We start from the raw sequence: 105,136 nt of genomic DNA on the forward strand, positions 1-105,136 counted from the left end.
AGTAGCTGTTCACTTGAAAACTATAGCATTATTCAAATGAATGAAATAAAACAGAAGTCCAGGTATGTGTTTGAAGAGCTAACAGCATTACAACATGGTTTAAAGCTCACAGTCCATTTCACGTAATATAGCTCTTTTAAGAATTAATCTTGATGTATAAAGCAAGCTTCCAACGTTCTAATCCCTAAACCTCCGAACGTGTCTATTTTTTTTTTTTTTTTTACCCCAGCAGCCCCACATAAAGGCCTGTAGCAGTTTCTCAGGGAAAACAAAGACAGATATAATGCATGGAAAAAGAACTGGGAGTTGGACAAAACGCTGGGAGTGGACAAACACAGAAGATATATGGTCCCTCGGCCTCACGTCTGACTGTTTGTGTGGGTAGAGAGAGTCCATGTGCGATAGTGTATGTGCCATAGCTAATTTTAGCTTCCTCTGTGTGTACGTTAGCCAGGCAGTTGATGATAAATACAGCTTTTTACCCTGCTGAACATATTAACTAATGGTCTGAGCACGTTTGCATGTGAGATATGGTGTAGATGCTTGGACTACAGTGATATCAGTCGACCATATGTAAGCAGTATCGGTCATGATTTTGTGAAGGGAGAGTTTGATGGCGGTGCTTTGAGAGGAGAGAGAAAGTGAAGGGGAAAATCCACGCAGGATACATATAAGTGAATCAGGAAATAACTTGGTCCCTCAGAGATCTTCAATAACCTCCCGAGCAGGACAGGAAGTGGCTGCATCAATCACTGAAGACAGGTCTCTCTCTTCTGTCTGCAGAGGGCACTGGGAACAGCAGCTGCTCCTCTCCAAACCTGATTTTACATTTACATTATGTATGTATGTATATTTAAAGGTACATTTTGTGTTTAGATTGAGCCAACAGGGTAATTAGAGAAAATTAGGGTCAGGAGAGCCAATGCTGTTAACATACTATCAGATATGGAGTACATGAAACTGGGGCTTCATTAAAGGTGCACTGTGTAAGTTGTCTGTTTGTCTCCATGGACATGTGCCTAAAATGTTCCACAGTATATCTATAAACTTATGAATCTCCATGGAGACTTGCAAACCAAATTACAGGTTAGATTTGTGGAATTTTTTGCATTAATAACACCTGTAGCTGAATAAATGCAAGACAAATTAATATAATATCTCACTGTGGACAATTTAAACCAGGGGTCATCAAACTAAGGCCCATGGGTCGACTCCAACCTTTGACCAGCCCCTCAGCCCCTCAGCCCCCACCACTTGAACTGGCCCTATGAGGCAATCCTCAAAAATTACTTTTTGGCAAATAATAACACTTCTGCATCTTGTGTTTTGTTTATTTTTTTCAATTAAAAATATATATTTTATATGAAGTATTTATATTTATATTTAAATAATTATATTACGTATTTACATTTGTCTCAGAATTGTCGTCACCTGACAAGCTTGAGATCAACCAATGACAATCAATGTACACGCAGAATACTGTAGTACAGTTAAAGACAGCAAAATGGCAAGTGTTAAAGTACTAAAAGTTGACAGAGGGTGCCAAGTTTTCAGAGAACAGTGGACGATCGATTATTTTTTTGTTCAGTGTAAGGACTATGCAGTTTGTCTGATATGTAAAAAAAAGTGTAGCAGCTTTCGAAGAATATAATCTACATCATTGGGATCATACAATTCTGTTATACGGCCAACCCGACCCTGGCCCCCCATTACAGTGAGGAGCGATGATGTGGCCCCCAGAGAAAAAAGTTTGGAGACACCTGATTTAAACCAATGAAAGGTTACACAGTGCACCTTTAAATAATAGATGGACATGATGGTTAGATATGTCTTAATTATGAACACTGTAACATTTTATGAGTTCCACCCTTGCAATGAGTGGTATGGTGGTTGAGTGGTCCAAGCATTCGTGCCTCACAACTATATGGTCCTAGGTTCAACTCCTGGCTTTTTCTGTGCAAACCGAGCAATTCTGGTTTCCCCCATGAACTGAAAACAGAGCTAAAATCCTCCAGCTAATGTAGTCTTGACCAAGCCAAGATCATGGAGATGGGTCTGTGGTGCTCACTGCTCCTGCTTCTCTTGTCTCTCTCTCTGAGCTCCAGTGTATTCTCTACTTTTGTCCTATCTGTGCAAAACAAAACCCCTTCATTTCAGCACACATGTTTATAAATTCTGACATTTTCAATTTCTGTCATGTAATTTCTGGTCTTAAAATGTCCCCAAATATGTGCACATCTGCCCAGTGTTTACACGTATGTTTCTTTTCAAGACCAAACAATGATAATAGTTCACTTCGCCAGCCTGAAAAATTATAGTGATTATTTCAGACAATGGGCAAACTGTACATGCAAACTACAGCGTAAAAGAATCATATTATTGCAAAGTCTGCAAAAACAATAGCATCTGTGGCTATATTTTGCACATATTCTCCTAGCTCAGCAGAAAGCCTGTCTCTGTGTATTGGCAGTGACAGGGCTGTGTGTTTGGGCATCGGATTGGATTCTGAGACAGCGTTGGCAGCAGACTTTTGGTTCATCTCAGTCTCTCCATTAAAAATAATGAGCATTCCAGCACCTCTCTGAGCACACAACCACCTACACTGATGCATGTGTTCACTGTATCCTGGACTCAGCAGCTTTCCTCACTGAATTTAAAAAGAAAAACTCACATTTATAAGTAACCTGATATTGATGCTATGACAAAATACAAACAGGAAATCCTAAAATACATTAGCTCATCATTCGGAAAGAAAAACTGAAGACACTGGGTTTTGGTTGACTGACAAAACTAACACCTAAGATGGCCAATTGTTGTCATTAAGGATTAAAGTTTGTCTAATTCTGGACTAACCAATGAAAATAAACCGAATGCCAAAACATGATTAATGCCAGACAAAACAGAACAATGTAACTGCATCTAAACCAGGAATACGCAGCTCTGAACTCTTCTCCATTTGGCCAATCAAATAATCCATGAATACATACTAGGCCTCATAAAAACAGTGCTGTATTTCTCATCTCAAACCAATAAAAAGACATTACATCTGCATAGAATTTAAAAGATGAATGGCAGTAGGAAAGATTTCAAATACCTTTTTGAATAGTGGGCCACATTGCAATGACTTAAAAGAACAGTCCAGAATTTTGGACATAGGACCTCATTTCTTAGTGAGCCAGAGTGTTGGAGATGTGTGGAGACACTTTTTAAAATCTTCCATTCAGTCCTTGTATTTGCAGAGGTCGCTGGTGCTAGGCTAGCACATGTCAATGGCCATAGTTAGCCTGCGTCTAAAGGCAGTCTTACCCACTCCACAAAACACTCAAAGCAAAACATTTATAACGCCAGACAGTCAATGTGAATGTTTGTGTTGATAGAATAATTTTAGAAGTAAACCCAGCCTTGCATTTGAAGGATTTATGTCTGAGACATAAATCCTGATGCCGGCAAAGTAAAATTCCGCTGGTGCTGCTGAGAAAATAGTCCCTCAACATGCCTGGAATGTTCCATAGTGTTAAACAGTTCTACATTATATTTATTCAGTTACAAGTGGTTTTATAGCTCAAAAATACCTTGAAAAACAAGCCCTCTGACGGTTTGCAGGGTTGCCCCTCCACAGATGTGACCTGTAACTTGGCCTGCTTTGATCTCCAAGAAGATAGAAAGGTTTAATGCCATAGTGTGAAACATTCCAGACAAAGCAGTAACATCTCCATGAAGAAAAGCTTTTGATGAACCCTCCACCAGAAAAGTTACACAATGCAGCTTTAAATAAGTGTGATGGGGCAATATGATGCAGCTCAATGGCATTCTCTTTATAGTTTATTTAAGAAACCAATAACAAAAATAATTTTTAGTCTTTTTGTCTATTAGGGTACACTATTTAACTCAATATCTTAGAATGATTGATCTAAATAAACACTATAAAAACTATTTCTAAGAACAAATTGTCTGTATCACTATCAACTTTTCCCATTGCACTACAGATCCCCACATCCAAACACCCAGATCAGTGAAGCCTTTACACAGCATTACTTCATCAAATAATCATTTAGCTCTGCTACACGCTAGTCTTTCCGCTCGTCAATAGTTGGGTCAGTGTGAGCCAGTGTCCACATGTGGGAGCATCACATGTGACCCACTAAACTGACCCCTGCTCTAGAGATGTGCTGCAGGGGACACTGCCTCCAATGTGGCTGTATATACTGCTATAAACAGTACTGCTGCAGCAGTACTGTTTATAGCCAACACGGCACTGTCCCAACAACACAGGGTCAAAGAGGTGATGCATGGGTGATATGTGAACCAACCAGTGGTGGAAAAAGCACTCAATTGTGTTACTTAAGTAAAAATACAGATACTGGAGCAAAAAAATAAATAAAATAAAAAATACTCAAATAAAATTAAAAATGTCACATGAAAAATCTACTTAAGCAAAAGCATTAAAGTACCTGTTTAAAATGTGGAGTAAAAAGAATTCTGTGCAGATTTTGAGGTCTAATAAAGCTTAAAATGTAGTAATTTTAATCAAGATTTGTGCTGAATTTTGTTTATCAAATATACTGTAGTAAAAGTAAAAAGTATCCACTTTAAAATGTACTTAGGTAAAGTACAGATACCTCAATTTAAACCGTACAGTACTTCACTACTTTTACTTTGGTCTACTGTAAATGTGTTACCTATTCATTCATATTATTTCTGATCAAGTAATTGTGACCTTAATAAATAAAGAATTAATCAAACTTTTCATGTGCATACTGTTGACCTATTAAGATGCCCTATTGAGTGGTAATGTTATTAATATCAGTTTTTATAATAGTTTGCAGCAACACAAACCAGCGCAAACTACTACTTTTTATGACTTGGTTTTGATTAAACTATAAAGAAGCCTCCATATTCCAGTAATCAAACCGAAATACTTGTTCCTTCATGCACTATTGAATAAAGCCAACAAATGTCACAACGATGTGTAATTCCAATAAATCACTGACTTAAACCTAATACAGTATTGTGTGTACACTAGAGGGTCAAACTAAACGTAAAATGTCAAAGTAGCTGTAACTTTGTAGCAATGGTGCTTCTTTTCTGAATGCACAGTGACTTGGAACAACATTATTGCTTATGCTCCCCCTCCCTCTGCAGCCTATGGCCTTGTGTACACAGACTGTCAGCTCCAGACTACACTACAGTGTGGATGACAGGGCCCAGAATACAGACAGGCCCACTGAAATAAGCCCAGAAACTTACATTAACATCTATTTATAGAAACTGCACAGACACCCAAACACGTGCACACACACACACACACAAAATATAGTTTTATGCCAATGTCAACTTAAAGATGCTCTATGTAATTTTTCTGGTGGAGGGTTTGCCAACAACTAGAAAACACAATAACGTCACAACAGCCATTTTGGTAGGCAAAAGCATCCATATCAACAAGTCAACATTAACATCGTCAGCAGTTATTGGTGTAAAACATCAATAATCATCATACAACAGTACAACATCAACATCGTCAAGAGTTATCGGCGAGTTTTAACTTTTCAAAGTAACGTTTTTCATCGTCATCATTCAGTGACTTAAAGTAAGACGATGAAGTCATGTCAAAACAATTAAATGCAAAACCTACTTCAAAATAAGAGGAGTTATCTCATGACAGACATACGCAACGCAACTGTCAACACAAACAAGCGGCTCCACTGACTTTTTGCTGGATGTAAACAAAAACAACGTTTTCCTGTATGGCATTAAAGATCTCTATAGAGATATTCAGCTATCAAAGAAACTAGCAATAATTAAAATGTGCATACAAAAGGAACAGATTTGATATCAAATGGTAATAGATCTGCAGATATGAAAGCGAAAGAAAAAGCGTGTGGAATATACACGCAAGAAACAGTAATTGATACTAAAGGTATTTTGCAAATAATACAAGAGCAAGCGAATACATCTGAAAGGGTGACTTGGTTGAGAAACGGTGCAGAAATCAGAGATCAAAGATATATGTGAGATCAAATGAAAAAATTTTTTTTTACCAATCCATGTTTAAAGGAGCATGAGCCATGAAGTATATCATGTCTCAACAGGAGGGATGGTGGCACTAGCAAATCAATACTTTTAATACAATAGGATTTAATACCTACTCAAAAATTTTTGCAGACAGTGTTTAATCTGCAAGTTAGACCTAAGAGAGGCCAGTTTCCTCAACCAACCTACCCCCTTTCAGACCCTACATATGGATTTTATTACTGTTTAGGAGTAATAGATGTTTTTCAAAATGGATTGAAATATTTCCCACAGCCAAGCCTGATACAATCACAGTGGCAAAAACCCTATGTAACCACATTAATCCCACCTTGGTTATATCAGAAATCATTAGAAGTGATAATGGGATGCATTTTGTGAATAAGGTCATAGACTGGGAGAGCGTCAAAAAATAGATCTAAAGAGACATTGCATGTATAGACCCCAATCGGCTGGACTCATGGAAACGCACAAATGGGACAGTAAGAACAAACTAATGAAAAGCATGAAGTAAAAGAGATACACCTGACTTTGTACCTGATCTAGCCCAGTACATGGAGGAAACATTACTGGCTAGAGACTGCTCAGAGAACAGTAACCTGCCGGATCTTCCACTCTCTTCACAGCAGCATCCACCTGTCGGTGTTGGAGCCTTGTTGTTCATCAAGGTGATAAAACGGAAATGCTGGTCCAGTGATCGAAAGGAAAGGACCACACCGTGTGTTGCTGACCACTCCCACCGCTGTTAAGGTCGAAGGGAGGAGCGGGTGGATCCACCTGAGTCACTGTAAGTCCAGAAACCTCGACGCGTAAGAGAGACGCAGGACCTCGCACTACTAAGCAGCAGCGGTGTTCTTACGAGAAGTACGGGCTGGTAACCCCTGCTTCTTGGGCACTGCAACATGGTCAGTCACCTGGTCACGTGAGTGACTGTACAACATCAGCCTGATTATCTGACGCAGCCTTGAATCCCAGCCTGCGGAGCCACAGCCTCAGAAAGGGGACAACAAAGAAGTATGGTTACAGTGAAAAATGATGCTCTCCTGAGGGGTTTTGAAAATTTAAAATTAAGAAATTTGGGTTTAGATGCAGGTCTAGGCAAACACACAGACACGCTCATTTATTGCAACGACACGCTCATTTCAATAAAAAAGGGGCAAATATAGCATACAGCAACACCGGGAGGGGGTTTAACTTGTAACGAAAGCTTTGATAGCATATCATGGGGAAAAAAAAAACACACTCTCACCTTACAGTGAATTTAGATTTTAGGGGGCATGGAAAAGTGTCCATTTTTACATCAATGCTTAGTGGTATAAGTGTTTTTTTGTGTTATGTTGTATTTTATGTATCCGCTTGCTCCTGATAAGGGTGTTGGACAGAATTGAAGTATATGTAGCTGAAGAGCATGAATCTGCTTAGAAGTTATAGTACTCTGAGGTAAAGCATTATTGATAAACAGGAGGGAAATGTGAAGGAATTTCTGTGTTATTTTAAATATTATGAATCATTTAAAATCATAATCATTTGTGTGTGTGATTAAAGTTATCAACAATTGCGTTTTTGGGTTTTTCCATATGTATATCATATGTCCTAGTACAAGAACTCCTGACTCATTAAGCTAATCTACTGAGTCACCCATGAGAAGACAGCTAAGGGTTTTTTCCCTCATGTGGTTAGCATAAGTTTTTGGGAGAAAACTGGCCAAATTGTTTATCACCTGGAGCCTGTAATCAAGTGTGAAATGGGAGGGTGGTTTAGCCTAAAGATTGTTAGCATGTGATCATTGTAACCATTGTGTGATATAACATAATGTACTGTATTGTTATCTGTGAAATGACTGCAATAAAAGCTGCTGTTGGGAGGAGAGCTGGCAGAGTAGAGAGGCTCAGCCAGTGGTATTGACAGGCTCTGACAGCTCTCTCTCCTTGCGCAAGTATTACTTTTAACTGTCTCGTTTTGGTGTGTCTTATATAATGTAATTTGATGTCTTAGGGTAAATTCCCTGACAGTTATGGCATCAGTCCGAGTTACAAGTGACATCTGTGTAAAGGCGAGCCCAATCACAGTGAAAATGAATGTATTTTGAGCAATAAAAAACACTTGTGATAAAGCAAATACACAATAGATAAGTGTAATGCCATACTGTGGAACATTACAGGCAAATCTTTATGGAGATAAACAGGTACACCTCCATCAGAAAAGTTGCACAGAGCATGTTTAAATTAAAAGCATTTATACAAATATTTAGCAGCATTTTAAATATTCTCACTGCATTTGACCCATATTACAATGACTTAAAGACGCACTGTGTAACTTAACTAGTGGAGGGTCCGCACTTGCTTGCCTCCATGGAATGTTATATTTGCCTGGAATGTTCCACAGAATGGCCTTAAAGGGACAGTCCAGAATTTTGGACACAGGACCTCATTTCCTAGTTAGCCAGAGTGTTGGAGACACTTTTTAAAAATATTCCATCCAGTCCTTGTATTTGCAGAGGTCACTCGTGATAGACTAGTGCATGCTAATGGCCATAGTTACCTGCCACTAAAAACAGTCTTACCCACTCCACAAAGCACCCGAAGCAAATCCATTATAACACCAGACTGTCAATGTGAATGTTTGTGTCGATAGAACAATTTTAGAAGTAAAAACAACCTTGCATTTGAAGGATTTATGTCTGAGCAGCAGCAGCAAGTTATACTTCCTGATAGAAAGCTTGGCAGTGGCACACTGATATCACCTAGCACCTATCTTACCGCCAAAGTAAAATTTCACTGCTGCTAAGAAAATAGTCCCTCAACATGCGATGCAAGGTTTCAAGTTTTATTTCAAACATTATTACAAGGACTCCGCACATCTCCAACACTCTGGCTAATTAGGAAATGAGGTCCTATGTCCAAAATTGTGGACTGTCCCTTTAAACTTATCTATTTCCATGTAGAGAAATATGTGCAGGTCAAATCTGGGGAGGTTTTTCCAATTTTTCAAGAATTTAGAGAAATAAAATCACCTGTAATTGAATAAATGCAAATGTTTAATGCCATACTGTTGTGCATTCTAAAGCAAAACTATGTAATTTCTATGAAGGCAAGCAGGTAGCGGACTCTCTATCTAAAAGTTATACAGTGTATTTTTAAGCTGATGGGAAAAACTAAAGGAAACCAACCAGACATAACAAGGACATGCAAGTCCTTCACTGTCTGGATAACCAATTGGAAACCTTATTGAGGTGAGTGTGATAGGTTTGTTCACATATCAGTTTACTAGATTTAGGATTTTCCCAACAACTGAAAATTAAAAGTATATGACACCTACATTTGATTTAGTGGTTCTAATACTTCCAAGTATCAGAAACATTGGACCAAACTGCAAATCACCTGTCAAACTGAACCCTCAAGGCTTCTAACAAAAACAGATTCAAGTTATTTATTATACAGCCAAAGATCAAGGAAAGGTGTTGCGTAGCTTCAATTATAACCCACTTTCCTGATGGATAGAGTGTCATAAAGAGACTAAAGTTTAAAAAAGTGCAAAAACTCATTACAGCAAATCTGTTGAGCAGCTCAAAGGCAGCCACTCTATCAAGCAGTTACATCTGATGACAGCCGTTTTCGAATCTTCCTCCAGCTATAATAATCTGAAAGTACAGCCAGTGAAATTAACTCTGCCTCAGTGTTCTCGTAAAAAAAAATCTATACATTAGTTACACACTGATTGACTCTAATTATTACAGACATTTATGGGGAATTATGGGTTTAAATTCAGGTGTTAAAGGTCCTATACTGTGCAAAATAGACTCTTGTGAGCTTTGAGCCATGTCATAATGTTGTTACCTCCTCAAAAACATACATGGGGTTGTGTTGTTTCACAGGGTTAGGGTTAGGGGCAGACATGTTTGAGGAACCCATAATTATTAGTCTGTCTACATCTGCAAAACTCAAAATGCACTGTTCCACCTTGTGATGTCACCATGTGGTAGTTTCCAAGTCAGTAGCTATCGTTTCCCTTTTGTTCAGTAGTTATTGGGAATTGTAAGGCTGAAATTATTCAAATGGTTCTAATGAAGGTGCATGGAGTTTAAAAACACAGTGGAGCACTTCCTGTATTGCCACATAACATCACAAGGTGGAACAGTGTTTTCAGTTTGAGAGAAGAACTAAGAACTCAGCCTAAATATGCAGAGTTTGTGTGTTAAACATGTGTAAATGAAACAAAACAAAACTCCAGATACACTTTTGATGAGGATTATAACATAGATCTTTAAACTGTCTCTGTAAAGGGCTGGATTTTGGTCTAAGATTAGGTGGGAATGTCTTCTTAAAGAAAAATATCTTAATGTGAGAACCTAGATCAGTGGTTCTAAACCAGGGGTCTCAAACTCAAATTACCTGGGGGCCACATTAGATAAAGTCTGAGTGAGGCTGGGCCGTATTGAGTATTTGATAAATAGCGGTTGCATGAAATAAAAACGCCGTATGAGCTTGTATTAACAGATCCACTTAGACTCGTTGCGGGGTGGGATTGTGCGTACATCTACCGCGGGCCGCACTGACATTACTCTTTGGAATTAAGTGGAGGGCCGCAAAAAATCCTTCCGAGGGCCGCAGTTGGCCCCCAGGCCGCAAGTCTGAGATCCCTGTTCTAAACCATGGGTATGGGGATCTTTGGGTGTCTGTGAGCACTTTTATGGCATTTGGATATAAAATGTACATTGTACGACACAACTGAGAATGGTTTAAGGATAATTTTGGACATTAAAGCAAGAAAATATTTTAAAAAGTAAAATATGATTATATACTATTTACCAGATTGCATCTTACAAAATAATCAACATTACAGAAGCTGGGGGGTATTCATAATGTGAGAAAAGCTTGTAAAGTACTGCAGACAAAAAAAGTAAGGAACTACTAGCCTAGATAATAAATGGTACTGTGCTCATATGATGCACTTTAGCTTGTTTTTGTTCATAAACGTAACTCTGGGCCACGCACCACCAATGTGCAAATTCCTATCTATTGTCTCCATCTAGTGTCTGTTGCAGCAAAGCACACAATATTGACAACCAAATCTGTACAGTATTTTATTACTTATAAGTATGGGTGTAATAATAACTGAAATATCATGATATCGTATCGTCAAAGGGCTCACAATATATCACAATATATCGAATTGCAAGTTCCTTTGTTTAAATGCCTTGTTTTATAGTAGAAACAGTTTAAAAAGCATACGGAACTACATATCCCTTGATTCATTTCAGCACAGACAACATAAAGAAATGTTTTTTAGTTTAAATCTTGAGATTATGACAGTAAGGAGTCGCACCAAAGTCTTGTCAAGGTATTTCAAAAGCAAGAAAAATCGTACCCACACATCTATTAGCTTCTCCAAAATAAATAATAAAATATCGTAACAATATCGTACCGTGAGTTTTGGGTATCGTTACATCCCTACTTATAAGTCATCTAGAATTTGAATATCACTAAATTAAACAAACTTCAAATAACACTGCTCAATATACCTATACTTTGCAGCTGATGTTATCAACATTAGGGTGTGTGAAGATAACTGTAGGCTCTGCTCTGTCTGAAGCAGAAAGATAAAGATAAAGACAGCATAAAGAACTGACTTAGATGGAACAGGTGAGCCGATTTGTGAAGGACTTGCTTCTCAAATAACATTACAGACACTCTCACCTTTTTGTTGAAAATAAAACTCCTAATCAGGACCAGACTATCTTAAAACAATGTTTACTAATTTGCGCATTGTGTCACCATGGTAACTGGTGAATATTCCACCATACATGTGTGTAAAATCCCTCAGTCTTCCAGGTAGAATCTATGGCAAAAGGAGAAATTCAATTTGTCAACTGGACAAAAGTTTATTTTGGTCAAATATTTCATAGTTCATCCAAGCTGCTTCTTCAGTTGTGGCATTGAATTTCTCCATTTGCCATTCCATCATACGCGTTCATGTAGAACACCCTTTGCGTGATGTCACTGCAAAATATCAAAACCAGTCAGGCAAGAATGTTTTATCATAGTTGATTTTGAACAATTAACTAAATATTTTGTGTGAATTAAAGCAAATTTAAGTTCAGTTGCAAAAAACAAGAAATATTTAGTTTTTGTCCCATCTGCTACATGTATTATGAAGGAACATAATGTCTAGTGGATTTTATTAAGAAGGAATGAAATATTTTGATGGCAGTAAAGCACATTCAGCATTTGAAAACAAAGCAATACAAAGATTAAACTGCAAGCCTTTTAAAAATGAGACTTATCTGTTTTTGCAAATTAACTCTTCATTTGTTATTCTAAAATTGTAGGCTACAGTAATACACTTCCAGTTATAAAATGTAAAGGCAGAAATGGTACAAAATGATAGAAGTGTTTCATACTAATTCACCATAAACTTCATGACTTCTCTGAGATACACAGTGGCATAGCAGGAGGGGAGGAGATCAAAATTTAAAGTCAGATTTAGTTTGAATTGGTCTTCTGTCGCTTTGTCACTCCCCGCTCCATCTGATACCTCTGTGCAGTTATCCGCCCCTTCTCCTCGCTCTCTTTGCAGCTGGTAGTTGAGGTTGCGTGGAAAGGCCAGTAGAGGGCGGTAGCAGCCAGGCACATTCAGTTTGAGGCTGCTGACTCTGAAACGGCAGCTCTCCAGTCCATCTTTGGCCAGTCTCTCTCTGTACCAGGTCCCCATAGCGTTTTCAGGATACTTCACTGTGTTTCCTGGCATCGGGAGGTGGACCTGAAATAAACAAATACATGATTAAAATGCTATTGGTTAATTAATTGGTTATGTTGCATTCACAAGATAAAACAATTGTGTTATAATTTCAGATATGTGGCAGGGGTCTAAGCAGTCACAACTCTATGGCTGATTGACATTTTTGAAAGAAATAGACTACTGTTCAAAAGTTTTAGACCATAAATTTTTACTGTTTACTGCTTACTGTTGGCCAAAATGTATTCTAAACTTTTGATTCAAGAAAGTAGCCACCTTTGGCAGATGTAACAGTATGTTTGTAAGTTGCATGGCTTTCACTCTTTTGTCCAGTTCATCCCAAAACCAGCTCGATGGGGATTAAGTATAAATTGTTAAATTTTGATAACTTGCTTAAGTGTAATCAAATGTTAAGATTATTTTAAATCATTCATAATTCAGATGCCCCCCCCATTGAGAAAGTTTGTGGTGCTCACGTCAGAGAAAACCTGCCAAGCCATGCGGTCCACAGCCAGAGGAGAGTGTAATGATCCAAGATGCAGAACCTCATGTGGTCAATCAGCATTCTCCTATAGAGCCATAAGCCTCTGGAACAGCCTCCCACGTGAAATTATATCATGTAATTATTATGACATGTTTGCACGCCTGGCCAAACAACGGCTTTTAACCAAACAGACCTGTAGGAATGCAGCAATATGAACTGTAAATATGTAAATACTGTATGGATGTTGTGACTGAGACTGAATGGGACTAGTTTTAGTTATTGATTGGCTGGAGTATGATTGCATGAGTATACACTGTAATGTATTTTATTGGCATGTGCGCCATTTATGACATCAACCTGTCCAGGGACTGAAGGTGGAAATTAGCAATTGTGCTGGCCACTCCATGTTTTCAAGTTTACCATCTTGTTCTTTTTTCTGAGGTAGTTTTGGCAGAGCTTAGACTTGTGTTTTGTTATCATTAACTTTTTTTGTAACCTTTGGCTGTTCAGTACTTACCTTTGTACCATTTTAAGCTCTTCATTGGACTTGCCCGACTTGAATTACAATAAATGACTAGAAAAATTAGGGTGTTCTAAAACTTTTGACCGGTTGTGTATCTTAACTAAAAAGTACACAAAGACGCCCCCTGCTTTTCACAGTGCAGCAGTAAAAACTATATAAAGCATGATAGGTTTGGTAGTATAGCCGTCATTAGTAAATCTCTTTATAATATTGATCCTTTACAGTGACATAGCACTGTATCTCTCACAGTGGAATGTTGAAGAGTTTCCATGATGCACACATTAGCCAATACAGTCAAAAAGTTTTAAGATTGTCTGTGAACTTAAGAGAACATAATATGAATTTAAACAACACATTTTCAGGGGTATGTGATCAAAAAGTGTGTTCATGGTCCTGTTTATGATTTTCAACAAAAACTGTGGGTGTGAATAACTAAAAAACTGATGACTAGCTTGTGACTGTAATTTTATGTCAGAGGGACTTTTTTTAACAGCGCAAATCAGCTCACGTATTGAAGTTCCAGCTAAATCAGTTCTTGAATGTGAGACGTCAGAATGTGTTTAAGTAAAGCTCAGATTAAAGTCTAACAAAGCCTCAGACAGAGCAGTGCTTAAAGTTAGCATCACACCCCCCGGGAATGTTTATGACATCAGCTGCAAAGTATCAATAGGCAAATAACTGGAATATTTAAAAAATACTGTACATTTATAAAAGAAAAATCCACATTAAACAGTGTGTTTACATTTTGAACAGTCGCCACATAAAATTTACAGCCTGGCATGCACCATTTGTTGGGTGAAAGTTGTGCAGTAGGGGGTGGCATTTCTTTTCTAAGTATAGCACCTTGTAAAACAGTTGACATAATTAACATACTTGTGCCAGTGTGTAGGCTCTCTCCCTCTCCTCCTCCTCTGTTACCACATGGATCTGGGAAAACAGGCAGACATACAGAAAGATCCAAGCTAATCCATCTTTATTTATATAGCACATTTTACCAACAAGTCTCCAAAAGTACTGGAGCTATTAAGGACCAAAACAGTTTGCTTTTATGGTACAAGCATGAAACTTTGCCAACCCCAGGACTAATATTTCTGGATATGGAACCAAGTCTAATTTAACACTGGAACTGAGAATTGCGCATGTCTCAAAATCAACTACATGAAAATGAGGCTGGCATAAAAAAAATACTGCATAATCCCTCTCTTACACTCATTTGCTTAGTTATCAATTTTGTAATATTGAACCACTTTCTTTTCTAAAGTCTAATGCATTAAGGAGCTCATGTGACAGTTTTCCTTGAGAATGTAAGGGTTGTGTGGGTTTTCTGTGGTTGAAATCCAAGTAAATTAAATATTTTATCTTTCAAAGCCAGATTTATTGTGTTTTTGATAACAAAAAACATTTAACGATCTCTAAAGATCTGTAATTGCCATTTCATATTTCATAATAATTAAATGCTGCATGGAAGCGAGGCCAGACACTGAGAGAACAGTGTTTGGGGTACTAGTGTTGGCCTTTATAAAACTGAACTGAACTGAAATGAGCACTGTGCTGTGGTAAATGTCACAGGAGACACATTGTGAAGTGATATGTTCAGTATCAGCATTTTAGCATGTCATTTTGAAAAAGCAGAAGTATTTGATGAATCACAGCTTCTAAGAAAGAAAGTGAAAATGTCTCAGTTTTGGGAAGAATTTTCACATACTCCATAGACTCTTCTGTTCTGCTATCAGCCCAACTGGTTATGGCCCCTCCATACCTCACTGACCTCCTCCAGTCCCACCACCCGTCATGCAATCAAATCAAAGCACTAGACATGGGGGGACCGAGCCTTTGCCATTGCTGTCCTAACCCTCTGGAACTCTTTCCCCCTTCAGATCAGGAACTCGGACTCACTAAACACCTTCAAAAAAACAGCTCAAAGATCACCTTTTCCTCATAGCCTGTAACCCCCAGAAATGACTGTTTCCTCACTACTTTAATTTCTTTGTCCTGTTATTTGTATTGTGAAGTGTCTGAGTTACACCATATAAAACAGATGTATTATTATTGTTAATTATGTGAGTTGTTCAACTTAAGTTTTGGTGTGCAGCCTGAGAAGCTTCAGTTAAAAACAAAAAACAAAAAAGGACTTCCATAGCCATTGGCAACTCAATAAAATGTCTTATCTTCTCCAGCTGTATTTGTTAAAAGAGTCTGTGAGTGGTTGTATCTAAAATACAAAAACGATGAAGCAATACTAAATTATATGATTTATTTTGTAGGTATCCAGGCAGGGCAATATGGTGCCCTCTGGAGTATGACACATATTTGCCAAAGTGAGACAGAAGTTTACTGATCAACTTATTTTAATTTTAGAATTGGTACAGTATTGTTCTCTAGTCCCGCTCTTTTAGCTGCACCCGTGTTGATCAAAAACAATTATGTATCAAAAATTCAAGTTTCACCGGTGAATAAACAGGTCAGGGAAGTGAAGGAGTAGGTGGTTTATGTGTCTGTAGTTATAACATTATCTGTTTTTTAATAGAAACATTCATGTAAACTCATCCTATTTGAAGAGCTGTGAGTTTCAAAATAAAACTGTCCCCAAGTGCCCAATTTTTTGCCTCAAATACATAGGTTCTAAGGCAGGAGAGGACATTCAGGAAATGGCAGTAAAGGTACAAAATCTATCTATCATGTCACATTTGGGGTGGATGGTTGTGTTGATAAATACATCACTTTTCTATCATGTTTTTTTGTTGTTTTTTTTCACTCGAAGTGCGCTTCATATTTCACACATAATATGCATATACTCATTCATCCTGTTTGCAGACACAGACAGTAATGGAGGTGAAGTGTCTTGTCCAGGGACACAAATACAGGGTTCAAACTACCAACCCGACTTAGTGTCTCTGCCAACTGAGCACTTTCTGCCTTTGAATGAGAATAGAGTCACTGTCCCTGATAATTATCTCATTGTAACTTTGGCCACATAACTCTGAGAAGAAAAATTCAATATACTGTAAATATTTTCTTGAGAAAAGAGATGTGCAGTATACATTTTCTCCCACTTGATGGCTGTCATTGTAAACTGTGCTGTTGGGCAAGACACATTTTCAAGTATTTTTATTAGCGTTTTTTGTACATAAACAATGAGAGTGGGATAATATCACCTATAAAACAGATTTGTTGTTCTTTGTTCCCATATGGCTTTGAAAATTGAGAATACATAAGAGCAGTACTCCAGAGTCAACTTAGGCCTGGTTCCTTATCCAGAAATGTTGGTCCTAGGGATGTTAATAATCTGGCAAAGTTTCATGCTTGTACCATAAAAGTGAACTGTTGTGCACTTTTTGGTCCTTAACAGCTCCACTAGAGTAGGCCCTCCTAGCTGAAAAGATTTACATTTGTTTTCATACTGTGTGACTAATAATATCTCACCTAAAATGCTTCACACAGATGTCAAATACTATTGTTAATGCATTCTTTACTCTAGTGCTACCATTTAAAGCCATGTTAAGTTGACACCTCTGCTGCATCCAATATAAGTATAAAGAGAAAGTCAATAAAGCTGAAACATTCCAATCCGATTTCCTAAGAAGTACCAGTGTTTATAATGGCAAAATATCCGAGCTTCGGTTTATTACCTACAAGTAATGTAGTCACTTTTTTAGATGCAGATGTGTTTAATGTATGAATAAATGAGCTGACTCACTGCCAAATACAATTTATCTGTTGGTACAAATAAAATAACCTTGAGCCTTCAAACAGGTCAAAGAAAATGAAATCTTTCATCTTAGAGCCATTTACATGTTCTCTTGAATGGATAAAATAAACGGATCACCATAAAAGAGTGTTGTGTAGGTGTAAAATTACCTGGTTTGAGCTAGCGTCCGCACTGTCATCCATTGTGCCAGTCACCTCCTGCACCAGATCTCCTTGTTTAACACTATGGCCTAAAGTACTCAGTCTATGAGCAGCAGCTTCATTCCACACTCTACGAACAAAGTAATAATAAAAATTAAAGCCGCACGCAGTGATGATGGACCTAACCCCTGCCACATGGAGCACTACCTCTTTGGTTACTAGCCAAATAAATTTTTTTCTATCGTAGTATACTGTCATTTATTTCCATATTAAGTTATATTATTTTCTTATTTTAATGATATTGATGTCATGATATTAAAATATGAATTGGCTTGAAAACAACTCTTGCTTATACTGCTCTGTCTGGTTTCTTGTGACCAGTCTTAACATTCGTGTCATCTTGAAAACTAACCTATTACTAATCTGTGAAATGTTCTATGTTTAACCATGATATGTCTGACTGTAACCCTTCTTCCCAGGGTGCCTCCTCTATATCTGGTGAAGACCACAGATGGAAACTACTAGTAAGCTTCTATGCTTACTCTGACATAATATGTAGTTGCACAGTTCAGCTAATGTTTGTATTTTTAATTGCTCGTTATTTCATTTTGTTTCACTGTGCACAAATTTCAGGGGAAAAATCTATTAAAAGGCTCATATTGCATTATTTTGTTATCGTGTTCTAATGTTTCCACATCAAAAACATACCTGGAGTTGTGTTTTGTTTCATTCACACAAAAATCCTGCATATTTAGGCTGAGTTAGGGTATCAGACAGACAACACTGATCCACTTTGTGATGTCATGTGGTAATGCAAGAAGTGCTCCACTGTGTTTTTAAACTCCATATACCTTCACTAGAATCATCTGGATAATTTCAGCCCTGGAACTGCCAATCTGTACTAAACAAAAGATAAAAAATACGTATTGACTTGAAAACTGCCACTACGTGTCATGACAAAGTGGAACAGAGCATTTTGAGCTTTGGAGATGTAGACAGACTAAGAATAAAGGATTACTCAAACATGTGTGAATGAAATAAAACACATCTCCAGGTATGTTTTTGATGAAGTAACAGCATTATAATGCAGCTTCATCGCTGTATTGTTATTACTGGCACGAAAAAAAGGAACAGGAAACAGATACATCCTATAAGCCCTGTTCCTTTCACAGATCATTAAAACATACTTTCTATTTATACCAATCACTCTCCACCCCTACTAAGTGACCAACTATACACTATCCTTGTAAAGAAAAAAAAAAAAAGTTACATTTAAAGTTTGTATTTTGTTCTTTTTACATAAGTGTTGTGCTATGGGAAGCTCCTACCTACTGCAGTACGAGTGTAAGTAGAAGATCCTGGTGCTGTGGGGCAGACTTAGCCAGGCTTGAGTACAGCCATCTGGACCTGTTCCATAACGGTTCATAGCACGAAGCATTAGCCGCTCCCTCGCTTTGGACTCCGGCATCAACATCAAGGCCTCTTTCGCATTTCCTGTGGTGGGAAGGCAAAACTAGTCTAATATATTATGGTGTTTTTTTTTTTTTACACAATTCTGTTTACAAAAATCCTGTAAATAAATGCATAGCAAGGGGGTGGAATTTTTTTTATGTAATATATGTCATGTATGTATTTTTTTTTCTTTTGTCTACAGTGTTCAAAATAAAGGATCAGCACCATCATCATGATTTAGCTGTCCTATTAGCAACTTCCAGTCAATAATCACCTGTTTCAAGAAAGTGGCGTTTGGCTTGGTTTTGGGGCTCGTCTCCTTTGTCTGGAGTAAAGAAAAGATGTACTGCATTGACCTGAAATGGCAAACAAAAGATATTTTAAATGTATTATTGCCATTTATAATTTCGCTTTTTGGTCTTTGTTATTATGATATAGTGTGATGTGTGAGCTACCGTACTGATATCAGATAATTCCCCTTGTGGATCACTAAAGTTTGTCTAAGATTTTTTATTATTTTTTTGCCCATGCACTCACCATGTACTATCTACTTTTCTGACTGAAGTGTTATTACTTTGCCAGGAATAACAGTATGGTATTAAATGTATCTAATATTTGTTAAATTACACGTTTTATTGCTCAAAAATACCCTGTGCATTCCTACTGTGAGCGGGTTCGCCTTTCCACTAGGGATGTAACAATAACTGAAATATCGTGATATCGTATCGTCAAAGTTCTCACAATAATATCGTGGACAGTCTCTTTGCTTAAATTAAGAGTTATGGTGCAGCAATAGCTAAAAAAGACAGAGAGAACTACAAAGACCATGATCCTTTGCTCCATTTCAGTGTAGACTACATGAAGAAATAAAAGTCCTAAGCACTTTTAAGTCTTAGTTCTTTGGATTAACTCTTGTCAAGGCATTTTAAGAGGAAAAAGTAGCATATTAACAGTTTTGTTGGCCTCCAAAAAATCTCACAATAAATACCGTACCGAGAGATGTGTATCGTGAAAACATCGTACAGAGAGATTTGGATATTGTTACATCCCTAATTGTGAGCCTCCCCACCATATTGTGAGCTTTCCCACGATATCGCAATAAATATCGTACCATACATTCTGAGACTCTCTGGGCCAATTAAAACCACGAAAGAGATATTACATACATTTTATATCCGATCCAGCACATTTTTTTCAATATCATCACCAAAATCCTATACCAGTATCCTGCCAATCTACCACTAATAATTTATTAATAATAACTGACTATAACTGATGCGTTTTTCCTTCGAAATAATACAAATATTTTTAATTTACCATGTCCTCTTTGAGCAGTGCCAGCCCTATTTGGTCAGACTGGACTCTCTGGGTTATGCCAAATCTCTGTGGACCATAGTAGTTTACAAATCCACTGGTCTGAAATTATAAGCAAAAACAAATGTCATTATGTTTGTTTAAATGAAAGAAAATATTTGAAATTATTCAGTACAGTACCTTGACCGCTTCCATTGCCGCCTTCACCAGGACCTCTGTATAGGCAAGTGGATCGGGCCCGTCATATATGTGTGGTTTTAAGTCCCGAACAACAATATCAAAATGGTTTCCACGAAGTCTCCCAAGCTTCAGAGGTTCACTGACAGATCGGACAGCAAAAAGGTGGATCCCTCTTCGTTCAAACTCTGCAGCCTTCTTTTTCAACCTAATACCAAAACTATTATTATTATTATTATGTAAACATTTCAATCATGGGCTGGACAATATTAGCCAGGCCGGCACCAACTAATGCCTCAGCTCAATTTCATTTCTCTCTAGCGACTAGGTCAGGAATCGGAATACACTAGACATTTTGCTAGGACCCCAGAAGTGCGAGTTCGGGCACCAGCCAATCAGCGAAGAGCCACATATTCTGTGCTGGCAACGATTCCCGAGATCAAGGATTTAAAACCGGAACAAAGAGAATGTTTAGTGAATTTTATCAAGGAGAAAGACGTTATTGCCCTTCTTCCTACGGGATTTGGGAAAAGCTTAATATACAAGTTAGCCTCATTAGCAGTGCATTACATACGTTATGACCAAATAGCAGCGATTGGTTAAATAAAAAAAGTACCCGCCTACCATCAAGCGAACGAAACAGTTTCCACAAAGTAAAGTTAGCTGATGAATTAGGCTAGGACAATATGGCAATTACATACAAAAAAAAGTTCACTCTGCTTGTCTCTATGGAGTTAGATACATTTTATTCCTTACATTGGCAAGCAAAGCTATAATATCTCCATGGAGACAAGCAGGTGACAAGCACTACACTAAAGTCACATAGTGCATCTTTAATTTCACCAGTCACTCATTCAGATAATAACAAAAGCCAAGAAAGGAGTGAGGGAAAATAGAAGGCAGGTGTCTGGGTTTGACAGCTGCATTAAACAGAAAATCTCTGAATCACAATATAACAAATCAGAATTGGCACAAGGTAACACCACAGTTCAATTTTACAATGTCATATTCACCAACTCTAGTTATATTGATAATTATGACATCTTCTAAGCACTGTATATGATATCACACCTCTCTGGAGACACCTTCTTGACCACCATAGACTGGTAGGTGATGGCTCTCTTGTCCTTGATGCCGGCGTAGGTAAAGTCTGAAGGCAGAACTCCAAGCTCAGATGCCATGTAGCTGATGGCTTCTAATGTCTCCAGATTCTCCTTACACAAAGTGAATGCTGAAAGATATGAGACATTTCTGTAGTTTAGTGAAATCCTAATACCAGCATAAATGGCTCACAACTGATAAAGAAAACATGGGCAACTAATATAATGTAATCTTAAAAAGTAAAACTACATCCTTTACTCCTTATGTACCAGTAGGGGTGGGTGATATGAAAAAATTATCACATCATATAATGTTCTATCCTGGAGTTTCATATTTATCACAACATATGTATAATTATATATTATTTAACTAAAAAAAGTGATCTGCTGCCACTTAGTCAGAGCAGGGGAGACTGAAATTTGAGCATAATCTAATTTCTGGAGATCACAGTTTATGGAAATTACATGTAAATAGTTGCATCTGAATGAATGACATAAATGAAACAAAACACAACTCCAGGAGTGTTTTGATTAGGAAACATTATAATTGAGATAAGAAAATTAAAATGCATTGAATAGAACAGTTACTCTAAATATCAAGTGATTAAATGACGTGTTGCCTGTTTTTGGTGATCAGATTTATCTTATCCTTGTAAAAACAGACCACAAAGTAGATCTAATTATTCTAGTTATCATATAATGTACCAGTGTCACAGGTATCAGATAACAATTTGACTTTTATCACCCTAATATTGCCCAGCCTTAACTTACTCCATATATTGATTAGGTGTAAAGATTTGCTTAAAAGGCCTATATTACACTATTTTCTAATCTATTTTATTATGAAAATAATACAAGTGCTCCACTGTCTTTTTAAACTTCATACACTTTCACTAGAATCATTTGAGAATCCAAAAATGTAAATGGTAGTGGTAAATTTGAAAACTTAATCACATCACAAAGTGGATTGGACTATTTTGAGCTTTGGACATGTAAACTAATAATAAAGGATTACTAAAGTTCGTGTAATTGAAACAAAATATAAATGCAGGTATGTTTTTCATATGGTAATATCATTCTAACATGGCTTAAAGCTCACTAGGACCTTTACAGATAACAATATGTAGTACTGTATAGATGTTTTATTTTATTTTTTTTTTTTATTTTTTTGTATTTATTATTACAGTCATTGTCATTTTCCTACAATCTAATGCAGATTATTCCATACCTGTGTAAATCTCTTCTTGCCTGCAGTCCTCCGCTGTCCTCTTCTTGGGCTTCCCTCTCTCTCTCAGTCTCACACAGATGGAAGTTTCCCCCTTTTCTGTGAAACTCTTTGTCTCCACCAGCTTCCCAAATCTTCTGCTCAGATAGCGGTGCACAGCTGTCCTATGTTCCTTATTGTCATCAGGTAAAAAAGTATATGAGGACCCACTAAGTTTATCATCTGTGAATCTGAAAAATGCATCCGCCTCCTCTTCAGAAACCAGTTGCCTGAGCTCTTTGTAGTCTTGGCTTTCTTTAACTTTTATCTCAGATTGATTGGTTATTGTCATCAGAAATGGGAAGTGAAGTTTGACAGCTTTATGCACGTTTGCTCTTTGGTGCTTGTTAGTGAAACAACCTAAACTTAACTCTTGATCTGGCGAGCATCCACTTTTTAAAGAAGATGCAAACTGCTCGAGCTTATCATTGATTATTGGGCCCAAAATTACACCCAAATGTAAACTCTCTGGACTGGGTGGGTCTGATGTGCATTCAGTCTTTTCTAATATTGAAGCATCGAGTTTCTTACTAGAGTGACTAGTTTTCTCAACAAAACTACTGGCCACATCTTCACAAGTAGTTGATTTGCTGACTTGATTTCCAGAAATGTCTATCTCCGTCACTACAAAGTCTCTGGTGAAGTTTTTGATGCTGCCAGAAAACCCCTCGTGTTTTAACATGAAGTAGACTGAAGCCATGGTCTAAAAGTTTTGCTCAAATAAATTGCAAATTTACATCGCTTAACATTATATAACTGTCCTACATGAATGGTTAGTGTTTCGTCTTTGATTCGCAGTAAAATAATTTCGAAATGCAAGTAAATAGTACCACAACTCTACAGTTTGGTGCAGCAGCATGGCATCGTGAAGCAGGAAGAAAACAAATGTCACGTGACCGCCTACGTTGAATTATACTTCCGGGTGTGTTTGCCGCGTGCTTTTGTAAATGTTTAAAAAAAAATAAAAAAAAATAAATTAATTAATTAAAAAGTTTATAGAGAGCTTGCTTGAATATTTCTGCAACTTTGAGTAGAAAAGTAATTTTTGCATTGCTTTTTCAGAAATAATGGCGAGTGGTTCCAGCAGCACCAAGCAGCGGTCTCCAGTGTGGGAGCATTTCGAAAAGATAGAGCCCGATTAGGTGAAGTGTGGTTTTAAAACTCTAATTAATCACTGACCATAAGGACTTAATGGAGGCTAAGAGATATATTTAACACGAGAAAATGTATTATTTTTAATTTCACATGCACGTTTAGCACTGAAAACTACTTTTTATTTTATTTATTTATTATCCTTTAAAGAATCAAGACAGAAGAAGAAATTATCCAAACTTCCAGATCCTTAAATACCAGTTTTCAAAGGGGCATCAACACATTTTCAGTATTAGCAGGGTTTATTGTGCCATTATATATTATCTGCATCTTTCTTAGACTTAAACTTTATTGACCCACAAGGGAAATGATTTGGACACAGTAGCTCTCTCATCACAATATAATATAATCACAAAAACTTTCTTAGTTAGTTAGTTCATTTTCTTCGGTCAATTAACATAATCATACATCATATTACAATGATTGAAGACAAACAATTATACATTTTATGCATGTCACTAAAGTTATTCTACAGACCAAAGGGGTTTAGGCTGAAGTTTAACACTTATTTTGTCACACAGGATACACGATGGCAGAACTGTTTACAGAAAACAACACAAAACTCATCTTTTATGATTGCAGGAAACAATACGTACTTAAATCTTTTGGCATACACAATACAGAACACAATCCAATATATGTTCATACACACAAACACACACTGACCATGTACATGTTAATATTTATACCTATTGGTTTATAAATACACTTAAATATATAATTGAGGGTTACAGTTAGGGCTGGGTATCATTAAGAGGTTGCCGATACGATACATACCTCGCTACACAGGTTACGATACGATACATATCTTGATACAGTGCACTTTGGATTCGATATGATATATTTCAAATCGATTCGATACAGTTCAATAAAAAATAAAGGCTAAATCGTGGCTGTGATACTAAAAGTGTTTGTTAAACCACTTCTTGTGCAAAGTTCATATGAAACACAAACATTTTAATCCTCAAAACTGAAAATGTCAAATGTGTCGCATAAATGAGTTTCCTTTCACTCCACAAGTAACAAAACTGTAGCACTGTAACAAAATAATTTAGTAAAACACATGTAAAAATACTCTTGGTGATATATTGATACAGTAGCCCACGATATCGATACTGTATCATCACATTAAACGATACAATATATCGATATTCCGATATTTTTGCACACCCCTAGTTACAGTTATTCTGTAAGTTACCTGAGGTAAAATATGATTTATTGTATTTCTGTATATTTCTCTCTGATTCTGGTCTTATATATTTATATTTACTTATATACATATTTCTCTCTCTACAATTAGAACCACTGCAGCTTACCACAGTGCACAGCTCAGGGACCCATATCTTCATCTGGAATCTTGGAGAGCATAGTTTAGGGATTAGTTGGTTGTGCATGCTTAGCTTTATGGGGAAATGCAGAACTTGTGGAGAAAACTCACCCAAGCAAAAAGAAAACAAGCAAACACCTCAGAAGGGTAGACTATAGATAGATATTATGTCCACTTTTGGGGCTGCACAATTGATTGGAATAATATTGTCAGCTGTTAAAATAATCGTAATTGCATTTTGATTTTAGCAACATTATACAATCAAAATATTAAACAAGAGTAAACTATTTGTGAATAATACACTTTATTCATGAATATTATCTCCATCCAAAACCCTTCATTCAGCACATTTCAATCTTTATTTGGTTAAGAACTAGCTGACTAACCGAAAAAACAAATCACTAACTAGACTAGACTTGCAGCCATACCCAATTTCTAGTCAAAACTTTTTTCTTATCAGTTTAAGCAGGCTACGTGTTTTACAGTAATCAGTTGGCCAATACTGATCTGAAAATAATCAAAATCGGCAGAGCTTATGAGCCATCGGTTTCTCTGGAATCCAAACAAACAGTATTGGCCATGAAAAAAAAAAAAAAAAATCCAATCTTATTTAATATTTAAATGTATTATTATTATTTATTTAATTTTTTTTCAGGTGCGTTGCTTGCACTGTTTGTAGCAGTTGTCTTAAATCGGGAGCAGCACATCAAGCATGCACAACCACATGAGGACGAAACACTCGACCATGCTGCCGGCTAATGAGGTCAACTCTGAGAATCCTGGGTGTAAATATTTTTATAAACATTTTGACTTTATTTCAACAGTGTAGTAGTAATAATAATTAGTTTTATTTGGTCCTTTCCAGTGACAAAGAAAGAGCAAGTGGATTTAGCCTTGGTGAAAATGTTTGTGTCTCTTCGCTGGCCATTCTCGCGTGTGAATGGAGAAGGATTCAGAGGAATGATGAAAGTTCTGGATCCAAACTACGTGATACCGAGTGCCAAGGAGCTAAAGGCTTTGAGGGATGCACTTTATGGAAAACCCGAAGGGAAAGATCCTAACTATTACTCCTCCTCAAGTGACTCGGAATAAAAATGCATTGGGGACTGTTGTTTAAAAAGCCTGGTTTTGGCTTCAGTTGAAGTTTTGCAGAGTGCCTTCTTTACGGCTTTGCTCTGGAGCAGTACTAGTTCTGGTTTAGAGAGATTTCCCAAAAAGGATCAAGGTGAGAACTCAAGGACAGCTCAATTCTCTGTTGCCTCACAGTTAGTTTTGTGATAAATGGGAGGAACTTTGCACACATTCAAACTGTGATTGTAAAACATGTTTACATTTCATTTTCTATAGTTTGCATTGACAAATATTAAAACTTTATTCAAGTTATTGATCTATAAATTATACTTTTTGCATTTTGTTTTTTATCAGACACACAACCCCCCTTCCTTTACTTTTGTGGATCTTAGTTTTATGTTTGGAAGGATTAGGATTGTCACTTGGCTTGTATCTTTAATTCAGCAACTGTATGTAAGAAGCACTGGATTAAAGCAAGCCAAACGTCTTTGACGGAAGATAAAACTGCACTAATTTTGCAAGGTTCAGAAGAAATTACTCACCATTCAAAAGAAAAAAAAAAGAAAAAATCATTTTGAATTCACCATACATTTGTTCATCTTTTTATCCAGAAACAATCCGCTTTCATCAGAACTGTTGGAGAGTGTTATTTCACTTAATAAAAACGTGTAGTTGAGTATAAACAGATGTGACTGGGCAGACGTCAGTGCATTGATTTTGCGACTCCTCACTGGGCCCAAAGTCATCTGCTAAATCTCAGCTGGAGCGTATTTGTTCAGGGCAGAGGTTGCTTTCAATACTGTAGTCTTTTACACAACTTCCTGTCTTTGAGGGGTGCACAAGGGTCTCTGTTCTGTCACCAATAGCTATTTATTCTCTTAATACTCAAAGGACCATAGTTAAGATTTCATAATCTCTGTTCATACTTAGTTAGAAGACCAGTTCCTTGCATAACATTTTAATCTAGTTCTGTCCATCTGTTTAAATAACCACCCAAAATAGCAGTGCAGCTGTGGGTCTGCCGTGTCTCATGGGAACAAAAGTTAAAGGAATTTGCAAGCAAGAAAAAGTCATCTTCAACATTCCTGAAAATGTGTTTTGATTGGGAAATGTCAAACAAATATGTAACAACACAGCCAAATAGACCAGTAGTTGTGAGTGTGAAGAAGATAAATGTTTTTTTTTTTTCAGTGGGACAGATGTTACGTATTTTTATTTACATTCTTTTGTGCTGCCTTTTTAATGGAGAGAGAAAATTCCAAACATAAAAATATGATAAGATAACTGATTTAAATTCCAATTAAATGGTTCACAAGTAAGAGTACTTTGTGCTAGCTCCAAGCCAAGTTCAGATAAGGATGGGCTTCTTGGCTAAAAACACTAATCATTGAGAGGGAAGCTAATAAAAAAATATTTTGACTGTGGAAATAGTTACAATCTCATAAAAAATATGGAAGTGGAACAGAGTTAGTGTTGTCACAGTACAAAAATTTTGTACTCAATTTCGATACTTAAGAATTGACTTGATGCTGAATACCGATTACAGTATCACAGTATACAAAAATGCTTCCTTTTCAGTAACAGAAAGTATTTTTCAACACAGAGTAATATTACTTTAATCAGGTTACAACAGGGCCTTAATATTGTTCTCATAAAACTCGTAATCATACAAAAACCTCACAAAATCTCAAATTTTATCACTTTTTTAATGTGACTTTTTCGTATTGATACCTGATCAAATGTATCTAGTTTCAATATTAGTGTTAATATCAATTAGTATCTGATTTTCAATACTTTTGACAACACGATAACACAAAACAATAGGGATGTAACAATATCTGAGTCTCACAATACGATATCATCACAGTATGAACCTGACAGTACAATATTTATTGTGATATTTTGTGGAGGCTAACAAAACTGTTAATATGCTTCTTTTTCCTCTTAAAATGCCTCGACAAAACTTAACCCAAAGAACTAAGATTTAAAAGTGCTTAGAACTGTTATTTCTTCACGTAGTCTACACTGAAATGGAGCAAAGGATCTATGTAGTTCCCTCTGTCTTATTTTTTTTGGCTATTTCTGCACCATAACTCTTAATTTAAGCAAAGAGACTTGTAATTCGATATATTGTGATGGCCCACAATATTACTGTGAGAGCTTTGATGATACAATATCAAGATATTTCCATTATTGTTACATCCCTACAAAACATATTTTTTCACAATGAATGTTATACTTGACATTTTAAGAATCCGCTACTTCTTCTGTCCAACACCAATTTTTCCATCAAATCTCCACTTTTCCTGCATCACGTTTGTAGCTCACAGACTGCTCCGCCCACTGACTTCCTGTGTCCATACAATGTCCTCTGTCTCCCGGTCTACTGAGCCTGTGCCAAATGTCTCTGTGAGGTTGACTGAGAAGCAGCAAGCATATTTCCGAAAGTGTTTGCGTCTTATGCTCTCCAGATGTTCCCACAAACAACAGAAGCAAACAGCAGATCTGGAATCAGGCTGGAGCTATTTAAAGAGCTCATATTGTGGTATTTTCTTATCTATGTTATAATCTTGTTTCCTCATCACAAACATACCTGGAGTTATGTTTTGTTTCATTTAGGCTGAGTTTTTCTGTCAAACGGAAATGCTCTGTTCTATCTTGCCATGTCATGCGGTAATACAGGAAGTGCTCCACTGTTTTTTTAAACTCCATACAGCTTCACTAGAATCATTTGGATTATTTGAGTCCTGGAATTGGCAATATCTACTGAACTAAAGGTAAAATGTAGCTGTTAACTTGACATCACAAGGTGGAACAGAGCTTTTTGAGCTTTGGACTTTGGCAGACAGACAAATAACAATATTACTCAAATATGTGTGAATGAAACTAAACACAATTTTTGCTGGAGTAATGTGGCTTAAAGAACACAAGAGTCAATTTTGTGTAATATAGGACCTTTAACTTATTTTCCTGTTTATTTTTTATCTTCATTTACTCAGTATTTATAGTATTATTCTATTATTCGTACCACCACCTAAGCTGCAGCATCTTCCAATTTCATTATAGTCAAATTATTATTATTAATTTAACCTTTCCTAGCTGGTTTATTGAGATTTGTCGCTTATAGTCATAGCAGTAAAGCACTTTGGTCAGCTGTCGTTGTTTTTAAATGTCCTATACAAATACATTTGACTTGACTTGACTAACGCAATTTATTCTTGGAAGGTTGGTTTGATTTCAGCTTTATCCAGTGCTTATTACTATTGTTGTGTCTTTGGGCAATGCATGTCACCTTGTTTACAAGAATATGCTATATGAAGTTACTGAGTGATTGATGTTGATTAAAGAGGCTGATGGTGCATATTAGCAGTAGGAATGAGTATCATTACGAAGTTGCCGATACGATACATGCCTCGAAACATAGCCCTTGATACGATACATATCACCATACAGTGCACATTTGGTTCGATACGCTATATTTGAAATCAATTCAATACAGTTCATTAAAAAATAATGGCTAAATCATGGCTGTGATATTAAAAGACTTTCTTTTTCTTGTTAAACCACTTCTTGTACAAAATTCATATGAAACACTCCCATTTTACTCATCAAAACAGTGAAAATGTCAAATGTGTTGAGTTTTCTTCTTCTAAACAAGCAAAAAAACTGTAACAAAATAATTTACTAAAATACACCAAAAAAATACTCTTAGTGATATATCCATACAGCAGCTTACAATATCGATACTGTATACGATATATCGATATTTCAATATTTTTGCACACCCCTAATTAGCAGTTTAATCTGGTGTGTTCAAAACAAACCAGTTTAAACACCTCACTTCTATTGAAACTATGTGATTCAAGATCGTAATGACTCTTTCTGTATCACTTATGGTTCCACTAATATCCTGTCCATTGGACACGTTATTGGTGAAAGTCTGAAGCTTTGTTGATGTACAGTCAGTGAGGAGGGGGCAGGTCTCGTGACTGGACACACTCTGACTGGTGTCTTTGTGATGGACACAACAGAAGACAAGCGCTGCTTTGAGTCTCGTAAAGCGACTTATTATTGTACAGTAATGGCTTATTCCCTATTCTGATACACAAACAAATAAATTAGAGCCTTTGAATGAATCTATGAGAGGGCAGTGCAGTCAGTCACATTTTTATCCTGATTATGTTTATGGCTCCAATCAAATTAAACCGTATTTAAAAAATCTTGTGACTTAAAGGTGCACTGTGTAACATTTCTGGTGGAAAATCTGTCAAATGCTTTTCTCCATAGAGATGTTATTGCTTTGTCTGGAATGTTTCACAGTATGGCATTAAACCTTTCTATCTTCATGGAGACCAAACCAGACTAAGTTCCAGCTCAGATCTGTGGAGAGGCAACTTTGATCACAGAATGCATCTTTTTCTAGGTATTTTTGGGCTATAAAACCATATATAATTGAGTAAACGTAAGGTAGAGCTGTTTAATGTCATTCACATTCTCAGCAGAGAAATGACATCCATAGAAACAAGCAATCAGAAAAGTTACACAATGCACCTTTAAGACAAGAAAAACAAAACATTACTAAACAATAATATTGTTTCAGATAACTGTAATTTATGCTTCAAATAATGAATAATTTACCATCTACTGTGATGCAAACCAAACATTCAGTCATTCACTAGAAGCATTTGTTTTGGCACCGTGGGAGGAGAGTCCCCGCAGAGACAGCAGCACATTTTTGCAACACTTTATTATTGATGAATTTGTCCTGAGTCGAATAGCACTGAATGTTTCAATACTTCAATACTTACAGACTCTACTTATATATGTGTAATGTTTCAGTCAAAAATGTAGGCCCACGTATAGAGCAGTAATAACTTATTGGCAGTGTTGGAGAGTAATGGATTACATGTACTGGCATTACGTAATCAGAGTACAAATTATGAGTAACTGTATTCAGTTACAGTTACTGTTTCAGTGAGTAGTAATTGGATTACAGTTACTTTGTTGAAATAAATGGATTACATGGTGGTATTTTCCTGTTTTCACATTTTGGGCTAAACCAGGACTAAAACCAGGACTAAACTAGGACTAAAACCAGGACTAAACCCTGGACTAAACCAAGACTAAAACCAGGACTAAACTAGGACTAAAACCAGGACTAAACCAAGACTAAAACCAGGACTAAACCAGGACTAAACCAGGTCTAAACCAGGACTAAAACCAGGACTAAACTAGGACTAAAACCAGGACTAAACCAGGACTAAACCAGGTCTAAACCAGGACTAAAACCAGGACTAAACTAGAACTAAAACCAGGACTAAAACCAGGTCTAAACCAGGTCTAAACCAGGACTAAAACAGGATTAAACCAGGACTAAACAATATGACACTAACAGTAGCGTGGACATAATTTAAAGCAACAGTGATCTCATATAGAAATCATTTCTCTATCAATAATCATTTTAATATGGTTAAGGAAAGACTGGACTTTTTATTTTCTTTTACAAGAATTTTCAGGATGTTGTTGGTACATTCATGTAGTTTTAAAAAGCATGACAATATCAAGTAATCCAAAGTATTCAGATTATGTTACTCACTTTAAGTAATTTAATGGATTACGTTACAAACTACATTTTGGGGTATGCAATCTGTAATTTGTAGGGGAATACATTTTAAAAGTGACCTCCCCAACACTGCTTACTGGGATGTTCTTAATGTTCCCATAGAGAAGTAGTGACTGGTGCCAAGTTGAAATCATTTTCTTTTAACTGAACTGTCTATAAATTTAAAGCTTTATATGATTCTACACACTATGCATACAAAACACTTCCTGAACATTATTGGTTGACATTTCTGCTTCACAATAACATGTTCTTCGGTTTGATTTCCGGGCGAAGTGAAAGCACTTTGTGGGTTTTTTTTTTTTTTTTTTTTTTGTTTCCTCATGGCCTTCTTAATCTTCCTCCATCACTAAGAGCTCTTGGGCAAACATTGTAAATAAAAGGTTCATTTAAACTATAGTTAATAACTTAGTAGTAGTGAGCTTGTTCTGGGAGTACAGTATTTTTTTTTTCTTTTGTTGACATAATTTCCACATTAATATTGTAGTAATAAATAATACGTACATTTTACCTGCCCGTGTAGTCATTGCAACATCTATGGGACCTATGTTTTGTGTGTTTTGATGAGAAGTGACGGAACAAGTCAGTCCCATTATTAACTTGAACGAACCTCACCCCACAAATGCACTGATTTCACGCTCCCTCTATCCCCGATGGGCAGGGCTTTCCAGTAACTCCCCCTTTCCCCAAGAATAAACAGCAGTTAGTACAACACCATCGGAATCGCGTCTACTCCAAAGCTGAACGTGGCCAAAACTTTCGGGCCACTCTGAAAAAACACCAAAACACACGGACTGGACCTCTAGCAGTGGGATAGACGCGAAGGAGAGTAAACATGGGGACGGTGAATGTGTGCGTAAAAAGGGGCTACATAACCGTGGCGAGCCTCATAGCGGTAAGTGCTGCACATTTGACCAACTCTTGTACAAGCTGACTTGAACTGCACTTTAATAAACTACACAGCACCTCACTCAGATGACAGGAGCATCGCTATGTGGCTCATGAAGTAGTTTTAACGTGAAAGTTGGAAAAATAGTCCCGGTTCTGTCGCCTACTCATTTTACGCGTTATAACAAAGGCTTATGATCCAATCTGGTTTAACAGTTGTCATCTGGACTGCTAGTAGCCTACTATATTGCATTACGATTGGCTGTTAGAGTAAGTCTGTTTAGGTCGATTTAAGCTTATTTTATAGACGTAACAAACAGAACAGACCTATAATAACAAAAAAGAAAAAAGAAACAAAGGAAAAAATCTATTGTAAATGTTGTCTTTTGTTTACTACCCTATTCTGTTATGAAGCAGTGGGTTGTGTGGATTAGTCTCGCTTGGCATTTTGATCAGAATGGATAGGTTTAGTCAGCTATTGGATGTAAATGCCAAATGTTAATCTTTGAGCGCTTCTTGGAAATACGTTATGCAACATGTGTTTTTTCTAGCGGCTTTTGTACTGGATGAATGGAACAAGCTTTCGGTTACTGACATGCGGGGACATAGGTTTTTATTAGCCATTAAAGCCCTCGAGCACTTTGAGGACTGTCAGAGTTGGAAGTGCAACACACAGGAGTGTCTCTCATCTTTACCTCTTTAAAAGCACTGAAGGATGATGGACTCAATTAAGTGAGTTTTGTTGTTTTATGTGTTATAGATTCTCAGTGGATTGTTGCTGGCCATCACTTTGTTCAGTCACGGATACTTCCACGAGGATGAAGAGGTAAGACACTAAAAGCATTTCAGAAGCTAGACCTACAAGCATTCATTTTGGCATTAATTTATTATAGCAAAACCCACTGATTCACTAAACACATGCATGTCTATGAACAGTGGGGCGGCTGTTTATTGGATTCTTGGAGGTTCAAACCACACTGAGAGACAGCTCCCCAAAAATATACAATGGTGGACTCAAGAGGAGCAAAACGGCCATAAATCTTTGACCCCAAAAGCACCCTAGGGTCTCACCACACAGCACTGCGGCAATATTGCTTTTTCAGACTTTTAGGCCAATATCCTGTGACATAATACAACTGACTCATCGGCCTATCGATAGTGGATTATCATTGGATAGTGTAGAACAGTGACATCTTATCTACACAAGTGTATTTTATATTATTATTGCTACTATACTCTCAAAGTAGATAAGATACAAACAACACTGACTCTGTTGTGATGATGCAATGTCAAATGTCACATAAAACAATATATATATATATATATTTTTTTTTTACAACTGGGTCAAAGTATTTGTTTTGGTGCATCAACATGAAAACATAAACAGCAGGAACTTCATAGACCTGGCCTGATTCATCAGACAGTTTCACTTCGTAGAAACCATCTGACCTCACAGTATTAGATTTCGTTCGCTCGTCGGTAGGTGGCATTTGGTTGTGATTCGTGACATTTGTAATGCGCAGCTAACGGGGCTAACTGGTATATTATGCTTTTCCCAAATCCCGTAGGAAGAAGGGCAATAACGTCTTTCACCTTGATAAAATTCACCAAACATTCTCTTTGTTCCAGCTTTAAATCCTCAATCTCGGGAACCGTTGCCGACACAGAATGTATGGCTCTTCGCTGATTGGCTGGTGCCCAAACTCACACTTCTGGGGTTTTTGCGAACCGTCTAGTGCAGGAATGTCCAAACTACGGCCCGTGGGCCAATTGCAGTCCTCAGACAAATTTTTCTTGGCCCTCAGGCTTCCAGGTGAATTGGCCCAAATTACCTTACATCATTTAAAAATGTACTTCTTACTGCAAGTATTTGGAAAATCTACCTTGATAAAGTGAATATTTAATATTTAGTGTGTGGTTTTAAGGATCTTAACATGAGCCATCAGTGTTTATTCATGCTATTGGTGTTAAACATGCACATATTTCAATTATTCACTGTACTGAGCACCAGTCTACGGCCCTCGATCGGCCCTCTGCTTCATCTGTGTTTAGATATGTGGCCCTTGATGAAAAAAGTTTGGACACCCCTGGTCTAGTGTATTCCGATTCCTGACCTAGTCGCTGGAGAGAAATGAAATTGAGCGGAGGCACTGGCTAACATAGACCATGATCCTTTGCAAATTTTTTACAGTTTATAAGTTAAGATAAACTCTTACAGTTAAAGAAACATTTCTGGTGGAGGGGTTCGCCACCTGCCTGTCTCTGTTTTTCTGGGATGTCTAACAGTATGACATTAAACTTATATATACTAGTATTTATTCAGTTAATGGTGTTTTTGTTTCCATAGAAATGCTTTGGAAAAACATGCAGTGCTTGCTTAATGGGAGTGATACAGATTCAGATTCAGAAAACTTTATTGATCCCAGAGGGCAATTCATTAGCAGCATTCTCACAGCAATTCTCACCTTACTTACCTGAACTTACCTCTCCACTGTATCTAGGTATTACGTAAATCACTTGTTTCTACATAAATTGAATGCCTGCCTGTGGAATATTCTAGGCAACGTAATTACACTTTTATCATCAATAATGCTATGAATAATGCTAGAAAGTATATTTTTTATTTTAGTAAGAGTTGGGCTAAAATCTGTTTGGTTTTGTTCAGATGTTTTTTTTTTCCCCATCCAGCTATACATTGACTGAAGTAAGCGATGTGACGAAAGTGTCTTGCCCAGGACACAGGGAGAGCATGCACTTTGAGCCCCTCTCCAGTTTATTCATTAGACAAGCTGTTTTCTTATCTCGTCTGGCCCAGTAGCATTGTCTAACCCACTGATGTAATTTTGCGTTTGTTTGTTTTCACAGATTGAGAACATTCTTCCAGGGCTTCAAGTCATGTATGCGACTTCTATTATTACAATCCTCCTCGTCACCACTGGCTTGTACGGAGTCTGTAAAAGAAAGAAGTGGATGTTAATATGTGTAAGTAAAAGGGTTAAAGGAGCTCTGCCTGATTTTGACTTCTGAAAACGTCAAAAACAGAACTAGTTCATTTTAAAGGTGCATTGTGTAACTTTTCTGGAGGAGGGTCTGCTTATATTCTTACTCATGTCCATGGAAATTTTTGTCTGGAATGTTCAGCAGTATATGGCACAAAATATCACTAATGTCATGGACACAAGAGTGTAACACCACCAGGCCAAGCTACATGCTAGATCTATGGAGAGGGGACCCTGCTCAATCCGTGTATCATTCACTCGTTCGTTTTTCAAAATAAAACCAAAAATAAGAAAATGAAAAAAACAACAGTTTTCTTCATTATTTGTCTCCAAAACCAAAATGAAAAAACAGATAACGATTAATTTTTTCAGTTTTTGATTTTGTGTTTAAATGAATAATGGAAAAAAATGGATAACGGCCATTTCCCATTTTTGTGACTTAAACTGTGATGCCAGAATTTTGCACCGCATACGGACTGAACCAGGACTAAATCAGGTCCGGGACCAGACCGGAACCAGACCGGGACTGAGACCAGGACTTAGACCTTGACCAGACCAAGACTGAGTCCGGGAACAGGACAAGGACTGAGACCAAGACTGAGAGCAGGACCAGAACAGAACTGAGACCAAGAATAGGATCGGGACTGAGACCAGGACTGAAAACTGCTTAGTTCTGCTGGTTTAGTCATGTTTCAGTCCTGATTCAGTCCTGGTTCAGTCCTGGTTCAGTCAATTTTGTGGTACAAAAGTCCTGCATCTCAGTTTAAATCAAGGAAAAGGGAAACAGCCGTTATCCGTTTTTTCCATTGCTCATTTAAACACAAAACTAAAAAAATGAATCTTTATCCTTTTTTTTTTTTTTTTTTTTCATTTGGTTTTGGAGACAAATAATGAAGAAAACTGTTGTTTTTTCGTGTTCTTATTTTTGGTTTTATATTGAAAATATAAAATGAAAGAATTAATGAATAATACACAGATTCTGCTCATCACAAGAATCCATGTTTTATAATGGAGTTTTAACTGAATAAACACAAGGTAAATAAGTTTAATGTATTCCAGGTAAAGCGATAATATCTCCATGGAGACAAGCAAGTGCTGGGCCCTCAAAAAGACAAGTTACATATTACACCTTTAAATGGTTTGCAGTAGTCCAAAGTTAATCCTTACTTACCTTATGCAGTCAAAGTATCCAAATTATTCACAGTTTAAATGTACTTTCCACAACTCTCAGAGACCAGAGCAGAGTTTTCCTGTGATGGTAAAGCTAATGACAACTAGCATGCTAACAAGTACTTCCTGATTATTGGACAATAAAATGCTTTCTAATTCGATGCAGGCAGTGCACAGCAGACTTATTTTGATTTAAGAGGTGCTTATAGAATATATCTGTACTGGGGCAAGACACATTTTTCTCAAAGATATGGGTGAACATCTCTGACTTTAAAGGTGCATTGTGTAACTTTTCCGGCGGAGGGTCCATACAGTGCTTTTCTCCATGGAGATGTTATTGTTCTGTCTGGAATCTTTCACAGTATGCTATAAAACATTTCTATCGTCAACAAACCAGAACAAGTTACAGGTCAGATCTGTGGAGAGACTGAGTCAGAATGCCTGTTTTTCTAGGTATTTTTAAGCTATAAAACTGGTAGAGGTAGAGCTATTTAATGTCATACTGTGAAACATTCCAGGCAGAGCAATGCCATATCCATAGAGACAAGGTGACGGACCCCCAACCAAAATATTACACAGTTCACATTTAAGTTATTCATGTATGCTTTTTTATTTCATGATTATTTGTTTATATCAGTGGTGGATGAAATACTCAGTTTTGTTACTTAAGTAAAAGTACAAATACAGGGACAAAAATGACTCAAGTAAAAGTACAAATATTTCAATAGATTATGACAACTGTTAAAGTGTTAAATGTAATAATATTGATAAGGATTGCAGTAACAGTTTCTTAATTGTTCTGTGGAATTTCATGTATATATTTTTGTTTGCTCAAAGCTGGGACTTGAACTCACAACCTTTTATCAGGATGTCAAAAGTACTTTTTACTTTTAAGTGAATAAGAAAGCACTGTTACCTGCTCTAAAACACGGTGAAGTAAACGTAAAAAGTATCCACTGTGAAGTATAGATGCCTAAAAATTGTACTGATGTGAAGGACTTTTACTTTTGTACTTTGTTACTTTCCACCACTGATTTAAATTTCTCATTACTCATTTGTTTCAGTACATTGTTGGCATGACGCTGTGCTGCATGTTAATGGGAGTATTGGACATTCAAGGAGTGGCAGTGAGACCGAGGGTAACTCAAGTCACACACAACATAAAAATCTGTAAACAAGTTTTACATTGCTTGGACACGTCCATACACGTAGATGTAGTTTTAGTTTCCATTTAATAGATTTTATCTGCATATCTCAGGATTAAAGCTCCAACTGACAAATGTTATGTTGTCACTGTAACCTGAGGCTGATTTGTGATGCATAAATGAAAATGCTGGCAGATATTTACCTTGCATATATTTGTCACTGCATTGTATTGCATTTAAAGGTGCACTATGAAACTGAGGTTCCACCATCTGTTTTTCTCCTTAGAAATGTTATTTCTTTGCCTGGAATGTTCCACAGTATTGCAATGAAGCTTATCTATCTTGAATTTTACCATTGCGCTTTTTATTGTCCAAAAAGACCTTAAATACCATGCATTCTTACTTTGAGTGGGGTTCACCTTTCAGCAGATCTGACCTGAAATTTAGGCTGGTTATTTTTTAATGCCATACTGTGGAACATTCCAGGTGAAGCAAAATGTGAGACAGTAAATGTGGTGGGGCCGACACCAGAAAAGTTACATAGTGTTCCTAATTACAGCTGAGAGTAATAGCCATTTTCACACATTTTCCAGTAATTGTCTGGATTTTAGTGTCTGCTGTGTTTTATTGTAGGTTTTATGTGGTGTAGATATTCTGTTTTATGCCATTTGAAATTGAAACGTATGTTATAGACTTAATTCACAGCTAAAATATAATAAAAAAAAATACTCCATTCATGTGGGTACGCTGCATGCTGTTCTTTGGCATCAGCTTATTCAATTGTAAAGCAATGAATGTAATGGATTAAAGGTGTCTTATGTAACTTTCTTTTGGAGAATCCACCACTTACTTGTGTGTGTGTGTGCTTTAAATGGAATGTTCCTTCATTCTCCATCTACCGTGTTAAATCTAAAAAATGCCTGTATTTTGATAACTGCTTTATAGATAGATTTGATGTCATACTAAGGAACATTCCAGGCAAACAGTAACATCTCCATGGAGACAAGCAGGTGACAAACCCTCCACCAGATAAAATACATAATGCACCTTTACCTATTAATTCAAACAGTCTCTGTGTTCATAACTAAACTACTGTGTTAACTGTGCTTCTTCCTCTCTGTTTTTGCAGGTAGTTCAAGAAATTAAGGCCCATTATTTGAGTGTAATTCCCTTGTCAAACGCCAGTAAAGAGGACATAGATGGCATTAATGAGCTGCAAATAGACGTATGTATCTGTTCATTTATAACATGACTTGTACTATATGTGCATACATTTAATATGGTTTATTTTGGTGTTTTTCAGCTGCAGTGCTGTGGGATGTATGAGGGCTATCAGGACTGGGGCTACAACATCTCAGAGGCTTGTCTCTGTGTGGAAGATGCAGTTCACCCATGTGTAAGTAATGTCTGGTTATATAATACAGGCTTTAAACTCAGATAATTTAACACAACTTCACTAGCCCTTTAAAAGCAACTATTCCTATGTAGGCTTAGCTATTTATATATATTTTTCCCGGATTAGGATTAATACGTTAATTCACCATTAACAGTTAAAGATGCACAGTAACTTTTCTGGTGGGGATGTTATTGCCCTGTCTGGAATATTTCACAGTACAGCATTAAAATTTCTATTTTGCTATTAGTTAATTACTTGTGTCTCCATTGCAAAAAAATAAAAATAAAATACACAGAAACAGAAAGTTTCAGTGTGAGCAGATTTGCCTCTTCAGTGGCAAGTGGTGTCACCTGCTTGCTTCCATGATGCGTTTAATGCCACACTGTGGGACTTTCCTGGCAAAGCAATAACGTCTGGATGGTGACATACACACTTGACCTGGTTTACTCGGGTTATGTGGTGTGTGTGCAAGTGAGAACACGTCCTAAAAAATAATAAGAATTTGCAAGATACATAAATAATATATCACTATTATTTTTGCTCCAAGCTCCACAAACTGAAATGTCTCACTTGTAAATCTTAAAACCTGTCCACTGTCTGTAAATGTCTTAAATGAGTTATTTCAGTGTTTTAAATGAAGCTAGTCCCTAAATCAGAGCAGTTGGGGATGTGTTTACCTGTTGCTATGGCGATGGCAGCAGAGCAGTGATACATAAGCATTAAACAACGAGAAGCTGTGATTTAAAACTTCATAACGCACGCTCCAAGTTGTAAGCTACAAACTGAAATGTCTTACTTCTGAATGTGAAAAGCTTGTTCCCTGTCTGTAAATGTCCAAAGTATCAAAAAAAAAAAAAAAAAAAAAAAAATTCCAAAATATAAGCTTCTGCATTCTCTCTAAAGCAGCTGAGCATGTTTTTACCCATTGCTATGGTGATGTCATGGCGATGGCCGCAGAGCAGTGATACAGAACAGTGATTTGACTGCTGCTGGACTACTTTTGTGTTATGCAGTGTTAAAGGGACAGTTCAGCATTTTGGACATACAGCCTCATTTCCTAGTGAACCAGAGTGTTGGAGATGTGTGGAGGCACTTTTTGATATAATCCATCCAGTCCTTATATTTGGAAAGGTTTTTTGGTGCTAGGCTAGTGCAAGTGAATGGCCACTGTTAGCTTGCCACTACAAACAATCTTACCCACTCCACAGTGCGCCCGAAGCAAATCTGTTATTACGTCAGACTGTTGGTGTGAATGTTTGTGTTGATAGAATAATATTAGAAGTAAAACCAGCCCTGCATTTGAAGGATTTATGATTGAGCAGCAGCAGCGAGTTGCACTTCCTGATAGAAAGTTTGGCAGTGGTGGACTGATATATGAGAAAATAGTCCCTCAACATGCGTCAGTTTATGTGATGCAAAGTTAGTTTTATTTCAGACATTATTCTATCAACACAGACATTCACATCGACAGTCTGGCGTAATAACTGTTTTGCTTTGGGTCTTTTGTGGAGTGAGCAAGACTGTTTTTAGTAGCAGGCTAACTATGGCCATTGACATGCACTAACTTAGCACCAGCTCCACATGACTCCAACACTCTAGGAAATTAGGTCCTATGTTCAAAATTCTGAACTGTCCCTTTAAATGTGTTTATATTAACCCACTTTACATGATCCTGATTCTTTTTTTTTTTTTTTCGCTATTTTGTCAGTCAAAAAAATCTCCACTTTCGCTCCTGTAACCGCGCTGAACACTATTGGTGACGTCACACTCACTTAGTCCACTTCTCTTACAGTCTATGGTAGTAACGCATGGCATTTAGACATTGGGGTTCTCACTGATCGTGGTGTAAAGCAGCTTTTCAGGTCCTGAAAATTAATGAAACCTTGTGGGGCTTTTGTCTGTGATGCAGGTGGCAGCTCCAAGAAACAGCAGTTTGTTTGAAAATGTAAAAACAGATGACCCCATAATGATTTATAAAGAGGTGAGTGTCAACATTGCAAAACGATCCTCTCTGAACTATAGTTTCTATTTACATTTTATTATTTAGTTTATTTTTTATCACAAAAAAGATGATTTGACAGTATCTTTCTATGTCCCATGTTTTAGCCTTGCATCACCTACCTGGCAGCCCATGCGTTGTTTGCCATAGATGTGTTATTAGGAGTAATACTGGGTACACTATTACTATGGGTAAGTACTGTTGAACTTTTGAACTGTCAGAAATATATGGTAAGCTTAAAGGTCCTAGATTACCCCCAAAAAAGAAAATGTTATATGCTGTTATCTCATCAAAAACATACCTGGAGTTGTGTTTTGTTGCATTCACACATGTTTGAGTAATCCTTTGTTTTTAGTTTGTCTACATCTCTGAAGCTCAAAATACTCTGTTCGCCCCGTGATGTCATGAAGCTGTAGTTTTGTAGTGTAGTTTTTTTCTGTCTGAGAGAAGAACTCAGCCTCCTTATGCAGGTTTTGTGTGTGAATGAAACAAAACACAACTCCAGGTCTCTTTGTGATGAGGAAACATTACACATTATAACACAGATGAGAAAATATCATAATATGGACCGTTTAAACATAATGCTACTTGGTGTCTGTGTTTTTGTCTTGTCCACTTTTCATTTCATAGCTCACTTTAAAACTTCCTTCCTTCCTTTGTGTGTGGCTGTGTGTTCCCTTTGGTTTCCTCTTGCCAAAAGACATTTATAGTTTTAGACAGTAATCTTTTTTAGACACTTCTATATAAATCACTGAAGGGGGAAGTAATAGTGTGTTTATAAGTATGAAAGGTTTGTCTCAATAAAACCATGAAGTCGTGAAATACATACCATTGTACCACCAGTGCTATTATTAAAAGGCTAAAGCTGAATCCTTACTACCAGCTTTGCATACTGTAGGTGTGTCCTGTAGGGTTTTTATGACAGTTCCGTCCTTGTCAAGGTAAATGTGGTTGGTGATGATCAGAGTGTGGTGTGGAAAGGCAGCCACTATTCTGTCAGTTCACCCCAGGGCAGGGCAACAACAGTTCTTCATCACCTCCTCTTAATAATTTAGAACTGCATAACTGTTTTACAAAGCATGTCAAGCCTGAAAAACACAATACAAATTTGATCTTTACTTGCCTAACTTACTGTTAACGTATAATAAATGTATTCTTATGCTTTCATCTTTTCATTCAGGGACCCTTATTCCTGTATCTATGTATTTAGAAATATTCAAAAGAGAAAATGTAATCAGCGTGATTTGGTCCAATATCCAACTATATCTATTCTGTCACTAGAAAACTGCATATTGCCAAATTTGCCTATATACATAAAACACCATAGGACTAGAAAAGTATGTCTAAAGTCATGTCTGCCTGCCCCCTTGTGTTTGATTTTAACACTACACCCTTTATTTACTTGAGTTTAGTTTATGGGTTTATTTTACAGCAGATTGAACTAAAACTTATTTCCATCTGCAGTCTCCGGGCAGGTTAAGAAAAAATTACAGGATAGCCACAATTTTAAAAGTCTTAAAAACATCTTAAATTTCATGTTTATAAATTAAGGCCTTAAAAAGTCTTAAATTATGTTCTCCAAGTCTTATTTTTTTCATAAAGGTTAAATTTCTTAAGCCTATTTTTTGTATACTCAACCGGGCCACAGTGCAATGTTAAATGGAGGGACAAAAAAAAACATAAATATATTTTGAACATTATAAATTATTTTTAAATTTTTGGCCATTTTACAAGCAATGCATACTACTATAAATGAGTTGTGAATGAGATTTTATAGTAGTATTTTTTGCTATTTAAAGCAGCGAGTAATGGTCAATATTAGAATTGGATCTGGTGTTTTTCGCCCGCATAATGGGTGCGATGTTGGTCTTAATTTTCATATAAGTGGTCTTTAAAGAGTCTTAAAAAAGTCTTAAATTTGGGGTAGTCAAACCTGGGGATACCCTGAATTACAGCACATCCAAGTATCCATCTATTTACAATCAAACCATGCCTTCTCCCATTATTTCATTTAAAAACATCCCGCTCCACATTTCCACATTTAAAATTACTCAAACACTAAGTCAGAAATGACTTTATAAGCTTTCACTTGTGTATTTTTACGTATCAAACACACTGACTTATACTACCCAACCAGCATGCTGCAGGTTTGAATTCAGTGAGCACTAGGGATGGAAGAAGACCATTATTATTATTACCATTGTTGGTTTGTTTATGTTATACTACTAAGCTAAAATAGTTACTCATTATCCGCACTTGTAAATTGTTCATATAGTTTAATGCAAAATGTCTGAAAAATGCAAAAGATAGCTCATTGTGTTAGATTAGAAGAGTGGGGGTGGGATTAAATAAATTTTCCTCTTCCCACTCCTTTTAGGGCAAATTTTTTGTTGTGGTTATTTTCATTTCTATTACGATTTCACTTATGTTATATGTTCCATTGTATAATAATGTAAATCTTTAGTTGCTTAAAATAAATACATAAAATTAAAGAAAATAAAAAATAAGATCTCATTCTCCAGATCTCATTAGACCAAATTATCACAAGTGAGATTTTGTGTGGATAACAAGAGGCTAAGTGGTGGTGAGATGCACCTCTTGAGAAAATGCAGAGCTACAATGATAACAAAAATATATAGTATATATATAAAAATGTAAATTATTAGGCCCAAATTGTGAACTGGATTGCACATTTTATTTATTGCAAATTATGTCAAAATCTCATCATGTCTTGTTCTTCTAGACCTAATCTCATATCTCGTTTCGTCTTGTGGAAATTTATTATACTGTTTCTCTTTGTTATTATAATACACTCTGAGCTACTGTGTCCAGATAATTTCCCTTGTGGATCAATAAACTTTGTCTAAGTCTAAGAGATTGTGTCTCGTCCCACCTGTAGTGAGCATATACTGATCGTCTCTCCTCTCTTCGTGCAGATTTTGTCTGTGGGTTTGTGTGTGCTGACTTTGTGTCAGATGAGCAAAAAAGAGGACACCCCAGCAGTGGTCTACAGCCCCGAGGCCAAAGCTGGAAATTACTCTGTCTTATTAGATGATGCTGAGCTCACATGATTCAACGCACTGGCCTTTTCCCGTGTTTGCAAATGGAGGACACTTTTATAGTTCATGTTTTAATACCTTTGTTATCATAATGCAGATTTTACCAAAGAGACCACTAAGTACCTGTAATACTAGCTTGAGGCATTATCAGTTTTAAATTCCAAAAATATGTCTATTGAATGTAGTGAGTAACACAAGATGAGCACTGAAAATGTAGCTTTACTATGAATGTTAACATGGACAACCATTTTGTATTGAAATAGGCTTAAAATTATACTGTGTAACTTCGGTAGTGAATGGTACGCCTCCTGCTTGCCTCATGAAGATGTTGCTTTGCCTGAAATATTCCACTGTATGGTATTAATAATAGTATTTATCTTGCTTTGTCAATTATAGATGTTTTTATTGCTCAAAATACCTTAAACATGCAACTTACCTCTCCGCAGATCTCTCTTGTATCTTTGTCTTCATCTTCATACTTGTCTCCATGGCAGTAGATAGACTTATTGCGATACTGTGGAACAGGCAAGCAAGTGGCAAACCCTCTACCAAAAAAGTTACACAGTGCATCTTTAGAATCTTTGCTTTTCTAGTGCAACAAATGAATGGTTTCTAAATTCATTGACAAGGCAGTACAGCTTTATGTGGGTTTTTTTCACATTGTTTAGGGATGGGTTGAGTGTTTACATGACATTTTACTGATTGACCTGATTGGACATTCATCCATTTTCTTCTGCTTTATCTGGCATCGCAAAGGCAGCAGTCTAAGCAGGAATGTCCAGATTTCCTTTTCCACACACTCTTCCTCCAGCTTTTCCAGGAGAATCTCAAGTTAGAGTAGTTAGAATAAATTATGCCTAAGATCTGTTGCCAATATTGTTTTGTGTTACTCAGTATTTAATTGTTGCACTTGGTCAAAGTTGATTTTATGCATGGATTTTAAAAGCACTGGGTGAAAAACAAAAATATTCCTACTTTCTGGCAGTGTACAGTAACCAAAGGAGCATGGAAAATGCATGTGAAGGTAAATGGGAGAAAAGTAGAATGGATTTCAAAGTGCCTTCAAGATTATGTTTTTTTTTTTTTTTTTCTTTTTTTTGTGTCAGTAACATTTTTTTTATTATTGTTAAATAAATTTAACCTCTTCACTGTTAACTTGAGAATTTCTGTGTACTATAAACATAAATGTTGATTATTTGTCTCTGTGTACATTCTGGTGATTTAGTTTGTCTGTAAACAGGAAATATCAAGAGGTAGCGTATCAGAGACCACAACATGTCTGTTCCATTGTTTTAACACAAAGCATGTAAACTATTTTTGGTATAATTCTATTTATAAAAATACTGCAATTCACAAACAGTTAAAGGAACAAAAGGTACATCTTTATTTTTCATATTTACAAAATATTACACCAGTTCAGTCCTTCAAGAAAACAGTGTGTGACTGAAATCCGATATTTTGCAATATACAGAATATTAGGCCATAATGGTTAAAGTGCACAGTAGACATTGGATAAGCTGTTTCACATTGAAGTCTGAAGGTTAAGTCATAAGTCAAGGAGCCATTGGCCTGCCGGCAGCTCATGCAGCAGTAGAAGCATAGTGACAGAAGGCTACTGTGGTGAGAGTGGCTGTGTCAAACTCTCCAACTGTTATATGCCTGTAGTGTCCGTCTGCAGTGGCCTCTTAAAATCAGATAGATATATACAAATCCTTTATGTTCAAAGAAATGATGTCTACTCAATGTGCAACCAAACAGAAAACCCTGAAGCCCCAATAAATGTGCTTTAAATATACAATATGCATAACAATGCATCTCAACATTCAGCTGTAACTCATTCCTGTGTCAGAGCCCAGTGGCATATTGCTTTATAATGAATACATTTCTCACACTGTAAACACTGCTGTAGGATATTATATAAAGGTTCAAATGTTTATTTCTAGTGGTGATGGTTCAGTGCACAATATTATAATAAAATATTATAATATTATCTTATTATGAAATGTTGTGTTTATAAATAGTATCTGTTCATTTAGACTGAGGACTATCAAGTGCAGCCAGGAGATTACATCAGTTCAATGCACTGAACTTCACCAAAGGAAAACAAACATTTTAAATGCTGTGAAGTTAAAATATACAATATGCAGGATATATATAGGAGCTTGATCATTTCAATAAAGTTATGGGGCATATATGACATTGTATAATACAAAACTACTGGGCAGCCTTTGAGACAGGTGCCTGGACAGCTAATGATTTATGAGGTTATACCTTGTACATTACTGCAGCATTACTGTTCTTCTGAATCAAAGTGTAACTAACACACACGTACACACTGAACAGCACTTCACCCTTATAGGTAATACTTGAAGTTATAAGATTTCTATAAATATTCTTATAAAGTGCCACAACAATATTGATACTGTTAATAATACTGTTCAGAGAGTGGCAATGACTTTGGTTTGTATTATTGGATGAAGCTGTTCCACAGCAAAAAGGAAGCAGGAAGTTATAGCATATGCATGTAGTTTACAATCAATCCGATGCATGCAATAATAGGTGTAGAAAATCAGTAATTTATGGAGCAGAATTAGCCAGGTTTAGCATACAGCATAACATGTTAAATGTGCAAAAGGTCAGCTTGCTAATAATTAACAGTGTGTTTAAAAAGAGTCCTAGAAAGCCCCGGGCACATATCTGTTTGACTGGAGCAAAGCAATGAAGTCCTCTTTCCTTTTGAGCTGCACCATCAGCTGGATACTCATCACCATCAGCACCGCCTAAAGACACAAAGGTTCATACAGAGGTCAATATTTAATATGTTAACATGTTTACATGATGTGATACATTAGAGAAAATAAAAGGAACACAAACCCAGAAGATTCCACTGCCAAACCGTATCCCTGTTGATAACGTGAATCCTCGTTTCAGAGCAGAGACGTAGATTGGTAAACAAGGCTATGGACAAAACACAAAAACAAAGCAAGAGATGGACACTTGGCAATAAATTACAGATTTCTGAAGTATTAAAATGTATTTAGTAATTGTTATTTTGCACAACAATGTCATTTAACACATAATCAATAAGTCATTACCTCTTGATACACATAGACGTTCTTAGGAGCGCCGAGTGTAGCACTGCCCCGTAGTCGAATCTGGTCAATGACAAATGGGGAGCATTTAAAAATAGAAGAAATGTGCAAATCATAAATATATTTAATTAAAAAATACCTACACATTTGCCTGGGTACTGACAGTTACAGGACACTGGGATAGTGGAGCCCCAGTCTTTATATCCATCCACAAGACCACAGCATTTGAACTAGAGCAAAAACAAGTTCTGTTTTCAGTATTTGTTATGAAATTGTATGACATTTTAAACATATCAGTCTCACATGGGCTTGGATGCTGTAGAGCAGAGTCCTGTTGTTTTTGTTGGTTCCACTCAGAGGCATCATGGAGAGCAGTTTGGTCTCTTCTCGAACCACCACTTTCTGAAAAAGTTTCATCTTATCATGTCTTGTTTTTAGGCACATATATGGTTTAATAGTTTGATTTCTTAACTATGGTGATTGTTGTTGTAATATAGATCTGGTGTTTTAATACATTGTATTCAGATGAGAAAATAGCCATACTTTACCTCATAGATCTCTTGATAACTCAAAGCTGTTTTGACAATAATTGTCTGACTTGCAGCTGCCATCCCAGCTGCAAACTGCAAAAGGCAAAAACAAGGATTAGTCACAGAGACCAGATTTTTAAATAAATTAGGTGTCGTTCAGAAACTCAATCGTTAATCCAAAATATCTACACCAAATCTCTATATCGTTCCATGTCTATCTGTAATAATCAAGTATAATCCAGTTTGTACCAGTATCAAGCACCATCTCTTGCCCCAGCAGGCTCCCAGGACCCCCAGCAGAGACAGCAGCATGCAGCCCACCTCCAGAATGTACATGATCACCACAGAAGCACTGGATACCAACTGTGGAGGAAGACAGACCCACAGTTAGACGAAAGGTTTTCAAAGTGCTAATTGGATGGTTACAGTGCGAATAATTGGATACTGACAAGAATCCACGGAATAAGACATGGCTTCTTTTCAGTATACAATTATACTATACTGGGCATGTGTTAGGAGAAGTGAGGATGGCTGCTTTACTTGACAGTGGATTGTAGAGCTGCGAGGTTATGGGAGAATATCTAATGACAGTTTTAATTTTTAGTATTAGTTCTGTGGTTAGAATAGATTGCAATTTTCATTTTAAAATTAGGATTATAGTGCACATTTTAAACAAGTCAAGGGAAAAACTTGAGAGAAGACTGAAAAGTTAACTGTTAAAGGTACTATATTATGCAAAGTTTTACATGTTATAATGTTGTTACCTCATAAAAACATACCTGGAGCTGTGTTTTCATTCACACTTTTGAGCAACTCTTTATTATTAGTCTGTCTACATCTCCAAAGCTCAAAATGCTCTGCTCTGTTCCACCTTGTGATGTCATGTAGTGGTAGATTGCAAGTTAGCAGCAATGATTGGCAGTTCCAGAGCTGAAATCATCCAAATGATTCTAGTGAAGCTGTATAGAGTTTAAAACCACAGTGGAGCTCTTTCTGTATTGCCACATGACATCACAAAGTGGAACAGTGTGTTTTCTGTTTGAGAAGTATAGCTTAAATATGCAGGGTTTGTGTATTTAACGTGTGAATGAAACAAAACAAAACTCCAGGTATGTTTGTGATGAGGAAAACATTATAACATAGATCACAAACAACGTAATGTGGACGCTTTAAACTAATAAAAAAAATTCATCTTTATGTATTTCAGATCATGTTTATAGAAGTTTTAACTTCATGGATATTGCAAAGGAAATTCTACTACCTAAGTAACTGTAGTAGCAAAATTTGAGATGCAATTGCTACAGTAAAAATAACATAAAACTACTTTAAGACACTGACACAGTAGCCCTAAGGCAAACAATCCCAGTAAACCCCTTTCTAAATGATGTATCAAAGAAAGATTTGAGCAGCCCTAGATAAACAGCCAGATGAAACTCTTGAGAAGTTACTTAGTTAGTATCTAGAATGAGTCATAGATATGTTAATTATTCAACCTGCTACAGCTCACATGTTAATGTACTACAGAAATTAAGACATAGTTCCTCAGTAGTGAAGAAAACACATTGCACACATTGAATACTGAGGCCAAAGATAATGTTAGAATACAATTTATTAAACGATAAGTGGATTATCCTGTAATAAAAGTAATTATTGTGTTAGACCTATCCTGGAAACTTGACATTATCATTCAATATTAAAGAGTAACATAGCATAAAACACATAAAACACAAAGTCCCAAGCTAAATACAAAGCTAATGAACGGGTCATACTAAAGATCATACTAAAAGGTTAACATGTTATAAGATGCATATTTTAATCTATGACCTTTTGCTAAATGTTAAACAGATGCTGATGCAGTGTTTTGGTTTGTATTTTAGTCAAGGCGGCAACAGTTCACAATGACCTTTAAGGGCATCATATTTGCGTTTTTTAATCAGAAAAGTGACCAGATCATAGTGAAATTATAAATACATTGATGATATATAAACAATATCCATTGTCCAATTACATCAAAAAGTAGTAAACACAAACTAGCGACCTACCAATACTGTATTCAGTAGTGACAAAGTGACAGAGTGCTTGTCTTTAAAGAGATGTCCTTGCTAGAAATGTTCCTCAGTATGGCATTAAACTTACCTGTCTTGCATGTATTCAATTTCAGGTGTTTCTTATTGGTTTGACATGCTTTCTTATAGTGAGCGGGGTCACTCTACGAAGCTGAGTTGACCTACTTATCTCCATGGAGACAGATATGTTGAATACCACACTGTGAAACATTTCAGGCAAAGCAGTAACATACATTAGCCAGGCTGGCACCACCTAGTGCCTCCTCTCAATTTCATTTTTCTCCAGCGACTAGGTAAGGAATCGGAATACACAAGATTGTTTGCAAGAACCCGGGAAATTGCAGACCGCGCACCGGCCAATCAACGAACAGCTGAACCAACTCGAGCTGCAATATCAGACTACATACGCTATCCTCCTCTCCTTTGTCAAATACAAACTATGCATTTTTTATTGCACCTTTAATTTGTGGGTTCATCTCTCAGAAACAACAATGATCGCGGACAAACATGTTCACTCTCTGCTTTGTTTGCTGTTGTGCTGGCAATTACTTGGACACCACTGAGTGTTTTGGCGCATTACATACGTCAAAACCAAATAGCAGCGATTGGTTAAATTTTTAAAAAAGTACTGCGAAGTCAGACGGTTTCCACGAAGTGAAACCGGCTGATGAATCAGGCTGAACATACATTTCCATGGAGATAAACAGGTGAAGGACCATCCACCAGAGAAGTTACATAGTGCACCTTAAGTATCATTATTTGAAATATATATTTGTAATTAGGTCGTTGCACAGAATTGGCATTCCAATAATGAGGGTCACTATGGACAGACTGAATCCAAGACTACAAATAGCCATTAAATTAAATCAAGTTGCTATATTAAGTTACAGTAAACAAGCATGCCAGCTTCACTTAATATAAAATCTGTAATCATAATGTTCGTAGGTCCAGTTTGTCCACTGCATGTCTGTGTCTCTTGTCCATTTAAATAGTGTATCAGTAACAACATCTACCCACTGTACATTATAGTGATAGACAGGAGGAGGACTACTCACCTGACCAGCTTGTATTACATCTTTGTGCCAAGCCACTGTGGTTGTCAGCATAAAGAAGCACAATGCCTAAGATGGAAAATAAACACATATATTTTAAATACAATACAGTTAAATAATTCACATAAGAACTCAAAATAAGTGAATTTTAGGTAGTCAGCAAATCTATGGGAAATCCATGGCTTACATACAATACTCATAACTAATGTCCACCATGAAATACTGTTGCTGATATGAATCTTAGGTTTGAAAAAAAGTAGTCTAACAACAGTAATATGAGCGGATTGAGCTAAAACCACCTCGAGGCTAACGCTAGAGCTGCACTGCATGTGGCTGTGGGCACACTGTGGTCCAGGGGGATTATAAATATTACATAGCCTTGTTTGAGTGGTCGCTTCAGGAAGAAATTGCAGGATTGAGTACATAGTCTGGGCTTTTATTAGCTTTAGACAGACTTCCACATTGGGATTTCTTTTTATATTGCTGCTTTCTAGTTACACGCTGATGTTATACTGCTTTCTAGACATCTTGTGTGCTAACATTATATGGCACGGTGGTTTGCCAGTGCGTAATGAGTACGAATGTGTGCGTTATTATAGCACAATTTAAACATTAAGATATTTTTAATAATGTAAATTGCACAGACGTGGAAAACACGCAGGCCTGCATCTGTCCAGTGTTTCCAGGTTAAGTCAAATGAATCCAACCTACCATATTGACAGCATTTGCGAAGATAAACGGCCTTTTGAGGCTGGTTTTGTCCGCAACCACGACCACGGCGCTGTGCTGCATGCTGCCGCGTCCGTCTTCTCTGCAAAGCGCCGTAATGTGTGCAGAAATAATACAACAACAACAACCAGAATGAGGAGGCTCCAGACGTGTGGTGATAGCTGTAAGGACATCTATGTATCCAGATCCACACAGGGGCAGAGCGCAGGACGAATCATGGCGAGGATGCGCGGAGCGATCAGCAGCCTCCGAGGCGTTCAGGGGCAGCGGGGAAGATGGGAAATTACAGGTTTCACAGTGACGTTCACGATTTTTACATTGTAATGATTGTAATGTTTTTCTCTTATGTTATGAATGTTGAGATTTGCAAACGTTAATTATTTATAAGTGAAATGTGATTTTTATTAGGCGCAAATTCTTTTTTTAATTTGGCTTCAGATGTGCTATTATGTGCTAAGCTATTAATTTCACTTAGCCTATTTCCTGAGCTAATGTCCCTATTACTTGTGCTAAACGCCTGCCAAGCCTTTTTATTCAAATTAAAAACAATGTTTGCGTGGACTAGGACTACTGGCCTGATCTGACTGTAGGCTTGCCGAGTTGTTTGCCCAAGTCAAGACGTCAAAGAAAACGTCCAACTAGCCGCTAAGGACTACACTTCCCAGCATTCCTCGGGCTTTAGGGCGGGGCTGCTCTCCTCAAAACAGGTGCCAGGTGAAAGGGAAGTGAGTGAGAGTGAAACGACCGATCAGGGGGGAACCTATTGCGCGCTATTGAAACCAAGGAGGGGGAGGATTGGATTATAAACAACGTCTATAGAAACCGGCAAAGAGACAGGCTTATAAAGACAGAGGCGGAAGAAGAAGCAACTTATTTCAAGATATTGGCGTGGACTTGGTTATAATTTTGCTGTAGATCTACCTTATTGGAAAATCTGGGTGCCAGCATGTGCCCAGGAGGATGCTATTGATGCTGAAAATGTTTTTTATAACTTCTATTTGACGTTATTTTTATTTTATTTTATTGAAAGCACGCGATCAAACCTGAGTAACTGGCTTATGTTTACTCAACATTTACCTACCACGTCCAGTTTGGTGACTTGATTACTAGGTCGTGCAAAATTGGAATTAGACAAAGCCACGAGCAAGGACTGTATATTTATTTATTTTCTTATGTGGCATTCTTGAAGGAAAAGATTTGATATCCTCCTTTGCCAAAACTGCTACCTCCAGGATGCAGCAGACCCCTGGACCAGAGCACGATGACACTTTTGATTTTCTCTTTAAAATAATCCTTATTGGAGACTCAAATGTGGGCAAAACGTGCGTGGTGCAAAACTTCAAATCAGGAGTATTTTCAGAAAGACAACAAAACACCATAGGGGTGGACTTCACAGTACGAACACTGGATATGGAAGGGAAAAGAGTCAAGGTAAGTTGATATTACTTTGTCTGGTGGCATTTAGATCTGGGATAAAAGTGCTTATTGTTGCAAGCAAAGAGAAGGTTGAAAAGCCACAAACTGAGAAAGTAAACCCAAGCAAGCTGTTATTTTATTATTACATGGAGTAGTGGCAAAACTTCTTGGAAAAAAAATTATTTGAGATTTGAGGAATGAAGTTGATCTGTAAACTCAGAATACCAGTTTTGGTATAACTGGTCTGGTTAAACATACACAAGAACTATAAAAAGGTCACATCAAACACATTTTGCATTACTCACACAGTAGCCTACCAGCATTCTAATTATACACTAAAACAAAACATGGGAACTACTAACATAATTATAAGGGATTAGTGCATTTCTGCTTTACCGCCCTGTTTCATATTAAGTATTAACCATGTTTCCTGATTTAGAGTTAACAGATTTTAGAGTATGGATCAGTCTCAATACAACAGTGACAAATGTGTCTGGGTTCTGTGATAAATAACTTTGTAATAATATCCATAATCACACTTAAATTTTGTTACAATTACTGCGTTGTTCAAATCAATGCAAAGTTAATCATTATTAAGTAGGCGCAGATTAGCCAAACCTTTTATCCAACATGACTGCATCCCACTGTCGACACACGAGTAAACATCCTTTGAAAAGCGGTCAGATCCACAGGTTGGCGTTGTGATTCCAGCTCCCACAGATGAATGCTGTCATTGTGTCCTTGGGCAAGACACTTAACACCCCTCGCCCCCAGTGTCTTGAGTACACTGTTGTATGAATGAATGAGTGAGTGTGTTCTTCCGTAGTGTGAAGAACTTTGCCTTGATGATGGAAAAGTGTTACTGTATATAAAAATGTGATTAGTGTCAAAAATAATCCATTAGACAAAGTTCAAGTTTGTAATAAGGGTACTACTAGTACAAATAGTGAAAAGCTGCACAAAACCCAATACCCAATCGCACTCATCTCTCATAATAATAATAATAATAATAATAATACATCAGACTTATATAGAGCAACATTACCTATCTAGGCTTTGAGACCCAAAACTGTTATTTTATGGGAAGTCACAAGGAGGATGCTATGTTCGCCTGTTTTGCATTGATGACAGCTATATGAAAAGTAAACATGAAGCTGTTTTATTGAGTCCATAGCAGAACATGTTTGTGATGGAGGCTACAGTGATGTGTCCTTTGGTTAGTGTGTCAGTTAGAGTCACAACAAGAGAAACAGGTTTGTCTCAGGAAGGCCCAGAGATACAGGTTACTCAGGTTTCCATGGCTTTTGTCAAGTCAGAAATAAACTCGGTAATGTTTTTTCTCCCCTGCTCCTGCTGTTATGGAAAAGTAGCCTAAATGTTGTCAAAAAATAAAACACCAAAAAGAGCAGAATATAGCTCATATCACAGGTAAAGTTTATGTGACTATTCCCTCATTACTGCGCCTGTTATTAGTTTAGGCAGGTGTGTGTTGTTTTGTCTTCAAAGCTGACGTGTTGTAAGGACAAAAATGGGCCAGCAGAAGTGAGGCCAGGCGAGGTAACTCCTCCTACTTTATTACAGTATTGTGTGTTGTTTTGGTTGATCAGGCATTTGATACAGGTACTAGTAAAAGTAATAAAAGGAGTCAGATAATACAGTACATCAAGTGTACCCAAGTGTTGATAGTTTTCTCAACTTGATTAAATGCTGTAATTAATATATAGTAATATCTGTAGTACTTTCTATTATCCCTGTAGGGAAATTGTCCTCTGCATTTCACCCATCCTTTCTGGTGCAGTGGGCAACACATGGGACGTCCGGGGACCCATCTCCATGATCTTGTTGTTAGGCTTGGTCAGGACTGCCTTAGTTGGAGGATTTTATCTATGGTGCATGTTTTGGGTTGATGGTGGAAACCGGTTTGTCCAGAACAAAGCCACCCAGACATGAGGAGAACATGCAAACTCCACACAGAAACGCCCGTGCTAGCCACCCAGCCACCATGCCCTGTCTAAGACTTAGACTTAGACAAACTTTACTAATCCACAAGAGAAATATTTGGACACATTAGCTCACACATCACAGTAAATATTAGGGATGTAACGATATCCAAATCTCTTGATACGATATTTTGACGATATGCATCTCACGGTACAATATTTACTGTGATATTTTGGTAGATAGGGCACTTTTTTGCTTTTAAAATACTCTTGGTGTGAACTTTTACTGTCATAATTCCAAGAATTCAAGTAAAAAACATAACTTTATGTTGTCTGTGCTGAAATGAATCATGGGATATGTAGTTCCCTATGTTTATAAGAAACTTGTGATTCGATATATTGTGACAGCCCATGGTATTATTGTCAGACTTTTGACGATACGACATCATGATATTTCGGATATTGTTACATCCGTAGTAAATATAAAAACAAAAAGACTGATTGATTGGAGTATTGCATGAATGTTGAATTGTATCTGAATGTAGACCTGTATCTAATAAGCAGGTAGTAAAATAAGGGTCCCCATAGTTTCTCCAAGAAACCTGTCTGTGACGAGGAAGAGTAAGTAAAAGAGAGCAAACACAACATTTGATAACTGCTGATGCTGTCACTTCATTGTCTTGTGTGCAGAAAAACTAGTTAGATCGCCTCAGGACAAAAGCTTTCTCCCATTATCTCCTACAATACAAGTGAAGCGTACTGTAAGATGGAAGATTGCATCAGTGGAGAGGTCAGACAATCAGACATTGTTTAGTGCAATGGTGGAGAGTAGTGTTACAATACTAAATGTTGAAATGGAGTTTTGATAGGGTATTAAGAGAAAGCTCAATTCCAGTTTTGATGCCACAAAGCACTTAAATAAATACTTACATTTTATTGTCATGTGGTCTCTTACTAGTTCTGATTGATCAGTTTTTTTGTGGTATAGCTAAACAAGCTTGTGAGTCTGTTCCTGTGAGAGCTGTTAACATGGGAACGTGTTGTTGCTTTGGGACGTCTCCCAACAGAGATCCACATAGAACTGTACAGTTCAGCATACATATTCCCACAGAGAGAGTGCTCCTGGATTTAAGGCTGCAGCAATTGTTAGAGTAATTAATTGTGATTATCCCCAATTATTGAAATTATGGGTGAGACAAAACACATTTTCCACAAGATGAAACAAGATAGAACACGATTGGGCCCAACATTCTTAAAATTCTGCAGTTATATTCACATTTTTGACCTAACAATGTTTTATTTATTTGTATTATTTAGTTTATAGTTTTGCTTTCATTGGACTAGATGTAATTTACCTGCACTTAACTCTGGGTTTTTTTCTGAGTTTAATGTAAACACAAAAATCTTACAATTTTCCACATGTGCACAATTGATTTTCTTTTATTTCACTGCACAAATAAAAGGAGTGTATGCAGACTGTAGGGCTGGGTATCATTACGAAGTTGCCGATACGATACATACCTCGATACACAGGCCATGATAAGATACATATCACAATACAGTGCACTTTCGATTCAATACGATATATTTCAAATTGATTCAATACAGTTCAATAAAAAATAATGTATAAATGATGGCTATGATATTAAAAGTCTTTCTTAAATAATTTCTTGTGCAAAGTTAATATGAAACACAAACATTTTAATCATCAAAACAGTTAAAATGTCAAATGTGTTGCAACAAGCAACAAAACTGTAGCGCTGTAACAAAATAATTTAGTAAAATATATTAAAAAACACTATTGGTGATATATCGATACAGCAGACCATGATATTGATACTGTATCATCACATTAAACAATATTTATTTTTCAATATTTTTGCACACCACTAGCAGACTATCAGAGTAATATGCTACATGCTTTCAAACCCTTTTTCTGTAATCTGTATTCTATCTGTGTCTTTTTTTTTCTACAAAAAGTACAAACATGACACAGTAACTAGTTTCTGTGCAACAGTTTTTTATCAACAAAAAATACTATCACTTCTGTTTGACTCCTCAGTTACAGCTCTGATTAAAGATGAACGGAGGGACTAAACTAGGTCTTTACCAGATTAAGCATGCATAAACTGGGTCAACTCAAAACCAGCACAACTTTTGAGTACCATAACCCACAAATGTTGCTTTTTTTTCATTGATACTTTGCAGCTGATGTCATAAACATTCCCTGGGGGTGTGATGCTAACTGTAGGCATGCTCTGTCTGCGGCTTTGTTAGACTCTAATCTGAGCTTTATTTTAACACAATCTGACCATGAAGAAATGAATTAGTTGGAATTACAACGGGTGAGCTGATTTGTGCTGTCAAACAAGTTCCTCTCACGTAACATTACAGTTAATTACAGTTGCAAGCCAGCTAGCATTAGCCAACAGTGTTTCAGTTCGTGACTTTCACCTTTTATGTCGAAAATCAAACACTTAAAGGGACAGTCTGGAATTTGGGATATAGGACCTCATTTCCTAGTTAGCCAGAGTGTTGGAGACGTGTGGAGACACTTTTTAAAAATATTCCATCCAGTCCTCTTATTGGCAGAGGCTGCTGGTGCTAGGCTAGTGCATGTCAATGGCCATAGTTAGCCTGCCACTAAAAACAGTCTCACCCACTCCACAAAGCACCTGAAGCAAATCTATTAAAACGCCAGACTGTCGATGTGAATGTCTGTGATGATAGAATAATTTTAGAAGTAAAACCATCCTTGCATTTGAAGGATTTATGTCTGAGCAGCAGCAGCGAGTTGTATTTCCTGATAGAAAGCTTGGCAGCGGCGGACTGATATCACCTAGCACCTATCTTACCAGCAAAGTAAAATTTCACTGCTGCTGAGAAAATAGTCCCTCAACATTTGACGATTCACGCGATGCAAGGTTAGTTTTATTTCAAACATTGGTCTATCAACACAGACATTTACATCGACACTCTGGCGTAATAATAGATTTTCTTGTTTTGTGGAGTGGGTAAGACTGTTTTTAGTGGCAGGATAACTATGGCCATTGACATGCACTAACCTAGCACCAGCAACCTCTGCAAATACAAGGACTGGATGGAATATTTTAAAAAAGTGTCTCCACACGTCTCCAACACTCTGGCTTACTAGAAAATTAGGTCTTATGTCCAAAATTTCAGACTGTCCCTTTAAAGAGGATCACGAACGCTCATATTGATCACAGGCTCCTGGAAAACTACTGTTTAAATCCATTTTGTATTTTTTCTTGAGTTTTCTGACTATCTTAAAACTTATTTGGCTGTATTTGCAAATGTGCGCAATGTGTCACCATGTTAACACTTTCCACATTCCACCATTAGAGATATATAGCACACCCCCAGTCACTGCAAAGTATCAACATTTACTAGCACAATTATGATGTTGTAATTTCTTCCTCCCTCTCTCCAGATGCAGGTTTGGGATACCGCAGGTCAGGAGAGGTTCAGGACCATCACTCAGAGTTATTATCGTAGTGCGCACGCTGCTTTGATCGCCTACGACATCACGCGGAGAGGGACTTTTGAGTCTGTGCAGCACTGGATCAAAGAGGTGGAGCTGTACGGAGCAGCCAACGTTGTCATGGCGCTAATAGGTGAATTTTGGCTTCCTATGAATATACATTATCATAGGCTAACCTCCTTCCTCACAAACCATAATCAGTATAAGATAAGATTAGACTTTATTGCCAGACTTATCCAGTACAACCCAGAGGTGGGGACTTGCAAGTCGTGACTTGGACTTGAGTCGGACTTGAGTCACTATTTTTAGGACTTGAGACTTGACTTGATAAAAATGGACTAAGACTTGGGACTTGACTCTTACTGGAGGTCTGTGATTTGAGAAGACTTGAGAAGCACTTTTAAATCTGAATTTGTTCTATTCGTCAGAACAGAACGAAATAAGATCTTCACTAAGATCTTGTCAAGACACTTAAAAAGAAAATATTTCAATTTCTACAACTCTTACATACTCTATAAATACTCATATATAAATATACTATGACTTTATAAGTACAATTTATGTTAAAAGTCATATAAATTGCAAAAATCTTTGGTTTAAAGACTTAAAATGACTTGAAAGCTCAAAGCAGATGACTTGGACTTGACTTGGACTTACTGGTCAGTGACTCTAAACTTGACTTGGACTTGCCTGTCTTTGAGTTGAGACTTGACTCGGACTTGAGGTCAAAGACTTGCAAAATGACGACTTGGTCCCACCTCTGGTACAACCAAATGCAGTTTTGTATCTAACCAGAAGTGCATTGAAGGAAGCAGTACGATGTATGCATTTTGTTTATTTAATTTTAAATTTTTATTATTTTTTGTTCAAGACAGTTTAACATAATTTAATAAACATACACTTATGCTAGCCCATCCTGGACATCATAGCTTATAACTCAAACAGCAGGAATAGTCAGCTACAATATGTCACAAGTTTTCAAGGGGCCCATGTTACACTATTGTCTAATTTGTTATGATGTTGTTTTCTCATAAAAAACATACCTGCACTTTTGTTTTGTTTCATTCACACATGTTTATAACACAAATTCTGCAAATTTAGGTTGAGTTCTTCCCTCAAACAAGCTCTCGAAAAAGCTCTCTTCCATCTGATGTCATGAGGTAATACAGGAAGTGCTCCACTGTGTTTTTAAACTCCATACACATTCACTGGAATCATCTGGATAATTTCAGCTCTAGAACTGCCAATCTTTACTGAACAAAAGGTGAAACGTAGCTGTTGAAAACCACCACTACATGACATCACAAGGTGGAACAGAGCGTTTTGAGCATGGGAGATGTAGACAGACTAATAATAAAGGCTTATTCAAACATGTGTGAATGAAACAAAACACAACTCCAGGTTTATTTTTAAGGAGAACACTACATTAGAACTGACTAGAACCTTTAAGTAGTCCTACATTGCACGGCACAATGCACATTATTATAATCAATTAGTACTAATTATTGTGAAGAATAATTCATAAAGTTATAATAAATGTTGAGATTTGAACTCCAAGATCTGGTCCAGTTATAGTATGTAAGTAATTCAATAGGAGACCATTGGTGAGGGTGCCCAAGATAGTCAAAAGCCATTGCTTGTTGGACATATCTAACAAGATAGATAAAGTTGCGTAGACACTTTATATAGAATATATTTGGCAAATTGTGTGTGAAGTTATTTAACATTCCAAGATAACTACTGTTTTGCCCTGTCATTAAATACATGATCTGTTTAACTGCAAGGTGTGACGATTTGCTGTATTTAACATGTAGATTATTATGCTGTTGTTAGAAGCTTTAATTGTTTTGTTTGGTACTTTTCAAATTAAAATGTAATTATGTGGAATTTGTGGTATGATGTTACTGTTATAAAGCCATCTCTCATTCATTATTAATGACATTTCCACAGTTCAAACAGGGGTATTTGAGTTTCATTATCTTTGGTGAATTTCATTTCCACTTTAGGAAACAAATGTGACCTGGAGGAGGAGAGACAGGTCCGGTTTCAAGAGGCTTGTGCTCTGGCAAAAGACAAAGGATTATTAGCAGCTTTAGAGACCTCTGCAAAGGTAAAATAGTAAAATGCATAACAATGATTTTAAAAAATACCTGTAGTTTTATAATAATATACACATTTTTGTTGATGATTGGCTATTTGGCTTGAAAATGTAAATGAGAAATCACCTGTGCTTTATAAAGAGCTTTGTAACTAATTATGACTCTGATTAAATTATATTATAATCCATTAATCTATCTATCTATTTATCTATCTATTAGGGTTTTCAAAAAAATCAATACATCCTAGATACTGAACTGATAAAAACAAAAAACTAAAACAAAAGAAAACAAAAAAACAAGAAATGAAGAATCAAAACTACATATAGACTAGAATAATTTTAGAAATGTTTTTTTTTTTGTATTTCAGAATTATTGTAAGACCTAAGAAACTACCTTTAGTTCCAAAATGCATTCTATTGTTTATTTAGTGTTCTTTTATTACCATTGTGGTGTTGAAATTGGTATTGAGTATCGAGCCTTTTGCACATCAAGTTTGAAATTTTATTACTGTGACAATAATATCTACCTCTTAACTATGAGGTAACTTCAACTTTGATACTTATAAACCCTACGTTACCATAAACATTTCACTGAGAAAATTGCTCTGTCCCTATATCTAGTACCTATATCTAGCACAAACGCGTAGCAAAACCAAATGTATAAACCCTGTCATTTTAAATTCAACTATTCATCTTTCTTCCTCTCTCAAAACAAATTTAATCTCTGCCTTTTCCCTGTTTTTTCTTTAAAGGAGAGCCAGAATGTAGACGAAGCCTTCATGATGATAGCCAGAGAGCTGATGTCCCGCAATGGCCTGAATGTCCAGCATGGGGACGGGATGATCATGCCTCATTCTCTGCTCAGGACCAACTCCAAACCTATAGACATTGGATTACCCTCCTACACAGCGCAAGAGAAGAAGTCATGTTGCTGAAAAACAGAGATTCAACAGATAAAGCAAGACTGATAGAAATGGATGGAGAGACAAACAAGATCTTAGTGGATTTTAGTATGTGAACTAAACACTTTGCAACTTCCTGAACTAAACTGAAAGGCAATGAGAAAGTATTGAGCAGAGGCTACAAAAGTAATGTAATTTTCTTACCATACAATCTTAAAGGTACACTGTGTAAATTTTCGGTTGAGGATCCACCACCTTCTTGTTTTTATGGATATGTCATTACTCTGCTTAGATGTATCACAATATGACATTAAACAGCTCAATCGTACATTTACTGAATTACAGGTGGTTTGGTTGCTAAAAAACATCTAGAAAAACAGGCATTCTGACTGTGACCGGAGTTGCTTCTCCACAGATCTGACCTGTAACTTGATCTGGTTTGGTCACCATGAAGATAGAAAGGTTTAATGCCATACTGGGAAACATTTCAGACAAAGCAATAACATCTCCATAAAGAAAATCATTTGACGAAGCCTCCACAGTGCACCTTTAAAGTAAAGTGTTAAATGGCCAAAAATACCCAGCATATAAAATCTGATTTACATCGAAGTGAATGGAGACTTATTCACTTTGGCGTCAACACTATGCAAAATGAAACTGAACTACAACCGTTATTTATTTATTCAGCATGGTGATTTGGAAGATTTTTACTTCAGATGCCCTTCCCATCACAGCCAGCTACATCTAACTGGAGTGAGTAATGGACAGTGAATGAATTTGCATCTCAAGTTGCACGAGATTTGATCCTGCAACTTTCTGGTAAAAAGGAGAATGCTTAGTGATAGTGACATTGTTCCACAAAGCAGTGGAAAACTGAAATAACTGCCTTACAATGTACTTACAATGTAGAATTTACTACTACTACTACTACTACTACTACTACTACTACCACTACTACAGTACAGACTAGAAAAAACGGGGAATGTATACATCAAAAAAGTCTTGGCAATGAAAATTATTTTGTTATAGTGTAGAACATGAACATGACTGATTGCATCTCTTAAAATATTAAACCCAATTGGTGAAATAGCTGCCACAAATTGTTATGAAATGCCAAATTACTTACTACAACTAGTAAGTAAGTAAATACTGATCACTGTCTTAAAAATTACACCTGCTTATAGGAAATGTCATAATTGGTATATTAAATATTTTTTGTGTGGCTGTTGTTGATGCCTGTTGGGGAGGACTCCTTTGAAAATGAGATCTCTGAATCTCAATGGGACCTCAAAAACATACCTGGAGTTATATTTTGTTTTATCCACACATGTTTGAGTAACACCTTATTATTAGTCTGTCTGCATCTTCAAAGCTCAAAATGCTCTGATCCACCTTGTGATGTCATGTCAGATTTGTTCAGCTGAGACTAGAAATTATTCTAGTTAAGGTATATTGAGTTTAAAAACAAAGCAGAGCAATTTATATTTTACCAGATGACATCATGAGGTGGAACAGAGCATTCTGAGCTTTGGAGATGTAGACAGACTGATAATAAAGGTTTACTTATTAGGGCTGTGCAAAAATATCAAAATATCGATATATCGTATCATTTAATGTGATGATGCAGTATCGATATCATGGGCTGATGTATATATATCACCAAGAGTATTTTTTGGCATATTTTACCAAATTATTTTGTTACAGAGCTACAGTTTTGTTGCTTGATCAGAGGAAAGAAACTCATTTATGCAACACATTTGATATTTTCACTGTTTTGATGTGTTTCATATGAACTTCTGCACAGGTAGTGGTGAACTGTATCGAATTGATTTGAAATATATTGTATCGAATCGAAAGTGCACGGTATCAAGATATGTTTCGTATCAGCAACTTCTTAATGATACCCAGCACTATTACTTTAACATGTACGAATGAAACAAAGTATAGATATACATGTGTAGTCTGTTTGAGAGAAGAACTGAGCCTAAATATGCAGGATTTGTGAGTTAAACATGTGTAAATGAAACAAAACACAACTACAGATATGTTTTTGATGAAGAAATAACATTATACTGTAGATCAGAAAATAGTATAATATGAGCCCTTTAAATAAATGTTAAATTATAAAAAAAAAATACCTGAGTGAAATATATTTAAAAATAATTACTACAAAGTCTGCTACTATCTATACAACAATAACTTGTGTTTCCTATTTGTCATTCTACCCTTGTCATTGATCAGTGGATTCAAAGAAGTCCTCTGTGACAGATGACCTGGCACCATGAAGGATTGTTTTGTTTGTGCTGCTGCTACAAGGACTCTGAATTAAACCTTGAGTGCTGGTCTGTTTACCCATCATGCCTTTGGAGAGACCGCTGAGTGGCGATGGGTGTAATCACTGTAGGGTAAAATTATATGAGGTCACTTTTATTTATTATATGAGCCTGAAAGTCCCTCTCCAATACATCTCACATTTAAACGCAAAGAAAGTGTCATAAGGTATTTAGGGAGTTTTTATTATTATTTCACACATTTTTATGTCAGTTGTACTTTTCATCAAACCTTCTCTCACATTCAAAAACTGGAAATATGACTTGAAATAATTATAATAAGTCTAAGTGCACAATGTAACTTTTCTATAGTTTTGTCACCTGCTTGTCTCTATGATCGATGTTATTGCTTTGCTTGTAATGTTACACATTACAAGCTTATTACACATTAAACATGTCTACTTTTTACAATTATATTTGTTTCTATTGCTCAAAAACTTTCATCAAAAGTGCTCTTACTATGATTGGGGTTGCCTCTCCACAGATCTGACCTCTAACTTTGCCTCATGGTGTCACCTAGTTGTACTGTTACTGTTGTAGCCTGATGCATCAGCCGGTTTTACTTCGTTTCACTTCGTACAAACCATCTGACCTGACCTTAGATTTCGTGCGCTTGACGGTAGGCGGGTACTTTTTATTATTTAACCAATCGCTGCTATTTGGTGGTGATGTGTGTAATGTGCTGCTGACAGGACTAACTGGTATATTAAGCTTTTCCCAAAGAAATAATGTCTTTCCCCTTGATGAAATTCACCAAACATTCTCTTTATTCCAGCTTTGAATCATCGATCTCGGGAATCGTTGACAACACTGAATATATCACTCTTTGCTGATTGGCTGGTGCCTGAACTTGCACTTCCGGAGTTTTTGCGAACATTCTATTGTATTTTAATTCCTGACCTAGTTGCTGGAGAGAAATGAAATTGAGCGGAGGCACTAGGGGGGGCCAGCCTGTCTAATACTGTAGTGCATTCTAAGCAAAGCAATAACATCTCATTACAGACAAGCAGATAGTGGGACCTCCCCCAGAAAAGTCACGTAATGCACCTTTAAATATGTTATGGTAAAACATCTCAAGGACATCTACATAAAGCAATCAAACTGGCAAATACTGTTAACATTGTATATATCTAAGCGTAACTCTCATACTGGGGCTTCCTTCCTTTTTTTTTTTTTTTTTTTTTTTTTTTGATGAACAAAATAGAATGCAACCTCTCAACTGCTTTTCTACTTCGCCTCAGTTTCCTCAGTGCCATTTAAAAAGCCGCTATAATGTTTAACGTCCCCAAACATATTGAAGCCAAACTATGCCTGCTAATATAAATCTGCAAGGTGCACTATGTAACTTTCTGGTTAGGGGTCCGTCACCTGCTTGTTTCTATGGATATGTCACTTCTCTGCCTGGAATGTTCTGCAATATGACAGCTCTACCTTAAATTTTTTCAATTACTGGTGGTTTTATGGCTCAAAAGTGCCTACATTCTGCCTGTGAGCAGTGTCGCCTCTCCACAGATCTGACCTGTCACTTGGTCCGGTTTGGTCTCCGTGAAGATAGAAAGCCATACTGCGAAACATTCCAGACAAAGCAATAACATCTCTATGGACAGTGCACTTTTAATGTTATACAGAAAATGTTGTTTTCGCTAAGTGACCTGACTTTCTGCTTACTCACCCGCTCCTTGCTTCATAAACCCTGAATGTCACATTGCCTAAAGACTGTGAATTATTGCCAATGATTCCGCGTTGTATTGTTTTTTCGATTTAATGTGAAGAGCCTGCAGAAACCAGCTTTGACCAGCAGATGGCGTTGTGCTATTACATTTGTTCTGTACCACTTTTTTCTCTCTGACATTAAAGATACAGTTATTTAAAATGGTTAAAGGTGACTTGGCTTTACTTTTGATAAGAAACACGTGCTGAATCATCATCTGTCCCAACTTTGTTCACTTTTATCAACCAGAATGCATGGATATTATAGGGGATACAGTAAAAGCTCCGTTGGCAGAAATGTATTTTTAAACAATCTGGTTGTTATTAAATTAATCCTGGGCCACAGAGAGAGTTGATCCGTTTCCCTATTTATTCTGTTTTTACTGGCGAACAATTTGACTACCGCTGCCAATGTATCAAAATAGATACTGGCATGAAATACCAACTGAACCCATGCCATGAAACTAATTTATTAAAAAGACCCTCAGATATTTTGTTATGAACAGGAAAGCTATTGTGAACTGGCTTCAAAACGTACAGTGCCTTGCCAAAGTAGATAATGCTTATAAAATAGTCTTATTCTAAAATGTAATTTGTAGTCAATGCCAGTTTAAATGATGCATGGTTCACTGCGGTTTGCATCATCATTGATTATAAGCAATAGTTTCTCCATTTGACCTATAGACAGACTGAAGAAGTTGGTCTAACTAAATGCATGTGCTGAAAATACAGATTTTGGATAGAGTGACCAGATTTTAAAATGTAAAAACTGGGACACATCCAGGTTGGGATGGTTGGTATAAATAAAAAGAGCGCAACATTGTCCATTCTCAACTCACAGTCAGTAAAAAATCTGAGGGACTTCTGTAGGTGCATAGTTTTCAACATGGTTTTAGCTAAACAAATTTAAATATATTCCTCTCTTTACTGTTGGCTGGTATCAGATTGGTCAAACACAGGGGCAACTGGGACATTTCTTGTATAAAACTGGGACAAATCACCGGTTTTGGATAAATCTACTGGGACACGGGACTTTGGGAAATAGGAACGTCTACTTATACCAATTGTGAGTTACATCGGTATAGTTACATTTTCATTTGGAGGTATTCAGAACAAAGGAATATGTCACAGTATTTAATTACAAAAGTTGGGCCTCGAACTTCTCGAAAGATGAAAACTTTGGGCGGTTGCCATAGCAATTGGTAATTAATTATAAAATTATATCTTTTGAATGGATCCACAAAATGTTGCAGATAAGAGGAAGAGTAAACGGATTGTTTTGCTCTTGTGATGAGTGCTTCCCTTCTCTAATCAGTGATAAATAAATGACAAATAACAAATGGTGAAAAAACGTAAAGTTGTTTAAATGCAATATGTCATGTTTTTCAACTATAATATCATGAAATGCAATGTGAAAGTATTCTGTTCAGAACACAGTACTCTGATATATAACAAAATATGTTATAAAATAAAATTTTATGCAGATATTCTGTACATAAATGCATTTTCAAAGTATTCTTCCCAAGTCTTCCATAACTTGGTATTTTGGAGATCTAGAATAACACTTTTGCAGCAGCTGACAATACGAGGTGTATCATGAATGAGCAAAACACACTTTCAGAAAAAATAGACGCCATTTTATTTCCCAGAAAATGAGCAACAATATTATAACATATTAAACAAGACCAAAAACTACTGTACCTTATCAGTAACAAAAATGCTATCTCAAAATTTCCTGAATTCAATTCTAATTTCGTTGTAGCAAAAGCAGCACCTGCAGTTCACAAAGATTAAAAACAACGTAAAGAAGAAAGTTCAAATATCTGATACAGACTCAAATGGGAAAAGGTCTACAGAAAAGAAAACCTAACTTACACATTAACAGTATCTCAGGTGGCTTTTCAAACTGTGGTAAGGGCTCCACAGAGTCTTTTGTAATATGTCAACATAATGAGTTTTGGGTTAGTCCTGGTTGAACTGTATGAACCATGAGAGAGCCCTACTGATTTCTGTTCATTTAAAGTGGTACAATATTGTTAGAGGAGGTTTTAGCTGTTAAAACAAATCTCACTTCCAACATTATTTCATTATTAGTTGTCATGCCTGCTTGTCAGTGCCCAATTTTGTCAAATTTCAGAAGCTAAGCAAGGCTGGCCTGGTTAGTACTTCAGTAGGAGACCACTGAAAATAGTGGAGGAGCAGTGGCCCTAATGGAAACTGTCACTGTGTCGTCATGCAAGACACTTCACCCACAACTACCACTTTAAATATGGTGTGAGTGTGTTGGAGAGGTCGATTGTTTCTCTTTGTTTACCCAAAGGCAGCTGTGGCTATGAGTAACTATGAGTAACTTATCACCATGAAGTGTGGAGTGAATAAATAACGCACCGTGAACTAAATATTTTGTAGAGAATCAGATCAAATAACACAGTGAACTACTCAAATGAAAGTTGAAGAGTTTTTGCCACTAAAATGTAACTTGCAAACATTTTCATTATATCGTGGGGGTCCCGAGTTGACCACATGGTTATTTTGAGAAGTATGCCCTTAAAATTTTGAGAAACACCGTTCTAAGGCAACATCATTGCCCACTGTCAAAATTTGAACATTGAAAGATTCTAATTTCTCCGTATCTAATTTAATCTAATAATCTCAATCCTGTTTGGTTTCTCTTGGATGGGTCGTGGTAGGCCTTGCCCCTCTGTCTCCCCCACCACCTCCTGCGCCTCATTCTCTCCCCCCTGCACCCCGGGGCTTATGTCCAAATCCGTCTGCTTATCTTTGGGACACTCCCCGTTGTAGGTCTTGACATAATCCTCGACTCTCCACCCTCGGAACTCAGGCGGTTCTGAGCACACCAGGCCGGAGTAGGAGACCCCGGGGTGGTGCTTGAGCCAGTAGACCAGGTAGTGGATATTGTAGTCACAGATCCAGGGGTTCTGGCCCAGGGAGAGTGTTCGGAGGAAGTACAAGTCCTCCAGAACGCCGTACTGGAAATAATGCAGGCTGTTGTTGGACAGGTCCAGCTCACGGAGGTAGAGCTGACCGGCAAAAGCAGCTGTGAAGAGAAGAGAGAGTTTTAGACATGGGACACATCTGTGGACAGTTTTATACACCATTGTACCATTTTATCTATTTTGTATTTTATTTGAAGTAAGTTAGTAGTTTGGAGTTTGGTGATTATTCATTTAAAAACTATTTGTACATAGTTTTGGACTCCGGGAAGAATGGGGATCACATAAATAAATAAACAAGTAAACTACCCACCATTAAATGAGTTTGAATCATCCAGGGATAAGATATTATCAGTGAGTTAAACTAATCAGGGAGTTAAACTAAATGGGAGCAGCAGTTTAAGAAGGTGCTCCCAGCCTTCCTTCATCCCAGACACTTACTCCAGCTCCTCCGGCAAGACCCCAAGGCATTCCCAGGCTAGCCGAGAGACACAGTCCCTGAGTCTTCCTCGGGGCCTCCTACCAGTGGGACGTGTCCTTTCAACATGGAGGATCAGTGACTCTACTCCGAGTTCCTGCTGTGACTGAGCTCCTCACCTTATCTCTAAAGGAATGCCCAACCACTCCATGGAGGAAACTCATTTTGTATGAATATTTTAAAGACTAATAGCAAAATCAACTGACTCAGATCAATAAGTTGCTACACTGTTGACTGTATAGTTTCTGCCTGGAGCCTTCACACATAACCTACACACCATGTTTAGCTACACCTGCTCTTTGTCAAGGCCTTCACTTCGCTTAAATAAGACATAATAATGATACACAGCTGTTTTTGGAGCATTTTAAGAGCCTATATGAGCAATGACCACACTAACCACCTTTACAGTCTTTACATTCACCTACACAACACACGTGTTTACCCAGGGTCTAATCATTTGCAGACGTCGTTAGCAGATTGAGTTGTATAGGGAGGACTCCATGCTGTCCACTGGCCTTGGGCTCAGCTTTGATGTTAAGGCGGAAGAGGAGAAGGGAGGCAGGAGAGGAAGGAGGAGGAGCCAGTGGACTACAAAGATGGGCAAATGTTTGAAGAAATTACAGGAAGGACATAGAGCACTCTAGAGACACGCTCCCTCCTCCGCACTGTCCATTTGGAGTAAAAGTAATGGTAAAATTGCATCAGTGACAGAGATAGAAGAAAAAGGAGTCAGTAGTGTTAATCTCAGGTTTTCTCGTTCAAAATACAAGTCTAGTTTCTACTTCCAGCTACTGTTTTGGTTTCGAAGGGCACCGTGACCAATAACATCCAAAATATCTGGGTGATTTACAAACAACGCGGTTAACTTTGATTTTGCTTGTTTCAGTTGTAATGGGAGATCGGTAAACAGGTTTTTGTCTCCACATGAAAGAATTCCATGGACTAAATGAGCAAGAGAAAATAATCATTTCTGAAACTGGCAGAGTTCTAAAACATTTGACAAACCAGACTCATTTTTGTGACGAGAGAGGTGCCAAGACTTTACCAAGCCTTAATGGTGAGGTATGTAACCAGTCTGACTCTATGGAGATGTTATTGCTTTGCGTATGCTTCACAATTAAACTAGTAAACCATTAAGCTCATTTTTATTGCTTAAAAATACCTTGAAAAACATGCATTCACACTGGAGGCTTTCCTCTCTATGGATCTGACTTGTAACATGGCCTGGAGTCTCCTGCTCAGCCAATGAAATTAGATTAGTTTAATGTTAGTTTAATGTAGTTTAATGAACATTTCATGCAAAGCGATAACACCTCCACAGAGACAAGCAGGTGGCAGACCCTCTCGCAGGAATGTTACATGGTACACCTTTAAAGTAAAAAAAAAAAAAAAGTCAACCCTATAATTCAAACATTAACAATGACAAATGTACCAAAAATACATATTCTGAATAATTTTGAGTATTCTGGTAGAGTTACGTTTTCATTTATTGTTATTGAGAATACAGTTACTTTGCTAAGATCAAAGGAATTTTTACATTTTGTGGTGAGTGCATTTGTGATTTTTTCCTTCTTTGATCAGTGATAAATAAATACAGAGCCAACGGTGAAACAAATATAAAGCTGTTTTTAATCCTATGTTGTGTGTTTGCACTATAATTTAATGCAACCCTGAGTCAAAGTATTCTAAGTATTCAGACTGCAGTACGCTGATTCAACCATGTACCAGAATATGTTATAAATAAAGCAGATATTCAATTCGAAAACTATTCTAACTAAAGTATTCATTTAGAGTCTCTGACAAAGATGAGAAATGACTGAAAAATGACTGAAAAAGACCACACTTTTATGCAAACATTACACAACCCAACTTTTTAACTTTTTAAATTAAACATCTTAGAGATGCCAATTTGAGAGTTTGTGTCATAACATTTCTGAAATAGTCAGACCCTCATCAGTCTATAGTTTCAGTCTGGGGCATGCTGCTAATCTCTCACAGCAGAGTAACAAATCCCAAACCCTGGCACAGCTCATCAGTTTTTCCAGCTCTAAATTCGTTGTGAAGGAGGAGTGCCACGAGCCTTCAGCAGAGGTGATAAATGATGGATCTGCCCCCGGGCCAGCCCCCTCCTCTGTGTGGATCTTGGCTTCTGTCTCCACAACAAATAAACAGAGAGGACGTGGCTGTCGCTATGACAACACTAAAAAGGCATCCGTAACACGTGCTGCTGCTGCTGTGGAGGGTAGATGAACTAAGGATAATAGAAAGATCGTACACAAGATGCAATGTAAGAACAATGCAAGAAGAGAGGAAAAGAGACATACATTAAAGCGTGACTACAGTTTTGCATGGGTTTATACTTGATTCCTGTTTGCAAAAAAGCTTCAGAATATGGTTGTCAGAAAAGATACCCAGACTAATTTATACTAAAACTGGTACAGAAACTACATAACTGATAACTGACAAATATTGGACTACTATTATTTTGTCTCTGTTTTGGTATTATATTAAAAAAAATAATAATACTATAAGATTTTTTTTCTAATATTGCCAACCTCTACCGTAGATTTGTCTTGAAATGCAAACCAATCCTCTGTTTGTGTCAGACTGTGACTCAAACAACAGGCCTGCCATTTCAGTGAAGCTAATTAATAATTGGCTGGTAAAATCCTGACTGAAATCCCTTTAACACGTGTTTCTGTGAAAAGCAATTGGGCGGGAAAATTATGCCAAACATGGTAACACTGTACACTGAACACTGATCTAATGTCTTTTTCAAGCCAAAGTTTAAATTGCGAAAGATGCATTGTCTTGTTTTAATCAATTGCCCTAAAATGCCCTTAAAATTACTGTGAATTCTCCTTCTTAGTTAAAGAAAGAAACAGCTATGTGCAGTATTATGGGTTATATGATTAATTAATTTACATTACAACAGGTTTTGTCATATATAAACTTCAAACTAATAGTAAAATTTTTGCTTATATACCTATTAGTAATTCTCTCTTGCTAAATGTACATTGCTCACTGCATTGTCATGTTTCCGCTTGTAATCCAAAGGAGTCTTCACACATTAACTACACATGTATTTCTGTGTTTTGCTACCCCTTTAGTTTAGTTTAGTTTGTTTTCATACCTGTTTTCATACCTGACAGTTCACTCTGAACTGTGAACTGTCAGGTATTAAAACAAATTAAACTCTGGTCTGAAAAAGAATCAGAAAAAAGAATAAATTATCCAAAGACCAAATGAACCTCATTGGATTTTAGTAACTCTGCCTTTACAAACTTGATTAATGAGTGTTGCTGCCTCTGACCAGTGTTGACCCTGAAATCTTATCATTTTGTCCATCATTTATAGCTGCCTCCACAATGAAAAGCCAGTTTAATAACACTCTTGGTGGATACGTGTGTGTGTGTGTGTCTGTCTGTGAGTGTGTCTGTGTGTGTGTGGGGGGGAGTTTGTCATTAGTCAGCAATTGAGTATAATCCAACCAAAAACAGCTGGATAAGCCCTTGCAATTCCTCAGGGTAAAAGGCAAGAATGAAAATAAAAGACGCATCAAAATAAAGAGCTGAGTAATTATATTGTCTGAATGTGGGAATTACCAAGAACAAAACAATGAAATTCAATTCAGAAAAGGCCATGAAGGAAGTCATGCTTTTTTATTGTATTTATAGATTTCTACAGAATTTGTCATTTAATGTTTTTATTTGTACAATATGAATAAAACATGGACTGGGTATAGTTATATGCTTTGGGTTCTGGTAAAAGAAATTAGGGATGGTATACTGATTATCACTAATAGAATAATCCCAGATATCGGTATCTTTTTTTATTTTTTTATTCTGTATTTGGCACCAATTTTTTTTATCTGCACTGCCCTAGTCTCATGTGTCATTCCCAGTTTGTGCTCAGTGTATCAGATTCATCTAAATCAAACTCACGTCAAACTCAAGTCCAGGGACCAAATTTGGCCTGCGATATAATTATATTTGGTCCACAATATTATATCAAATATGTATTAGAGCCTGCCAGCTGCAGACGGGCTATAGAGACATTATTTATTTAAAATTTTGATATAATTTTATACTGTGCTTGTTCTGGATTCAATGTTTAAGCAAAACTATTATTAAACATTTATTTTAATAAGAAAAGGTTTAACTTTACGTATCTTGAAAGAAGAGAAAACATGCAGATGTTATTGAAAATTTTCAATATTTAGTTTGGCTAATGACTTAGTCCCAGTTTTTTATTTTGGTCCTCTCTGAATTTGAGTTTGACACCCCTTATCTAAATATTAAAGGTCTTATATTACACAAAATTGACTCTTGTGAGTTTAAGTCATGTTATAATGCTGTTATCTTTGCAAAATATACCTGCAGTTTCATTCACACGTTTCAGTAACCCTTTATTATTAGTTTGTCCAAAGCTCAAATGCTCTGTTCCAATTTGTGATGTCAAGTAGTTTTAAATTAACAGCTCCTTTTACCTTTAGCTCAGTAGAAATGTGTAACTCGAGAGCTGAAATTATCCAGATTATTCTAGTGAGAGTGTGTGCATTTTAAAAACACACTGGACACTGGACATACTTCTTGTTTAACCACATGACATCACAAGGTGGAACATGTGTGAATGAAACAAAACACAACTCTGGGCACAGTTGTGATGAGGGAACACATTATAACATAGATCAGAAAATAGTGTAATATGGGCTCTATAATTTATACCCCAAATAAATAAAGCATAATATCGGCAAATATCGGCCACAATAGCAAGACAAATATTGGGTATCAGTATCGGCTCAAAAACCATATCGCGCTATCCCTGAAGGAAATGTTCTTTCTCAGATGTCAGTTTTTCCAATCACACGACTCACTGAGAAACTTCAGACGTTTGGTTGATAACATTTCCTAACCATTTACGATAACCAGCAGTAGTTACAGATGAAAAGGGTTTGAAATGAGCGTCTTTAATTTTAACCGCTAATTAAGTGTTAAAAATAGGAAAATTGGAGAAAAGTACTTTCAATTGGGTATCACATGCAACTGGGCCATTACCTTTTAGGTGCTAGAAAGTAGAACCATCTGGCTATAGCATTCAAGCAACGTTACCATCTATGACGGGTATTTCAAATGCATTAGTGGAAGGTAAAAAAGTAAAAAAGTACTTGAGAAATTTTTTTTACGTATCTATACTTTACTTTTGACAGTAATGTTGACAGTGGATGCTTTTTACTTTTACTTCACTCCATTGAGCGGGTGTACCTGTACTTTCTACTCCAATACATCTTAGATCTGGACTGAAAAGTAAAAAGGACTTGAGACTTCGCTGATATGGCTGTGACTTATTTTTAGCACATTTATTTTGAGTTAATGTCCCAACTTTGAGCAAACCAAACACCAAAATGGCTAGAAAAAATAAGAAATCAACTGATTCACTTGAAATTTGCTTTTTTAAAATTTATTTATCAAAAGCACTATATTTAAAGCTTTACTTGTTCTAAAAATCTCAGCAAAATACTTATTTTTTTACTCTTAAAGTGCATTTTACACATGTACTTCAAGAGTTTTACTCAAGTAGATTTTTTCACGTGATAATTTTACTTTTACAGGAACAAGTTTTTGCCCCTGTATCTGTACTTACGTAACAAAATTGAGTGCTTCTTCCAAAATGAGTGTCTTTGCAGTGTCTCTTTCCCTTGGTGTTCTCTTGAATGAAACTCCAACATAAACAAGAGTCATTTTCATATGTATGATTAAAAGGATGTAGCGTGATTGAGTCCATATGTCAGTTGGCCTAACAAGCTTTAAGGAAGTACACAAAATTTGTTACGAACCCCAGAAGATTGTTTACATGTGTCTAGCTGTAATGAATACAAGTACAAGGTTTGGTAAAGGATTTCCCTCTTGGCCAGGAAGACATTAACCCAGAGATCATTAAGCAGCAAGAGCAATGAGTCGGCAGTTTTATATAATGGGTTTGTACAGGAACACGGAAGAAAGTGCCAGTTTATTGAAGCGAGATTAGTATGCAGGGCAAGAAGGCAGCTTGGGTGAAATTGATCTTTTGAACACGAAATTCCCCAGTGTTTAGTGGATAAATGAATTCCTGACAGCTCCATAATGGATTACTTTGTTTAGGCTGGGTAATGTAAAAGGGGCATATTGGTTAAACTTCAAAGTCCAAACTTTTAGGTAACAAAAAGGCCAGTAACTGCAGAAAGTGAGAAAGCTGACAGGAGAGAAGGGTACACTGTTCAGATGTTCAGAGGAGTTGACATTTGGAAAGAGTAAATTGGTTTAATAAAAGCACTGAGGTAGAGTAGCAGCAAATCTTGAAGCAGTAGTAGTAGCAGTAGTGGCAGTAGTAAGAGAAGCATTATGTAGAGAAGTAGCTATTCTTAAAGTTGTAGCAGTAGTAGTAATAGTAATAGTAATAGTAGTAGTAGTAGCAGCAGCAGCAGTAGTAGTAGTAGTAGTAGTAGTAGTAGTAGTAGTAGGAGTAGCAGCAGCAGCAGTAGTAGTAGTAGTAGTAGTAGTAGTAGTAGTGGCAGCAGTAGTAAGAGAAGCATTAAGGTAGAGAAGCAGCTATTCTTAAAGTAGTAGCAGTAGTAGCAGTAGTAGTAGTAGAAGTAGTAGTAGTAGTGGCAGTAAGAGAAGCATTAAGGTAGAGAAGCAACTATTCTTAAAGTAGTAGTAGTAGTACACTAAACCCTCCTCAAGTGCTTCCTTGAGGTGAAATGCTTTGAGCGCCTTCAAGGTAGAAATGCACTGTATAAAAATGTGACCATTTACCATTTAGTAGTAGTAGTAGTAGTAGTAGTAGTAGTAATCTAGTTGGTTAGTGCTTAAGTCTTTGGTCATGTACATAGATTAGAAGATTTAATGACTCTAAATTTTACACACTACAGCCTATTGTGCTTAGCCTGATTCATCAGCCGGTTTCACGTTGTGGAAACTATCTGACCTAGCAGTGTTAGGATTTGTTCACTCGACGGTAGGCAGGTACTTTTTTTATTTAACCAACTGTTGCTATTTGGTCATGACATATGTAATGTGCCGCTAATGAGGCTAACTGGTATATTAAGCTTTTCCCAAATAACGTAGAAAGAAGGGCAATAACGTCTTTCCACTTGATAAAATTCACCAAACATTCTCTTTGTTCTGGCTTTAAATCCTCGATCTCGGGAATCTTTGCCAACGCAGAATATATGGCTCTTCGCTGATTGGCTGGAGCCTGGATTCACACTTCCAGGGTTCTTGCAAACTGTCTAGTGTATTTCGATTCCTGATCTAGTCACTGGAGAGAAATGAAATTGAGTGGAGGCACTAGATGGCGCCAGCCTGGCTATATTGGGCTTGCCAAGTATTTCAGTTTTGATGAAGGTAGTAAGTAAGTGTAGTAGTAATATGTATAGATCAAATTGCATCAAATGACCAAATGTTTTCTTGTGAGATTGTCAGTTACATGCTTTTGGACAGCAGGTTTCGCCTGTGATGTTTACAACATGTTGTAGAATGAAACATTATGAACACAACAAAAGGCCAGGCTTAGAGCGTGTGACAGTTTTAAATGGACATGAACAGAAAAAGAGGGGAGCGTTGATTAGCTTTGTTAACATTACAGCTCGTGTCAGCAAAAAACGTGTGTTAAGACTGCAGCCTGCAGCAGCTGTCAATACACCTAAAGCATGTCTATCCCCAAGTAATTTCTCACATAATCTTTTTTTTTCTCCAGAGGAATTGTGTAAACACCACTAACTCATTTTGATGATGACAGAATTAGTGAAAAAACATGTCAGTGTTTGCACAAGTCAAAGCTGTTGTTAATGTTATTGCAAACAAATCAAATCAAAAAAGAAAATGTTGAGTCAACATCAATATTATGTCATGTTTTCATTTGTAATAGTCCATGTTGGTTTAAAACAAATAATTTAGATTAAATTGATCTTATTAAAATAAATACATTCACTCAGCATTAAATATTGAATAGAAAAAAGTGGCATATTTATGTACACACTTAATTTATTCAAGTGGTGTTTTCTTATTCTTATTTATGTTTAACTAACTAATTAACTAACTAGATACAAATAATAATGAATGAAAGTGACATATATTTACACTGGAGGATAGAGTGTAAGATTGACAGGTGGATGGGTGCAATGTCTGCAGTGCTGAGGTCGCTTTATCGGACAAATCGAAAGGCAAAGCTCTCGATTTACCAGTCAATTCACCCTCCTACCCTCACGTATGGACATGAGGTTTGGGTATTGACCAAAAGGCCAAAAGGAGTGGCTGGTTGCTCCCTTAGAGATAGGGTGAGGAGCTGGAGGAAGTGTCTGGAGTAGGGGAAGTTTGGGAGTCCCTGCTTAGACTGGTGCCCCCCCAACCCAGCCCCGGACAAGCGGAAAAAAGATAAATGGATACTTACATTCCACTATATGGTGATGGTAATACATTAGTAATCTCGAAATGTAGAGAGTGAATATGAGCATATTTTATCACTTGTTACCTGTGTCGATCTTCTGCAGGTTGTTGCTGCTGAGATTGAGCAGTTTAAGGTCTTTGGACAGCAGGAACTGTTTGGGCCTGAGGGTTCTGATGGAGTTCCTGGACAAGTCCATCCTTACAACGTCAGAGGGCAGGTCAGATGGGACACTCTTCAGATCTGGGACAAAAAACATAAGTGTAAATATAATCATCAGCCAATGTGCAGTTTAAAGTGCTCATATTAGGCTATATTCTGGTGTGTATGTTGTTTCCTCATTACAAACATACTGGAGTTGTGTTTTGTTTCATTCAGACACGTTTAACACAAAACCTGCATATTAAGGCTGAGAAGAGAAGAGTGCTCCACCTTATGATGCCATATGGAAATAGAGAAAGCCCTCCACTGTGTTTTTAAACTCCTTACACCTTCACTAGGATCATCTGGAAAATTTCAACCCTAGAATCTCTACTGAATGAAAGGTAAAATGTAGCTGTTAACTTGAAAACTACCTCTACATGACATCACAAGGTAGAACTCTGGGGATATAGACAGACTAATAACACAACACAAAACACAACTCCAGATATGTTTTTGATGAGCTAACAACATTATAACATGGCTAAAACCTCACAAGAGTCAGTTTTGTGTAATCTGTATAGCACACATGCCAGCTTCATGAGCCTCGTTTCCAGCCCCAGCAATTGATTGAATGTCTCACCCATTTTTCACAGCCATTTAAGATGTAAATTATTTCAGGTCTGTTCTAGCTCACAGCACTCCAAAAAACTTTTTGATGTGAAAAACCATGATGTGTATTACAATCAATCCTATAGACACCTAGTGCCTTTGCTTAATTTCATTTCTCTGCAGCGACTAGGTCAGGAATCAGAATACACTAGATAGTTTGCAAGAACCCAGAAGTTGTAGACTGTGCACCGCCCAAGAGCTGTGAAGCCATAACGGCAAACTCAAGCACCTGTCTGGGTCCCTTTTGTGGTACAGCACAACAGTAAACAAAGCAGTCGAGATGGATGTAGATGAAGCCAGACATTCTGTGCTGGCAACGATTTCCGAGATCAAGGATTTAAAGTCGGAATAAAGAGAATATTTGGTGAATTTTATCAAGAGGAAAGACGTTATTGCCCTTCTTCTTACGGGATGTGGCGCATTACATATGTAACAACCAACTAGCAGCGATTGGGTAAATTAAAAAAGTACGCGCCTACCATCGGGTGAACAAACCCTAATGCTGCGAGGTCAGACGGTTTCCACGAAATGAAACCGGCTGATGAATCAGACTAATAGACACCACTGCTGTGTAAAGAATTGCACCAAACTATTTGGGTCACATAAAGCAACAGCAGATATTGACCACAGCAAATCGAAAGAAACACAACATCTGATCCTAAATACTGGCCACTGTCAAAAGTCCATTAACAAATACATACACTTTCTTAAACTTTACAGTTTTTCCTACTTTTAGCTTTCAGGACAGACTTTCAATCTTCTACTGACAAAAACTGAGGTGAAAATTTTAACTAAACTTATACTAGAATATAGTTTACCTACACATTGTTAAAAGTGTGACAGGCAGTTACAACACCAGCACTCCAATGTCCCAGAATCTCCAGGAGAGCTGCAAATCCAATCAGCCCCGCATACATTTTCAAGATGTGGTGAGTGGGTTGAGAAACATTTAACGTTTTCAAGATGGAGGCACATGTGAGAGCCTGTTTTACAATATTTCACTGGCGCATCTCTAGCGCCTCCTGGGCCTTCAAGCAGACTGACGATTGCTTAAGGATTTACACACTGATTCTGATTCTTTTGAGATGACAAAAAAGAGATGGAGAGTGAATTATGGTAAAACGGTAAGACTGTAAATATACTAAAATGGAATGATTAATAAATGCAGATGGAAATGATTTAATTATTAATGTATTTGGCCATCTGTACTCAGCAGAGGCATGAAAAGTAAAGTGAAGAGAAGTGAAAAAATTAAGATACAGCTAAAATTGAATATCCTGTGATAAGTGTCTATAATTGTATATTTGTATATGTTGTGTATGATGCAAATTTAATTTAATACCTTTGAATGAAAATTGTATTTTTAAAATCATAAGTGGGATAGTAAGAGTAGCAGTTCCTATACATTTATTAGATAGGTTTGCAGTGTAATAGAAATAACATAAGTGAGATTGTAGTAATTACAAAATCAAACAATTATACACATTAAGAAGCAGTGTGGTTGGAACGTTCAAAGAGCCTTAAGGGAACATTAGGAGGAACCAAAAAAAAGTTGTACAACTGACATAAAACTTCCCAAAATAATCTTAGAATAAGTACTCTCCAAGGAACGTTCGGCTAACCTAAAAATAACCTTCCAAAAATATTCTGAGAATCAAAACTTATTAGCTGGGTTTGGTGCATCAAAATAAGTACTACAAGGTTCTAGTACTTAAAGTAGCATGAATATTTACTGCGTACAGCCTACGAGCACTCCTCCATCCAACGCTGCAAATCAGCGCTGCACATGTTGCCTTATGGGAGTCAGCTGGCTGGTTGTTAGCCATTTCAAGTCTGATCAACACTGTAATGAGTTTTGAATGTGTTTTCCACCATTATGCCTGTCAGTCTGTGATAAAATACAAAATCAACTCGCACTTCAGGTCAAATCTGCTGCACAAATCAAGTCAAGAAGAGAATCATTTGGATCATTTCAGCTCTGGAATCGCCAATCTCAGCTGCACTAATGGTAAAAAAGTAGCTGTTAACTTGAAAACTACCGCTTTGTGACATCACAAGGTTGAACAGAGCATTTTGAGCTTTGGGGATGCACATGGAATAATAAAGGAGGATTACTCAAATATGTGTGAAGCAAAACACAACTCCGGGTATGTTTTTGATGAGGTAACAGCATTAAAACTAGGGGTGTCAAATTATCGCGTTAATTGCGATTAATTAATTACAGTCATATTTATCGCATTATGTTTTTAATCTCTAACTTTAGTGTTTCTGTATGCAAGTTGCTTTATTCTAAAACCTGTTTTTATGTGTTGTTGGGACAACAACAACACACACACACACAAAAAACACATTTATACATTTTTTTTATTTTGGTAATTACACTCATTGCCGGAAACCCACACAAAATGCGCGCAGTAAGAGCGATGTAAACGTCATGTTAACGTTGGCGGCATCAGTCGCACAATGGACGAGGTCGAAGAGCCAGTAGAACAGAGGCAGCAGTGCACAGGTTAAAACGCATTCGTGTCTTGGAAATTATTCTCCCGACGTGAAAAATAAAAGAAAATAACAAATATAATATTGCCTACAACTTAAATGTCACTGGTGAAAACAACCTGCATAGGCTCATGATGTCTGCACTACTGTCCTATAGTGACCTGCCACATGAGGGGACACGCACACAAACACACACAAACACAAACACAGACAAACAAACACACACCTTCATCATCGTCATTAACCTGAGAACGCGGGGACCACGTTTCCTTCCGTAGTTACTGCGCGGACACCGACGTGCTCCCGTGAGCCTCGTGTGGACCGTGTTTTCCGTGCGTAAACTGCGCTTCCTCCTGTGCGCCTCTAAACCAGAACTAACACCAAGACTAAAAGCAGGACTAATCCAGTCCAGGACTAAACCAGGTCTAAACCAGGACTAAACCAGGACTAAACCAGAACTAAAACCAGAACTAAAACCAGGTCTAAAACCTAAACCAGGTCTAAACCAGGACTAAACCAGAACTAGCACCAGGACTAAAACAGGATTAATCCGTTCCAGTACTAAACTAGGACTAAACTAGGACTAAAGCAGGTCTAAACCAGGACTAAAACAAGGACTAAAACCAGTGATCTCATATATAAAGCATTTCTCTATCAATAATATTTTTAATATGGTTAAGGAAAGACTGGACTTTTTATTGTCTTTAAGTAGACAAAGATTATTATGTTCAGATTTCCTCGTCTTTACTTTACAGCAAACAGTTTCTTATTCATGGAGACTTGGGCTCAACAGCCAATTTGGAGAGATTTGTTAAACAATAAATGACTTTATAAAGTCACTTTTTTAATCTATATCAGTCTTTTGATCTGCCACAATAATGTAATAATGAATTTAAATGAAAATACCTCAAATTGAAGGCTTTTCTCAGCAATTTTTAGGTGAGATTAAAATGAGATTAATTAGATTAATTAATTACAGATCATAATTAATTAATCTCTCAATTTTTTTAATCGCATGACAGCACTAATTAAAACCATAGACTCTATAAAGACGTGGATGAAACAAGTGTGACGTCTCCCATAGTGTTCTTAATTTATTAGGAAAACACTGAAAAAAAAGCACCAGGATCATGTAAAGCAGGTTAATCCAAACATTTTAAGACCAAAATGACAAGACTCTGCAGCAGTTATAGAGAGAGGTAACCTGATTCATCAGCCAGTTTTACTTTGTTTCAATTCGTACAAACTTCGTCTGACCTCGCAGCCTTAGATTTTGTTCGCTTGACGGTAGGCGGGTACTTTTTATCATTTAACCAATCGTTGCTATTTGGTCGTCACATATGTGATGTGTCGCTAACGGGGCTAGCAGGTATATTAAGCTTTTCCCAAATCCTGTAGGAAGAAGGGCAATAACGTCTTTCCCTTTGATGAAAATTCACCAAAAATTCTCTTTATTCCGGCTTTAAATCCTCGACCTCGGGAATTGTTGACAACACAGAATATATGGCTATTCACTGATTGACTGGTGCCCGAACTTGCACTTCCGGGGTTTTTGCGAACCGTCTATTGTATTTTGATTCCTGACCTAGTTACTGGAGATAATTGAAATTGAACGGAGGCACTAGGTGGCGCCAGCCTGGCAAAGAGAGAGGGGCCACAGTATTCCAATGTAAGTCAATGGGAGTCAGAGTCAGAAGGAGCCAGAAGACCCCACATGTGAACTTCCTATTTGGAACGCTGCGGGTAACGACTTAGTTATGCCCATTTATATATATACAGTCTATGATTATAACATGGCTTAAAGCTCACAGGGGTCAATGTTGTTTAATATATGACCTTTAAATGATGTTTTTGTGGCTGTTTAGTCACTTCAGCCACACAATCACACTGTTTAGAAGCCCTTTCTTACACAAAAACACGATTTAAACACGTACTGGGTTGAACTGTGATGGTATATTTGGATAAGCCTGCATGGATACTCATTTCCTCCACAGCTTTGTTTACAGCTTGTATATTTAGACTTAGAGATGTTTATTGGGCACATGCAGCTTCTTATGTGAGTACAGTAAAACACATTGTTTACCCCTTAACATGACCAAATCCACGAGCATACACAATAAAGCTATCATAAAGCAGATATACCCAGAGACTCTAATTCCCAGAATCCCTTGTGGCACATCAGCATTCTCCCTTTTGTTTTTCTGTCCAAGAGAAAGACAGCTGTTCTAGTTTCAGTGGTATTCAGTGACTTCTTGTATTGTGTATTGCCAAGGTTTAAAAATAATCACATTTAAGCCGGATATAAATGAGTTAATCTTTCTTCATGAACATTTCTTTATTTGGACATTTTTATATGTGCATAGGAAAAAAAAGATATATGGATAAATAAAGCAAAACACATAAAACGACCTTGTGCTACAAGCAAACACATAACTCTAAAACAGAGTGGGAGGAAACAAATTCTTATCCCCATGAACCCTTTCTGCAATTCCAGTTCAAAGACCCTGTGCCAGATTTTTTCCATGTATCTGAGAAAAAGTGGTCTTCTCCCGGTACAGATGTATTCTATAAGCAGCTGTGTACTGACTGCATCTACTCTACTGCCTTTTATTGTATGATAATCAGGAAGTGTGGATTACCCTGCTAGTTGTTGTTAGCTCTGAAAGTTGTGAAAACAGTTTATAAACTCATTGCGGTGAATAGTTAGGATGCTTGGGATGTGTAAGTTAATTGAGGAGTAACTTTGGACCACTGCGTGTGTTGCACCCTCACAATGAACAACAGGCTTGCATTCATTTTAGCTTTTGGGCAACTTTTAATTTCAGATTCCGGTTCTTTGTTAACAGGTATTTTATTATCATTTTTCTGCCTCTTTACAACAACAACAAATCAATACGCTTTTCCAATAAGCCTTTGAGTCTCACATTCTTAAATTAACAGTAAAGTAAAGACCATGTTATTACATAAGTACAATGAAATAATAAAATAAAGAGTATTATGATTGAAGTATGTATTTATATCAAATGAAGATGCTTTTTTAGCTATTTAAATTAAATATGAATTTAGTCTTATGAATTTTATAACAGAAATATTGCATTTTAATTTTCATGGCACTACACATGCAGAGACAGGCCTCTACCCTGACTGAAAGATGCATAAGACTGAAAGTTTTTTATTCTATTCTCTTTTTATGCTAATTTTAGGATGATTATTGTTTTGATTTGTTTGTATTGTAAGTTTAATGTGTTTCTTATACAGTAAAGCACTTTAAATTACTTTGTGTACAAATTGTGCTATACAGATAAACTTTCCTTGCTTTGCCAAACCATTTAAAATGAACTAGTTCTGTTTTTCACAGTTTTAAAAAGTAAAAATAAGGAACGCAACCTTTAATTTCATTCACTCAGACTTCTCTTTTCCTAATAATTCAGATGAAAATATGTAAGATCCACAATACATAATAAACTGTTTACCTACACATATAACATTTTAGGTTCTTCTCCTTCTTCTTCTTCTTCTTCAAAAAAAAAACACTGTTAATTGTTAATTTCTTCTCCATAATATTACAATTCCTGCATCCATCTCTGCGCACTCCTCTCGTGTGTGTTCATCTGATAACACCAGTGCAGCTGTCAGACTGGTAAAGTGAGACATTTTATTAGCCACATGTTTTAATGATTATCACATATCTTGTGCCTATAACGACCTTTTCCTGTTGAGTTACAGTAAGAGTCTTTTCTGGATGGAGAACAGAACGAGAGAAAACATGCCAGCAGTGATTCACTCGTGTCTGCGATGGCCATTTGAATGAATCTGCTGTACACATTATACTTGTGTACATCCCAGCAGTTTAACCCGGTTAGACCCGACAATCCTCTGCAGTGGAAATGTCTACGCACAAAAAACAGAAGGGAGAAATGGGGAAAAGTAAAGGGACCTACATCACAAATGTTTCAATGAAAAACAGAGATTGTCTCCAAACCTTGTAGTTGATAATAACTCCTATTTAAAATGTGCACTGTGCAACTTTTCTGGTGGACGGTCCACTACGAGGCTTGTCTCCATGAAGATGTTATTGCTTTCCCTGGAATGTTCCATGGTATGACATTAAACATAAGGCTGTGCAATTAATTGAATTTTGACTGTGATTTAGATTTGTGTGTCAAACGATGTCCAAACTCATATAATCGAGCTGAAACGATTTACGTGCTGGCGAAAGTGAAGAGTTGAGCTTGTATACTGAGAACCACAGGAGGCTTAAACAGATCTGAATTATTTTAATAGATCCATGGAATAAACCCATAATATCATCCATGGGAATAGAACATGTGGGGCGATTCCTAGTAAGTACGCATGTGTGGAAAATGACAATAGCAGCACTAACTCTTAACAGAAGTGTCTAAAAATAAATCACTTTTAGCAGCAAGTCATTGTTTGTAGCTTTGCGTTTGTAATACTTAGATGTTAGTTAGAAATACAGGCTGTCATTAAATCAAACACTGAGCCACTTTTAGGTAGTTTGTGTGAAATGGAGGATCTGAACGGAGCAGTGCAGTTAGAGTCACCGGGGCATTGAGGAGCCCGCCTCATCTGTGTGTTTATGAGGGAGCGACAGTGTCAGTGGAACAACAGCACTGTTACACACGTGTGGAGGAACATGTGTCTGTTGTGTGTGTGTGTGTCTGGACCTGGGAAATACAGAATGTTTCTTCAGACGTGGTTTTGATTTGCATCTGCGAGAGGTGAGTGTGAGTGAGCTGTTTTAACACAGGGCTGAGTTTATGGGGATGTTTGTTGTACATCAGGCTGTATTTTAAGTGCACCTTTCTCACCAATGCACCTGTCTGACCAGTGCACTGTTGTTGTTAGTATCTCTTCATAAATGTACATTATGTGTATTAAGTGCATTTCACATGTGTAGAGCTGTCATATATCTCTCATATGGTTTCTAGATACATAATGCATGATAATTACATAGACAAGTAATAGTACTGAAGGCTAAGATGGATAAACAAATAGTTCCATTAGTACAAACAGTGAGTCATATACAGTCCAATATATATAAACTGTGTTGGGAGTTTCTAGTTTTTACATGAACTAGATCAAAGTTCAGTTCACAAATTCCAAACTGAACTAGTTTGTTCATAGTTTCTAGTTAATAGTTTGTTCATAGTTCCAAAAAAATGAACTAGTTCATTGTTCTTTTGTTTCAATATGTTGGTTCGAGCTATTATTTTTTAATATCATTGCCAAAGCCCATATAGAACCACAGACAGCAATTATTTTATCAGTTTTAACAATGAAACTATGTGTTAGATTTCATTTTCATATCAAATTTTGAATCCTTATTCAAACAGGGTTCACATTAGCATTTAGGGAACAGCATTCCTGCCATTGTTGCTGTTGGTTCAGTCCACACTAGTAGCAGCTGCAGCTTTCACCCCTACAGTATAGACGGTTTGATTTGATTATTGTTTTGTCAACACACGACACAGGACACATGCAGCTTGAGTGCAGAAAGCTCCACTGTCTGTGCGGTTTGCATGAAGCTGCAACACTGGCTAGCGATGTTGTCAACACTAAAACATTTGACCCTCGTAAGTTATGATGCTAAATTAACAGTGGTGAGTGAGATACATCCTAATAATCTGTATGTGTTAAATCAGCTGAGTGCGTAAATGATGAGAAAAAATGTCTCAAACTTCAAACCCCAAGTCTCCTCATTGCATGCTACTGGAGCCCAGTCATACTTTTTTAAGATTAAGGAACCTTATTTTAAAGCGTTACCACCATCATCTACACCTCTGTAGAGAATCTGAGCATAAGAAATATTATAACATCTTTTAATGATCTCTTCATGTACAGTGCAGTCTGATGCTGTTTCACATCTATACTTCAAATGGTCTATAAAAGGTCTATAAAAATGTGGTTCAATTTACCTGAACAATTAAGTTAAGTTTTAAAATGGTGTTTAACTGTCTAACTGTTCAGTGTGGATATTATGCATGACACAAACAGTTGTAAGCAGGTTCTATATTTCTAGGTCCATCTGTATTCACATGTGGAACTTTGAGATGGAGGGGAAAGATGAAAAGGAAGCCAGACCTCTTCTGAATTTTGGTTTAATCTTTAAATATAGTCCTGTGACAGTCCAGTGCACTAATGCTGATTCTTGTCTTTGTCTCAGACTTGGGATGTTGTGAATGCGCTCAAAATGCTGTGTTTGAGGCAAGGCAGTTCCTCGTGTGTCCTGAAGACATCCCTGAGAGCTTTCTGTAGGTCACGCACACTATTTATTATCATGTCTATTTGAAATGAATGTTCAACCCATTTGACTTTGTCTCTGTCCCCCAGAGACTCAAAGTTCGTCTGCTTGGCTCAGGAGTTTTCCGACTCTTTGTCTGAGCAGACAGACGAGTGTCCCTGCATGCTCCAGCCCAGGGATGTGTTATTGGCTGTTGTACCAAAGGTCTTCCACAGCCTGTGGCTGCCTCCAGCAGACGCAGACTTCTTCAACATGCCTTCCTCTGACTTCAGCATCCAGGCCATTGGAGTGACCCATCGTGTGCTAATGATGCTCTAGGAAACATGCTCCAGAGAGTGCACTTCTCGGACTCCATAAGGGACCAAATGGTTCTGATCACGGTGAGAACCCACCAAATGTTTTCCCATGAAGAACTGGAGGAACCTGTTTAATCCATCTACCCCCAGCCTGCTGACCTCACTGACCTGATGGTAAAAGAAATCTGTGCTCTCTTCCCTTCTGAAATCAAGGAGCATGAAGACCCCAGCACAGACCTGGAGTCTGCAATCCCTGGTCCTCCTCCTCCTGAGGACGTCATTCAAAAAGCCTCAGAGAAACCAACAGTGGAACTCTGTGCACACCTGCCCAAACTCAGTGTCACTTCAGACCAGCTCACAGACACTGTCCTCCCTGAGGTAGTCTCCTCTCAAGTCTTGTGTGACCCACATCCTGTGGAACTCACTCATTCTCTCCCAGATCTCGGGTCTTGAGGAGATCCCAGGACTTGAGGAGATTCCAGGACTTGGGCAGATCCCAGGACTTGGGAAGATCCCAGGACTCTAGACCCTCCTGGGACTCGAGGTCCTCCCAGGACTGCTACTGTTACTGCTACTACTTCTGCTATTACTACTACTGGTTACTGGAGGTATCTTCCCATATTCAACTGTAATGTAGAAACTATATTAATTGCTCTGTTTATGCTCAAATCCCTCTCTCTCTTGCTTATTAATAATATTTTTTTTATTATTTGTATTAATTAGCAAAGAAGACAGAAGAACTGATAATTCAGTGGGTATTTCAGAAAACAGCACAGACAAACTAAGTTTTATTCATTCACTTCTTAACACAGAGTTGGAGTTAACTACTGATCCAGCTTTGTATCGCTTTACTGACCATCCAGCCAAAGTGTCTTGCTCAAGGACACAACAACATGAACAGAGAACTGGACACAAATCTTCTATGACCTGTTAATTCTATCCCTGTCAGCACAAGTTCCTATAAGCTTCAGTTTTCTTTATCATAGAAATAACAGCTTGAAAAACACATCTTGTGCAGTTGAAATATGCTTGATATTTTATCATGTATATTTGGGGATCATCATACACTGTAATTTGACAAGTAACAAGGCTTCTCATTGCTATAATTCAAGATGAAGACACAGAACCATATATTTGCTTATGTTTAGATAGTGGAAATGGGAGCAGTTTTTCACATATAGGCTGTGAGTTAGAGTTTTGGACCAATGCCCGATAGGAAAAATTAGGTACTACTAAAGGTCCTATATTATGCAAAATTGACTCTTGTGAGTTAAAATGCTCTTAACTCCATATTACCTCCTGCCATGAAATTAGACTATTAAAAGGCCTATTTTATACTCTTTACTGATTTATGTTATAATGTTTTTTCCTCATCAAAAACATACCCAGAGTTGTGTTTTGTTTTAATGTATGTGAACAGTATAGAGCTGCAAATGTATTTTCATTATTACATTTTTTATTGTGAAGTTAGAGCATTCTCCAGGGTTGGGTTTGTGCTTCCTAGAGTCAAACCATAATTACTTCACTAGCCACATGTGTGAAAACCATTACATGAATTATATCTAAACACCGTGTTATGATTCAGTGCTTTGAGTCACTTTTTATTGCGAGCCCAGTTTAAAACATTGACAAATCATGATACATTTAAACATGAGGCAAGTCTGTTTTAAAAATAATGACATCACCCTATCTATCATATACTCGAAACTAAGCGAAATGCAGGAGCCGCTATTTGACATCTTAAATAGAAGACATAGATATGAAGCAGAGTGTGATTTCATGCTATTGGGAAAATACGGCTTTTAAAGTGCAGCCAAGCCAAATGGGGTATGGGGTAAGGATTGATTGAGTACATCTGATGGAAAGTGCATGGTATATCATTTGGAAATAAAGTGAAAAAGGCCAGATATATGAGAAAAAAAGAGGTTTAAAGGGCCTATATTTTGCTAAACTTGTGAGCTTTAAGCCATGTTAGAATGTTGTTACTTCTTTAAAAACACACCTGGAGTTGTGTTTTGTTTCATGTTTGAGTAACCTTTTATTGTTAGTCTGGTCTGTACATCTCCTTTGCTCCACCTTGTGATGTCAAGAAGTGCTTTTTTTTTTATGTTAACAGCTACCCTTTTATCTTTAGTTCAGCAGAAATTGGCAATTGCAGGGCTGAAATGATCTAAATTATTCTAGTGAAGGTGAACGGAGTTGAAAAGCACTTCATGGAGGAGCACTTCCTGTATTACCATATGACTTCACAAGGTGGAACAGAGTGTTTTGTGTTTGAGTTAAGACCACAGCCTAAAAATACAAGGTTTATGTGTTAAAAGTGTGTGAATGAAACTAATCTAACTAATCACAGTGAAGTATGAAGTGAAGTATGACCCAAAAAGCAGCTGATAGTTTTAGTTATCTCCTAAAAACAATCTAAAGATACTACATGTACAAGATCTTTAGGCTCTAAAAATGATAATTTGAACTTTTTGAACTTCTATGGCCCACCCCTGAGAAGTAGTGAAAGAGGATATCAAACATATCAACATCAGAGAGGCACAGGGCCACTGAGAGAAGATTAATCATTTTCCAACTACGTGTTTTCTTTTGTCAGATTTCCTTTCATTTTTATACAGAAGAAGATCAAAAACCATCAGGTCTGAGTTAATATATGCAATACTGTACTTTGATTGTGCTTGGGTTGCTTTGACAGCATTGAGTTCCTAATCCAACAAAGGGATACTGAAAATCTTATTCATTGTAAAGATTAAACCTGGGTTATTTGAATTGTTCCAAATGTGAAAGGAAGAGAGAGGTTTTTTGAACAAAATTATGGACATGAGCTAAATTTAAAAATAAATAATAATAAAATAAGTCTAAATTAATCCTCTGAGGCCCTAACTCTATCATATATCCCACTAACACCCCAACTGGTGATTTTCAGATTCAAGAATGTGATGATCTCATAGTCCCAGATGGGGGGGCAAGAGCCAGTTTTCCCTATTGATTACGTTGTACTTTCCCATGAAATATCCAAAAACACAACACACAAACATTGAACCTGATCTTTCCATTAATCATTAGACCCAAGAACTCACTGTATTACAACAGAAAACTGTACATTAACAATACCCAGTTTTGCTGCCTCCATTTGTGTCAAATATTATTAGCCTATAGAATGTTGTTGTGATGTTATCTGAACAGCAACAAACATGAGCTCTTTCTTCAGGTTTGTGATCTATTTAACCAATAAAACAACCAGTGGCAGAGTTAGCCATTTAGGAGCCCTAGGCGAACTTGAGTTTGGGGTCCTCACTATAATGCACCCTTTTTTTGTTTTGTTTAGTTTTTTTAATATATTTATTGTCTGTTTTTCCCTATTGTTCTTGAGACATGCACATCTCTATTTATTTGAACTATGGTGGATTGGAAACTCTTCTTATTAGTTTGGTCGCCTACTAGATACCCAGAACTGAAAGTAGTTTTATTTTTTTTACATTTTAGTTTACATCCATTACATATGATTATTATTATTTTTCTTATGATTATTGTTTAAAAGTAAATTACTCTCATTTAATGTCATATTGAGAGAAAATCAACTTGCTGTGAGGCCTCGGCCATTAGTAGCACTGAGGGCAATTGGTTGGGGGCCCCTTCAGGTTTGGGGGCCCTAGGCAGCTCCGTACTTTTGCCTAATGGTAGCACCGCCTCAATGACAACAATGAAAGCACTTGCTATCATGTATTTACATTCCATATATTACACAAAACTGACTCTTGTGAGCTTTAAACCATATTAGAATGCTGTTACCTCATCAACATTATAACATAGATCAGAAAATTGTGTAATATGGACCCTTTAATCTACTGCCAAAAAACTATTCAATGTGGGGAAACTCCATTTCGGTGTTAAGATAGACAGGAGCACTCCATTACTGTTGACAAATGTGGTTACAATTCTGCCCAGTGTCCCCTGTTACAGCCCCTACCCACTTCAGATAACACCATAAAAGATTCATTATTTCTGCTGACTCAACACACATGCCCTGAGAACCATGAAGCCCAAGGAGAGAATTTGCCAAAACAGCTGCAAACGTGAGTTAGATCTGGGGCTCTTGCTTTCCTCAGCTCGCAATAAATTTACAATCTTCATGGCCCGAAACATATTTGAACCCAAAAAGGACTGAATAAATCTAGAAAATAGCTTGCCAACTTGAAGCAAAGATGAGGGTGGATAATAATCTTTAGTTAGTCATAATTTGATACAGTGGACGTCTATACTGTAACCTACAGAGTTCAACTTTAATGCAGCCAAGTGGGGAATCAAAACACAGGACAAGAGTCATGGTATTCCCATAAAAGTGCAAGTACGTCTAAGGTATGGCTATTTCATTTACTGGTATCAAATTAAACATGATACAATTCAATAGTTTATAGTGTGTTTGCTGTTGTAAAGAGGTCACAATATCAAATTTTAGTATTGCTTTTACTGTAAAAAGAAACAATTATTTGGCAGTTATCATTCCTCTGGTATGTGTCCAATTTTATGAAACCCAATGTAAAAAATGAAATATGTTATTTAGCATGACTTAAAGGTCATGTATTACATAAAATTGATTCTCATGTGCTTTAAGCCATGTTAGACTATTGATACCTCCTCAAAAAATACATGGAGTTGTGTTTCATTCGCACAAAGCTCACTCCAAAGCTCAAAATGCTGAGTTCCACCTTGTGATGTCATTAAGTGGTAGCTGTCAAGTTAACAGCTACCTTTTACATTTTGTTTAGTGGAGACTGGCAATTCCAGGGCTAAAATTATCCAAATGATTCTAGTGAATCACTCCCCTCCATGGTGTTGTACGGAGTTTAAAAACACAGTGCCGCACTTTCTATTTTACCTCATGACATTACAAGGTGGTTTTCTGTTGAGCGAACTCAGAACTCAGTGTAAATATACAGGGTATGAGAGTTAAAAATGTATGAATGAAACAAATCACAGATCCAGGTATGTTTTTGACGAGGAAACATTACAACATAGATCAGAAACTGGTGTAATATGGGCCTTTTAAACTGCCAGATATAAAATGTATAATTTATTTATTTATATTTGTATTATATTCATATTTATAACATTTCAAGTCATTTTGTGTTCTTACTTTTATATTGTGATCTGAATAAATACAATTATTAACTGACCAGGTTATCTTACCATCCCTAACATATTGGTGCATGCAAATCGGCCATAGCTTCTTAGGCATTTGGCGTCATACAAACATACTGTAACTCAAAGCAGTGACAATTGACACTAACACAGTCCATATGCAAAGCCTTAGCACCACCATTCTATATTTAATAAAGGCTTCATAAGAGCTTCCATATTGTGTGTTAGCATGGAGTTGACTCAGTATTAACGTCAGTGTGGAGCCTGGGATCTGTGTGGTAGACCTCAGAGGAACAGGCTTTAAACCCGAGGACTCAAATATATTGTGTGGAGACGGGGAGATTAGAAAAACTTTCCACTCAGATACAGCAGTTTCTCTTTTTGTTTTTCGCTGCTTTTGGTAACGTCACTTCTTCTGCCATTTTTATATATTTTTATATCATCCAAAAGAGTATATTAAATTTATATATACCAAGTAAAGCCAGGATTTAATATTTCAGTTTGATAAAGTCTGTTTCATATGTCGGTAAAAACTCTGGAGTCATACAATGCTATTCAGATCATACTAGTTATAAAGACATCATTGCATACTTACATACAGTCTAATTAATTAAAGGGCCTGTACCTGACTTTCATGTCCATATTATGCTATTTTCTGATCTACATTATGATGTTGTTTCCTCATTAAAAACATTCACACATGTTTAACACACAAACGCTGCATATCTTATGATGCCATGTTTTAATACAGGAAGGGCTCCACTGTGTTTCTGAACTCCATACACCTTCACTAGAATCATTTGGATAATTTCAGCCCTGGCATTGCCAATCTTTACTAAACAAAAGGTAAAAGAAAGAAAGTTAACTTGAAAACTACCATGTCATGACGTCACAAGGTGGAACAGAGCATTATGAGCTTTAAAGATGTATACCATAGACCGATATAAAAAGGTGGACTAAGCGAGTGTGGCGTCACCCATAGCGTTCAGTGCCACTCAAATGAAGCCCACAATGCTAACGGTTACAGGAGCAAATTTGGAGTCAGTAGTGGGTTAATACGAACATTTTAAGACCAATATGACGAGGCTCGCAGCAACAGTTACAGAGAGAGGGGCCACAATGTTTCAATGTAAGTCAGTGGGAGCCAGAGTCAGAAGGAGCCAAAGAGCCCACGAACTTCCGAACTTCCTATTTGGATTAGCTATGTTGCCCATTTAGATATACAGTCTATGACCTACACAGACTAATAATAAGGGATTACTCGAAGGTGAAATGAAACAAAACACAACTCCAGGTATTTTTTTGATGAGTTAAAAACATTCTAACATCTCTTAAAGCTCACAAGAGTCAATTTTGTGTAATATAGGACCTTTAAAGGACCTTTTTACTACATATTGTTTGCTGTAATAAACAGATACTGTATTGTTTTTTTTTTTTTTAAATGACAATGAATAATATATTACCTATAAATTTTAAAACCCAAGTTTAGCCAATATGAGGCATTGTTGTTTGTAGCAATGGAAACCATGGGGAAATAACAATGCCTGTGACTATCCCAGATGGTTGTTTCTCTGCCATGGTTAAACATCTGATTGAGAGAAAGGATGAGGTGGACGGGGCTCACAGATCGTTCAGGAACATTTTCATGGTTTAAAATTGCTTACAGGCCCTTTAAATTCATTTATAGCCTTGGCTGTTCTCTCTCTTAGGCTTTTATTTAGTCCAGGTTTAGTTAAAGAGTTATTAGAAACACGGAAAACAAAACAAAGCAAACAACTATGCAGCAATTGATACTCTGCAGTGACATCATGCTGGTGTATTTTTATGTATTTCTATTGGTCAATAGTTCAGCAGGTGCCATGGTGACATGATGCACACATGCAAACACTGTCAAAAAGTTTTTAGATTCCATGAAAACTCTATAAAAAATAAAAAAACATGATCAATACAAACATTAATCAACTAAAATGTGAGAGTGACTAGCATTTGAGAAAACACGATGACATCACATCAGCTATTTTGATAGGCAAAAAGCATCAATGTAAGTAAGTCAACATCAACATCATCAACCGTTATCAGTGAGTTTTAAATTTTTCAAAGTAACGTTTTTGATCCTCAACATTCAGTGACTTAGAGTAAGATGATGAAGTCATGTCAAAATAATTAAATGCAAAACCTACTTCAAAATAAGAGGAGTTATCTCATGACAGACATATGCAAAGCAACTGTCAACACAAACAAGCGGCCGACTGACTTTTTGCCTACCAGCCACTGTGCACATGTGGAAAAGCTGGAACTAAACAAAAACAACATTTTCTCATATTAGCTGAAAAGTGGCAAACGTTAACCAGCTTGTGACTGTATTGTAATTTGAGTAGTTTAACAGCAAAAATCAGCTCACCTTTTGTAGTTCCAGCTAAGTCTGTTCTTTCCAGTCAGTGTTAAAACAATGATAAGATTAAAGTCTAACTTAAATAACAGAGCTTCAGACAGAGCAGTGCCTCTAGTTATTGTCACACCCCCAGGGAATGTTGAAGACATCAGCTGCAAAGTATCAGTAATGCATTGCTAAAACTACATGCCCCAGTGATCACATTATAAGCTCAGTATAGTGGCATCTCTATAGTGCAGAGTAAGACCTTAATTAAAAGCAAGTTAAATCCTCCAGCTTGGTTCACTTTTGTCACGCTCACACATTACAAATTACTTTTTATGGTGTGGTGAGGGTTAGGATTTCAAGACTGAAATGGAGCAAGATGGATGGCACAGACAAAGCTGCCTTTATAGTGGTTCAGATAAAGAATTGATTCACTTTTGGAGGGAGAAAATAATTAGGAAAATATGTAAAAGGTTTTCCCCCGACAGACAGATGGTGCTTTGTGGGGTTTTGGCGTATTATTGACGCTTCATGAAAGATGGCTCTCTTTGCTGGGCTCTGCATTTATGGCGCTAATTAAATATGGGAAATCATCAGATGCAAACCATGGACACATAGATCTTTTTATTTCGAGGTGCTGACATGTTCATTTGACGTGCTTTAAGGTCCTAAATCGGTTTCCTAAAATAAAATGATGCCAAGGGAGAAATTGTGAGTTATCCAGAACAGAAAACCCCCATATAAAAGTGCTAGAAATATGAAATCTGCTTCCTTCTCAAGCTTTGTAACAAGTTTTATGAGAACTGGAGAAGTTACAGCCATTACAATAGCAGCTTCATAGTGAGATTTTTACACAGACAGAACCAGATGTGAACTTGTGGAAAAAAGTCCTCCCTTCCTCCACTCAGCAGCCCACATCACTTCCCTCCTCCCTTCTTAATCCTTTTATTTTGACTGATGTCTACAATGATGACTCAGTGTTTGAATAAGCCTGCAATACTGTCCTCAGACAAAAGCATGAAGAAATGTAAGGGTGTTTAATCCCTCTGAATACAATAGAAAAGTTTATTTGCTAGATGTAAGGACTAAGAGGACCACACAAGAGGCAAGAGCTAGGCCGGGCACGATAATACATTTTGAAGCACAATGTATCTCTACAGAGATACACACGATAATATTGAAACTAATTTTGCCACTGACACAATAACAAAAATGTAGGATAATCTCACTTTTAAAGAGAGGGTATCATTCAAAAGGCTTGAGCTGCAACAAATAAATAACAGAATGAACCAATAATAATCTATAGAAGTTAGTTATTCAAACCTCTACAGTTCAAATCTTATTGTATTACCAAAAAATAAATAAAAAATAAAATCTCTCCACTTTTACAAAAAAACATTTACATGTGATTCATTTTTAGCCCCAAAATATATTGTTCCAGCTTTCATATAGTGTTTGATAAGTCGATATAGTAATTATCGTTATAGGCCTACCAAGAGCAAGCTGAGAATTATATGATTTAAAATGCAAGATATTCAACAGAGAGCGATAACTTGGGTTACTCATAAACTAGGTGTTATAGAAGTAAGCAAATGGAGATTTTAAGATGTAAAATACTGGAGTTGGCCTTCACACAAAGATATTCTTGACACACTTAGATGTCAACCCATAAAAGTACAATAGGTAAAATACTCCTGCAAAACTTGTCATGACCAAGCCTAGCCCTAGATCTGGAAAAGGGTCCCCTGGCACTGTACTGTCTCGCCCACTGCTCCTGATGGATGGGTTAAACAGAAATGACAAATTTCTCTATGGGAACTATAAAGTGTACCTCAACTCCTTATTTACCAGTGCGGGTCCAGCAGCTAAAGAAGCTGATACAGCGCTTTTGTTTACTGTTTTTAAAATTATGTTGGCTAAAGTTAACTTTAGGAAACTGCATCCTGCTTGCAACAAAAAGGTGAATTTTGCCAATAAGGTCTGATTTAAGATGTTCGATCTCAGTCTGTACTAATCTAATAGTTAATGCCAAGTGGTTAATTTTGTAAATGTTTTTGTCACTGCTCACAACTCACACATATTGCAATAAATATTATCCATTAACTGTCAGGGTAGCCATAGGAAAATGAGAGCTGCATTTCTTAAACATCAACTATTTGAACTTAGATTGAAATTGCACCTGCTATAGCCTGTGTACCTACATACTGCACACTCTTATCAAAGTCCATAGGCCAAAGACACAAAGGACAACACAGAACACACCGAAATCACAATATGCTGAGATTTTATAAACAAGCAGAGAAGCACTACAAACCACAGTGTAAAAGACTTTGAGGTCCAAGTCTGACACAGTTCAGATATCAAAAAGCACAGATTTGTAAATAGTTCTTTTGTTCCCTGAAGGATTGTGTAATAATTTACACATATTTTGAGCATTTCCCTCTCTCTCAAACCATCAGACATAGTATGAAACCTTTCCTGGTCTCTGACTCCCTCACACTACCTGTCTAAAAGTGTTCGAGCATTCTCAGGACAGTGTCTGAGTCAGATGAATTTATAAATCTGATTACTGTGTTTATATTTTAACCACAAAGTGTCTTTTTTACAAGATTGTTTCACTGTTTTACAAAATTTCCTTTCAAACATTATAATTTGTTTTATGTTCTGTGTGAATAGTTTTGCAAAGCGCATAAAATATTTGCCAGATTTATTAAAAGAAAATGTGCCAAAGTGAAAAAAAAAAAAAGAATGAAAAGGTCAAACACTTCAGGCATGTACAATTTATCAAATTGACAGTACTTAAGTCTTTGTTTAAAAATCCCTAATCCACTTCTGTGTCTCCAACTCAACTAAGAGCAACTAAATTTGCTCTTAAACTACTTTAAAAACACTTATCCAACATGTGAATAGCTTTAAAAAAGAAACTTTATAGAAAACACAAATGAGTTCAGTTGCAAAAAACAGGTATCGAACCTCCATTTTGAAAATCTGTCATAAACTGTTACTATCTTCTACTGGTACTAACAGTGAAAATAATGTTGATTGGATTTTATCAATAAGGCATGTGATAATAATTTAATTGCAATAGTATATCTGGTTTTGAAAATATTGTTATATAAAGACCAAAATACGAGCCTTTTTAAAGGTCCTATATTATGCAAAAAAAAGAACTCAGCCTAAATATGCAGGATTTGTGTGTTAAACATGTGTGAATGAAACAAAACACGATTCCATGTATGTCTGTGATGAGGAAATGACATTATAACAGAAAAAAGTGCAATATCTGTCCTTTAAATGCCACTTACCAGTTTTTATCAATGAACTCTTCAAATCTAAATGCAATATCTATACAACAATTCCAACACAAGTTCAAGCAGGAAATTCTACATTTCTGTCTGCCTGTCTGGCCATATGTTCAGCAGGTTTTGAAGCTACATTCACCCAAAGCATTTCCCTATGTTTCAGATGGGGTTACATTCCTGTGTAATTGCTCACCTTTAAGACTGCAGTCCAGCACCGGTCTGGGGAACATGTACGTGTGGCACATTGACGTAGCATCCATTTTGGGTCGTCTGGTTGGTTTGGGCCTCCCCCCTCCTGCCTGCCCACCTTCTCCACCTCCACCTGGCTTTTTATCCACACACAGCGTATCCACATCGATTTTCTTCAACTTCATCCCTTTCAGTGACATCGGTTCGGCACATTTGGCGTAGTTGCCGAGGTTGCGGTTGCTAGGCACCTGTATGGTCCTGATGAGACTGTCCAGAGAGCATTGACAGTGCCAGGGGTTGTCGTAGATACGGAGGTAGGTGAGGCGGGGCAGGGGTAGTAGGACTTCCTCTGAGGCTGTTGTGAGGCTGTTGTGTTGGAGTAGCAGAGTGGTGAGCTGGGACAGGCCGCTGAATGCTCGTTCTTCCACCAATGAGATCATGTTCTGCTGTAGGTCCAGACTCTTCAACTGCGTGAACTGGGAGAACATGTTGTCTCGCAAAACCTACAGAGAGAAAAACACACTAGGGTAAAATATAAGATAGAGATGCTCAAAGACATATTTTTAATTAGATGCAGCCAGACTTATTCTGACCCCAAGAGCTGCTTATACAATATACGTATCTCTAGTGGGGTAAGATACATTTTAAATACATGAGAAAAAATCTAAAATGCCAAGAGAAAATTACTGTTGAATGTTATGAATGACTCCTACATTATATTATTACTCATCTAATATATAGCACATGGCTTTTAAAACATGATATTTTTTTTTTTTTTACACCATATGTGGCAGTAGACCTTCCAGGGGAAATACTTCGAGACCTTGCAGAGGAAACACTTTAAGGAAATTAACCATTTAATCACCAAACAAAACACTAGAGCAGAGTAAGAGTGGGGCCTTTTCTGATGTGCTCAGCTCACTCTCCTGGACACTACTGTGATGTTGCAATCAGTGTGTCCCGCCCTAACAAGCTCATATACACATAGTTGTTGTTTCATACTAAACCTCAGTCTCTAGCAACAATAAAGTAGACTGAATATAATGTCACTGCAGTTGAATTTAATGAAGGTCCATATACTGCCTCTACAGACTCACTTTGACATCATTAATGCTGTTGGAGCTTCACATAAGTTTATTTTCCAGGAAACCCTACACTCACCACTACTATCTTTATTATCCAGCAGCCAAGGATTGTTCATCTCTTTCAGCACCTGAGACACGCACATGCACAGGATTTCTCATATAGACATTTACACAAGTATACACCACACACACACACAAACACACACACACACAGAAAACACACACAGACGCACGAGGAGCAGTGTCTTTGATGTGAGCCTCATGTAAATGGTGCACAGATGTTTATGGATCAACAATACTGAGACTATCCATTGCCATTGGCCTCAGATTTAAACTCTAATAAGATAAACATATTTGTCAAACCCACGTGGATGGTTACGTAACATTTAGATCATCACACTCTTGTTTTCATTCTTTTGATTATTGAGTTTTACATAAAACGTATGATAATCATTGAGATTATCTGGACATGTAATTGGTGTCAGTCATGAATTTTTTATCATAATCTCATGAAATTAAGTTCAAACTCTGTTCATAAATTTTTTTCCAGTATTATTTTAGAGACACAATTTCTTATGTAACTTCAGTGATTTCCTAAACACACACATCACATCACTAGAATCTTGGGTGTTCACAAGCATGAAACTAAACCAGGACTGGACCAGAGCTAAACCATAGCTATAACAGGACTAAACCAAGTTTAGATCAGAATTAAACTGGGCTTAAATGAGGATCAAACAATGTGTTAATTTTAAGTAATTTACTGCCAAAGTGCTGGCTGATATCAGTTAATCATTGCTTTCCCACCTGTAAAAGATCTGAGTACCGCAGACATTAGCCTGTAGATCATTTGTCATTTTCAGCACAAACCTGGATCTTGTTGCGTGCCAGCAGCAGGTGGTGTATGTCCGTTGGCCAGTCCTGCATGACGGTGGTGAGCTGACGGTCCTGACAGTCCAGGTACTTCTCTCCGGCTTCCTCGTATTCTTTACACTGTGGAGTCTGGCGTCTGTTCACTGCAGCTCTGCCTCTGCCCCGCACCCTGCCCCCCGCCCCCCCCTCACCTGCCCGCACCCGCCGCCCTGCCCCCTCACCAGCCCCTGAGTGCCTGCGGACCTCCACTGACCGCAGCACTAGGAGCAGCAGGAGGACCTGAAGCACACGCATGGTGCAGCAGAGGATTCTGGGAAAGCAAACCAGGAGAGGAGAAGTGAGTAACCAACGCTTCGATAACTACAAATTACACTTAGAGGTGCACCCTGCAACTTGTTAACACCTACCTGTCTCCATGGAGATTAGTTTCTTTCTATAGAATGTCTCACATTATGGCATTAATTGTGGGGCAGCACACCTGACTGCAATTTGAGTATCTCCTGATATAGCATGTACATTTCTGACACTTCTAGACCAAATGTGTCCTGTATATTTTGCATATGTTTTTTTTATCATGATACCTGTTGTATTTAACATTCTTGTTGTATTTAACATTCTGAATCAATAATAGTAAATTATTCAAAAAACCTAATGCGCACATCACTTGAGTAAAAGAATAGTAGCCAGTTCCTATGAGGCTGTTTGTCATTTATTGAGAATTAGGCCAGTTTCGCATTTGACAATGTGCAATAATTTCTTTGGAGAACATATCTAATCTGATGATCAAAGCATTTTATTTAGACTAATAGTATTTTATTAGAACCCAGTGGATCAACTGTTCCCTTTGAGGTCTGAACCTGTGTCCTATTTTTCCAGCGGCATATTCTCACCCACCCCATCATTCCTACTATAGTTTAACTCTATATTCATTCTGTTAAATTGTTTTGATTGTGCATTTTTTTGCATACTTAACTTACCTCTGGTCCTCAGGTCAACCTTCGCTGTCAGACTATGAGTGCCGGGCGCTGCGGGCAGGTCACAGCTGTGGACAAGAGAGAAAAAGCTTTAGTTTATAGGTTGTGAGTGTCCGCTTCATGTCCAAGCCTGTGTTGACGACAGAGGAAACAGCTCCGCACATGCTCTGAGGATTAGAGGCCGGAGAGAGTGGAGAGGAAACAGGGAAAAGGTGTTTGTGAGTAAGTGAAGACAGTTGTAATGTGTGAACATGCTTTTACACAAAGTTTAAATGTGGTCACAGTTAAGTGCGGTCTTCACTAAAAAGTTTTCAACCTCAACTAGTTCTAATTCTTTTTCCAAGTCTTAATTATTCCAATATTATTCCAACACTGTGGTCCACATAATAACAAAAACTCATTCAAACCAACTAAATGTAGTTCAAAATGTAGTTAAAGGTGCACTATCTTAATTTTTCTGTTACAGGTTCTCTGTTTGTGTACATGGTTTGCTTGATAGTATGGCATTAAACTAGGTTCATGGAGATAAGTAGGTAGTACCAACAGGCTATTTAAAAGTCAGATCTGTGTAGAGGCGAGCCCGCTCTCAGCAAGAATGCATGTAAAAAACAAAACATGTAAGATGGAAATGCTTAATGCCGTACTGTGAAACAGTAAGGCAAAGCACTATCAGTGTTTCCTGCAGCACTTTATAGTTAAGGGGGCTGTCTTGACAAGAAGTGGCCCCCTACAGTCGTCGCACGGAATCTCCGCACCCCTCACAGCGCACCTTTCACTACCACCTCAAGTATTTTAACGCATGATTTGGGATAGTTTTTTCATGTTTTACCCCCTCTAGTGGTAATAATTAGGCTGAGGAAAGATGTCTGCCGGCCGACTTTAAGATGACAAGATGATTTACATTTCTTCTCAGGATCCGCCAACAGTCTGTAAGTAGACTCAAAACCGCAGTGTTCAAAGCCAAAGATTGTGTCATTCGTCTTAAAGAGGTGCTGTGTCCGATAAACAGTGTGACACCGCTGTAGTCTGTCTCCTCTGTCAACAACGCAATGTTCAGCGAGACACACACAGAAAGTATTGAAACACAATGTACTCAGATGTCTAGTTTGGATAGGTACCAAAAAACATTAGTTACGTTACAGTAATGAATGCTGTTCAAGTGTAGAATTCCTTTTGGGGTCTTTTATAGATCCCAATTCAAGGAAAAAAAGAAACCACAAGCTTTTGCCAATGCTTACACAAATACAATAAACTTCTACATACTCAGGGCAAAATTACCTGCTACAATAACATAACAAGCTTGGTTGCAACTTGCACATAAGCAAAAGTATCAGGTAAAACAATAGCATTTCTGATTTGAATTCAAACCATTGTCAGTAGAACTCATTTAACGTATATTGTGTAACCAAGTGTACGTAACGCCGCACCAAAGTAGACAATGTGAATGAATTTGGCATCTGCTCTGTCTGTCTGTATTTTATGACAAAATAAATGAGTCATGGGTCTGTGCCGAGAGCGAAGGGAGAAAAGGTCTTCGGGTCTGCCAAGAAACACCACGTATACACACAGATGGGTTCATGCGTCTTGTGAGGACATTACATACAGTTACAATAAAGTTCCTTTGCTTTTCTGAAGCTGAAACTTAACTTACTGTTCTATCCTTAACCCTTCCAACTTTTAAAATGTGAGGTTGTAAACTTGTTGTCAATTCTAATGACTAATGAATACATGTTTTTTTATATAAGTTTTTCTCCTATATTTGATCCATCTCCTATATTTGCTCCATCTATCCCTGCATGCTATGCAACAGTGCACGACCAATCTTTCTGAATGTCGACACAGTACACTGGTCAGTTTGAAGATTCTCATATTCTCCATGTTTTTAGGTTGATGATGAAACCAGAAACCAAAACAACATACAAGGGTCCATATAAGACTTAGTAAACCTGTACACACACACATGTCTGTGTGATCGCTCAGTGGTCGTCTTTCTCTTGTACACACATGTGTATATGTTGCGTGCTTTCTTGAGACATTATATTGACTTACATTTCCTGTAGACTGAACCTAACCATGACCCTAATTACTACTGGGATAATCTTAAAGGGACAGTCCAGAATTTTGGACATAGGACCTAATTTCCTAGTTAGCCAGAGTGTTGGAGACGTGTGGAGACACTTTTTAAAATATTCCATCCAGTTCTTGTATTTGGACAGGTTGCTAGTGCTAGGCTAGCACATGTCATTGGCCATAGTTAGCCTGCCACTAAAAACACCACTCCACAAAGCACCCGAAGCAAATTTATTATTACACCAGACTGTCTGTGTTGAGAGAATAATGTTTGAAATAATCTGAACTTGAATAATTTGAATTTGAATTTTACTTTGCCAGTAAGACAGGTGCTAGATGATATCAGTCCGCCGCTGCCAAGCTTTCTATCAGGAAGTACAACTCACTGTTGCTGCTCAGACATCGTTCAAATGCAAGGTTGTTTTTACTTCTAAAATTATTCTATTAACACAGACATTCACATTGACATTAATAATAGATTTGCCTCGGGTGCACTGTGAAGTTGGTAAGACTAGCCTAGCACTAGCAACCTGTCCAAATAATGACTGGATGGAATATTTTAAAAAGTGTCTTCACACGTCTAGAACACTCTGGCTAACTAGGAATTGAGGTTCTATGTCCAAAACTCCTGAATGTCCCTTTAACGTAAACCTTAACAAGAACCAAATGAACCAAAGCCTTAACTTTACGTAAGTGATAAAATATTGCAGCAGTTTTGGTCTCCAGGAAGCTGAAAGTCCCCATGGAGAGACTAGGTACAGAACAGTCCCCACAGTGTCATAAATACCAGCCCACACACGCGCGCCTAGTCCAACCGTACCAAACCGCAGCCTCCCAGTGTCTCTCCCACAGTGGAACAAGCCTGTCAAATGCAGATGTTGCCATTCCATTGTGCATATATAACACTGAGGGCATGTTAGACTTGCATACAGACAGACACAGCTGGGAACCCATCAGCCGGGGGAGGGAGGTATTTTCCAGTCCATTGAGAGCTGTCCAACTGTACTGCTATCAATCGTATCAAATAAAAGAGCCATTTATCCCACTGCAGTTGTTCCGTCCAATATCACACAACTAGTGAAATATAAGTTGACCTAATGCATCTTAATGATCTTTAAAGTCTGAGTTCTGATATTAATTTTAAAACCTGGGCTACTATTAAGGAGCTCTATGTAACTTTTCTTTTGTTAGTGCTTTGCTTGGAATGTTCTACACCACAACATTTATTCAAATATACCATAACTGTTTTCATTTGTCAATAAATACCTTTAAAAACA

The 105,136-nt window shown here is 37.1% G+C and overlaps 5 protein-coding genes across 7 annotated transcripts; 2 read left to right on the plus strand and 3 right to left on the minus strand.

Annotated features, from left to right (window-relative positions):
- Positions 1-11,133: 11,133 nt before the first annotated feature.
- Positions 11,134-23,785, minus strand: pus7l (pseudouridine synthase 7 like). The gene is made up of 9 exons (XM_020926696.2): positions 22,890-23,785; positions 21,633-21,792; positions 20,565-20,769; positions 20,388-20,486; positions 19,345-19,426; positions 18,947-19,112; positions 17,628-17,748; positions 14,643-14,696; positions 11,134-12,786 (listed from the first exon to the last, which is right to left on the minus strand). The coding sequence occupies exons 1-9, from the start codon at positions 23,623-23,625 to the stop codon at positions 12,427-12,429; spliced, it is 1,983 nt and encodes a 660-aa protein (XP_020782355.1). The 5' UTR covers positions 23,626-23,785; the 3' UTR covers positions 11,134-12,426.
- Positions 23,786-29,192: 5,407 nt separating this feature from the next.
- Positions 29,193-45,948, plus strand: LOC110161630 (tetraspanin-8-like). Of its 3 annotated transcripts, XM_020926415.2 has the most exons (9): positions 32,768-32,990; positions 33,744-33,809; positions 35,849-35,965; positions 38,217-38,291; positions 39,427-39,522; positions 39,601-39,693; positions 41,603-41,674; positions 41,800-41,883; positions 44,629-45,948. In XM_020926415.2, exons 1-9 carry the CDS (start codon positions 32,931-32,933, stop codon positions 44,761-44,763), a joined length of 798 nt encoding a protein of 265 aa, XP_020782074.2. In that variant the 5' UTR covers positions 32,768-32,930; the 3' UTR covers positions 44,764-45,948. The 3 variants fall into 3 exon arrangements, with proteins under 3 accessions (XP_055009672.1, XP_055009671.1, XP_020782074.2); XM_055153697.1 differs by lacking the exons at positions 32,768-32,990; positions 44,629-45,948 and adding an exon at positions 29,193-29,252 and having other exon boundaries at positions 41,800-44,622; XM_055153696.1 differs by lacking the exon at positions 44,629-45,948 and having other exon boundaries at positions 32,766-32,990; positions 41,800-44,622.
- A 1,405-nt stretch (positions 45,949-47,353) lies between these two features.
- LOC110161631 (tetraspanin-8-like) lies at positions 47,354-52,283 on the minus strand. Its single transcript, XM_020926416.2, has 9 exons — positions 52,203-52,283; positions 51,495-51,560; positions 48,623-48,736; positions 48,392-48,466; positions 48,147-48,245; positions 47,987-48,073; positions 47,847-47,906; positions 47,626-47,709; positions 47,354-47,531 (listed from the first exon to the last, which is right to left on the minus strand). The coding sequence occupies exons 1-9, from the start codon at positions 52,281-52,283 to the stop codon at positions 47,427-47,429; spliced, it is 771 nt and encodes a 256-aa protein (XP_020782075.1). The 3' UTR covers positions 47,354-47,426.
- Positions 52,284-52,961: 678 nt separating this feature from the next.
- Positions 52,962-64,819, plus strand: LOC110161708 (ras-related protein Rab-19-like). Its single transcript, XM_020926516.2, has 4 exons — positions 52,962-53,651; positions 59,028-59,211; positions 61,085-61,188; positions 61,929-64,819. The coding sequence occupies exons 1-4, from the start codon at positions 53,454-53,456 to the stop codon at positions 62,109-62,111; spliced, it is 669 nt and encodes a 222-aa protein (XP_020782175.1). The 5' UTR covers positions 52,962-53,453; the 3' UTR covers positions 62,112-64,819.
- Positions 64,820-67,755: 2,936 nt separating this feature from the next.
- On the minus strand, positions 67,756-101,109 carry lrrc17 (leucine rich repeat containing 17). The gene is made up of 4 exons (XM_020926656.2): positions 100,813-101,109; positions 98,862-99,360; positions 78,062-78,217; positions 67,756-69,176 (listed from the first exon to the last, which is right to left on the minus strand). Exons 1-4 carry the CDS (start codon positions 101,107-101,109, stop codon positions 68,752-68,754), a joined length of 1,377 nt encoding a protein of 458 aa, XP_020782315.2. The 3' UTR covers positions 67,756-68,751.
- Between the last annotated feature and the right edge of the window lie 4,027 nt (positions 101,110-105,136).

This window comes from Boleophthalmus pectinirostris, unplaced genomic scaffold, assembly GCF_026225935.1.
Source record: "Boleophthalmus pectinirostris isolate CB_2022bp ecotype Guang Dong unplaced genomic scaffold, ASM2622593v1 HiC_scaffold_18, whole genome shotgun sequence".
NCBI classification, from domain to species: domain Eukaryota; kingdom Metazoa; phylum Chordata; class Actinopteri; order Gobiiformes; family Gobiidae; genus Boleophthalmus; species Boleophthalmus pectinirostris.

Coding starts and splice junctions, on each gene's coding strand:
- lrrc17 (XM_020926656.2), bottom strand. CDS start 101,109: ATGCGTGTGCTTCAGGTCCTCCTGCTGCTCCTAGTGCTGCGGTCAGTG. Junction 99,361..100,812: donor TGGCACGCAACAAGATCCAG/GTTTGTGCTGAA, acceptor TTCTCTCTGTAG/GTTTTGCGAGACAACATGTT. Junction 78,218..98,861: donor GCTGGACTGCAGTCTTAAAG/GTGAGCAATTAC, acceptor TTTTTGTCCCAG/ATCTGAAGAGTGTCCCATCT.
- LOC110161708 (XM_020926516.2), top strand. CDS start 53,454: ATGCAGCAGACCCCTGGACCAGAGCACGATGACACTTTTGATTTTCTC. Junction 53,652..59,027: donor TGGAAGGGAAAAGAGTCAAG/GTAAGTTGATAT, acceptor CCCTCTCTCCAG/ATGCAGGTTTGGGATACCGC. Junction 59,212..61,084: donor CGTTGTCATGGCGCTAATAG/GTGAATTTTGGC, acceptor TTTCCACTTTAG/GAAACAAATGTGACCTGGAG.
- pus7l (XM_020926696.2), bottom strand. CDS start 23,625: ATGGCTTCAGTCTACTTCATGTTAAAACACGAGGGGTTTTCTGGCAGC. Junction 17,749..18,946: donor TTACACTCGTACTGCAGTAG/GTAGGAGCTTCC, acceptor CTTTGTTCGTAG/AGTGTGGAATGAAGCTGCTG. Junction 14,697..17,627: donor CGGACGCTAGCTCAAACCAG/GTAATTTTACAC, acceptor CTGTTTTCCCAG/ATCCATGTGGTAACAGAGGA.
- LOC110161630 (XM_055153696.1), top strand. CDS start 32,931: ATGGGGACGGTGAATGTGTGCGTAAAAAGGGGCTACATAACCGTGGCG. Junction 35,966..38,216: donor AGAAGTGGATGTTAATATGT/GTAAGTAAAAGG, acceptor CATTTGTTTCAG/TACATTGTTGGCATGACGCT. Junction 39,523..39,600: donor TTAATGAGCTGCAAATAGAC/GTATGTATCTGT, acceptor GGTGTTTTTCAG/CTGCAGTGCTGTGGGATGTA.
- LOC110161631 (XM_020926416.2), bottom strand. CDS start 52,283: ATGCAGCACAGCGCCGTGGTCGTGGTTGCGGACAAAACCAGCCTCAAA. Junction 48,737..51,494: donor ATGTAATACAAGCTGGTCAG/GTGAGTAGTCCT, acceptor CTTCCTCCACAG/TTGGTATCCAGTGCTTCTGT. Junction 48,246..48,391: donor GTTATCAAGAGATCTATGAG/GTAAAGTATGGC, acceptor AAACTTTTTCAG/AAAGTGGTGGTTCGAGAAGA.